The 140,976-nt window shown below is 46.8% G+C and overlaps 9 protein-coding genes and 2 long non-coding RNA genes across 17 annotated transcripts; 5 read left to right on the top strand and 6 right to left on the bottom strand.

Moving 5' to 3' along the window:
- Positions 1-1,089: 1,089 nt before the first annotated feature.
- Positions 1,090-4,837, top strand: LOC112874763 (serine carboxypeptidase-like 18). 3 transcript variants are annotated; one of them, XM_025938275.1, is made up of 13 exons: positions 1,090-1,350; positions 1,448-1,593; positions 1,901-1,977; positions 2,067-2,189; positions 2,275-2,377; positions 2,493-2,530; positions 2,608-2,709; positions 2,997-3,077; positions 3,194-3,367; positions 3,509-3,580; positions 3,865-4,097; positions 4,297-4,342; positions 4,418-4,837. In XM_025938275.1, exons 1-13 carry the CDS (start codon positions 1,187-1,189, stop codon positions 4,637-4,639), a joined length of 1,581 nt encoding a protein of 526 aa, XP_025794060.1. In that variant the 5' UTR covers positions 1,090-1,186; the 3' UTR covers positions 4,640-4,837. The 3 variants fall into 3 exon arrangements, with proteins under 3 accessions (XP_025794060.1, XP_025794062.1, XP_025794061.1); XM_025938277.1 differs by having other exon boundaries at positions 1,092-1,350; positions 4,438-4,512; XM_025938276.1 differs by having other exon boundaries at positions 1,094-1,350; positions 4,504-4,827.
- A 5,315-nt stretch (positions 4,838-10,152) lies between these two features.
- Positions 10,153-13,217, bottom strand: LOC112874766. The gene is made up of 3 exons (XR_003225039.1): positions 12,015-13,217; positions 10,532-11,453; positions 10,153-10,427 (listed from the first exon to the last, which is right to left on the bottom strand). It is a non-coding gene; the product is annotated as an uncharacterized LOC112874766 (long non-coding RNA).
- Positions 13,218-13,682: 465 nt separating this feature from the next.
- LOC112874764 (serine carboxypeptidase-like 18) lies at positions 13,683-17,485 on the top strand. Its single transcript, XM_025938278.1, has 13 exons — positions 13,683-14,122; positions 14,220-14,365; positions 14,704-14,780; positions 14,903-15,025; positions 15,118-15,220; positions 15,320-15,357; positions 15,444-15,545; positions 15,791-15,871; positions 15,989-16,168; positions 16,294-16,365; positions 16,542-16,774; positions 16,916-16,961; positions 17,115-17,485. The coding sequence occupies exons 1-13, from the start codon at positions 13,827-13,829 to the stop codon at positions 17,196-17,198; spliced, it is 1,581 nt and encodes a 526-aa protein (XP_025794063.1). The 5' UTR covers positions 13,683-13,826; the 3' UTR covers positions 17,199-17,485.
- A 683-nt stretch (positions 17,486-18,168) lies between these two features.
- On the bottom strand, positions 18,169-21,334 carry LOC112876933. Its single transcript, XR_003225402.1, has 4 exons — positions 21,165-21,334; positions 20,803-21,096; positions 20,436-20,681; positions 18,169-19,464 (listed from the first exon to the last, which is right to left on the bottom strand). It is a non-coding gene; the product is annotated as an uncharacterized LOC112876933 (long non-coding RNA).
- A 27,881-nt stretch (positions 21,335-49,215) lies between these two features.
- On the bottom strand, positions 49,216-52,779 carry LOC112876828 (G-type lectin S-receptor-like serine/threonine-protein kinase SD2-2). The gene has a single exon (XM_025941008.1). It carries the CDS (start codon positions 52,527-52,529, stop codon positions 49,857-49,859), a length of 2,673 nt encoding a protein of 890 aa, XP_025796793.1. The 5' UTR covers positions 52,530-52,779; the 3' UTR covers positions 49,216-49,856.
- Positions 52,780-55,695: 2,916 nt separating this feature from the next.
- Positions 55,696-58,174, top strand: LOC112875005 (ankyrin repeat domain-containing protein 6). The gene is made up of 2 exons (XM_025938662.1): positions 55,696-55,924; positions 57,430-58,174. Exons 1-2 carry the CDS (start codon positions 55,731-55,733, stop codon positions 58,013-58,015), a joined length of 780 nt encoding a protein of 259 aa, XP_025794447.1. The 5' UTR covers positions 55,696-55,730; the 3' UTR covers positions 58,016-58,174.
- Positions 58,175-59,184: 1,010 nt separating this feature from the next.
- On the top strand, positions 59,185-64,983 carry LOC112875003 (glycosyltransferase-like At2g41451). The gene is made up of 10 exons (XM_025938661.1): positions 59,185-59,712; positions 59,805-59,857; positions 60,454-60,562; positions 60,723-60,857; positions 60,954-60,998; positions 62,369-62,556; positions 62,846-62,987; positions 63,180-63,226; positions 64,194-64,281; positions 64,351-64,983. The coding sequence occupies exons 1-10, from the start codon at positions 59,254-59,256 to the stop codon at positions 64,630-64,632; spliced, it is 1,548 nt and encodes a 515-aa protein (XP_025794446.1). The 5' UTR covers positions 59,185-59,253; the 3' UTR covers positions 64,633-64,983.
- Positions 64,984-71,252: 6,269 nt separating this feature from the next.
- LOC112877467 (acyl-[acyl-carrier-protein] desaturase 7, chloroplastic-like) lies at positions 71,253-72,794 on the top strand. Its single transcript, XM_025941778.1, has one exon. The coding sequence runs from the start codon at positions 71,364-71,366 to the stop codon at positions 72,498-72,500; it is 1,137 nt and encodes a 378-aa protein (XP_025797563.1). The 5' UTR covers positions 71,253-71,363; the 3' UTR covers positions 72,501-72,794.
- Positions 72,795-72,937: 143 nt separating this feature from the next.
- Positions 72,938-85,743, bottom strand: LOC112877466. Of its 2 annotated transcripts, none has more exons than XM_025941777.1 (24): positions 85,493-85,743; positions 85,040-85,372; positions 84,895-84,945; positions 84,700-84,800; positions 84,446-84,536; positions 82,997-83,131; positions 82,640-82,906; positions 82,468-82,546; positions 81,762-81,856; positions 81,611-81,697; positions 81,405-81,479; positions 81,266-81,313; positions 80,809-80,904; positions 80,501-80,730; positions 75,758-79,224; positions 75,575-75,648; positions 75,416-75,499; positions 74,973-75,044; positions 74,771-74,876; positions 74,625-74,688; positions 74,279-74,407; positions 74,081-74,198; positions 73,674-73,750; positions 72,938-73,566 (listed from the first exon to the last, which is right to left on the bottom strand). In XM_025941777.1, the coding sequence occupies exons 1-24, from the start codon at positions 85,691-85,693 to the stop codon at positions 73,155-73,157; spliced, it is 6,492 nt and encodes a 2,163-aa protein (XP_025797562.1). In that variant the 5' UTR covers positions 85,694-85,743; the 3' UTR covers positions 72,938-73,154. The 2 variants fall into 2 exon arrangements, with proteins under 2 accessions (XP_025797562.1, XP_025797561.1); XM_025941776.1 differs by having other exon boundaries at positions 75,572-75,648.
- Positions 85,744-86,642: 899 nt separating this feature from the next.
- On the bottom strand, positions 86,643-94,320 carry LOC112877444 (protein ENHANCED DISEASE RESISTANCE 2-like). 3 transcript variants are annotated; one of them, XR_003225487.1, is made up of 22 exons: positions 93,817-94,056; positions 93,660-93,713; positions 93,374-93,439; positions 93,097-93,203; positions 92,423-92,496; positions 92,204-92,320; positions 92,080-92,120; positions 91,890-91,990; positions 91,697-91,792; positions 91,285-91,349; positions 91,088-91,159; positions 90,814-90,969; positions 89,667-89,887; positions 89,553-89,592; positions 89,321-89,475; positions 89,108-89,209; positions 88,443-88,487; positions 87,990-88,130; positions 87,733-87,828; positions 87,509-87,610; positions 87,180-87,408; positions 86,643-87,085 (listed from the first exon to the last, which is right to left on the bottom strand). XR_003225487.1 is itself a non-coding variant. In XM_025941754.1 (21 exons), exons 1-21 carry the CDS (start codon positions 94,054-94,056, stop codon positions 87,310-87,312), a joined length of 2,169 nt encoding a protein of 722 aa, XP_025797539.1. In that variant the 5' UTR covers positions 94,057-94,320; the 3' UTR covers positions 86,643-87,309. The 3 variants fall into 3 exon arrangements, 2 of the variants coding, with proteins under 2 accessions (XP_025797539.1, XP_025797538.1); XM_025941754.1 differs by having other exon boundaries at positions 86,643-87,408; positions 89,321-89,454; positions 93,817-94,320; XM_025941753.1 differs by having other exon boundaries at positions 86,643-87,408; positions 93,817-94,319.
- Positions 94,321-99,625: 5,305 nt separating this feature from the next.
- On the bottom strand, positions 99,626-102,823 carry LOC112877445 (probable methyltransferase PMT21). Of its 2 annotated transcripts, none has more exons than XM_025941755.1 (4): positions 102,437-102,823; positions 100,618-102,213; positions 100,405-100,482; positions 99,626-100,250 (listed from the first exon to the last, which is right to left on the bottom strand). In XM_025941755.1, exons 2-4 carry the CDS (start codon positions 102,162-102,164, stop codon positions 100,040-100,042), a joined length of 1,836 nt encoding a protein of 611 aa, XP_025797540.1. In that variant the 5' UTR covers positions 102,165-102,213; positions 102,437-102,823; the 3' UTR covers positions 99,626-100,039. The 2 variants fall into 2 exon arrangements, with proteins under 2 accessions (XP_025797540.1, XP_025797541.1); XM_025941756.1 differs by having other exon boundaries at positions 102,309-102,823.
- Positions 102,824-140,976: the final 38,153 nt, after the last annotated feature.

A 140,976-nucleotide genomic window follows, 5' to 3' on the forward strand; every position in this document is an offset into this window, starting at 1 on the left:
TTTATGATTGAATTTTGTATGTGCAAATATTTATATTTATGAAACATATTCCATATCGATCACTATGACATTCGATTGCGCACTAGCTTGATAGGTCAAAATTGGCGGGAAACAAAATTTTAAAAAGTAGCGGGAAACAGCTTTGGAAAATTTAAACTCAAATCAGTGAAATTTTAGATGGAAAGATTGTTTTTAGGGGAGTGTCATGCCCTAATCCACCTCTGGAAATCAATTTTCAAGGGCAGGTTATGCCCTAACCCGCCCTTGAAAATCAATTTTCAGGGATGGGTCATGCCCTAACCCACCTCTGAAAACACCATTGTGGGAAAACACCGTTTCCAAGGGTGGGTCATGGGCTGACTCACCCCTGCAAACAGCTATTTTTAGTTACAAGAAACGAGGACGCTTACCGCACCTGTCCCTACAAATATTGTTTCATCCGTCCCTAAAAACATTTTCTGCGGTAGTGCAAGGACTATTAGGATTATTTCGCTTAAGCTGGGATTAATCAATGGACCATAACCCAGTTTAGTCAACATAATTTGGACCGTTCCTCACACTAATTCTCTTTTCTTCTATTTTACAAATTTTGTTCAAGCTTAAATTTTGAACGTCCATAGATTGTGTGATTTATCTATGCGACTATTCGCATTTTCATTGGAATTCATGGTGCATTTTTTGAGCTAGCACTGCCTTGACATATTTGACTACGATGTCCGTCAACGTAGCAGATAAGATGAAAGTGGCTGTGGTAAGCTCATGAAAGCTTCCAAATTCCAAGATACTGTCCAATCTACTTCTCCGTCGCCACACGCAGTTCATCCCTACAACCGTGCTGGGAAGGGGAATCAAGACAAAATCTACAATGGAGCCAAAAAAAATGTGCGGCGCGTATGATTTGCAAGCAGGAAATCGACTAGAGTATATATGGACTGAGGATGATCCTCTGCTTCAGCTGCTGCTGCAAACTATGCAGAAATCAAGGATATATCCACTTGGCAAAGCAACAAACACATGCATGCAAACAAAACGCACAAACAACAAGCAGGAAAATGAGAGACGAATTGACAAAAGAGACAGGGATACTATTGTTTTTTTAAAAAAAAAAGGGCGGCAGAGATACTATTGCCTGGAACAAAGGAAGTAGGGACTGGGCTGCCTGCCTGCGTTCACCCTTGCGGCAAAAATGGCAGCTACAAGTTTCCACTGGAAACTCTGGTGGACCTTCGTCTTCCTCTGCTGCTCCTCGTCTTCCTCGTCGCGCCCTCCGGTCTCCTCCAACAGCAGCAGAGGCGTCATCAGCCATCTCCCAGGCTTCCAGGGACGCCTCCCCTTCTACCTCCAGACAGGGTACCTACTAATCCTTTGGTTCCTTCAATTTTCTTCGCAACCTGCATCAATCCATCCTGTGTTATTCCTGGACCATTCGGCTGAGGCATAGTTGCAGCTACGTCGAGGTGGACCAGAGCAATGGCATCCGCCTCTTCTACTACTTCATCCACTCCGAGCGGAGCCCCGCCGACGACCCTCTCGTGCTCTGGCTCACCGGCGGCCCCGGATGCTCTGTGCTCACCGCTCTCGCCTACGAGATCGGTGTGAATGCTACTAATATCATCTTCCTGACTACTCAAACACATCATTGGGGATTGATCTAGCAACTCTTCATTTTCTTTTCTTTTCATTTGCCAACAAATTTACTTATTGTCCTAGTGAACAAATATATTAGAATCTCTTCTGAGGACAAGTAGTATGTATCTATAACTGTATAACCTATACGACGTTGCCATTTTCTTCTTTTGCCTTAGTAGTTAGTACTAGATAGTTGCCATCATTACCTTTTCATTCATTCATCAAAAGGAGCAGAAGATGATGTATGCAAAATTAGTGCTGTAATTTGCAGGTCCTCTTCGCTTCGACCTCCACAGCTACATCGATGGTGTGCCCAGGTTGGTGCACAAAAAGGATTCATGGACCAAGGTTTACTTCGTCTCTGTCTCAACTCACAATGCATATGACAAAAGAATGCTCCTTCTCGTCGCTCCTTCAATTCCCTTTTGCACAACCAGGTCAGCAATGTCATTTTTCTTGATTCTCCTGTTGGCACTGGCTTTTCATATTCCGACACGGAGCAAGGATACCAGTCAAGTGATACCAAAGCTGTCAAGCAAATTCTCATCTTCCTGAAAAAGGTCACGTCTCCTCCAACTGATTTCAACTTCATCCATAAAAACCCCTAATTGACGAAATGCATTCCAAATTCATCAAATTTTGCAGTGGTTTGATGAGCACCCAGAGTTCTTGTCAAATCCTCTTTACATCGCCGGTGATTCGTACTCTGGTAAGATCGTGCCAACTGTCACCTCTGAAATCGCCATAGGTAACCCTTCTCTTGCTTTCATTTTTTCCTATTACTGTTATTTTTTGTGCACGGCATTCTTTCACTACACTTTTCTCTCTCTACAAATTACTTAGTTAGGCGATGCCTTTTCCAGGTAAACAAGTTGGCAGTGAACCAAATTATAATCTAAAGGTTTGACAACCGTACCATTATCTGATACTAGGTCTCAATATAAGGGCTTGAGAATATTTTTGGAATATCATGTTCAGGGCTACCTCGTGGGCAATCCAGTCACAGATCCTTTCTTTGACAAGCCATCGAAAATCCCATTTTCTCATGGGATGGGTCTCATATCGGACGAAATGTATGAGGTAAGAATGGACAAAACTGAAAATAAAAAAAGGGACATGGAAAGCATCTCGTGGCTTTGTCGATGGGAGTGCCAAACCCTCTGAGATTTGGTGACCAGCAAGCATGCTGGTTTGAGGCCAAATAGACTGCCTCTTAGCTGGAGGCTCTACTAGCCTAGATATTTCTCGGTTCATAACAAATTGAACAGCTTTACCTATTCACCTCAATTGCTAAACTTAATACTATGGTAGTAATGCAATGTACCCATATAACTGATAATGACAAACGGATTTGTAGCTTTCTCCAGGCGTACATGAAGAGATGCAATGCAGGTGACAACAGCCGCCAAAGCATTGAGTGCACAAACAGCATTGACGCCATAGATGAGGCAAATACATGAATACTATTATTATCAAATTCTACTTATTTTCCAATCATAACATTTCTATTCACTTCTCCAACGACTCTGCAACCGAATAGTTGATAAATGGTTTCTTTGTGAAGTGCATCAAGGACATATGCTCGAACCATGTTCTGGAGCCCCTCTGCACCGATGATAGTATTCATCATCACAAGCTCAAGCCAAAGCTGAATTTAGGTGCGCGGGAGATGCTCCAGCGCCAGGAGTACAATGCAGATACAGAGATTCGCTTGTCTGAGATTTCATCACAGTGCAGAGTCAGTAACCAAATGTGCTATCCTTTTTTTCCATTTCTTTTTGCAAAATTTTAGGCTACCATACCTTTTGGCTTATATGTACACAACTTTTAAGTGATCTTTCCTATCTGACATGTTAAATGATCGCACAATTCTTGGCAGGCGGAAGGATACATAATGTCCGGGACATGGGCAAACAATGACAAAGTAAGAGAGGCTCTTGGTATTCGCAAGGTATCACTTGGATGTAGGCATGTAGCCCAGTCTCTTGTCTTGAACACTCCATTTATGCTTGAATCCTCAAACTCCAGCCAGAGGCTATGTTACCATGCACTAGAGCTCATCAATAATCTACCTGGCATGATTCCAGCTCGTCTTACAGGGAATCTGTCCTCCTTTAGCCTTTTCATTTCAGATAAAGGAAATTGTTGCAGCCTCTGGATCGCGAGATGCACTTATAGCCTCTCCCTTTGCTTTCTGATAAGCTGAAAATACAACCCATCAACCCTATAATGCAGGGAACTGTTCCTTTGTGGTCAAGGTGCGACTTCGACATACCTTACACTTTTGATATTCCAAGTACAGTGAAGTACCATCTGGATGTGACCACCAGAGGCTACAGGAGCCTTGTTTACAGTGGTGATCATGATCTGGTTGTCCCTTTTATCGGTACACAAGCCTGGATCAAGTCTCTTAATTTCTCTGTTGTGGATGAGTGGAGGCCATGGTTTGTCGACGGGCAAGTTGCAGGGTGAGTCCATATTACTCAATGATCCTTCCTTCCAGAACACCTAGAATATGCTATTCAATCCGACTGTAGTCTGAACATCAAACCACTGGTTTCGGCCTGTTTTTACATGTCCCTGAACCTGAATCCTGAAACTTGTTCTGATGCTCAATATGAAATCAGTTATGCAACAGACAGTTTGACAAGATATATGTTTACGCAGATTTACGAGGTCATACTCTAATAACCTCACATTTGCAACGGTGAAGGTAAGAAGGCTGGATGTGTCCTCAGTCCCCTGTTATTCGTTCAGTGTGGAAGTTTTTCTTGTTTTGTTATATTAGTCTGAAGATTGGTGTTTCAGATCATGTGATAGCCAGGAAGATTGGCCTTACATACATTTCTCTGTATATTATGGCTTGGATCACAGGGTGGTGGACATACTGCTCCAGAGTACATGCCAAGGCAGTGCTTTGCTATGTTTGAAAGGTGGGTATCTGGTGACCCCCTTTGACGGCCTACTTGGAGCTCAAGGGGTAAAAATCGGTGAGAAAAAGAAAAGATGAAAGCCGTGTATACGTGAGTCCAAGTTATATAACTATGACTGTGGATGTGTAAATGGTAGATCAGCAACTACAAATCTACAACTCAATGTAAGACACATCAAGTACCTCGACAAAATGCTGCCTATGAAAAAAGAACATGTATTCTTACTATTTCTATTCAGAAGAAAATATAAAGTACTACATATCTATATAAATAAATCGTACCGCGACAAAAAATTCTGATATACAACTGTTAATGGCTCTGAAGCTTAAACCTAGTGTTTGCATGTCATCTTCAATTCGGCACCGTTTGATCGGCGGTTATCCCCATCGCCAGCGAGTTGGGTAGCCTAGAGAGCGCGAAGTGATTGCATTGGATCAATCTAGCCGCAGCTTGGTCACACTGCCGTGGCAGAGCAAGCGCAACCAGAGAGCGAGGATGAGCCGCAACTCAGAACGAGTAGCATCTGCAGTGTACGTGAACTGGCGGCCAGGAAAAAAATACACATGCGCGCAACCGGTTATCAACATCAGTATGAGAAGAATTACAGACGTAGGGATTTCCATTATGTGGTTAACTTATCCAAAGCGGCTATGGCCTAATAATAACTTATAGCCGAAGACTGAAATTAATCAAGACTAATCTGGTTGAGATCACGTCTAGTCGGTTACGGTACCTCTCCTCCTTTTCTTTACGGGAACACATGTCTATTGACATAATCACCAACATCACACTTTGATTAGCAATATCTATCACAAGAAATACTCCTATATCACCCTAATAGAAAGAGTTTGTATTTATTTTCTGTTCTTCTAAGAAAATTTCCATGGCAAAAAAAAATTACATGGCCGTCCATTCAAAAAGAATCCTAATAGAAAGAGTTCTATATTATTTTTTGATTGGAGGAAGTAGTAAAAATATTATGTAGACTAGACTAAATCAATATCAGACTTGTGGAGCCGTCCATTCTTCCCAAGAAAAAAGTTCCTCCCTTCTGGATGTCCCCGCCGAGGTTTGGAGGTGCATCTATGTTAGGAAAGGGGAACCTACGCTAGCGCCAATTCATAATTGTACCGCGTTCGACAAGAATTTCCTATAAGCAGATGATCATGGATCGTTACCACTAGACGTGTAGCGCAGCGGAAGTAGAGTTGGGGTAGCTCGCCCCAACGTAGTCACACGTTGATAAAGAGGAAGCAGATCGCAGCTTGCAGCTCCTCCTTATCACACCGATCAACACCACAGCAATGCAGCAGCGCCTCCTCGAAGTCCACACGTACGGGCGGGAACGCTGGTCACCGGTGTGCTAGCACCGCGCGCTCCGCTAGGGCTTCATGGAGAAGAGAGGCGGTGGCAGCTAGGGTTTGTGGTGCAAGAGCATTAGCCGCCCACAGCTCCACCCCTCATTATATTGACCCAGCAATGGACTGTCACGCCAAAGACCAATTAGGGTTCTAATCCTTCTTGATCAATATCCAGCCCACGCATGATTGCCTTTTGGACATATCACCAACAATCTCCCACTTGCACTAGAGATCATCGTATAGGAAAGTTTTCATCTTATGTGATCTGTAAGGTTTATGTGTGAGTAGCTGTATTGTAAGAATCATTCTTGCACTACTAATCAGCAGAGGCACCTAGCAGGGTGTGTTGACTCCCACGCACACATAAAGATCATATCGGCCAAAATCTTTGGATATACACATTTACTAATCGCTTTGCCTCAGGATATCAGTTAAGCTCAAGGCGTGTTTCATGCCACCCTTGTGATAGCTCGACCACTTAACTCGTTCTTGCAGCGGATTACAATTTATGACTAACTCTTTAGTTATTTTGTGATTAACTCTCTAATCACTTTGGTACAGCCATGCACTTTCTTAATCCAACCGCATCAAGGGGCCCTGAGATATCTCTCCCGTTATCTAGGAGGCGCAAATTCCATCTTTATCCATTCATATCCCATTTCATGTTTCATGATACACCCAAAGACTACTTTATAGCCATCCAGTTACGGAGTGGTGTTTGGCAGCCCCAAAGTGCACCACTATACATAGTGAGAAACAATGGTGATCTCAGGTCTAAGAATTCAGCAGGTATATCACTCGAGACCAACTAATGGCACATTTAAGGCAACTACCTCCGCAGTGTCTCGAGGTGGATCAATCCAACACCATGTTCCCTAACATGTATCCAAATAATTGATTTGATATCTCCATATCTATAATCTATGAAACATGATCATCAATCAATATATGTGCTAGTTTATAAACCATTATTGTTCTTCGTAATGGTAAAAACTAGGGATCATTTAGAACAACAATATAATAAAATAAGAGAGTTTCACAAATAAGTCACGCATTTGTTAATCAATTTAAATAATTAGCATTCAGGGAACAAGTAATATTTTATTAAATAAAACATAAACTTAGATATGATTACAATAATCTCCCACTCACTCTAAAGTCAACCATGCAAATATCTAATACACATGGAACTCGTATGCGCCTCATGCTTCTGTTGTGAGAGGGCCGTTGTCAACAGATAAGCAATATTTAAATCCGTGTGCACCTTGCAAATCTTCATATCACCTCTATCAATTATCTCACAAATAAGGTGATAGCGCCGCAATACGTGTTTGGACTTTTGATGTGATCTAGGCTCCCTTAGCTGGTGCAATGGTACCGCTATTGTCATAATAGAAGCCCATTGGACTGGACACATTAGGAACAATACCTAAATCAGAAACAAACTTTCTGATCCAAACAGCCTCCTTCGCAACTTCCGAAGTTGCTATGTACTCGGCCTCCATCGTGGAATCGGCTACGGTACCTTGCTTGGAACTTTTCAAGCTCACTGCCCCTCCATTGAGACAGAACACAAATCCAGATTGCGATCTAAAGTCGTCCTTGTTTGTTTGGAAGCTAGCGTCGGTCTAACCATTTACAACGAGCTCCTCCTCATTTTCAATAGAATAGGAACTTATCCTTAGTTCTTCTAAAATACTTCAGGATATTTTTGGCTGCAATCCAGTGAGCCACTTCTGGGTTTGACTGGTATCTACTTGCAACACTTAGAGCATAGGCTATATTAGGGCGTGTACAAAGCATGGCATACATGATGGACCCAATAGCTAAAGCATATGGAATCACACTCATCTTCTCTTGCTCATCAGGTGTCGAGGGACACTGACTCTTGCAGAGACTAACACCATTTGACATTAGCAGAAAACCCTTGTATGAATCCTGCATATTGAACCTTTTTAATACCTTGTCAATATATGTATCTTGGTTTAATCCAATTAGCCTTTTCGATCTATCTTTATATATCTTAATGCCCAAAATATATGCAGGCTCACCTAAATCCTTCATTGAGAAACTTTTTCCTAGTTAAGATTTAGTGGTTTCCAACATTGAAATATCATTTCCGATCAACAATATGTCATCCATATAAAGAACCAGAAATACAATTGCGCTCCCACTGGCCTTTTTATAAACACAAGGCTCTTCTTCATTCTTGATGAAGCCAACCCTTGACTACTTCATCAAAATGAATATTCCAACTCTGAGATGCTTGCTTTAACGCATAAATGGACTTTGAAGCTTGCATATTTTTCAGCATTTTTAGGATCGACAAAACCTTCAGGGTGTATCATATACACATCCTCACTAAAGTTTATGTTTAGGAAAGCTGTTTTGACATCCATTTGCATATCTCATAGTCATAAAATGTGGCAATAGCTAGAAGAATCCGAATAGACTTTAGCATTATGACGGGCGAAAATGTTTCATCATAGTCAACACCTTGAATTTGTTTAAACCCTTTCGCCACCAATCGCGCTTTATGGATATGAACATTTCCATCCATGTATATCTTTTTCTTAAAAATCCATTTGCACTCCGCTAGTCTTACACCGTCAGTGGGATCAACCAAGTTCCAAACTTGATCGGAGTGCATGGATTCTATTTCGGATTTCATGGCTCCAAGCCATTTCTCAGAGTCTAGTCCCATTATTGCTTCCGTATAGGTCTTGGCTCATCATTATCCAATAACAATACGTCACGCTGCCCTGTGGTTAGGAACATGAACTTTTCAGCTGCGCGGCGTGCCCATACAGACCTTCATGGGGCTGGAAAGTTCCGATTGAAATAGGATCTAAACAAGGAAGAGCACTTGCCATTCGTTGGTTATTAGAAGCATCCCAAAAGCGTCGAATTTAGTCTAAAATACCAAAAAGAAGTAGATCGGCGACGAAGAATAAAACTATCACTATATTTTTTCCTTTTCCTAGTTCTTCTTCCAAGCGCAGGATAACCCCAAGGGGTTGTGGGTTTTTTTCTACCAATGGGGGCTTTCCCTTCACCGCCCCCCTTTTCAGCTGCACGGCGTGCCCATACAGACCTTCATGGGGCCCATATGCCAAAGCTTGAACCCAAGTCCTACAGTGATGAATATAAGCGCAATTGAAATTCCTGGGGAGTTATACATTCTTCTACATCGTGTTCTACAACTCCTTTTTCATCCCGTGAAGGTTCATTGGGGCTAAAACCATTTCACATACATCCAAATTTCTTCAAGTTGCACCGTGCTCCCACTAACTTCTTTTAAGAGAAACTCTTTCTCTAAGAAGGCACCATTGCGGGCAACAAACACTTTGCCTTTTGCTTCATTATAAAAATAATATCCTTTGGTTTCCCTCGAATAACCCACAAAGAAACACTTGTCTGATTTTGGAGTAAGCTTATTGGACATCAAACGTTTGACGTAAGCCTCACATCCCCAAACTTTGAGGAAAGATAACCTGGGACGTTTCCCAGTCCACATCTCATATGGTGTCCTTTCCGCAGACTTAGTTGGAACCCTGTTTAGTGTAAGCGAAACAGTTTCTAGACCATAACCCTAAAATAATAGTGGAAGATCAGTTTAGCTCATCATCGACCTAACCATGTCTAACAAGGTTCGGTTTCTCCGTTCGGAGACCCCATTCCATTGAGGCGTTCCTGGCGGAGTCAATTGTGGAACAATTCCACATTGTTTTAGATTATCACCGAATTTGTGGCTCAAAACGATCAGATCGCAGAGATTTAATCGTCTTGCCCAATTGATTTTGTATTTCTCTCTGAAATTCTTTAAACTTTTCAAACGGTTCAGACTTGTGCCTCATTAAGTAGATATAACCATATCTACTAAAGTCATCAGTAAAAGTAATAAAGTACTAAAAGTTCCCTTTGGCTATTGAGCTCATCGGTCCACATACATTAGTATGTACAAGTCCCAACAAGTCATTTTCCCTCTCATTTTGGCCAATGAAATGCATTTTAGTCATCTTCCCAAGTAAACACGACTCGCACGCGTCAAATGATTCAAAATCAAATGAGCTTACTATACCATCTTTATGGAGTTTTTCTATGCCCTTCTCATTTATATGATCTAAATGACAATACCAAATAAAAGTGGGATTCAAATCATTTGGTCGAAACCTTTTTCATTGATGTTATAAATAGGTTTATCCTCAAGATCAAGAACATACAATCAATTCACCAATGCAATGAGCATAAAGAATATCATTGCAATAAATGGAACAACACTTGTTCTTTATTACGATCTCATAACCATCAACTTCTTCCAAACATGAAGAAGAAATAATGTTCTTACTTAAAATAGGGATGCAATAACAATTATTTAATTTCAAAACTAATCCTGAGGGTAACAGCAAGTGATAAGTGCCGATCGCCATGACCACAACTTTGCTCCATTGCTGATACGAACATCCAACTCACCCCTTGCAAATCTTCTAGTCCTTTGAAGTCCCTACAATGATTTGCAAGTGTGAACCATCGACCCAATATCAAATACCCACGATTCACTAGAAGATTTAGCAATATTAATTTCTGTAATATTTATAACATTTATACCTAAGGCGGAAGTCTCACTTCCCCTCTTCTTCTTCAGATCCTCCAAGTATTTCTTGTAGTTTCTTGACCAATGTCCCTTGGCATGGCTATGGAAGCATTCATCATTAGGAGTAGGGCCAGATTTGACCTTTAGCTTTTGTTTAGAGCTCAAGGGCTCATTAGGAATCTTTCCTTTAGCTTTGCATTTAGGAGGCGTCCAACTCTTCCTCCTTTTGTTCTCCTACTGAACCACTATCACATGAGTGAGATTTTTCTTAATGTTGTCCTTTGCTGTTTTTAGCATCCCATGCAATTCAGCCAATATTTTATCCATACCATTCATCTGAAAGTTCATAATAAAAGGCTCATAGCTCGCCGGGAGCGATTGAAGAATGACATCAATAGCCAGGCCAGGCTTGAGTTCAGAACCAAGTTTCTCCAAAGTCTTAATGTAACCAATTATCTTGATCACATGAGGACTGACTAGGCTACCCTCTGCCATCTTGCACGCAAACAAGGACTTTGATATGTTGTACGTCTCAGTACTAGCTCGGTTCTCAAATATTCCATGCAGCCTCTCAATCATGGAGTGAGCATCGGCATACTTATACTGCTTCTGTAGATCAGGGGATATGGTGGCAAGCATGAGACAGATGACATCAAGTGAGTCATTGCAGTGCTTCTCATAAGCTTTTCTGGCTGCAGCAGTTGCTCCATCATCGAGTGAGTCATTGTAGTGCTTCTCATAAGCTCTTCTAGTTGTAGCAGTTGCTCCATTAGGGAGTTCATCAGGGTATGGCTACTCGAGAACATACTCCTTTTTCTCTTGCCTGAGAACAATTCTCAGGCTGTGGTACCAATCAATAAAGTTCATCCCATTCAACTTATCTTTCTCAAGAACATATCGCAAATTGAAAATGGAAGTGTTACTTGCAGACATGATCTATAACATTAAAATAAAAGCAAGGTTTTAGCACTAAGTTTTATGTAATGCTTGTTTTAACAAATTTAATAAAAGACTCCCACTATATTAACATCATCCTCCCTCTAACGATATATAGGGGACAAAGATTCATATTCACTAAAAATCTAGTGAGCTTTGGCTTCACTGCTAGAAAGTTAGTGACATAGGTAAACAATAAAATGCTAATCACGTCTCTGTATAACTCTTGTTTTTTGGGTGGTATCCAATGCTCCGGCTCCAACTCCATATCCTAAAGCAGCTTTGTTGAGTAAACTAATACTATGCTAGTGAATGTCCGACACCAACCCTATTCATGATGATAGTTGATGGTACTCTACTTTGGTAAACCTTCCACACAACGATCAAAATTTTAATAAGTACAGCTATTGGAAAAGGATATCAAAGTTCTCAAACTTAATGAGAGAAAATATTCTATCATAATTAAAAGCATATCGACCATATGAAAGATATGAAAGAATAGTATGACAGGATAATAAACATCACAAGCATATAATCATATTATATTATAAATAGTATGACCTTTTGCATCACAATGGGCTCCATCGCCATGGCTCCATGGTGACGTCCATTGCCATCCTTCCTGTCTTGTGGTGATCATCATCGCTATCATACTTGATGCCTCCAAGGATAAATACTAAGCTATTACATCTAATAGCACTAGTAAAGTAAATTACATGAGGGGATGAAGCATCATATGTCGACACACGCAAGCCGTTATATAATAATGGACAACCTCACCCGGTTGTTTTAACTAGTGACATGTAAGCCACACAACTTATTACATACAGAGTATCACATGATATTAAGGCCATACCATTCACATCATACCCTGCAAAAATAAGTTAGGCGCAGAACGTATTCTACAAAAGGGGTACAAAGAGGCCGCTATCAACAGATTGCAATGGCGGTCCAATGCCTATGAATCGCTATGAAAATCTTATCGGATTGATCCAATCAAGCCAATTTAGGGCCATTCACGATGACCCTTATTTTCACTAGATAAATCACATTGACCATCGCGATAGGTGCATCGGAGAAGACAGCAACACATGACTTAGACACATCGGTTCAATCTCTTCTCTTTTGCACAGTTAGCTCAGATGGTGATTCCAACCGGTACGGGCAAGTCGTGCGCACAGCCGAGAAAGAACACGAACAAATCTACAGTCATCCTAATGCTATCAACTCATACCGATCCGATCCCACACCGTGCACCAATCTATATATCATATATGAACAGATTGCAAAGCCCTAAACAAAGCATATCTCTATATGTGCATCCAGACCAAAAGCTAAACATGATCGCTCTGTTAGGAAACGAGAACGCTACACTATCGCCAATTCATAGTTCTAGCGCGTTCAACAAGGATCTCATGTAAGCAGATGATTATGGATCGTTACCACTAGATGCATAGCGCAGTGGAAGTAGAGTTGGGGTAGCTCGTCTCAACGTAGCCGCGCGTCGGTGAGGAGGAAGCAGATCGCAGCTTGCAGCTCCTCCTCCTTGTCCCGCCTATCAGCACCACAGAAACGCAGCAGCGCCTCCTCAAAGTCCACACGTACGGGGCGGGAATACCGGTCACCGGTATGCTAGCACCGCGCGCTTGGCTAGGGCTTCGTGGAGAAGAGAGGTGACGGCAGCTAGAATTTGTGACGCAAGAGCATTAGCCGTCCACAGGTCCGCCCCTCGTTATATAGACCTCACTAATGGACTGTCACGCCGGAGGCCCATTTAAGTTCTAAAGTTCTAGTACTTTTGCATCAATATTGGATCCACGTATGATTGCCCGTCGGGCATATCACCAACAATCTAATCAACCAATGACGAGACTAAGTTCGATGGCGTGCACGATCTGCAAGCGGGGTAATCGAATCAGCAAGGAGTAAGCAACAGGACTTCCATGGTACAACCAGTGTTATCATGCGGCACGGCGCGTACGTTTGACTGAAAGGTACCCATGACTAGTTGATTTTTCCTACGGGATACGCTACACTCTTTGGCTCTAGCATATGTTGGCTCGCTCTATGACTATCCTGGCATCCTGCCGCCCATCGTCGTGTCGCATTCCGATCGAGTCCTAAAAATTGAAGGAAGCAAGGAAGGAGGAGGAGGAGGAGGAGGAGGAGGAGACGCCTGCACCTCTTCCTCTGTGGGAGGAAGAGGATAGGATGATCTATCCTCCTCTTCTCCAGCTTAGTCCAGTGGACAGTAGTCGGTTGTCATGCTCAGCGGCTGCTGCATGCAGACAGAACAGGGTAGAGAACTGAAGAGCAGAAAACAAGTATGGAACGGACCTGGAGGAATTCAGGCAAGGCAAGAAAGGCACACGCATGTGGACAAACGAACCAACGAACAAACCAACAAGCAGAAAAGCTCCAGAAAGAGAGGAGGAACACACGACTAGAAGAACGGAAGTAGTACTAGCACAAGCAGGGCCTCCCCCACTGGGCCCGGCCACAATGGCACGAACAAGGTTCCCCGGACAACTCTGCTGGTGCATCTTCTTCTTCTCCCTGCTGTGCTGCTCCTATGCTTCCCCGTCTCGCCCTCTGATCTCCAACAGCAGCGGCGGGATCACCCATCTCCCTGGCTTCCAGGGACCCCTCCCCTTCCACCTCCAGACAGGGTGCGTGCTAGTAACTGCTTGCCCTCCCTGGACCATGCATCCATCCTGGCCGCTTCCATATGACCATATAAACATGATGAATTCCTCATGTACGCAGGTACGTGGAGGTGGACAAGAGCAATGGCGTCCGCCTCTTCTACTACTTCATCCGCTCCGAGCGCAGCCCGGCCGACGACCCTCTCATGCTCTGGCTCACCGGCGGCCCCGGCTGCTCCGTCCTCACCGGCCTCGCCTACGAGATCGGTATGCACGCTACAACCAGTGATTGATCGAGCTACTCTTCGTTTTCTTCCCTCTTCTCTTTTCTTTTACGCTGCACGCATCATCAGGAACGGAAAGCGCCATGCTCTGCCTTCGATGCACACGAGGACGAGGGCATCCCCCTTGTTTCTCCGATAGATATGCCTAGCTTGTCCTTTTCATATGTACCCATGCAATTGCAACCTATCTGTTATCGTTGTCGTTTCCTTGTTTTGCCACCGTCATGCATTGGTACTTGCTATCGTTATCTTGTTCATTCATTCGATGAAAAAAAACAGAGAAAAGAATATGATGTGTACAACGTTATACTACTTTTGCAGGCCCTCTGAGTTTCGATGTTAACGGTTATGTCGATGGCTTGCCTAAGTTGGTGTACAACCAACATTCATGGACCAAGGTCAATACTTCATTCATCTATCTATTTGTCTATCTCTTTCAAGTTCCAACCATCCATGCATATGGAGAAATGCAACCTAACTATCATTCGTCCTTCAATTCAATCGCGCTTGCACAATCCAGGTGTGCAATATCATTTTTCTTGATTCTCCTGTTGGTGCTGGATTTTCATATTCCGACACGGGGGAAGGATACGTTTCAAGTGATATCAAAGCTGTCCGCCAAATTCTCATCTTCCTCAAAAAGGTCACATCTCTAGTGATTGATTTGATTTTTTTCGATAATCAGAAACCCTAATTGATAAGCATCTATGCATTCTGAAGTAATTAATTTTACAGTGGTTCGATGAGCATCCAGAGTTCATGCCAAATCCTCTTTACATCGCCGGTGATTCGTACTCTGGCAAGATAGTGCCAACTGTCACGTCTGAAATCGCCAGAGGTAACTTATCATTCCTTCATGGTTTCTGTTATTTTTTTTCCCTTTTTCTTCACATCCATTTCTCTTTCTCTATGAATAACTTGACTAGTAACTTTCCAGGTAAAGAAGATGGCCGTGAACCAAATTTTAATCTAAAGGTTTGATCATTGTAGTACAATTAGCTGTGCATAATTGATAGCTCTCAATATTAAGGTTCCATAATGTTTTCCGCTATCATGTTCAGGGCTACCTCGTAGGCAATCCAGTCACAGATTCTAACTTTGATGGTCCATCCAGAATTCCATTTGCTCACGGGATGGGTATCATATCGGACGAAATATATGAGGTGAGAATTGATAACATTAATTTAGCAGCTGTCGCGGTTTTTAAGACTCAGCTTAACACACCATTTACTTTACAAATTTCAATAAAGCTTAGTGCTCAGTTCCTTGTACGACCTCAAGTGTGAAACTATACTTCCATTGAATACTATGGCAATTAAATTGTTTTCAGTAGATTGGTGCAACGGCAAATGGATAGTGGTGCTCTCCCTGTTCAATTGCTTATTTTCTTGCTTCTTGCTATTTTCAGTCATACAAGAAGAGCTGCATTGTTGGCGACAACAGCCACCAAAGCATTGAGTGCATGAACAGCCTTGACGCCATACAAGAGGCACATATATCTAACCACTATTACCCCATTCTTGTTTCCAAGCATGACATTTCTATTCACATCTCCAACAATACGGCTACAGAGTGACTGACAAACTAAATGGTTTATTTTTCAAAGTGCCTCAAAGGCATATGCCCGAACCATGTTCTGGAGCCCCTCTGCGCTTTTGCAAGTCCTCATGCTCACAAGATGGAGACGAAGCCAAAACTAAATTCAGGCACGAGGGAGATGCTCCAGCTCCAGGAGTATACTGCAGATGCAGAGCTTCACTTGTCTGAGATTTCATTGCAATGCAGAGTCAGTGATTAAATGTGCTCTCCCTTTTTTTTTCTCCCTCTTAATACTTGGGGCCTTTTTGGCTTATGTGCAGCTTTCAAGAGATCTAATCTGATGTCTCAAAATTATCACAACATTCTTGGCAGACTGCAGGATACATAATGTCCAGCATATGGGCAAACAATGCGTCAGTAAGAGAGACTCTTGGTATTCACAAGGTTTGACAGCTTAAACTGATTTTAAACAAATGAAGCACACTCTCTTGTACAATATGTTATGTTTATGACCGAATGATTTGCACAACATGATTCTAAGTCGTTTAAACAGAACTTGTCCTCAGTTTTGCTTTTTCTTAATCTACAAACATAACTCTTAAAGTCTGCAACTAACACAGGGAACGGTTCCTTCATGGTCAAGATGCAACTACTACATACCTTATACTAGTGATATTCCAAGTACGGTGAAGTACCATCTGGATGTGACCATTAAAGGCTACAGGAGCCTTGTCTACAGTGGTGATCATGACATGGTTATACCTCATATCGGCACGCAAGCATGGATTAAGACCCTTAATTTCTCTATTGTGGATCGCTGGAGGCCATGGTTTGTCGATGGGCAAGTTGCAGGGTGAGTCCCTATTACAGTAATTGGTCTGGAAGCACAATTACATGTTATTCAGACAGCTACATGTCCCTAGATCTATCCCTGAAGACTTGTCCTAAGAAACTCAGTCAACAGCCTTTCTTACCAGCTATACATCTTATGCAGATTTACAAGGTCATACTCTAACAACCTTACATTCGCAACTGTGAAGGTAATAAGGCCAGATATATCCACAATTCTCAATGTATCCATTCAGTTGGAAACCTTTTCTTGTTTTGTCATGTTAGCATGAAGATTACTGTCTGATATCATGTTATGGCCAAGAAGATATATCTTGATACACTGCATATTATGGTTTGTGTAGGGTGGTGGGCATACTGCTCCGGAGTACATGCCAAGGCAGTGCTTCGATATGTTTGCAAGGTGGGTTTCTGGCGACCCCCTTTGATGGCATCATTCGAGTTCCAGGTTTAGTTAATTACTCGGTGCATTACGTTGCAAGAGAAATGTATTGGTAGTTTTGCTAAGTGTAGAAAGGAACAAGGAAAAGAAATGTGGAAGGAAGCCTGATTTGTAATGCAAATTACTCTTAGGTGTGTAGCATCTATTCATCCTTAGAGAGTCCATGTTCGCTCCCAAGCGGTGGAGAAAATTGTGCTGCTGAAAAATAAAGGGAAACACCTCGTCCTTCTATACAAATATTGTCAATGTAACCGTGGTGATTATTTGGATGTATGTACACTAATGATCCTTCACACCACGGTCGAGGTCGGATTTTCCTTGATCTAAAGAACACCACGGTGCTGATCAGGCTCGCGCATTCATCAGAAAGTGTCATAGTGTTTCTCACTCCAACACACACGATGCTACTTCGACCACTCCAGTCTGGGCTTCCCATATGCTGTTGCCTTGGGCCCAGCCCAGAGGATGTACTCCTATATGATGTCAAACAATTTCATACAAAGAGGACTGCTGGGCTGTGTAGCAGCATGTGCTAGAGTGAACTAATAATATTATCAACACCCAAAATGGTATTCCTAACAATATAAAATTCGTTTTGCTGGTCAATCGATGTTTTTTCAGGTACGCCGCTTCATGTTCGCTCCGTTTCTAATTTAGAATTTCCAGCCTGGCCCATCTGCACGTGGACGTTTGTTGCAGCAAATACGGTCCATTAGCGCGTTGCTTTTTTTTTTCCCTGCGTGGAGGACGTGTTGGGTTTTTTTAAAGAACCCGCTACCATACGGCCTGTCCTTTTTTTGGCAACTAGGGTATCAAGTTTTTATCCGTTTTCTTTTCTTTGAGAAAAACTTCACTGCATCTCAAAAGCTCTGCCACGGGTGATTCATAAACAGAAAATACTGCATGGATAGAATATGTAATTTTATTCAGAATATATATGATTAAGTATACACACATGATTCAGAACTGCAAAATATCATACATAGCAATTTGATTTACAGTAGTCTATTTACACGAAATAGATTTGCCCTCATCCCTTGAATAAAAAACTACATCACAGGCAAGAATTGAACCAAAATTGAACCTTCGTGACTCCTGGTGCTGTGTGCGCAGGCATCTCATAAAAAAAAGAACTACAATCATATTATCATAAACGCACATTACTGTACTTCATACTTGCATAACTTATGAGTTCTTTCATGACCTGCCATATAATGAGAAAAAATAGGACTACACAAGTTAGCATGTAGCAACATAAGTTTGATGAGCTGAAGAACTAGCTTGTGTATCCTAATTATCAACATAGGCATTCCAAAAATAAAAATGTCATAAAAATTGCCTACAGGTATATGCATTGTTTTGCTTGTTCCGTAGCCAAAAAATTGCCTAACTAGAAATATTACTTTGCCTAACTAATTACAGTGAATTTCCTAGGCATAGTAAGCAACTTTTTGGAACCATATAAGCAAAGTTCTAAGAAACTGTGAGCGAATTAGAACATGGAAAGAAAGCATTTTCAACTGAATTTTGCAAACCATATACAAAACATGAAAAATGGCATTTCAATAATAAGATGTTGCAAATCAATATGCTACTATCAAACTGCTAAACTGAATCAGAAAACAAACCGACATGATATCACTGGATTTGCAGAATACTCGGGACCCTAAGAACTGCGCAAACAAGCTTAATAGAGACCAAATTCAAAATTGTTTCCAGTTTGGTCAAGCAAAATCAATCGAACCCACATACAGCTAAGTTGGAAACTGCAGATCAAACCAAAGCATGGGTCTGCAAGCTATGAGAAGTTGGGAACACATATCGAGATGAGAGCAGAGGACATGGCTATGGAGACAGATGGGCTACTAATCAAACATTGAGCCTTGTACTACTGTTGCTAAACAGTGCAAGAGAAATAATTAAAACTACCCCCAAACCAACCAATAGTTGGCACAACTAAACTACTTGAAAAGATATATCAAAAATGCTTCCAGGACATTAATGAAATGCCTATCAAGCATTATTGAAATACTAATCAATCGGACAGAAAACCGCCTACCTCTCTTACAAAAAGAGCACTCATGTATTCAACTTTTTTAAAGCTCATAAGCATAGGTTTGAAAATTACAAGCAAACTAGAATATAGACAAAATGTATTTCAATTTGATCGATGTAGAGAAGTGTTGAAAGCTCCCACAACAGGTGAGATTCAGAAAAAAGGATTTCTTGACAGCCCCATCCAAGTAAAATTCCTACAAAAATCCAAGCCATCCAAACTATTATAGCACGCTAAATTGAAAAAATGATGAAACCATAAGGTTACAATTGCAAAATTGCTGAAGCATAACAAGTAAATTGCTTAATCATAACTGGAAAAATGCAGAAGTCCCAAGCTACAATTGCAAAAGCACGATATATGTTAAAATAAGAACGGTAAACGAAAACAAAATAGCAAAATGATCGAACCAGTGGTGCTTATATCATAAACATGCAGGATCTAGCACAAATGCTGCTGAAAAAAACCCCATAATTGAGGGTGAAAACACGATACATCAATCTAGTTAAATATATGTGCATGTAGATCAGAATCATATAATAACACAGATCACATCCAATTCTACAAGTGACTAATAATAACACAAATCACTAAAACATATTTTGCTAAATCAGGATATGTAAATTGCTTATGGGAAGCTATAAAAATTTCTAAAGGAAAGCTAATAGACAAAAACTCTGCTGACAGATTTTGTTTTACTGCTTCATGGTTGATGCTCAATCTTCTGCCATGCAAACAATCATGTTATAAGCATGCATCCAGATACATTCAAATAAAAGTTACCATTTTAGTCTATTAAACCATTGCCATATCGAGCTAGCAGTAGTACCAGAATCTAGTAGCTAATTTGTCATGTTAAAATTCTAAGCATATATCTAGATATATTCAGAAAAAAGTTGTCTATACATTTTAGCACCAAACCATTGTCATCTCAACTAGTAGTAGCATCTATCGGAAGTTAGTAACTAATTTGCCATGTTAAACTTCGTTCCAGCTTAACATAAACACTACATCAAACGACCAAGACATGCACACATTCCAGCTAACATTTCTCAAAATGGTATATCAAACACCCCATGCTACTGTTCTTTGTACTATCTATTTAGGATCAATATCGTAAATGCCATGATAAAAAATAGTTCAGAATCAAGTTGGCAAGCTGCTCACCAATCTGGTTGTCATACAATCTCAACTGACTATTTTTCCCTATTTTCTCAGTTGACATATTGCTCGGAAAAATGACCAAACTGTATGGCAATTGAATTGTGAACTTGCAGAAATGACATCGGGAGCACAACCAGCATCAACACGAATATGTGGTGATGAGCAGCACAAATTCCCTCCATGCCAACCCTTGTGTCCCAGAGCAGCTCTCGTAGCACCCTGCCAGGCTCGTCTCCACCCTTGGCACACCTGACAATACCACCATCAGAAGTTCTAAAATCTGAAACACACCGAATAATAGAGGAGAGCAGATATGGGGACTCCAACAGAGTGCGAGAAGATGGGAGGTATGCAGGGGAGACGTCCTCACCCCTATGCAAGGTATGGAGGCATGGAGATCTCATCGGTCATGGCATCGTCGACCTCCTCAGTGAGCTAGGAAGCTCTCTCGATAGATTGCAATGGAGCTCTGCATTGCCAGGGCGGTCACCACCGATTTCTCCTCTTTGTACAGGGACAGGTATAGCCAGATTTTTCGGCGAGCCGGAGGGTAGGGGACGCGCAAGCCTCGTCAGCCACGTCGTCGTCGACCTCGTCGGCAGGTATGGAGAGGCCCTCTTGGAAGATCATGATGGAGGAGGCTAGATCTGCTGATCCCGAACCCCTGAACCCTAACCCGGTCATGCCTCAATCCGAGGGAGGAAGGAGGGGGTGAGGAGGAGGAGAACCAACCTGGTCATCAATCGTTCCTGTTAGCCATCAGAGGACTCGAGTCACCATGGATTTGGAAGAGAGCTTGCAGAATGGGAGAAGGAAATGGAAGATAGACAGGAGAGAACAGATAGATGATGCACACGTGGGGGGGAGGGCCGTGGCCGTGCAATTAGCCGAACGTACGGCCGGTAACAAGTCATTACCTTTCTTAAATGAATGAAATTCTTTTTATTTGTTTTCGACCCATATGCTGGGCGTTATCCCAACCAGGTTGGAATTGTTTCCTTCTTTTCTTTTCCACATACTTACACTGGTATCGATGCAGCGCGCTTGTGGAAGATCTCACGGCAGCACCATGGTTTCTTGGCGGTCCTCAGCCCAACAAGCTCAGATGTCCTAGTTAGTTTTTTTAGGATTATTTTGAATTACCTGAATCCTGCTGCTACATCTTTTTTTTCGAAAAATGCATGCATTCATTCGATTAACTGTCTCAATAGGGACCTTGGTCGGGACGGAGCTAGTTCAAGCGGAGAGCCCTAGCCTCCACTAACCTTGATGAATTACTCTACGCATTCATAATCCATTTGATAGAAATTAACTACGGCCAAATATTTTCTTGCTGCTGTTAGGGTAAGAACCGTCCAATTTAAAACTATTTTAAACAAACACCGATCATCATCTTTAAGATGAGAGCTAGCACATGTTCATCCAAAAGTGTGCAACGTGCTAACCTACATCTAGAGATTTCGACAACTAACACATCATTCACTTAAAACAATCTCAAATCCGAAAGTCCAGGTACTTGCTTACCATTTACCCAGGAATAAGCACACGTACCGCTATACCATTTGCACATTACTATAAGATCCATAGATAGCATATTTTACATAACACAAGGTTTGACATTAAGGATTACAACACAAGGTTTGACATTAAGGATTACAACATAAGGTTTGACATTAGAGATTACAAGTTCATAGCAGGACGGTTCAAATCTGAAAATAAAGGTTCAAGTTCCACATTATAAGCCTTGGGCTCATGAATAATATTAAAAAGAGACATAAATTCAATTTTGATGTTTTCGTCATGCTCTCGCAAAAGACTAGCTACGCAGCGGATAAAATAAGTAAAACGCGATAAAACAACGACATCTTACCTGCAACGTAGGTTATAGCAACATGAGTACGAGTATAAAGGTACTCGCAAGACTTATGCGAATCTATAACAAGGATCATGCAAAACGGCTCAACAAGGGTGAGGCGTACAGCTAAGTAATTATTGCATAAGCATTAGCTCTCTAAACTAACATCTACCTCTCTAATCAAAATTAATTAATCTTACCCGACACGGAACACAAATTTTACAAATTTTAGTTGATTATGAGAATACAAATAATTGATCATAAAGGTGATATGAAATCATTTCCAACACACATGAAACTTTCTACAAAGAATTTATGGGATATTGAGCTTGCTCGTGACCGAGAGCGTGGCAATTCGAATTAATTATTAACCTTGCAAAGGTGTACTTCTTTACCCATACGACACAAGAATCATGCGGCTCACCTCACCCAACCAAACAAGTTGGATGAGGGGGTACTCGCATCAACCGTTTCTAACAAGTCTCAACCATTAAGAAACACGCATAGCTTACGCGGAGAGTCACCTAAGTCCACTGGGGACACCCCTAAGCCTCTCTACATAGCCCCATGGCCACGCATCTAGGACCGTGCCTCAATGACCAAGACAAAGGAGGTAATAGGCTCATCCTTCCCATGATTGGATATGTGGTAGCATGATAAGTTGCTCAAATCCAACATCATCCACGGACAATCTTTAAATGATTCGAGCGGACTAAGCCTCCAAAACTCCTTTCTCTAGGCCCTACCATTCCGTCCAAACCACTCCAAACCACGAAACCATATTTCAACATAACCATAACCGAACAAGTGCGATCAAGGATTATCAAGTGAGTGTAGTGATACCATATTTAATTCTTTTCTTTTCAAGTCATAGAATAAACCTAAGCATGGCTAAGCAACTAGTCAAATTAATTAGTTAACCAATTAACATGTGACAAGGATATGGATAAACAACTCAGCGAAGGTAATTCGTAAAAGTAGGTACAACAATGCGATAAATAAACATAATACAGAACCCATAAATACCCAATTGAGATAACTAAAACTAAATCAATTTAAGCGGGGGGGAATACACGCTTAGCTGCTTGCCTTGATTTTCTTCCGGCTCAACCGCGTACTCAACACCCATCTCGGGCTCAACAGTGTCAGTGGCTCAACGAGCTCACTCTCCAGTGTTTCGGTCACTAAAATGCACGAATTGAAGGTGGCCGGTGGTAGGGAAGGAGATGGTGGCGGCAGCAATGGAGAGAAGGGGGCAGCTAAGGTGTGGAGGAAGGCTGACCGGGTTAAAGGGGGGATGGGCGAGGGATAGAAGAGGTTTTTCGCGTGGCCAGGGCTGTGGTGGACAGCAGAGGCCGGCGGCGTGGCGAGCATGACCTACTACGCCCAACCAGAGCTCGAGGAGGTGCCAGGAAGAAGGGGGGCGTCGCTGATGAGTGGGTCCAGGCGAGGAAAGAGGGTAAAACGCTGGTTCAACTTCAAAATTAAAAAACTAAGGCTTTTTGGCTTTAAAATCGCCAAATTTTAACAGGAGAAAGATAAATCGCTAAGATCATAACGCAACAACAAGCACTCAAAAATATGCCCTACAACAATCACATAAAAATAAACAAAATAGCAGTTTTTGAAATTTACAAGAATTTTATGCTTCGGTTTGATGGTCAAAAAATTAAGAAAAAATATTGTAAATTCATCATTTTATGTCTAGTTTAAATAAAATATTTGAGGGCACAGTTGTAAAGCAAAATTTGAAATTTCTTTATAAGCATTCATTCAAACATTGCATAAAAATGTATAAACTCATGCAAGCATATGCACATGAAAATCCTTGTGTTGCTTGCACCTTCGAGTTCCTGATCTCGGCATCACCCTACCTAAAACTTACCACCTCGGGTATACCCCTCGGTGGGTAGGCGGTAAAACTCCGACAGCTGGCGCGCCAAGTAGGGGTGCGCATCGAAGATCCACCGGCGAACTCGATGGCATCATCCAAGTTCACCAGTGCTGTGCCCCCTAGGGTACGACGTTCGTTTTTGGCTCGTGGGTCTGTGTCGCAGACGGCGCGGGCGATTTTTGTCGGTTCACCATCGACATCATGAAGCTGAAAACTCTCGCAGTGAGTTTTCATAGCGAACTCGAGGAGTTCGTCGACAATCTCAATGACTTGTCAACCCATGGCTCCACTAGGAAGACCAAGGAGGAGCCCGTTTTCAACACGACTCCACCCCGTGCTGCAACGACTACGCTCGGATTGGACCCGCTCCAATCTACGAACTTGCATAACCGATCACGACTCGGTCTATGCAATTCGGCCACTGAACATCAGGAGGCCAACAACTCTGAGTCCCTCTCCGCATTGGAAAAGGACTTGGACTATTTACTCCGAATCGGAAAGCCCGAAGCCACCGCACGTCGGGGGGCTGCGGGTCGCCTTGGTGACAATGGTCTGATGATCACCACCACTCCAGAGGGCCGTTTCGTGCATTGGAAGGGCATGAAGCTCTCCGATCTACTCGAAGACGAAGACCGACTCGTGGCACACCTAGAACCCTTGCCTTTTCAGGAGGGCAGGCCATTAGCTATCATGGCGGAGGAGTCGACTGAGCTAGTCGAAACGAGCTCCGATGAGCTCATATCACGCTAGGTGCTGATGGCGGAGGAGGACGAGGATGATGGCATCTCACCCATCGACGCACTTGACATGATATCCGAAGACGAGGCCACAGCCAATGTCGGCGACGAAAACGACATTGAGCGTGAGGCACGAAGGGCTAGGAATAGAGCCCGCGCAGTCCAGCGAAGGAGGGTCAACGAGTGCATGCGATCTATGCATCATGAGCTAGACGCCAAATTCCCCGCCGTGAGCGAGCGGGGCTTCAGAACTCCCGTGGCCAACATCGCCAGGGTAACTGCCATACTTGAGCGCAGCAACAATCCAAACCTGCGCCAGGCACTTCGCTACGCACAGAGGGCATGGATTCAACTCGATCAACAAAACCCGGTGTCTGCCGTCGGAGAAGAACACGTGGGCAAAAGTCGCAGCCAGCCTATCAGTCGAACGGCAGGCGGCCGTCCTCGAACTCAGCGAAGTAATAACAACGACAACGCTCAGGAGTCAGGCCACTTGCGGGAGGCAGCAGCCACCTCCAGGAGGCACCCGCGACAGCCCAATCATCGGAATCCTCCAGAAGACCTGTGCCAGAAAATGAATGAAGGGCGCGATGCGCGATCCATAATTGATTCCAGACGCAGAGAGCGTGAAGTAGCCGATACAGAAGGTACCGACTGCAGTGATCACTTTCCTGCGTTCACAGCACGGTTCAGCAGCTACAAGTACCCTGAGGGCTTCAAGTTGGGGATCACCAAGTACGACGGCAAACAAGCTCCTCAGCAATGGCTACGATGCTACTCCACCGCTATAGAAGTTGCAGGAGGCTCCAACATCACCAAGATCGTCTACTTCCCGATGGCCTTGGATGGAAGCTCAACCCAACAAAGTGCATTTTCGGAGTACTATCAGGGAAATTGCTCGGGTTCATCATCAGCAACTGGGGAATTGAAGCCAATCCTGTGAAGATCACGGCCATCACTGACATGGAGGCTCCGGCCACAATCAAGGATGTGCAGAAGCTAACAGGATGTATGGCAGCTCTGAACAGGTTCATCTCCTGACTCGGAGAGAGAGGACTACCCTTCTTCAAACTCCTGAAATGCCAAGACAAGTTCCAGTGGACCGAGGAGGCTGAGCGGACCCTACAGGATCTGAAACAACACCTAAAGTCACCTCTGGTCCTTACAGCACCACTGCCGGGAGAAGATCTACTACTCTATATTGCGGTGACAACTCATGTCGTCAGCAGTGCCATTGTAGTCGAGTGCAGCGAGGAAGGCTATGCATTTGGAGTGCAGAGGCCTGTGTACTTCGTTAGTGAGGTACTCTCCGAATCTAAGGTACGATACCCGGCAGTTCAGAAACTTTTATATGCAATACTTATCACATCAAGAAAGCTGCGCCATTACTTCGACGAGTACAAGATTACTGTGATTACGGATTTTTTGTTGGTGGATATTCTACACAATCAGGACGCCACAGGGCGTATATCAAACTGGGCAGTGGAACTGGGGGCTCTGTCAATCGACTTCAAGCCACGCACTGTAATTAAGTCTCAAGCTCTAGTCGATTTTATGGCCGAGTGGAGAGAGAACCAAATTCCAACTCTAGTCGACAAGCCAGAGCACTGGACCATGTACTTCGATGGGTCTCTCGAAGGTGACGGTGCTGGAGTCCTACATATCTCTCCAAGAGGCGAACAAATGAGGTATGTCCTCCAGATCCTTTGGGAGGTATCTAATAATGAAGCCAAGTATGAAGCCTTGCTTCACGGGCTACTGTCAGACCCGGGGCCACCGGGCTGGGCACGTCACGAAGTTTAAGAGATTAAGCCCGTCTTATCTCTTATTCATTTTGTTTATCTCTTGTTTATCCCGTTTAAATAGGAGATAGAGCTAACCAACACGGAGAGGATCTACTCGAGATGTGTTCTGGTGTGATCCCTCGACGGGAGTTGTTAGCATCTTTTGTAACTCTGACCTCTCGGATATATAAGGGAGGTCAGGGACCCCCCTCAAAAGAGAGGATCATTAGGTCATTCTACATCAAAGGCAATACAAACCATACAGGACGTAGGGTGTTACGCTCCGTGTGGCCCGAACCTGTCTAAGTCTTGTGTTCCTTGCACCTTCGAGTTCCTGATCTCGGCGTCTCCTCACCCAAAACTTACCACCTTGGGCATATCCCTCGGTGGGCAGCCGGTTAAACACCGACAGCTGGCGCGCCAGGTAGGGGAGCGCGTCGAAGATCCACCGGCGAGCTCGATGGCATTTTTCAATTTCGCCAGGTCAGTTCCCTCTCAGGGCACGACATTCGTTTTTGGTTCATGGGTCTGCGTCGCAGATGGTACGGGCAGTTTCCGGCGATTCCTCGTCGACATGAGGCCAAAGACCTCCATTGCAGATCTCCGCAGCGACCTCGACAAGTTCGTCGACGGGCTCGACAACTTGCCGCTCCACACTTCTGCAGCACAGATCGAGATGGAGTCCGCTCCAGCCTCGACTTCTTCTGGTGTTGCGGCAATTCCCCCTGGTTTGGACTCGTTCCAATCTAGGGATCTGCATAACCGATTTCAACTCGGCTTGTGCGAATCGGCCACTGACCTTCAGGAGGCCAACGCCTTTGGGTCCCTCTCCATGTTAGAGAAGGACCTGGACTTGCTACTCCAGGTCGGAAAGCCTGAAGCCACCGCGTGTCGGGGGGCTTCGGGTTGTTCCGGTACCGGTGATCTGGTGGTCACCTCTCTCTCGGAGGGGCACGTGGTGCATTGGAGGGGCATGACGCTCCCCAATCTACTCGAGGCAGAGGGTCGACTCGTGGCCCACCTTGAGCCCTTGCCTTTTCAAGAGGGCAGGCCTTTGGCCACCGTGGCGGAGAGGTCGACCGAACTAGTCGACGAAAGTTCTCATGAGCTTTCCTCCCGCCAGGTGCTGATGGCCGAAGAAGGCGAGGGTGATGGGGACCTCCTCATCGTCAACTTTGAAGCGATCTCTGAGGATGAGATCACAGCCGACGCCGGTGATGAGAACGACACTGATCGCGAAGCGCGGAGGGCCAGGAACAGGGCCCGCGCGATCCGGCGGAGGAGGGCTAATGAGCGAAGGCGATCTATGCATTGCGAGTTCGACCCTGAGTTTGCCGCCGTAAGCGAGCGGGGTTTCCGGACTCCGGTGGCCAACATCGCCAGGGTCACGGCCATCCTCGAGCACAGCCACGACCCGGAGGTACGTCAAGCACTCCTCTACGCGCAGAGGGCCTGGATCCAGTTGGATCAGCACAACCCGGCGCCCACCATCAGGGAGGAGCGCGTGGGTGAGAGCCGGAGCCAGGCTCACAGCCGAACGGCTGGCGGCTGTCCTCGACACCAGCCCAGCAACGACAACGCTCGCGGGAGCCAGACCCCTGGCGGGAGGCAGCAGCCACCGCAAGGGAGTCAGCCACGACAAGCCAATCATCGACTTCCTCCGGAGGATCTGCGCCAGCACATCAATGAAGGCCGCGATGCGTGGATCGTGATTTCTTCCAGGCGCAAGACCCGCGAAGAAGTCGAAAATGAAGGTACTGACTGTAGCGATCGATTTCCTGCTTTCTCTGCACGTTTCAGCAGCTACAAGTACCCAGAGGGTTTCAAACCCATTGGCATCACCAAGTACGACGGCAAGCAGGCTCCTCAGCAGTGGCTCCGTTGTTACTCCACGGCTATCGAGGTAGCAGGGGGCTCAAACATTACCAAAGTCGTCTACTTCCCGATGGCTTTGGATCCTGCGCCGCTCACTTGGCTGGAGAGCCTCGGCAGCAACTCCATCGACTCCTGGGAATGACTTAAGAAGGTCTTCATCGACAATTTCTAGGGAGCGATTGCTCGTGCAGGTAGTCGACATGATCTTGCCCAGTGCAAGCAAGAACGCAACGAGCTCCTGCGGTCCTACACGCGTCGCTTCCCGCGGCGCCACGATAACAATCTAAGGTGCCCAAACGACAACCGCAGCGATAAAGGCCAGCGGGACTTTTCCGGGCCACTCCGAAAACGAAAGCCAGATGATGTCATCGCGGCTATTGATCGTCCTTCGCGGGGCAAGAAGTCGACAACTCAGGAGGAGTTCGAGAAGCTCCTGCAGAAGAAGTGCCCGTGGCACCCGGGCGCCAACCACGCCGCCATCGACTGCTACCACCTTCGGAGGACGTTCAGCAACTCTGGTGGCGGCAAGAAGAACAAGAAGCCTGCTGACAAAGAACCCGAGGATGATGATCAGGAGGATCACGGTCGCAACCCGAAGTTTCAGGATGCGTCGAAGGTGGTCAACGTCATCTTCGGGGGGGGGCGAGGATTTCTGTTCCAGGCGGGATCAGAAGCTGCTCCTCCGAGAGATTTTGTCCATCGAGCTGGCGGTACCACGGCCACTCCATTGGTCGGAGGTCCCCATCTCGTTCTCTCGTGATGACCAGTGGACGAGCTTTTCTGAGCCCGGTAAGTTCCCCTTGGTCCTGGATCCTGTGGTGGCGGAGGTCAAGCTTACCAAGGTCCTGATCGATGGCGGGAGTGGGCTCAATCTCATCTTCGTCAGCACTTTGAAGAAGATGGGTCTGGATTTCAAGGATATACTGATTCCCAGCAAGTCCCCCTTCTACGGCATCGTCCCAGGTAATGCGGCGCACCCGCTTGGTACGGTGGTCCTCCCAGTCACCTTCGGCACACGGGAGAATTATCATACTGAATTCATCAAGTTCGAAGTGGCTACTTTTGACTCTTCTTACCATGCAATACTGGATCGACCGGCACTTGCCAAGTTCATGGCGGTGCTGCATTATGTCTATCTGCTTCTTAAGATGCCAGGACTCGGTGGAGTGCTCACCCTCCGCGGCGACTTGAAGAAGTCGTACGACTGCAATCAGGAGGCGATCCAGTACGCTTCGACTACTCGCGTGCCAGATGCTTCGGGAGAAGTACTCGCGGCCGCGCAGCAGCTCTCCCAGACCGGGCTGGAGATTCCTTCCAAGAAGGCCAACAAGTCGAGCATCCGGTCGACTGATGATGTGGCCCTCAAGACGATCCAGCTCCAGGAGGGAGATTCATCCAAGACCGCCATTATCGGTGCGGGCTTGGGTGATAAATAGGAACTCGCGCTCGTCAGCTTTCTTCAGGCTAACCGAGATATATTCACATGGAAACCAGCGGATATGCCAGGGGTGCCCAGGGAGTTGATCGAGCATGCTTTGAATGTACACCCGAAGGCAACGCCTAAGAAGCAACGCCTGCGGAGGTTTGCCCACGACAAGCGTGAGGCCATTAAACGGGAGATCGCGAAACTTCTCGCGGCTGGATTCATTAAAGAAGTAATCCATCCAGAGTGGGTAGCGAATCCCATCCTTGTAAAGAAAAAGAACAATGAATGGAGAATGTGTGTCGACTACACCGATCTCAACAAGCAGTGCCCAAAAGATCATTTTGGGCTGCCGCGCATTGACCAAGTCGTCGATTCGACGGCTGGATGTGTCCTTCTTTGTTTTCTTGATTGTTACTCAGAGTATCATCAGATTGCGCTCAAGGAGGAGGACCAAATCAAGACTGCATTCATCACCCCGTACGGGATTTACGCCTACAAAACAATGTCCTTCGGGTTGAAGAACGCAGGAGCAACATATCAGCGTGCGATCCAGATGTGTTTTGCGGATCAGTTGCACCGGAATGTTGAGGCCTATGTGGATGACGTGGTCATCAAGACCAGGGATTCCGATAACTTGATCGCAGATTTGGAAGAAACATTTAGCAGTCTACGCAGATATCGGTGGAAACTCAATCCCACCAAGTGCGTTTTTGGAGTACCTTCAGGGAAATTGTTCGGGTTCATCGTCAGCAACCGGGGCATCGAAGCCAACCCTGTAAAGATCACGGCCATTACTGATATGGAGGCTCCGGCCACAATCAAGGATGTGCAGAAGCTGACAGGTGGTATGGCGGCCCTGAACAGGTTCATCTCCCGACTCGGGGAGAGAGGACTACCTTTCTTCAAGCTCCTGAAACGCCAGGATAAGTTCCAATGGACGGAGGAGGCTGAGCGGGCCTTGCAGGACCTGAAACATCATCTGCAGTCAGCTCCAATCCTCACAGCACCGTTGCCAGGGGAGGATCTACTACTTTACATCGCGGCAACAACTCATGTTGTCAGCAGTGCTATCGTAGTCGAGCGAGGCAAAGAAGGCCATGCGTTTGGGGTGCAGAGGCCTGTCTACTTCGTCAGCGAAGTCCTCTCCGAATCCAAGGTACGGTATCCTGCTGTTCAAAAGCTTTTGTATGCAATCTTAATCACATCAAGAAAGCTGCGCCATTACTTTGACGAGTACATGATCACTGTGATCACGGACTTCCCGCTGGCGGATATTCTTCATAATCAAGATGCCACGGGGCACATATCCAAGTGGGCAGTTGAACTGGGGGCTTTGTCAATAGACTTCAAGCCACGCACTGCAATCAAGTCACAGGCTCTAGTTGACTTCATGGCTGAATGGAGGGAGAACCAAGTCCCAACTCCAGTGGACATGCCAGAGCACTGGACTATGTATTTTGATGGGTCCCTCAAGCTCGACGGTGGCGGTGCTGGGGTTCTGCTTATTTCTCCACGAGGTGAGCAGTTGAAATACGTCCTTCAGATCCTGTGGGCGGTATCCAACAATGAAGCCAAGTATGAAGCCTTGCTTCACGGGCTTCGTTTGGCGATATCACTAGGGATCAAGCGACTACTTGTATATGGCGACTCTCTCCTTGTTGTTCAGCAGGTCAACAAAGAATGGGATTGCAACAAGGAGACAATGGATGATTATGTGCAGGAAGTACGCAAGTTGGAAAGCAAATTCTCTGGCCTGGAGGTTCATCATGTATTGCAGGAGCACAATGTTGGCGCGGACACCCTATCCAAACTGGGGTCCACGCGTGCCCAGGTCCCACCAGGAGTCTTCATCCAGGAGCTTAAACAGCCATCCATCAAGTCTTCTCCGCAGGTAGCCATCGACGCGGGTCCCCAACAACCCGATCGAGAGGTTATGGTGCTGGAAGAGGACTGGCGAGGGGCTTTTATCGACTTTATACGCGATCAACGGTTACCAGCGGGAATCGACGCCAGGAGCGCTGACGCGACTCGCATCTTGCAAAGAAGCAAGGGTTTCGTCCTGGTCGACGGCAAGCTCTATCGGCGAGGCGCTCGGTCAGGGGTTCTCATGAAGTGCGTCACGAAGGAAGATGGCTACGGCATACTGCGGGAGATCCACGATGGCGTCTGCGGCAACCATGCGGCTTCAAGAACACTGGTGGGAAAAGCGTACAGAGCCGGTTTCTGGTGGCCCACCGCAATGACCGATGCGGAGGATCTCGTGCGCAGGTGCCAAAATTGTCAATTCTTCGGCAAACAGACGCATGTCCTAGCTCATAGCCTCATCACCATACCGCCATCCTGGCCTTTTGCCTGTTGGAGCCTTGACATGATCGGGCCCTTCACGACGGCACCAGGCGGCTTCACCCATGTTCTAGTGGCCATCGACAAGTTTACTAAGTGGATCGAGTACAAGCCGATAGCCAAGCTCACGCCGGACCGGGTCGTCGACTTCATCTCAGATATTATGCATCGCTTCGGCTTCCCCAACTCCATCATCACAGACTTGGGGTCAAACTTCACGGCGAACCAGTTCTAGGAGTTCTGCGAGAATGCTTGTATTGAAGTTAAATATGTCTCGGTTGCACACCCCAGGGCTAACGGACAAGTCGAAAGGGCGAACGGCTTGATCATTGACGGCCTCAAGAAGAGACTTTATGGTGAAAACAGCAAGAAGGGAGGCAAATGGGTGCATGAGCTGCCGCATGTCGTCTGGGGGCTTCGAACTCAGCCGTCCAAAGCCACAGGCCAAACACCTTTCTTCCTTGTATATGGATCTGAAGCCATTTTACCAGCCGATATCATGTGGAAGTCCCCAAGGGTCGAAATGTACAATGAAGGCGAGGCGGATGAAGCGCGGCAGTTAGAGCTCGATTCTGTGGAAGAAGCTCGTTGCACCGCTCTTGTCCAGTCAGCTCGGTACCTGCAGGGGATCCGGCGATATCATGATCGCAACGTCAGGGAGCGGTCATTCAACGTTGGCGAACTGGTCTTGCGCCGTATTCAAGACGAATCGGGCCTACACAAGCTCAACTCAAGGTGGGAGGGCACGTTCGTCGTCAAGCAGGTCACACGGCCAGGATCATATCGGCTACAATGCCCCGAAGGTCAGGACATCCCAAATTCCTGGAATGTCCAAAACCTGCGCAAGTTTTACCCATAAGCAAATGCCCGGTGATATCCGAATCCCCGGGGGCTCAGAAGATCTCCTTTTCCCGAATCACTTTGGAGGCCATGAGCCACACGACTCGGGTTGTACATGCCTCCTTACTTCCACGATGGCCAGTGTCACGTGCAAACATATATATATCGACTTCTTGTCGCGCACGACGCGGGGACTACGGCCACGGTCATCCCCCTTCGACTTTCATTTCTGACAGAGCCCTCGGCTCCGGCTAACTCCTCGGCATATCGAGTTCCGCCGTGACCTTCGATGGTCGCACGCGACAGCAGTCGCACTTTTTCCAACACAGTCGATCTGCTCGACTGGCTTACACCTAGTACGTTGGAAAGGCTCGCATAAAGAGCTACATCGACTACACCCTGAGTGGCTGCACTCAGAACAGTCTTGTTTTTGCCAAAAGGAATGGCAAGCTTGCGGCGCTGCCCGCACTCGCTCCTTGCAAGCTTGATCCGTCCGTCCGGGCCTTCTCCAGCTTACGGAGCACGCTCACAGCAGGAGCGACCTTCGACTACACCCCGGTCGCCGCACTCGAGACAGTCTTATTTTTAAGCCCTACGCACGGCAACCCCGCGACGATGCTCGCGTTCTTTCCTAACAAGTTTAGACCCGCTCGATCGAGTTGTGGCTATTCTGTTAGACGAGTACTAGCTGCCCTTCGGGTCGTTGCACCCAGGGAAGCGTTTACTACTTGAGTCTCGTAAGCCTGGATCCCAATTCAGCTAAGACACGCAAACAAGTAGAGATGTCGAGTAAAGCATTTACATAAGAGAATGATTAATTGTTTCATACACCCTAATCCTGCAGTACATTGTGTACAATTTGCTCTGCTACAGGTTGGGCCTCTTGTAAGTACTCTTCGAATCGCTCGTCTGTGCAGTCCACCGCCATCCCTTGCGCAAAGATGCTCAGCTGCGCATTCGGCACGAAGGACTTTACATAGGCGAGGGCATTACTCACGCACGCAACTGGAGCTTCGGATAGGAACTTCAGCACTTTCTTCGGGGCCTCGCGGAGTCGCTCCAGCAGGGGCCGCGGGCCTGCTTCGCCTTCTTCTGGCGGATCCACCATGTCCACCAGCTCCTGGGTGGCTCCCCGGAGGTCCTCCAGCTCCTGGCGCTGCTGCTCGTTCTTCTCGCCCAGCGCTTTGACTTGCTGAAGGCAGTCGACGAACTGACGTTCAGTGTCGCCGATCACCTTCTGCAGCCGTTCGACATCATCTGTACGTCGATACAGCATATTCTTCACGTCAGTAAGTAGCTCCTCTTTGTATTTCGTTATTTTCCTAAGCTCTGTGGTAAGGGCACTTCAGCATCTAAAGGGAGTTACTGAGGAAAAGTACTCGAGGGAAGCGCGGGCCTACCTTGGTGCGCCTTCTTCTCTGCCTTGAGCTGCTTCTGGTGCTTTGCTTGTTGCTCCTTGAGCCGTTGTTGAAGCTCGGAGTTGGCTTCTTCGAGGTTCTTCAGGTCATTCTTGAGCAGCCAGGTCTCTCGAGTTCTTTCTTGCTTCAGTATATCTAGCTCTCGCTGCAGATAGCAGTTCTTTATGATTTCCTCGGAGATGCGCTTGTCTAGGGCAGCTAATTCCCGCGCGTCACTCACGACCGCGCGGAGTTTCTCTGACTTCTTCTGGGATTTGGTGATTACATGCTGGGCAAAAGGGGGAGAATGAGTCCTAAACAACTCCCAATGCGCACATCTGGAACATTACCCCGAGTATTACCATGGAGAAGTCGTATAGCTCCTTGAAGGTGCTCTTGAAAGTCTTCAGGTTCTCTGCCGACAACAGGAGGTCATCCACTAGGTCGGTGGTGATGACGTTCTGGTGCCCTGGCCCGGCCCTCAACACCTCACGGGGACTCCCCGAGGGCCCGGCGGCATCCCCGGACGACGGCGGCTGGACACCTGCAAGCATACGAAGTGGTCAACACATTATGCCCAGACCCCGGCAGCCAGTCACGGGCTGGTAAGCGCGTACCTGTGCCATCGGTAGGAGCGGCACCAGGGGCCACGACTTGTTCCTCGCCATCGGGTCTGGCTCCCTCTTGTCGGGGCTCGGGAGGCGACAAGTCGGGGAGCGCCGCATCTGCTTCAGGGGCCACCTCTGCGGGTACTGGCCCCCCAGGCGCCGAGGGCTCGGGGGCTGCAGCAGCCGAGGCAGGCGCCGCAGCCGTGCCTGATTCCAGCTGGAGCCGCACTGCGCTTGCAGCCCTGGTGATATCGACAACATTGTTATCCAAGTGGGCACGAGCAAGATCTTCAAGCGATTGAAGGAAAACTTACAGTGTCGACTTCTTCTTGGCGGCCTTCTTCACCCGCCAGGCCCGTCAAGGAATACCCGTTGCTGATGGCGAGGCCTGGTCGGCTGATGGAGGGGTCCCCGCCACGGCAATTGTCACCGCCGCAGCGGCGGAGGGGCCTGTCTCCACCCCTTCGGGTTCAGTCCCGGGTGGCAGAGCAGGGAGACTGCAAGGGGACGCTGTCAGTATTCCGCATCATTGATACTTTGCAACTGGCCAAAACAGCAACTCCGTACCTGGAGGACTCAATTTCTTGGGCCTTGCGTTTGCGCATCTGTCGCTGGCCTTTCGGCACCGGTGGTAGAGCGCCGGCCAACTCCAAGCTCTGGTCGGAGGAGTTCTCCCGGCGCGGTTCCCCTTCGGTTCCTTCACTCGCCTGCGAGTCCACGCACTCGGTGGACTCGCTGCTGCCTTGAACCGCAGCAAGGCGAGCCTTCTTGGTGGCAACGACGGCAGCAGGGCGTGGTCCTCCTTTGGTTTCTTCCCCCGCCTGTGAGTCCACGCATTCGGCGGACTCGTTGCGGCTTTGAGCCGCAGCAAGGCGAGCCTTCTTGGCTGCCGTGGCTGCAGAAGGGAGGAGGTGATACGCTCGGGGGAGGTTCGGCTGCGGCGGGTAGCTGCAGTACAGCTCCGAGTGTCCCTGCAGAAAGTTCTTCAGTTCAGTACCGGTGCAGTAGCAGATTTCTTCAGTGAAAGAAGTCGAATACTTACCGGCAGGTGCGGATTTCGCGCGGAGAACAAGGTGGGCACTTACGGCACGGCGTTCACGTCCAGCAGCACCCGCTGAACTCGCTGGAGCGCGACTTCGTCTGGCACCTCCTCTGTGCACATGCGAGAAGGGTCAGCGGGGCCGGTGTACTCGAAGCCCAGGCAACAGCGCTGTTGGATGGGTTGGACGCGGCGCTTGTAAAATGAGAACATGACGAAGGCGCCGGTCACTCCCTCCTTCTTCTGTGCCTCGATGGCCTCCAGCAGTTCTCTGACCTGTATCATCTCCATGCCGGAGGGTTCAAGGTTCCATCCCCCCCTCACCACTGGCGGTCTGCTCGACTTCGTCGGCAGGTGGGGAGCATGGTTTTCGATGTAAAACCATATGTTTTTCCATCCAGGAAGGTTTGAGGGGAATTTATATGAAAGGTATTTTTCGCCGGCCTGCTGTCGCAGTTGGATGCCGGCGCCCCCCACCACGGCAAGTTTCTTTGTGGTCGGCTGGGGTTTGACGCGGAAGAGGAAGCGGAACAGATCCCAGTGGGGTTCGATTCCGAGAAATGCTTCGCAGAAGTGGATGAAAATGGAAATATGGCAAATGGAATTCGGGTTGAGGTGATGGAGCTCAAGCCCATAGTAGTAAAGAAGGCCACGAAAGAAGGAACAAGTGGGGAGGGCCAATCCCCGTTTGGCAAAATGGAAGAATGTGACGATTTCGTCAACATTCTCCATGGGGAAGGGCTCACGGAACGAGGGACGCCAGTTGACAAGGTTTTTCTCTTGCAGCAACCCCTCGGAAACCAGTTTTTTCAGATTGTTGAGGGAGCACTTACTATGTGTCCACTCCGCGATCGATGGCCCCGCATCCTTCTTCATTTCCTCGATCTCTGATTTCTTGGACGCCATCTCCGACGCGCCGGCCACGAGATGCTCGGGGGCTGCGGGGAGAGGGGCAGGGAGGTCGGAGTGGGAGGTTTTCTTGGGGGGAAGGTGGCGGTGCTTGGCTCGGATTGGGGAATTCGTGGGCTTTTGATGGAATGCAGATTGAAAGCGTGGTTTTTTCCTGCAGTTATCGCGGGGTTAAATAACTAGCGGGGTGAGGAAAAATTACTGCTCTGAAGTTCAAGAGTCACTTCCGTGAATATTCCGAATCTGAGGGGTCGTTTGATGGGTTTTTTGGATTGGATATTCGATTAATCATTTTTCAGGGTTCGTTTGCCTGAAAAAAGCGTTTTTTTCGAATTATTCATCTAACATCCATCATCTGTACCATTGGTTTGGTAATTTGGTGAGTTGTCATTTTTAGCCTGCATGCCACGGTTGTTGGATCCTTATCTCCAGATTTTGTGGATTTGGATTCAAGGCTCGGGGGCTGCGGGGTACGTGGCATCGACTACTTATTTTTCAAATTTCTTTGAAGGATAAGGAGGATTATAGACTAATGGGACCCTCAGCCTGATTCTCCGATTCAACCTAAGGCTCGGGGGCTACCCCATATGGAGTGCGATTTTTAAATCGCACACCATAACAAAAATTCGGGGCATGAGCACCTCATAGCTTCGATGCAGCCAGGCAAGTACTCGAAGAAGGACTTCAAGACGAAGCTTCAGAAGAAGTCGAAGACTGCTTCGAAAGTACTCGATAAGCCTGCAGTACTCAGCTACGAAGAGCTCGGGGGCTTGTCAGACCCGGGGCCACCGGGCTAGGCACGTCACGAAGTTTAAGAGATTAAGCCCGTCTTATCTCTTATTCATTTTGTTTATCTCTTGTTTATCCCGTTTAAATAGGAGATAGAGCTAACCAACACGGAGAGGATCTACTCGAGATGTGTTCTGGTGTGATCCCTCGACGGGAGTTGGTTAGCATCTTTTGTAACTCTGACCTCTCGGATATATAAGGGAGGTCAGGGACCCCCCTCAAAAGAGAGGATCATTAGGTCATTCTACATCAAAGGCAATACAAACCATACAGGATGTAGGGTGTTACGCTCCGTGCGGCCCGAACCTGTCTAAGTCTTGTGTTCCTTGCACCTTTGAGTTCCTGATCTCGGCGTCTCCTCACCCAAAACTTACCACCCTGGGCATATCCCTTGGTGGGCAGCCGGTTAAACACCGACAGCTACGTTTTGCGATATCACTAGGCATCAAGCGACTACTTGTATACGGTAATTCAATTCTGGTCGTTCAGCAAGTCAACAAAGAGTGGGACTGCAACAAGGAGACAATGGACGCCTACGTACAAGAAGTTCGCAAGTTGGAAAATAAATTTTCCGGCCTGGAGGTTCATCACGTGATACGGAAACATAATGTTGGCGCAGACATACTATCCAAGATAGGATCCACCCATGCACAAGTTCCAGCGGGAGTTTTCATCCAGGAGCTGAAGCAGCCATCCATCAAGTCCTCAACTCAGATAACCACTGATACCGGCTCTCAAAAGCCCGATCGGGAGGTTATGGTGCTTGGAGAGGACTGGAGAAAAACTTATATTGACTTCATCTGGGACCAAAGACTACCAGCAGGGATGGATGCAAGAAGCGCAGCGGCAGCTCCTGTCATGCGCAGAAGCAAAGGTTTTGTCCTAGTTGACAATAAACTCTACCGGCGTAATGCAGGATCAGGTGTACTCATGAAATGCGTCACGGGAGAAGACGGGTACGACATACTGCAGGAGATACATGAGGGCGTATGCGACAACCACGCAGCTTCAAGAACGCTAGTGGGGAAAGCATACAGAGCTGGTTTCTGGTAGCCCACCGCAGTGTCCGATGCTGAGGACCTCCTGCGGAGATGCCAAAACTGCCAATTTTTCGGCAAGCAATCTTATATCCCAGCTCACAATCTTATCACCATACCACCATCCTAGCCGTTTGCGGAGATGCCAAAACTGCCTTGATATGATTGGGCCATTTACAACGGCACCAGGTGGTTTCACCCACGTATTGGTAGCAATCGACAAGTTTACCAAGTGGATCGAGTACAAGCCGATAACCAAGCTCACGCCAGACAGAGTTGTTGATTTCATCTCTGACATCCTGCATTGATTCGGCTTCCCGAACACCATCATTACGGACCTGGGATCAAATTTCACGGCAAACCAGTTCTGGGAGTTCTATGAAAATGCGTGCATCAAAGTCAAATATGTCTCCGTTGCACACCCAAGGGCCAATGGTCAAGTCGAGAGGGCGAACGGCAATGATAATCGAGGGCCTCAAGAAAAGACTCTATGATGAAAACAGTAAGAAAGGATGAAAGTGGATAAACGAGTTGCCACATGTCGTTTGGGGGCTCAGGACTCAGCCGTCCAAAGCCACGGAGCAAACTCCGCTCTTTCTTGTCTACGGCTCCGAAACAATCTTGCCGGCTAACATCATGTGGAAATCCCCAAGGGTTGAAATGTACAATGAAGGCGAGGCGGACGAATCAAGGCAGCTAGAGCTTGACTCTATCGAAGAGGCTCACTGCACTGCTCTTGTTCAGTCAGCACGATACCTACAGGGGATCCGCCGATATCACGACCGCAACATCAGAGAACGGTCGTTCAGTATAGGCGATTTGGTCCTACACCGCATTCAAGACGAGTCCGCTTTACACAACTCAATTCGAGGTGGGAAGGACCGTTCGTCGTCAAGCAGATTACAAGACCGGGGTCTTATCGACTACAATACCCTGAGGGCCAGGACGTCCCAAATTCTTGGAACGTTCAAAACCTGCGCAAGTTTTACCCATAAGAAGACGTGCAGGGATAGCTGTTCTCCGAGCGCCTAGGCGGTTTTCTTCCGATTCAATTTGGAGGCTATGTGCCACAGAATCTGGAATGTAAACTTTCTGTTAAAATACGGAGGCTATAGCCACATTCATGTTTTATAAGAATCGACTTCTTGCCATGAGCATGACAGTCGTTGCGATGATGATCGCGTTTTTTTCAAACAGGTTAGATCCGCTCGATTAGATTCTATCTAACTTGTTGGATGGGCTCACATGAGGAGCTATATCGACTAATCCCAGAGCCGCTGCACTCGAGGTAGTTTTGACTTCTTGCCATGAGCATGATAGTCATTGCGATGATGATCGCGTTTTTTTTCTAACAGGTTAGATCCGCTCAATCGGATTCTATCTAACTTGTTGGACGGGCTCACATGATGAGCTTTATCGACTACTCCCAGAGTCGCTGCACTCGGGGTAGTTTCGAATTCTTGCCATGAGCATGATAGTCGTTGCGATGATGATCGCGTTTTTTCCTAATAGGTTAGATCCGCTTGATCGGATTCTATCTAACTTGTTGGACGGGCTCACATGAGGAGCTATTTTGACTACTCCCAGGGTCGCTGCACCTAGGGTAGTGTCTACTACTTAGCCTATGAATATGGATGGCAATCCAGAAATCATAGGGCAATGATGAGTATAGATGTCACTGCCAGATATATCACAAGGAGAAGAGTACTTATTTTTACAATATCTCAATCCTGTATTATACTTTCTACTATTTTTTCAGCTACAGGCCTGGCCTCTAGAAGGTACTCACTAAACTGCTCTTCTGAGTAGTCCGCAGCCGCACCCTGTGCGAGTACCTCTAGTCAAGCCTTAGGCCAAAAGTATTTTACAAGACCCAAGGCGTGGCTGACACATGTGGTGGGGGCTTCGGCGATGAAGCTGAGGACTTTCTGCGATGCTCCAAGGAGTCGCTCCAGCAGGGATCGCCTGCCTGCTTTGTCGCCTTCCTGCGGATGCACCATGTCGACAAGCTGTTGGGCGGCCCCCCTTAGGTCCTCCAGCTCTTTCTAGCGCTGCTCCTTTTCTTCACCAAGCATCTTGATCTGCTTAAGACAGTCGACGAACTGTTGTTCAGTATCGGTGATCACCTTCTGCAGCCTCTCGACGTCATCTGTACGGCGATACAGCATATTCTTCATGTCAGTAAGCAACTCTTCTTTATATGTTAAGAGTTTCCTAAGCTCTGCGGTGAAGACAGTTTTCAGAACTCAAGACAAACTACTAAGAGAAAGTACTCGAGCGAGGAAAGGACTTGCCTTGGTGCGCCTTTTTCTGCTCCTTGAGCTGTTCTTGGAGCTCGGAGTTGGACTTCTCAAGATTGCGGAGATCGTTCTTGAGAAGCCATGTTTCTTGTGTCCGCTCCTGCTTCAGCTTGTCGAGCTCTCTCTGAAGATACATGTTCTTTCGGTGTTCTTCTGATATGCGTTGATCCTTCATTTGGAGTTCCCGGAGGCCACTCTCGACTGCTTTTAGCTTCTCGGATTTTTCTTGGGAGCGTTTGGCCACATCCTACATAAGGGGGGAGACTAAGACAAGCAACTCGACAAAGCATAATGGCAGAAGAGCAGTCATGCCTTACCAGGGTAAATTTGTACATCTCTTTGGAGATCTTCTAGAAATATCGCATGTTGTCGATCATCAGGAGAGGATCATCCAAAAGATCTTTGATGATGATGTTCTTGTATCCTCTCCCGGACACCAGCAGATCTCCAGGGCTGCTTGAGGTACCCGCAACTTCTTCAGTTGTTGGCTGTGGGGCGCCTGCAAGTCGAAAACGCGTTCAGTACATGAAGTCTGTTTCCTAAGCAGTTAGCCGTGGGGGGTCAGACACTTACTTGTGCCATCCGCAGGAGTGGCATTAGTGGCCTTGACTTGTTCATCACCACCGGCGCTGGCTTTGAGTTGCTGGGGCTCGGGGGGTGGTGGGTCGGGCAGCGTCGTGTCCTCCTCGGGGGCTGGCGGCTCGGGGGCTGGAGTAGCCAAGACAAGCTCTGACTCATTCAACCCCAAAGCGGACGCAGTCCTAGTGAAGCAGAATCAGTTATATCATCAAACAAGTCGAAAAAGAACAGAAGGTACATTATGAAAGAGGAGCTGCACTTACAGAGATGATTTCTTCATTCCGGATTTCTTTAGTCTCAATGCCCGTGGTTTTATAACCACGGTACTCGTTACCGGTGGCGGGGTCACACCAGCCGACGACGAGGTACCCGCCATGGCAACAGTTACAACCCCTGCTGATGTAGTCGACGGGCCCGTCCCAGCAGTTTCTGCGGAACCACCTGCTGGAACCTCATCCCCAGCAAATTCGGCCCGGACCACCTTTTGGCGCTTGGGGTCAGAAGGAGAAGCAGAAGGACTGCAAAAACAGACAACATAAGCATTCAACAACTACAAGACATGACATTTTTACAAGACAGTGGCTCCATACCTGGTGGGTTCGACTACAGATGCTTTGCATTTGTGTACCACCCGACGACCCCGAGGGACCAATAGCAAGGCTTCTACCAACTCCACTGATGATCTGGGGGAGTTGTTCTTCTTCGCCTTCCCTTCGGTTACCCTCTCCGCCAAGGGGCTCCCGCTCTCGGTCGTCTCGTCGCTGGGCAGAGCATCAGCTACTTGAGCCTTTTTAGCTTCAGCCGCGGCGCTGGGAAGAAGGTGGTCCGGACGGGGGATGTCGGGTTGTGGTGGATAACTCCGGTACAACGTTGTGTGTCCCTGCAGAGGATTTTCAGTCAGCGGTTACAGAACAACAGAAATTATTCCAAAGTAGTCGAACACTTACCGGCTTTGGAGGATTTTGCGTAGAAAACAACTCCGAGACATAGGGAATTGCGTTCACGTCCAGCAGCACCTGCTTGACCCTGATGAGCGTGGCATCATCAGTCAACTCCTCTGCGCACATCCGAGACGGGTCTTCAGCACCTACGTACTCGAAGCCTAGAGTATGGTACTGTTGGATTGGCTGGATGCGGCGTTTGAAGAACGAAAATATTACAGATGCGCCGGTAACTCCTATTTCTTTATGGGATGCTATGATGGCTAGCAACTCGTCGACCTGATCCATGTCCCCTTTGGAGAGTTCGGTGTTCCACTCCGGCCTCACGACAGGGGGTTTACCAGACCTTTCAGGGAGTTGGGGGACATGGTTTCCGATGTAGAACCAATGGCTCTTCCATCCAGGAATGTTGGAGGGGGATTTGCAGGAAAGGTATCTGTCGCCGGCTTGTTGTCTAAGCTGGATGCCGGCACCCCCTACGACGAATGGATTTTTTGAGGTTGGATGCGGTTTTACCCGAAAGAGATAGCGGAAAAGATCCCAATGGGGTTCAATTCCAAGAAAAGCTTTGCAAAAATGGATAAAGATAACAATGTGGCTGATCGAGTTTGGGTTGAGGTGATGGAGCTCAAGCCCGTACAAATAAAGAAGGCCACGGAAGAAAGAACAAGTGGGGAGAGCCAAACCCCGCTCAGAGAACTGGTAGAATGAGATGATTTCGTCTACATTCTCCATGGGAAGCAGTTGGCGAAAAGAAGAGCGCCATTTGACAAGATGTTTCTCCTGAAGCAAACCCTCAGAAACAAGATTCAGGAGTTCATTATTGGAGCACTTACTGTAAGTCCACTCTCTAGAAGGCGGCTGCGACTCCTTCCCCTTCCCATCCTTCTCGTTAGATCTCTTGGGTGCCATTTCTGGATCTGTTTGCCACGAGTTGCTCGGGGGCTGTAGAGAGGGGGCGGAGAGATTCGGCTAGTTTGGGGCTTGTCAAAGGGGATGAAGGTGGAGCACAGATCTGATTGGGGATTCAGAAATTTCTTGGCGGATTGAAAATTGAAAGCACGGGTCTTTACTTTCGGTTACCGCGGGTTAAATAACCAGCAGTTGAAGTTGAAGAGTCGTCACAGGGAATATTCGGAAGATGAGGGGTCATTTGGTGGATTTTTTAGATAAATTATTCGATTAACCATTTTTTCAGGGTTAATTGTTCCGAAAAAGGGGTTTTTCGAATTCTCAAATCTAACTTCCATCATCTGTACCATTACACCAATCATTTCCTAAGGGAATTTTTTTTTTACTACATGCTACGACCATTGGATCTTTTTTTCCAAACCTGAGAGATTTGGATTCAAGGCTCGGGGGCTGCGGGATACGTGGCATCGACTACTTAGTTTTCGAATATATTCGAAAAGTAAGTAAGGAAGATTCAAGACTATTGTGACCCTCAGCCTGATTGTTTGATTCAACCTAAGGCTCGGAGGCTACTCCATATGGAGTGCGATTTTTCATCGCACACCATACCAAAGAAGTAATTCGGAGCATTTCTTTGGACCAACGAAGAGAAATGCCACGGTTTCTAGGCTAGTGCCGGACTAGGATTCATGTAACCCTATCCTCCCGGATATATAAGGGCGGGCAGGGACCCCATCAAAACATCAATCGACACCCAAGGTAATACAAACCACCATACATAATATATGGTATTACGCACATCGCGGTCCGAACCTGTCTAAACCTTGTGTTGCTTGCACTTTCGAGTTCCTGATCTCGGCGTCACCCTACCTAAAACTTACCACCTCGGGTATACCCCTCGGTGGGCAGACGGTAAAACACCGACAATGCTCTCCCAAGCAGTTAGACAACTATGAACCATGGCATTTCTCTTTGTTGGTCCAAAGAAATGCCTAGTGTCATGCATTAAGGAGCTCTATGGCATTTCTCTTTGTTGGTCCAAAGAAATGCCTAGTGTCATGCATTAAGGAGCTCTCGAACCATTTTTGGAGGTAACATGGAGGACATTTAGTAAATAGGAAGACTCCCAAGGACAATGCTCACCGGGACATACACATCCACCTGTGCTTAGTACAGGGGCTTTCCACAGCTTTCCAGCCAGCTAAGTAGCGATCAAAGGAATCATAGAGTGGCTGGTAGTTGGGCACCCTGAGTTTCTAGGGAGAGGAAAGCATGAGAGATTACACCCAAGAACCGCAGCCATAGTGGTTGCAGTTTCTGAGTCCATGTTCATGGGGATGAAAGTCAACTTATGAAAGTTGATGGCTAAGCCCGTAGCCATGGAGAAATTGTCAAGGAGAGTGGTAGCACACCCATGGAATCGACATCCCCTTTCACGAGAATTAGCGTGTCATCTATGTATTGAAGGATAGGGCAAGGTAGTTATGACCGATTGGGTGAGATAAAAGAACATATTGGCTAGCTCGCTGAATCAGACACTGAAGGACGTCTACAACAATGATGAATAGGTAAGGTGACAGGGGATCGTTTTAGTACAATCCTCAGTGGCACATAAGCCATCTCCCTGAAACTTCGTTAAGAACGACTATAGTTTTGCTAGTAGATAACAGCTTCGAAACTCACATTCTCCAATGTTCATCAAAACCCCCCTGGCAGCGAGGATTGCATCCAAGTTTGCCCATTCCACATAGTCAAATGCTTTTCTGAAGTCCAGTTTGAGCATTGCGGGGACTCGTCTCTTGTGGCAGAATCTCGTAGACAAAATTTTCATCAATGTTATGACCATGAACAAAGCTAGTTTGATCATCATCAATGACTGTGGGAATTGCTAGCTTGAGCCGGTTAACCATTACTTTGGAGAATAGCTTCATCGTGTAGTTTTGTAGAGAGAGAGAGTGGAAACCATATGTCGTGCATGCCCCTATTCCTTGGTTGTACAAGAAGAGCACCATTATGCTCATCCAAGTCCAGGCTACCCTCATGGAATTTGTTCAATGTTGAACATTGTCGCAAAGAAGTGGTCAAAAAGTTCTGTAGAAAGATGGTCCAAAACAGTTGAGGCCAGGGCTTGAGTTCGTATCCATTGCACGCAAGGCTTCAGTAATCTCACTTAGGGTGAAGGTACTAAAGAGCTGCAGATTGGCGATTGCCAAATGTGGGTAGAGGTGCGCAAGGCTGAAATGTCAAGCCGTTGCATGTGTACTGCCGAGCATATCAAGGTAGAAGTTGTACAGGATGGTGCTAGTGGTATCGTGTGAATGTATAATCTCCCTGTCGTGATCTAGATATGAGAATATGGGATCGAGTTCTTTCAGAGCAGCCGTATTATATTGTTATTCATCATTTACAAAAATATATTTGAAGTTCATGTTCTGCAGGGTGTCATTTCTCTGTGTCAGATCAACTTATTGGTAGTATTTGTCATGCATTGTAAGCCCATAATACTTTTTTATTTTTTTGGTATCTTTAGTTTTGTCATTGTAATGACAATACAGTCATGCTAACTATGCCATCATACTGATTAATCTACAAGGAAATCCAAGCCGTTGTCCGTGTATAAACTATTTTGACTATATTTTTTTGTTAATGCAATGTTGTTTTTTACTAATTTTTTCTGTTTGTCTTCGACTATAAAAATTGGCTGATTTTGTGTGTCTCATCACCAAATCTAGTCTCCTAGCTAATGCTATGTGGCTACACATTATTGGACACAAAATCGATTGAAACAAAATAAAAGAACGCTAGATTGTCAATGAGTCACTCCCCACCCAAAAAGTGATGGATGTCATAGATATAAAAACATGAAGCATATGAATCACAACCAATATGAAATCAAACCCATCTTTCAAATTAGGCAAGAACTATTTTAGATAGCTCCATGATCTTATAACCCAGTAGTAGCCCAAAACAAAAACGTTCCTAAGAAACGACACAACAGCGGACCGGCATCTCGTAGAAGGACTTCAGCCAAAACACATGTTTGATTTTATTTTTTATTTTTCACATTATATCCTCAGGATTATTAGCTTTAAGAAAAAAATGATAATTACGAATATATTTATATGCATATAAATATAATGTTTTGGATTTGACATACGTATTCAACATTTCAATAACTCGATCAAAACGTTGTCGAAACTACATCGATCATTTTAACTAATTAAACATTCAAAATTATTGAAAATATAGTTAGAATGTTGAACTAATATATTCATAATGTTGAAAGGTACAATCAACCATTTAAAATACTAGGCTAGATTTAACATTCTTCAAACCTAATCCAATATTTTAGAAAACTATTCCAACATATTTCATATAAATTGTTAAAATAGTATAATTAAAATGTTGAACTAGTTTGTAGGAAATGTTGACTTGTTAAAAATCAATCCGAACAACAAAATATATCCACATTGGATCTTGTTTTGTTGCTTAAATTATAAATAACATTATGGTTTAAACAGATTTATAATTTGAAAGAAAATGAATTGCCCAAATCAAAAGGAGAACCATGCTATCAGCTCATGCACTGTGCTGTCAACTCTATGCCCTCGGCTAAATACCTCTCCCGCGCATCTATCTGGTCCATTGGTTATCCTCCACATGCATCTCAAACAAAGAAGATATATACATTAAGATATATAGGAATGACCATTAGCAGCCTTACACCCAACCAAAAAGATCCAGAAGCATATATAGGCTCAAATTGTAAAAGAAATAAAGACATAACACTTCAATAATGAGCAAAAAATCATTGAGAGAGAGGGCGAATAAAAGGAAAATCGCAAAGACATCACAGCCACCCAAAAATTGACTACTGAGATGAATAAAACTTGGGGGCTTGACACAAAAAAATGTTCCATGAAGAAAATAGCTAGCACGATAAACATAGATGGGTGGGATAGGCGTTCTCCAATTCTGCAGGCAAATTAAAGAGAGAAAGAGAGTTGATGGAATCTTGAAAAGAAATTGGAAGTGGAGAGACGAGTCTTTGGGAGGGAGTCCATTCCCAAGTGGCATTGGCTTCAGCTCCCAACGATATACTAGCTCCACATTGATGGATTTGAGGAAGAGAGAAGAGTAGTTTTAAAGTAAGTGGTGCCAACCATGTTGAAGTATAACTAAATATGCCCGTCTCTTCTTATATCAGTTTAAGTTTTTTAGTTAAATTGATTTGTGCATGCAACTTAATAGAAAAATATTGAGGTAGTCGGAGCCGCGGGGAGTGTTGAAGTATAAGTAAATTGCCCGTCTCTTCCATCAGTTTAAGCTTTTGAGTTAAATTGGTTTGTGCATGTAACTCAATAGAAAATATTGGGATAGTCGGAGCCGTGCCCAGGGGTGGATCTAGCGGTGGGTCCGGGGGCCTCGAGCCCCTCCTACCCTAGGAATCCTATGGAGCCCCCTAAGCCCCTCCTACAAACTTGAGGAGTAAGGAGGGAAGGGAGGTGGGAGGAGGAAGAAGAACGGAAGAGCCTTCGTAAGCTTAATCCTGCATCCGCCACTGACCGCGCCAAACACGTTTTGATGATTAGCTAAAATGCGGATGGGATAGATCCGCCTATTGGTAATTTGGTACTGCGGCAGCCACATGCTTACATGTGAATACCATGTGCATCATCTTCTTGTTTAAGAAAAAAATGCCGAGCCCCTTTTCTTTTTGGCCGAAAGCTGAGCTTTCGTGTCGTGTTTCGCACCCAACTTGGCTTGGCTAACCCCGGGTTATGATCGACGCAAGCTGGATATGAAATAATGCAATAGGAAGTCAGTCGTGCTGAATAGTTGACCTGTCAAAGTCAACGCTGCACAGTAGTCTAGTACGCCGTCGATGTTTGACCGGCCGGTCTGAAGAAAGGGACACGTTTGGGACCTGGAAATTCATGGGGGCAGATACATGATAGAGCTTTGCTACGGTACTCCGGTTACCTACTAGGAGGTAAGAGTTCAAATAAATTTGGACCGGTAAAAACTAGAAAATATAAACAATTAATTACGGAGGAAAAAAAAAAGAAACAACAGCATATCCTAACTACCACAGCCTCCATGCACTCCCCGCTCCTTCAGGCCAGTCTGGAGGAACATGCATGTTTGCATGTATACATGCATAACAACCTCTCTCTCTCTCTCTCTCATTTCGTTAGGATTCATTTGTCACCGGATAATGCATGAGAACAGATGAAAATGTGTCAATTGTTTGAAGAAAAAGAAACGAAAGGCTAGCGTGCATGCATCCAGCCATACAAAAAGTTAGCGGCTTCACGTTCTTTGTTTGCAAATACTTTTTCTTTTCAAATTCACAGGTACCATGTTACACCATATTAGTGAATCTATAAGACATTAGTAATTGCATTAGCGTTTTCAAAAACTATAAAAACAATTACATGTGGACTTAGCTCATATTGTATTATAAAAATATTATGAAAAAAATGTTACAACTTGCCCATGTCACGTTAGGAAAAAATATTACAACTGATCCATCATATCTATTATAAGATCAATTAGATATTTAGATCACATGCCATGTCAATTTTTTCTAACAAAGCTATGTTACAAGATGCGATTGGCAAATATCACGTGAGGAAATGGCAAAAAGAAAAAACAAAGCAAAGCGTTACATGCAATCTGCTCATGGGTACGTGACGTGCTTGGAAAAAAATAGAAATCTGAGATCTTAACTAATCATGCATGCAAGTTAGATCTAATTCTCTATTTTCTGATTTAAAATATATAAAATAAATATTAAAATTATTACCTCCTAAGAGGTAATATGACATTAGATTAACCGTCCACATTCACTTCAGTGCACCGTAGCAAAGCCCTACATAATAACAAAGCAATTTCCTGGCACCTTCTGGCATCACATCCCCACCGCAATTTAACTGAATGACTGATGCTTGCTGCAACCAGACAGTAACTCTGTTTTGCTATTGCTCTGTTTCGCCTGAGACCAGATCACCAGACACGAAGATGAGCTTTTGATTTCTTCCAATCAGGGGAACTCGATCTGCAGTTCCTGCAGTGGTAACTAGTAGCAACTAGCAGCAGTAATTTCTACAAACGGCACGGGAATTCACATTGGTGACATCTGGAACGAGAATTAGGCTAGTCGTCCTGGATGCAGAAGATTGTTGGCTTGACGGGCTCTGTGATCTCGACGGATCCCTCGAGCATCTTGGCCACCTTCCCCATGGACGGCCGCATCTCAGCGCGGTCCTGCAGGCACCACATGGCCGTCTTGACCATGCGCTCGACAGTGGCGACGCTGGCGACGTCGTCGTAGGAGGCGGCGATGCGCGGGTCCAGGATGTCGTCGATGCGCCGCTCCACGTACACCTTCTCGTACGCCCACTTGGGGAAGTACCAGTCCTCGCTGCCCACCGACTCCTGCCGGAACCCGTAGTTCCGGCGGCCGGAGACCACCTCCAGCAGCACCATGCCGAAGCTGTACACGTCGGCCTTGGCCGTGATGGGCTCGCGGTGGATCACCCACTCGGGGGCCATGTACCCGCGGGTGCCACGGATGCGGGACATGGTCACCTTGTCGCGCTTGCTCGTCAGCTTGGACAGACCGAAGTCGGACACCTTGGGGCAGAAGTCGTCCTCCAGCAGGATGTTCTCCGGCTTGATGTCGCAGTGGAGCACCCACTCCAGGCACTCCTCGTGGAGGTACGCGATGGCGCGGGCCACGCCCAGGGCGATGCGGTACCGGGTGTGGAGGTCAAGCAGCGGCGGCTGCTGCTTCTGCTCCGACGACGACGGCGAGGAGTCATCGTCCTCTCCGCCTCCGCCACCACCGCCGCCGCCGGAGACGAACAGGTACTTGTCCAGCGACCCGTTGGGCACGTACTCGTACACCAGCATCCGCTGCTCCCGGTCGGCGCAGAACCCCCACATGCGCACCAGGTTCAGGTGGTGCATCCGCGCGATGATGGTCACCTCCGCCCAGAACTCCGCCTCGCCGCCGCCCACGCCGTGCAGCTGCTTCACCGCCACGGCGCGCCGGTCGGGGAGCTCGCCGCGGTACACCGTCCCGTACGCGCCGCGCCCGACAACGTCGGAGAAGTCCTTGGTCGCCGCCTTCAGCTCCGCGTACGAGAACCGCCGCGGCCCGCCGGCGGGCAGGTACTCCAGCCCCAGCGTGCGCGCCATCTCCCGGTACTGCGAGTACTTGCGCAGGAACGCCCAGAATGACAGCACCCCGGCCAGCAGCTCCACCGCGAACAGCGCCGTGATGATGGCCACGTTCCGGATCGTCGTCCGCGCCTGCTTCGGCGGCACCGGCAGCTTCAGCCGTACGGGGCACACTGTCTCGATCATGTCCGTCATCCCCGTGAACGGGTTGCTGTCGTTGTCCGACGACACCACCCGGAGGTACGTCGACATCTCCGTCGCCGGGGACCAGTACCCGTCCGCCAGCGCCGTGTACTGGAGGCACGTCCGGTCGCCGCCGAACTTGTACCCGAACGCCACGCACCTCGCGTTCTGCCGGCACATCTTCTCGCAGTCCACGAGGTTCTGCGGCGGCAGCTTCGTCATCAGGGGACCAGGGTCCGCCAGCGTGTTGGGCGCGCCCCCGGAGAAGGAGACGAAGTCCATCCGGACGAACTTGTCGTCGTTGCCCCTGCCGCTGTAGTTCTTCTTCGGCGCGCAGGGGCCTTCCAGGGTGGCGTTGCCGTACCCCGGCGGGCAGACGCAGCTGACGCTGTCGGCGCCGACGGGGACGCAAATCCTGGCGGCGGGGCAGGTGCCCCGGATGGTGCAGAGCTCCTGCACGAGCTGCCACACCACCTTCCAGCGCCGGGGCCTGGGCAGCAGGGTGTAGAGGCGCAGGTTGCCGTCGTCATCGAGCGTGAGCCGCCGCACCCGGTTGGTGGTGCCCTGGTCGGAGGCGATAAGCATCGGGGGGGTCCCGCCGCTGAGGATGAGCTTGCCGTCGTCGGTGAGGTTGAGCAGAGCGCTGCCGCTGCTGACGTTGGCGTACATCAGGCTGCCGAACTGCAGCGTGGCGGAGTTGACGAGCGTGTAGCGGCCGTTGGCGGAGTGGAGCGTCGTGGTGTTGCCTCCCGGGATGGCCTGCCCCGGCATGAGCGTGTCGGTGGGCTCGACGAAGCTCGACCAGGCCCCGCCGTAGAGCAGGCTCCCCGTGTCGTTGAGCAGCAGCGCCGCCGCGCTCGCGGAGGAATTGGGGACGGGCGAGAGCGACCAGACGGTGCCGTTCCCGGCGTCGGACCAGGACAGCCGGCCCGTCGCGTCGACGGCGAGCGCGGAGGCGCCGTCGGCCTCGTAGGCGGAGTTGTTCTTGAGACTGTGGGCGTACCAGATGACGGCCCGGTCAGTGGAGCTGGCGCCGACGACCCAGACGGCGAAGCGGTAGGTGCCCGAAGTAGAGGAGGCTGCCGGCACGAACCCGGCGGCGAAGTCCCCTCCCGGCGAGACGAGGGTGCGGTTGCTGTCGGTAGGGCGCCAGGCCGTGTCGTTGGCGGAGAAAGAGCGCATCTGTTGCGCGGCGGCGAGAGGCAGGACGAGGAGGAAGAGGCCAAGGAGGAGAAGGGGGAGGGGCGCCATGGCCGCGCGGGAGCCGCTGGGCTGGGTTAGCCGGAGAAGACGGATGCTCTCTCTCCCTGCCGCTGCGAATCGAGCAGCCAGGACCAGGAGTGACTGCTCCTCTCCTCCTCCTCCTCTGCCCTCTGGTGTCGATTGGAAATCAATGGCGATTGCGAGACGAAAACAACGGGGGCTGCGGCGCCCGACCGACCGGGCGAGGCGCGCTAACATAAACTAATAAGATTTGCTCCAGGTCCATTGCACCGTCACATCATCCTGTGGAGAACGAAGCTGATTGCGAAGACCTACTGGCAGCGCAGTCCTAGTTTTGCGAAGACTTGTTCGATTTCTTTCTTTCCTTCCCCCTTCCGGTGCTGTTCATGGCGTGCCCCGACTACCGAGCTGTAATCCCCATGTCACGTCATGTGGGCCCAGGATTGGGCCAGGAATGGATCGGATCGGACATTGGAGCCGGGGCCTGCCTGGCGCTGGTTGACTTGTCCACGCTCACTTTATTTATTCCAAAAAGACAACGAACAGAACTGTTGGGCCCACGGGCCACGGCGGCCGCGGGTGGGGAGGAAGACCGAAGACTTTGACTTGGATTTCCATTTCCATTTCCATTTCAGAGTTCAGTACTGTAGTTCACGATTGTCCATTTCTCACGAACCGGTTTGCAAATATTTATGTTGCTCTTCGACCAGGGCCCTGTTTAGATGCACCCAAAATTCCAACTTTTTACACTCTCTCTCCATCACATCAATTTTGGGACATATGCATGGAGCAGTAAATGTATGTAAAAAAATAACTAATTGCACAGTTTAATTGTACATCACGAGACGAATCTTTTGAACCTAATTAGTCCATGATTAAATAAAATTTGTCAAATACAAACGAAAGCGCTACAGTTCCACTGTTGTAAAAAAAATTTGCAATCTAAACAAGGCCTAGGATTACTTGCACAAAACTGTGGGTTGTCCCGTTTGGAATTGGGTCAATTCTGATCTCATTATTCTTCTCAGCTTATCTTATATAATCAAATGGATTGCCATCTTGAGGGTAAAAAGGTGGTTGAATTAGCGCGTGTTTAGCATGGCTCTAACTCTAGAAAATTCGTGAAGTTTTTGAAGGTGCTCATACCTAGCTCCAGAAATTCTTGAAACTAGAGTTGTCAATAAATCAACGGTCTTTTACGAGTCATTATACTTTTATTTTAGATTTAAAATAAAATTATAAAATATAAGATCTTACTCAGAGCTAGAGCCATGCCAAATAGACTTTAGTGTGGGAAAAGGTCAATTTTACTATTCATGAATCCACTTAGGCCACTTAGCCCCATGAACAAAACTTTCATTTGGTTTACTCATATGAACCATCTTAATTGGTCCAGTGTGACCCAATATACGACGTGCCAATTCAGTTGACATAAGACATCATAAGTTATGTTATAAAAATTCAATAACAAATTTCATGACTATTTTTCGTACATAATGATAAGAAAATTTCTTGAGTTTCTTCTAACATAAGATATCATGTCCTTTTATCACCTTATAGATTTTGAAGGTGGAACTCAATTTGTTCGCTGAGAAATGAAAAGGGACAACTCTAGTTATGGGTAAATTGAACCAATTACAATTTATTTTTTGTGGGAGCAAAGGGTCAAACGAACAAAATGAAAAATAGATATTTTCCTCAGGTATTTAGTTGCCTGGACAATGATTTTCTTTTATTTGAACAGGCAATAGAGGTATGCCCATTGTTTGCTTATGCATTTTGCCCACGTTACATCTGATTTTGGAGCCTTGGATCAATCCAAAATGGCTCATTATTTATCCGCTCGCAAGCAACGTCCCTTTTGTTTTTGAAGGAATTCGGGTGTTTTAAGTAAATTTTAACGTATGAATTGAAGTGTTGCACGAGTCTACTATTCTAGGGGAGTTTAACACATCGAGTTCTTTTCGTTGCACTACATTTATATAAATATGACACAACACAAATTGCTATAATTATAACATAACTGAAACTTCAAAATAAATTGATTGTAATCTTATGTGTCAATAAAAAATTGGGTGCTCAGAAGTAAGCACCTAGTCGTGTTTCCCTGATTACCTCCTATCCATGTATGCTACTCAGAAAGGAGAAGGGGAAAGAAAAAATCCGAATATCAAGAATTCCAAATTTACCCATAGCTAGAGTTAACATTCCAAAATTTCAGCGCCACTGATAATTTTTAACTAGAGTTTTTTTATCATAATTCTTAACTAGAGTTGTCCACAAAAGTTGACAAGTTGTCCCTAACTAGATGTAATTAGGGATGGCAACGGGTAGGAAATACCCGCGTACCCGCGGATACCGTACCCGGTGGGCGCGGATACGGGTCTGGATCTGTGCTCGCAGGTACGGGCGTGGGTACAACTCTAAACCCACGGATATTTTCTAATGGGTATGAAAAAAATGATACCCGAACCCGTAAACCCGAATACCCGCTGACATGTGGGTCCAAGTACCCTTATATATATACGAAATTAGGGTTTCGCTTCCCAGGCTCCCAGCGCCCAGCCGCCAGCCCCTCCGCCGGCCCCTCCGCCGCCCAAGGCCCCAGCCCCCAGCCGCCAGCCCCTCCGCCGGCCCCTCCGCCCCTACGCCGGCCCCTCCGCCGCCCCCTCCGCCGCCCCTCTCCTCCTCCTCCAGCCTGTGCGCCGCCTCGCTCGGGCTTGGCGCCGCCACTCTCCCCTCCGCCGCCCCTTCGCCGGCCCCGCCGCCGCCCCTCTCCCCTCCCCCTCCTCCCTGTGCCGCCGCCGCCCCTCTCCCCTCCCCCTCCTCCCTGTGCCACACTGCCGCCCACCGCCCTCTTCCTCCCCCCCCCCCCCCCCCCCCGGCTCGCCGCGGGGCAGATCCAGCTCCGCCCCCCACCTCGCGGGCACGCTAGGCAGGACGGCCCCCCACCCGGGCGACCGGAGGCGCTAGCCCCCCCCCCCTGCCGCGGATATATCCGCGGATATCCGTTACCCCGCGGGTAACGGATATGGATACGTTTTGCTATCCATTGCGGGTAACGGGTATGGGTTCGGGTATAGTTTTTAGGTCGCGGGTATGGATATCCAGAGGCAATATCCATGGATAGTTTACCCGTTGCCATCTTTAGATGTAATGGTGTACCAGAAAGGCACTGTCGCACTGATAATTCGTAAGAAAGCAAGGCCCAAATCCATAACCATAGTGCCACAATTTCTTTTCTTGGCCCTGTATACAGGACTACAGAATGTACAGTATTATGGCCCAAGTCCACCTAAAATGGAAGAGGCCCATTTCAGATGCGGCTCGTCTCTAGGCCCTTGAGGTCCTTTCCTTTCTGGCCCAATCCAACACATAGATCCAATTATGCAATTACCTGCCCGATTCGCTTCGCTCCGAACCGAGAGGCCCAGACAGATGGGGAGGCGTCGCGGCGGCGGCGGCGGCGGCGGTGGCGGCGGCCGCGGAGGCGGAAGAGGGCGTGGGCGAGATGAGGAAGACGACCTCCATCTGCACAAGGCTGCGAGGTCTGGTGATTCGGCCGCGGCGGAGTCGCTGTGCGAGTCCAACCCTCTCGCCGTCAACTCAAGGGACCGCCTCTCCCGCACACCGTACGCATCCCTGTCCCTGCAAATCCTCCCTTTCTCTCTCCCCTTCCCTCACCATCTGAGCAGAGAAGAGCCGAGTAGCCATGCCTTGTGTTATGGATACTTACTCTCTTTACTGAGAAGTAGTAGAGTGCATAATTATACTTGCTCGATAACCCTAACACAAGCCTGCGTATTGCGCTGCGGCTTCTTCTTATAGATAATTGGGTTCCTCATTAGTTTGTTTGGTCTTCTGTTGTTGCAGCTGACTTGCCATTGCTTTTTTCTTTCACGAAATCAGCTAGTCTATAACACTACAAAAATTCTGTTCATCCTGTGTTTTTCCCATTACATTAGCATGGCATGGCATGGCATATCATCTTATCCATCGAAGCTATTGCTATCACCCAATTTTGCTGCTAATTAATGGTAACATAGGCCACTATATTTTTTTTCTCTTTGCTAATTGTTATTTCTAGATCTAGTTACAAAACAAGCTGTATGTCTACTGTTGCGCATAACCCCAAGATTTCGCTAGCTTGCATATGAGTTGAGTGTTTTCATCAATTCCAACTCAGGACCAATTAGAATGCCTGAAAATTTGCAGGCATGGGTTAAATTCTCCGATATAAAAACTGGGCCTCAGTGAGACCCTAAGGCCGATGGCCTGGTGTCGGGCAGCTCTTTAGCATTCCTGCCTGCACCCAGATTTCAAGTCCTAAGAGGCTAAGACCAACTCTGGGGGGCAAAACTGATTCAATGGAACTTGGGAGTATCATTCGTTATTACTGCATTTATAATTCGTTTTTTTTTTGGGGGCGGGGGGGGGGGGGGGGGGGCTGATTTCACCACATCATGATTTGTATTTGGATGCTGGAACATTTTTCATCTCTCTCTCTCTCTCTCCCCCTCTCTCCCCCCTTCCTATCATATCAAGGCATCCAGCCAATGCATCTGTTTATCCCCCTGCAAGAGTGATCTGGCAGTCTGGCACAATTAAAATGTTGTCTTGCTTCAGTGAATCATATTTACATACAGAGTTGTACATGCTGACCGATGCTGTGCTTTGCCATACTGTACCATACCATCGTATTTATTTATTTGCCCCATTTTTTGCAGCATGTAATCTGATAGTTATCTTTTACCATGGGGGATCCACGCCTTGCCAAGCTTTGATAACCTTTTCCTTCTGAAAATAGCCTGCAATAAACCCTTTTACTTACTAGCTGTTGTAGTTCCTGAACTTTGTTGCTAATTCAGCGTAACAAGCCGTTGTGTTATCTCAAGGCTTCACGTTTTGGCAAGGGATTAGACACAATTATATGCAATATACGAACATTCTGTTAGCATCAATGCGAGTATTCCTCATTTTAGCTTTCTTGGTGTATCATTCTTGCTGAATTGTCTGTGCACCATAGAGGCAGAGTAGTTTCTCATGGACAGGATATGTTGTTGCTGTATTAGTATTCTGTATCGATTTTCTCTGTCAATTTTACTATCTCCTTGACACAATTTATTTCTTCATTCAGACTCCACTTGGCTGCATGGGCTGGGCATGTTGAGGTTGTGAGATGCCTTTGCAAGCACAGAGCTGACGTAGGAGCTGCAGCAATGGATGACACCGCGGCAATTCATTTTGCCTCCCAGAAAGGCCATATAGAAGTTGTCCGCGAGCTGCTGACTGCTGGGGCCACCGTGAAAGCGAAGAACAGGAAAGGCTTCACGGCGCTGCATTTCGCTGCGCAGAACTCCCACCTGGATCTTGTGAAGTACCTTGTGAAGAAAGGTGTCGACGTCACAGCAAAGACGAAAGGCGGGCAGACAGCTCTGCATGTCGCGGAGAATGATGATGTGCGTGCTTTCCTGAAAGAGTGCGAGCAGTCCTTGAAGAAGGGGGCCGAGCTACCATCGGAGAAGAAGGATGATTCTGCTCAGGACGATGGTGGCGGCAAGTCTTCACGTGAGGGTATGAAAGATGGGGATGATGCAGGCCAGGGTGAGAAGAGGAAAAGCGAGGGGGTTACTGCATCGAGTTCGCCGCAAGTGAAGAAGGCGAAGGTTTCCCTTGGTCACCTTGTTGGTGAAAATGACGTGGATGAGGAGGAAGAGGACTGAAGTTCATTGAACGGCCTTACCTTTAGGATCCAAGAGAAGTGCAATTCGATGGTGTCACCTTGTATGTTTTGTTATCCTTAGTCTGTACGGCAATCTGGGATGTAAAAACAAGTGCAAGTGCAAGTTAAGTCTCGTGTATTGGATGAATAGAAATTCTAATTGCATCAGGTCAGCCCTGCTATGGGTACGACCAGTTGTTACGATTTGGGTACGATCCCAAGCGTCGTGCTAGCCGTCAAGATCCTGGTACACGCGCTGCACGGTCAACTTCAAGTCGTAACAAAATCGTACGAACATCCGTACACGTAGCAATTTCCACGCCCTACTCTGAAAGCCGGGCGGAGGAGTATAATCGTGTTACGAAATTTATTAAAGAAAAAGGACAGGGTTAAGGGACAATTCATAGAAATCAGAAAAAGGAAATCTGCCATGGGATAAGCTAGTAGAAATGAGATTTTCACATGTAGTTTAGCGACAAAAAAAAATACTGAAAGAAGTTTAATGTTCTTTTTTTTAAAAAAATTACTGTGTAATATCGTGGTAAAAATTCTCAAATATGCTAGATAGAAAAATATTAGCAGTGAGTGTTGTGGATCTCCATTTTCCATCATGGCCAAATCGAGCTAGATCGCCCCCATAAGACCACATACACTACTTCAATACAATCAGAAAAAATAGGAATTAAGCGAGCAAAGTTCAGGTTAAGTTTATAAGGGACACTTAAAAGGAAGTAAATTTAACCTTACTTCCCCAATTTTGTGGTAGTTATTATTTTGCACTGTTTGCCTACAAGTCGTTTTAACATGTTTACTATCTCCTTGACACAATTTATTTCTTCATTCAGCCTACAAGTCCTTGACAGACTAGCCTTATCCGTTGAATCAGCGGTGTATTTCCATTTCATAGTTGTTTAGCATGTTTAAATGGTCGTTTAGCTCAAACAAATAGCTAAAGACCGACCATTTAGTATTTAGGATAATATTGTTAATACATGATTTTGTGATAAAAAGTACTAGTAATAAGACGCACTGATATTTTAAAAGTTTAATATACAATTTTTGGTAGTTATTAAATGATGCGCAAAAATCACAATTACATGGAGAATATGATAGCAAAACCGTAGTATAAAAAATGGAGCCATTTATTATGAATAGACTCAGAATAGCAGACAAAGGAAACGAATAGCCCGAAGGAAACCCCACCACATCAACCGGGGCTCGGCGGATCGGCGTTTCGCGATGCCGCTGGCGCCGGCGCCTCCCGGCGGCGGCGCCGCTTGGCGCCGCCTGCTCCTGCTCCTGACGGTCCTCCCTCTCACACTCGCCGCGCTGGCCTTCGTTCTCCAGTGGCGCGGCGGCGGCGTCGACGACCCGACCGCGCGCTGGCCCCCGCACGCCTTCCCCGGCATGGCCGAGCCCGTCCGGCTGTCCCTCCCATCGTCCGACTGCAGCGACGTCCTCGCCGGCTCCTCCGGACCCTCCTTCCCCTACCTCCGCGGCTGGTCCTTCCCCTCCGACTCGGGCGCGGGCCTGGGCCTCCAGCCCAAGGTGTGCGTGCAGACGAGCACCTCCGCGGGGCTTGAGCAGATCCTGCCCTGGCTCTTCTATCACAAGGTCGTCGGCGTCGCGCAGTTCCTGCTCTTCGTTGAGGGGAGGGCGGCCAAACCCAATGTTGCCGGAGTCCTCGAGTCCATTCCTGTGAGCGACATTCTATTCTGAGTGCGTTTCTGTTCTCCGCTCTTGCTGTCCCAGTGCTAATTTGAGTGCCTTTATGTTCCTGATGCCGCAAGGGGGTAAAAGTGGTGTACAGAACAAAGGATCTTGAGGACCAGCAGGCGAGGAGGTGTGTTCTTTTCTGCCACCAACCACATAAATTTTTTCTGCATTTCACTTCATTTTTTTGAAATCAGAAAGCACATGGTTCTTGGTTAAGACAAAATTAAGTCAGAGGACATAAAACCAATGATGGATGATGAAGGATTTTACTGGTCAGGAATGCGTAGGACATTTCCATGAATATAACTGTATAAAAAAAGCATATATTTTAAAAAACACACTGCAGCATTGCTATCCTCTAATTTATACCTGTTGTTTTGGGCAAACAATGCTGAACATCACATGCCACACACATGTATACATCTGTATTTTGACTGAATCCTTATTCAGTTTGTAGAAACAATGAATGCCTATCTCCATCTCTCTTTTTCTTAATTCTTATGGATAGTAAAACCTTTGTACATTTGTATTTGCCGTGAAAAAGCTCGACACTTGAATAGTGACCGCTATTAGACATAGCATAGCATCTCGCACGATATCTTATAGTGCCCACTGCTGACCGGTCAAAGAGTGTCTGGGTTGGCAACTTGGCATGCATGTTGATTGAGTTTCTATCATTCCCTTGTTTCACCTTTCTGATGTATTTTGTCGTTCGGCTTGCAGTCGAATCTGGAATGAGACCTGGCTCTCAAGCTTTTTCTACAAACCTTGCAACTATGAACTCTTTGTGAAACAATCACTCAACATGGAGATGGCTATTGTTATGGCTCGGGTATGTCTTGTCTGTTATCTCCTCTGTTAATTCTGTTATATATGAATGATTGAGCTTCATTTATAGTTTTTTGCTTGTCAGTGAGGCTGCTATGCAATAATGTAGGTTTCTAGGTTTGCTTTAGGCATTTATCTACTAACTACAATGTTATGCATTGAAGGATCATGGCATGGATTGGATCATACATCTAGATACTGATGAGTTACTATATCCTGGTGGAGCTGCTGAGTATTCTGTTAGACGTTTGTTATCTGAGGTCCCTCATGATGTTGACATGGTTATTTTTCCAAACTATGTAAGTAAACGAAGTTAAGATTCAAGTCTGACTGCTATTCATATGTCTTGTCTTTCCACAAAACTTCTATGTTGTAATCAATGTAAATGTCTGCAGGAAAGCAGTGTTGAGCGTGACAATATTAAAGATCCATTCAGCGAAGTAAGCCCCTTTTTTCATCCTTTTTTCTCTCTCTTAAGCTCCAGTCAATAGATCTTTGCTTGCAAGCCAAATCCTAGTCACAACCTTGTGCATCTGATAACATTATGTCTACTGATCTTTATTTTTTGCTACACAGTTGTGTTTTGCATTCATTTTCTGCTCATTCAACAATCACAAGTTCAAAACTGGGAACAATTTTATTACTCTAATTGTGCTGAGCAGCAACTGGTTTGTTTTGTGAACAGAAATTTAAATTTTTTTGAATGATTGCATTACTGTAGTTTCTTCCCACCTTTGTAAGGCATCTATGAGAAAAAGGTCAACTATTATTTTTAAATTCTTGAATTATTTTCTTTGTTCCTTGCTTACTCATTCCTTCTTGAGGTTACTCCTACTCTAGTACTATGTGATTTCCTGCCTTTTCTTGTAAGCTAGTTTGGGCTTGCATTCCTTGTTAGTTGGTCAGACTTTCATCTAGGAAGATTATGAACATTTCGTTAAGTTTCTTTGTTTGTCGCCGTCCCTAATTACTAAAGTCTCTTTTGGTATAAACTGGACATGGAACCTAGCCAGTTCAGCATGTTGTTAACTTTTACAAAGATGAGAGAAAAAAACAAAGTTGGATGTAGTAGTTCTGGCTTCACCTCTGTATAAGGTTGGGGTCGTATATCCCTACCATGTGATTTGCAATATGATTCTCAAATGCCTGCAGCTGTGATGCATATTTGGTAAGCTATTTTGTATTTAAGGATAATTACTGATGCATAATGGACTTTCCATGGTTACTTTATCTCCTTATTTAGCCTTTTAGTTTCTTTTGAAAGCACAGAAAGACTGATAGGTTTATGTGTGGTAGTGTGTATTGGTGGTTTATGGGTGTTTGGCGTGGGCTTGGGGGGGGGGGGTGTCATGTTATTTATTTTTTTGGTTTAGAGCTTCTAGTATGGTTATTTGAGGCCTGTTACAACGCAAGGTCTGCTATATAGTCATGCCATAAGGAAAAAAAATGGCAAAAGGCAAAATAGAGGATGCCTTGTATGGGTGGCAAGTCACAATGTTCTACCATGCTCAAGAACAACAGCAGACCAAGAGATTTCCGATGAGATCAGTAGATCATACATTTTGTATCTTTGCTATTTGTATAGTTGTGTTTAGCTATTTTTTAAATGTCTCTTTTGTGGTTTTGCCATCATCTTTAGCAAGAGAAACATCTCATAACTGCATCCATTGCAACTTGTGATCCTACAGCAACTACTGCAGCAGATAAGCAGTATCACTGAATGATAAAGTTACATTTGTATTCCAGACCTGTTGCAGTTAATATGATCTTATCATGACAAATCTTTTTGTGCATTGCAATATCTTACCAGGTATCCATGTTCAAGAAGAATTATGATCATCTCCCTAAAGATACTTATTTTGGCATGTACAAGGAAGCAACACGAGGAAACCCTAATTATTTTCTCACTTACGGTAATGGAAAATCTGCTGCACGAATTCAAGATCATCTCCGTCCTAATGGCGCGCACAGATGGCATAACTATGCAAAGAGTCCAAAGTAAAGATCTCTTTTGCTAATATACGTTTTTACATTATAATATGTATTATTATTACTACCTCCGGTCACAAATACTTGTGCAGTAAAATGTAATTTGAGCCATCTATTGTTTGGGGTTGAGAAAACGAAATCTTTTCTGTATATTTGTCTCCAAAACTTGCAATTTGGAGACCTGTCCATGTCCAAAATATAAAATATTTGTGACTGGAGAAGGTACCTCGTGTTTATACTTCTATAGATGTCTCAGAGTAGAGTTATTCTTACAATATTTTTTGCACATCACTAACAGTGAGATCAAGTTGGAGGAGGCTGCGGTCCTGCACTATACATACACTAAATTTTCTGATTTGACATCAAGACGTGATCGCTGTGGATGCAAGCCTACAAAAGAAGATGTTAAAAGATGTTTTATGTTGGATTTTGACAGAGCAGTAAGTAAAGATGCTCCTATAAGTAATTCTGAAGCTCAAGACAAATACATGTAGTTGGATAATAACTTAACTTCATTTGATATCAATAAGTGCCTTTACTGTTAGGAATTATAGCCTTGTTGGTGCTTCCCATTGGGCAACTCAGTTACTTACCGTCTCTTCTACCATCTAACTTCAACGTTTGCTATGCAGGCTTTTATAATTGCATCAACTGCTAGTGAAGAGGAAATGCTGCGTTGGTAATTTCCATAATTTTCCTTGCTTGCTTGTCGTATGTTATGATGTAGAGGCACTGGGCGCTGTTAACTCTGGGCAGACTGGCGCTTTAATGGCTGGAACTGGGCAGTTAGAGTTACAAGAAAATAGTTTTTTGTTTAGATGATTTTTTTCCTTAAGACATCTAGTTATGTGTTGGTGAGTTTCCGTAAACTTCAGAAATAGTTTCTTTAGGGAGTCAGGTAAACTGCCCTTATATAAGGATCAATGGATCACAACGTATAGTCTTTTTTCTGTAAAAAGAAAGGATTGAGGTTGTAGGAGGTTAAAATAGCCTTTTTCATCTCATCTCCAGGCTTCTTCCTTGTATAGCCCATCTCAAACTGAGTGGTCCACACATCAGTGGTGTTGTGGTTACTCATTCATGAACAATAAAATGACTTGCTTTAGCTTTAAGCACATCTGCACATGGCAACAAGTGGATGCATAACGATTCCCAAGTTGCAACCTATAGGGTCAAGATGCTAACCTCAATGAAACCACATGTCGAGGTTTTCAAACTCTGGGGCGGTCCTGAAATGCCTGACGCAGAAACACATATCCGAAGTCTGGACCAGCTTCACAAGGCTTGGCGCTCAGCTCAAAAGGCCCAACAACATCGTGGTCATATTAGGTTTTTGAATAGATACTATTGTTTTATTACTTTTCTGAGGGAATACATGAAACATAATTTATTGCCTTGAGGTGAACCGCACTGGGTTACACATTGGTTCAATACTTACACCAGAGCTCTGCCTGCCCTGAACATTGAATTATCAGACTACACTGGACCATTTCATGGAAAGATGTAATATCTACAAACCTGCTGCCTCTTTATATCGGTTAAATGAGTTAAATTCTCGTGCTCCTTTTCTCTCTGCAGAGATATGGATGTTCAATGCTTGGACTGCCTTCCCCCCCTGTAATGTTTTTCCTTTATTTGCTGGCTAGGTACAATGAGCGGGTTGTGTGGAATGATAAGCAGATGAATTTGAAGCTTCTGAGGAAAGGAGTGCTAACTCGCATATACACCCCAATGGTGCGTAATAATGCTTGTGTGAAGTCACTATCAATTTCCATGCTATCTAATGCTTTTTTTCTTCGTCAGGCAATTGTTCAAGGTCTGCGGGAATCTGGTGTCTTCACTTCGGTCATTGCAGCTGGCCAACCTGCTGTGAATGAGAAGCTCTCGCCGAAGAAAACTGATGCCCAGAGCCAAAATGTTACTAGACTTGGAAACTTGCCAATTAAGTTGAGAGCTTCTGATTCCAAGGCATCTGCTAGGAAGATATTGCAAGCTGAGCTTGTCTTCAATGATACTGATGTAACTGCTGTTCCACCAATGTCGCCACCCGGTTTGGATGACGAACACAGGCATCATAGTGAATAATTCATACGGACATTGTTTTAGTTGGGCATATAAGTTCCTAAGAAAAGGAGAAAAGGTACTGACATCTTAGGATACAGAAAAACGGGGTACTGACATTATCATAGATGGTCTAACCTTTTCTCAATCTGCAGCAGCTGAATTTTTGCAGGGATATGTGGGCAACATTGATAGGCAGATATAGTGCTTTCTTGTGCACAACACAACACAATTTTTAGCGATTTTGTACATGAGCTTAACAGTTACTAACATGGAGTTATGAGAGGTGCCTGAGGATGGATTCTTTTCAACGTTCTCCGGACATATGCTGTAACCATACTTGATGATCTGAGTGTTAGTCAGTACATTATAGCATGTGTGATTGTCCCTGGTACGGTACTGAAGTGGAACTCGATCTGGCGCCTTACATTCGCATTGACTGCTGTTTTTTTACTGGTACTCTGCTAATTTCTGTTGGTGGTTCTTTCCGTTGCACGGCCCGTGCGTATTGATGATCTTAGTAATAGTGGTTGCGTCGAATTAATCCAGGGCACTGCGGTGCAGGTGCAGGTGCAGGTGCAGGGCTGAGCAGCCCTCGTGTCATCGCGTGTCGGGGTGGTGTGGTGCCGCCACGGGGAATGGCATCTCCCACGAACTTGTTTAACCCTTTTTGTTTGATCAAGTTTTTGTTATGGGCTCGTTTTAGACTATATTTGCATGTAGGATTTGGAGTTGCCGACGAGCTTGCCACGTGGATTAACGCTCACAAATGAATTATGTGGAAACAATTACCTATTGCAAATACAGTCACTATGAATTCATAATAAATATATTCACTTGAAGAGTTTAAAATAGATGAAAACGCTATCTTCTCTCCCTCGCTAGAATTTTGGGCTCACTCGGTCTTCACCTTTTTCCTCCAACTCTCATGAGATTCATCTCCCTCCATCTTCAATCAGACTTGTTATTAAGGACGCGCGGATTTGGTGCTTTACATGGGATGCCGAGGGTTGGTGCATAGGATGGGTGGCAAGGATGTACGTCGGTCCGGATGGTACTAACATTTTGGAACCGATGATGATTCAGATTTTGAAGTTTGCACCTTATGGTGAATTTTGTTTTTTTCTCTCTCAAGATTAGGCTGTGACTTTCTTCCTTCAGAGGGGAAAGCTGAGGTAGAGGTTTCATCGGTAGCACTTCCTGCTCGATCGGTAGGCATCTCCTACTCTTGGTTGACCTGCTTTTCCATCAACCCAGTGATGAACGAGTCCTATCAAACTAACCAGAGTGAGGAATCTTTGAAAGTTATGCATTGGAAAAGAAGGGAGCACGTAACGTAAGAAAAATCCCTCACATCTGTAATGAGGGCTGCCCATTCTTCTTCGAGAGGAATCTAAGAGAAACAACATGAGCAAAACATTCTTTAATTTTAATTTTTTTAGATAATAAAAAAAGTTCCGGCTTCAAATCCCTCCAAAAAGGGCATCGGTCCGTAATTATTACAATCACACACTCAAGAGTTTAAACCATACTGTGTTTAAAAATAATGACCAATACATAATAAAGGGCTATCCGAGGACGCGAAGAACGGTATAGCTGAAGACTCTAGAAGCTAGCATGCTTCGACTTCTTCGGTCATCAATGTGCTACGGCAGAGCTCACAGCCGGGGCCAATGTGTCCCCCTGAAAAGCACCTTGATTATTAGAGACCTCCAGGTTCTTGCGGGCTTTAAGCTGAGATGCTCTCTCAATGGAGTCTTGTCTGGTAGCATCATGTTTCTTTTACTCTTTCGAGTTGGAGTTGCTGTAACAGTAGGCATAGGTGTGGGAGAGGGAGTATGCAAAGAATTAACCAGTAAAAAATTATGTTCAACTTGCTTACTTGCTCGATGATTTTTTGGAGCACCGTCATGGGCTGTCTGCCCATAAAACAACTCGGCCACCCACGCTCTAGTGTTATCTGCAGTTCCAGTAGGCTCCAAAACTACTGTATGACGATCTTTGTTAGAATCTGCACAGCTAGGAAGGGCAGTAGCTGCAGCAGCCATCATAGCACTTGGTGCACTACCCTTACCAGTAGCATTCCCTTCTTTTTCTAATTCTTTTACCCTTGGGTGAGCATCTCCAGTATTCTTTACATTATTTTCTTTATTTGCCTCTTCTGAGTTTTTCTTTTTATCTTTGTCTCCATCTTCTTTTGGCTGCTCGTCCATGTTAATTGGCAGAGGGTTATTTTCATCTCCCTCCTCCACCCGAAGCTGAAGTTCGTAGACAAACTCAGGAATGAGGTCAGGGTTTATCACAACCATCTTCATTCTCGGCCTCCCATAGTGCTCGGTAAACTTCATATCCACCATACTAGTGGCACTAAAAATGAGCCAATAACCCATATGATAGGAAATTCCTTGAGCTTTTTGAGGATACCCTCGGAACTGTATCCAATCTTTTGGAATTCCATACTTCCATACCTCTGTATCTTTCTTTTCTTTAATCTCCATTTTTGCATTGGCGCATCTTGCCACCACCGGGCCCATAGTACCATACGTTGGAGTTCATCTTCAGAAGGAAAAGTGGTCGCAAACGATTTGCCACCAATTTCCTCCATCACCCAATTCCACTTATGACTGGTAGAAGCAATGTTTCAAATAGCCGGCTAAGGCATTTAGCTATATATATCCAAAAACAGGTTATAGCGGGCTATAGCTGCAGCTAAGAGCTAAGTTGTACATGAAAAAATTTAGCTAATCTCTCTCAAACAGCTATAGCCGGAGATAGCGGAAGCTATCGCCGGAGATTTAGAACCTTGGGTAGAAGACGCTCCAACTCAACGTGTGACGTGCGGCATGGTAAGAGAACCTCGGAGATCGTCACCACAGCATCTCTGGATTCAGATTTAGTTTTCTAGTTCTCCGTGTAAGAAATATAATAGAATCCCAATCTCTCAACCGGTATGTATTGTTGTAGGCTTAACCCCCTTCGATAGAGGACATGCTTTGGTGACGTGATCACCACCATCACAAACAACATAACAAAGCGTTGAGGTACACTCAGTCATGATATGACCCTTTGTGAGGCATCTGAAACAATATGGTGGCTTGTTCTTGCCGCCCCCTTGTTTGCCCCTTGGGTTACAATTTCACCATCTGCATCTTATCACTCTCCTGCATAGCCCCCACACCAGTTGATCCACCCGCCAAATCACTTGATGCTGGTGTAGTTTTTGCTGTTGCCAGGGCTTCAACAGTGGCTTCCTTGTGCTGCCCTTGCTGCGCACATGCTTGATGGGAATGGCCAATCCCGGTTGCAGCATAGTCAGCCAAAGGACTTCCAAATGATGAACTTGCTACTGGATCTTATTCTACTAAATGCTTGAAGTAAATTAACATGCTAAGAGCTAAAAATTACTCTCCAAGGAAAGGCATAAATTAAACAATCTACGAGTTGATTTCGAAAAGGGAAGATGGCCACTCAACAATGCCAATGAGCATCATTCAAGTAAATATGAACTAGTAATAACTGGATGTCTGGATGCCGATGAAATTGCTTTTTTTGTAGAAGAGAAAGAATTGCAGCAGAGGAGAGAATTGATAATGCCAACGCAGGTTACCTGCATCTCCGGTAGCAGGGGCCGACTCCCTATCGTCCCAACGGCTCCTCGTGCCACCGCCGTCGCCCATGGAACGGACGCATTGGTGGACTGGTGGTTGAGCCGAGCCGAGGGACAAGCTGCCAGTGGAGCAAGATGGGCGCGGTGCAGTGTAGTGCGATCTAGCCGTCTTCAATGGTTGAGCTAGTACATTAAAGCATCTTGGGTCTCACAACCTCGCTCTCTCATTAATAAAGTGGGCTGCTCACTTTTCTCTACGAGCTAGCTCTTAGAAGAAGAGATAGTTTGTCATTGCAGTTGGAGCTCAAGTCATGACCCTCTCAGATTTCTGAAAAAACAACACAAAACAAAAAGTGTACATGCAGGAAGTAAACGGCATTCTGCAGGCATTTCTAATTGCTCCAGTGCAGAACTGCAGATAGATTGAGATGAGATGGATTGGCCGTGGCACCTTTGGCCTTTGGGGAGAGACAAAAAATAGCATCTCCATCCGCGGGGAACACATTCGATTGAAAACTTATAAAAGACTGCATCTTTGGTCAAGATCTGACGAAGACGATCAGGCTCAGGCTGGCTGGCTGGGGTGCAGGCAGGCAAGCACCGAACCTCACGCTGGGTCACATGTCCAGTTGCTGTTGCTAGCGCTACGATCTCTCTTTGATACTAATTTGATAGCATAGCAGCAGCAACAACTGCTGGTTGGCCTACACTCCATCCATCGGTTCTCGAAAAAGAATTCAACAACAAACATCTGAGCCTTGAAGCCTTGAGCTGCTTAAACAAATCCGTGGGGTGCTAGGTTTATCAACAATGACTGCAAATGCTGGTGACAGCCGGGCCAGGCCCATGGGTGCGCCATCACAATTTGACCTCGCTGGAGTCATGAGCGCCATTAGTTTATCCGCCAGCACCATTAGGCGTGCAATGTGGCCACAAAGTCAATGTTAATAGCAGCAGCTTGCGGAGCGAGCAGATCGCAGAGCTGCCGTGCGGCTGCTCGAGTCAACTGGAATCAATCGCTCAACTTGCCTGCGGCGCGAGCGATGTATCTTACTATCTTGTGGTTAGTGGCTAGGTTGCGGAAAACAAGCGTTCGGTTCAATCCAACTAGCAAGGTGGTATGAGTAAATAGCGCAGTTAGCTAGTCTTTTTCTAACTTTATATTTTCCGAATAGTGTTATTGCAATTCTTTTTCCAATGGCTTAAACTGAGGGTCATTATGTTTTTTACATCAGTCATATTTTATGAAATAGTTTTTAGAAACAAGGGAGGGCAAAAGTAAAAAAGTAGACAAACATGTTTATCTTTTGAAAAAACTCTCTTACCATCACTACTCCAACATAGGTCATCAACGTCGGTTCTAAAACCCCATCACTACCGGTTTGGGTTCCTGTTGGATAAGACTCGGCTGTGAAGGGGTGGATCATCTCCGCCAAATCTAGAACCGGCGGTGATACACTTCTCAGAAAATAAAAAATATAAAAAACGCGCTGCCTCCCTCCCCCCCAACCCCCCACCGCGTGGCCCTCTGCGCTCGCCCGTAGCCGCACACGCCGCCGGGAGAGGAGGAGGGGAAGCGGTGGTAGGGAAGGGAAGGGAGGAGGCGAGGGGAGGGGAGGCGGCGGCTAGGAGGAGGGTTGGGGAGGCGGAGGAGAGAGAAGATCAGGAGAAAATGAGAGGGAGAGGACTGAGAGAGAGGGGGGAGGGAGAAATAGAGTGGTCAATGCATCACCGCGCTTCCGAAGAGAACTGATGGTGATAGATTATCACCGCCGGTTCGGTTCAAAGCGGCGGTAATGAGACGTTTGCAATGATATATTCTATAATAGTGCATCAAGAAAGATTCATACTCATATCATTAGTGTTTAGAAAGCAGCAAGTGTGTGCATCCATCCATCCCTTTGGCTTGTGCAGGTTAGGTGAGGTTCTTTGCATATTACTCTTAGTGATTGGTTTGATGGTGTTGTTCCTTGTGTCTTGGTGAACTCTCGAGGAGGTATCCTGTGATAAGCTCCAAAATAAGTTGTGCTTGGTTTGGAATCGGCCGACTCGAAGTTGAAGAATGGATTACCACTAGAGGGCACTTGATCCTTGCGCGGATCAAGGGGGATCGGAGTAATACCCTTGCGTGAATGCTCTAAGGATGATTAAAGGAGAGTTGTGACTCTTTGATACCCCTGAAAAAAATCGGCGATCTAATATTATCTTTACTTTTCGTAATTTACTTTCTAGAATTCAATTCCTAGAATTACCATGCTACTTATGGTTGGAACTAGGTTGCAAAACTTTGGTACGACTATAATAGCTTATTTTTCTAAGATTTAGGCATGTGAAATGCTTAGCCTTGTGTAGTTTTTAATTAAGTTTGAAAGAAAAAATTATAGAAGTCTGGTTCACCTCTCTCTGTTTAGCATCTTTTGATCCAATTAAGAAAACTGTCATTCATTTCTCACGTATCTCTATCTGGCTAGCATTAGCCTTGCATCGATGATCGATAGACTAAAAAATGATGGTAGCCCGTATTCCTACTGTACGCAGCAGGAGAACGCTTGAGATCAAGTCAAGCTGCCAGAAGAAACAAGACGGCGGTGGCCTGCCGGCGTTGAAAAAAAAAAATCGAAATGGCTGCACACAAACTGAGCCACAATTAAGCCTACGACCGTGTCTCTGTGGTTCGATTTGTAGCTCGCACGATGGCTCCAGTCACTGATTCGTCAAATACGCACATCAAATTGAATTGGGACCCATACTTGCATTACACACCCATGCAGTGCTCGTGCGTACGCGTCTCCATCGTAACCGGCACCTTCCATTTTCTCTAGTGTACATTCAAATGGGTGACGGTAATCATAAACTAAATGCCGATTAATTGATTTGGTTTCTCATGTGGTATTAATCGGGGCATTGGAAATTGAAGATGGATACTCATATATTCATAGGGATAAGTATTCGTAACCATAACCTGTTTCGATCGTAGTATGGACGGTTAACCAATGGATCACATGTAGAGTCGAGTCCTATATAAGCACGTCCACCCGCTCAGCTGTTTTTACTTTCCTTTCTCCACCTGCCTACCTATCTAGCTACACACACATACATAACGGCCAAGCTAGTAAGCTCCTCAGATCAGCCAGGGCACTTCAATCGCATGATGATGGCGATGATGCCGGGGCTAGCTGCCTGCTGCGTAGATGCAGCCGGAATCACCGCGCCGTCACCATGCGGGACGCGGGCACCACCGCGGCGAGCCGCCTACTTCCGCCGGCGTATGATCACGGCGGCAGCGATGACGGCGCCGGAGAAGGCCGAGGTGCTGCGGTCGCTGGACGGGTGGGCGGAGTCGAACCTGCTGCCGCTGCTGAAGCCGGTGGAGCGGTCGTGGCAGCCGCACGACCTGCTGCCGGACTCGTCGTCGCCGGGGTTCCGCGAGGCGGTGGACGAGCTGCGGGCGCGGGCGCGGGAGATCCCCGACGACTACTACGTGTGCCTGGTGGGCAACATGGTGACGGAGGAGGCCCTCCCCACGTACCACGCCGCCCTCAACAGCTTCGTGGGCTACGACTCCCCCTCCTGCGCCGACGCCTGGGCGCGGTGGTCCCGCGGGTGGACGGCGGAGGAGAACCGCCACGGCGACCTCCTCAACCGCTACCTCTACCTGTGCGGGCGCGTGGACGTCCGGCGCGTGGAGCAGACGATCCACCACCTCATCGCCGCCGGGATGCAGCTGGCCGCCGGCGGGTGCCCGTACCGGGGGTTCATCTACACGGCGTTCCAGGAGCGCGCCACGGCGATCTCGCACGGCAACACGGCGCGGCGCGCGGCGGCGCTGGGCGACGCGAGCCTGGCGCGGGTCTGCGGCGCCATCGCGGGCGACGAGAGGCGGCACGAGGCGGCGTACACGCGGGTGGTGGCGGAGCTGTTCCGGCGGACCCCGGACGCCGCCATGCGCGCGCTCGGGTACATGATGCGGGAGCGGATCCTGATGCCGGCCCACCACATGTTCGACGGGCGGGACGCGGAGCTGTTCCGGCACTACGCCGCCGTGGCGCAGGGGCTCGGCGTCTACACCACCGCCGACTACGCCGGCCTCGTGGAGTTCTTCGTGGAGCGGTGGGGCGTCGCGGAGCTCGGCCACGGGCTCACCGGCGAGGGCAGGCGCGCGCAGGAGTACGTCTGCCGGCTGCCGGAGAGGGTGCGCAGGATGGACGCGCGGCGGCGGCAGACGCAGCTGCAACGGGTGCCCTTCTCCTGGGTGTTCGACAGGCAGGTGGAGCTGGAGCTCTGATGGTGGCCATGGCCGATCGAGCTGCCGCTGCCGCTGCTGCAATATGTCTCCAGTACTGAGCTCCAACTACCGTAGGCATCTGCCCGATGCCAATCAAGTCCGGTGTGCGTCTCTATGGTAATTGAGTTGAATGGCACGTGTTGTGTACTGTGCGTCAGCCACTGTATGTGACTGTGGTTACCAGTAAAATAGCTTGTATGGTTGCAGCAAGCTCCACAGGTGTGCGGTCTGGTGGTCTTCGTGCAGTTGGGGATCAGGAGAGTATTCAAATAAATCGTACGGCGCGTACCATGTCTGAAAATTCGTACAGAACTTTTGTACGGTCGAACGTGATCGATCAACTTTGACCATCAATGTGAGAGAGAATGGTCTGACAACGTGATGTGCTCCCTACACATTGACGGTCAATGTGAGAGAATCAGTGCTATCGCAGCAAGAAGGCCAAGTGGGTAAACTTACCACAAGCAGAGCAGGAGCGCACAGCTTGAACCGTTGAATGCTCCAGGATTCACTTGCCTCTAAGTCGAAGGTGCGGTAGTCTACTACTTTCTTCACCAACGAGGTGACCGAGCGGCTCAATGGGGGTGTGCCTCGATCATAAAAACACAGTGGGAGTAGTGTGCCTAGTCTGTTGGGACGACAAAGTTCAACTTGTCAGGAATGCTGCTTCCTCTCCCATTTCCCTTCTCTCCTACCGGCACCGGTGCCATCACGCTCCCTCCGCTCCAGAACTTGCCTGGACGACGGCTTGCCGCCTCCTCGCGGCCCTTGCGGCCTCGGGCCATCGAACTCGGGGTCGCCGATGCTGCTGGCGTCGCCTGAGTCCCTGCTTCCCTCGGTCCAGGCGGCGTCCTCATCGGCGGCAGCGCGGTCGCGAGGCTGCAGTATCGTCGGAAGGTTGCCGCCGGAGTACGATCGTGACCCGGCGAGCACGACCGCAGGGCCTCCGGCGGGTACGGGCGCCTGAGCGGAGCCTCCCTCGTGGCCGCGGCTGCTTGACCTCAGGCTCCCCGCCTCCTGCTGCGCTCTGCCGCCGTCCCTCTCGCGGTACCGCTCCCTGGACCGGCTGCACGATCACGGAGGTAATCGCAGTGTTGCAAAATAAAAACTTGGCTACCACATGAATGGTAAAAATGCGATGTGCGAATAGAGGCGACCAGAGCCACACTGCACCTGTTCGGATTGGCCGAGAACTCCCGCCTTGATGACCGCGCCAACTCAACTTGCTCCAGTTCACGTTGAAGCTCTCTCTTTAAAAAAAAATCGGTACACGATCAATACATGAAGAAAACAAAGATAAAGCCCATGCAAACTAGTAAAGTGAACATCAATGAGCGTGGCATACTTTGATACACATATAGTAAGAAAGCATCCCGGGCAAGAATTTGGACATGATACACATATGGTGAAAGGGAAACAGTGATCTCGATGGTGCTCTCACAGCAGATGCACCTGTAAAGCAAGTCTAGCTAGCGCTATGTTTCTTTTAATGATTGAAGCATGAAGAATTGATTGCAAACATATGTTCCAATGCCGACAGATTATGTATGTCCATTCGAAAGAATAGATTTGCCTGGTACCTGAGTTTGTTTTTCCTTTTCCAAATCAAGATTGAATTGCAGTTCCCTAGACTTGGCACGCTCAACATCTAGCTGTCGCTGTCTTTCTACTTCACGTTCCATCTCGAGACTTCTCTCCCTACAAAGATACAACCAAGAAATAGGGACAAACATCTCTATTGTATGAACATGCCAAAGAAAAAAGCAACAGGTCCGAACCTATCGAGCTCTTGCATAAGCTCCATTTCCCTAGAGCTTGTCTCTTCTAAGTACTTTTGACGAGCATGTCTTATAAGCAACTTCTTTTGCCTGCGTGCTGTAATTTCCTCTTTGAGCCTGGACCTTTCCCTGTCGAATTAAAACATAACCAAATGAATATTAAACAGTTTGATATGCTGCTAGACTTCAAAGTAAACTGCTAAGGGAACAATGGTGTCTTGGATTAGCATAGGAGTTAATATAAAATATCACAAACTTTGACTGCAAACTTGTTACGGGTGGAAGTTCTTAAAGACAAGACTGAAGAATAGTAAATTTGAAGGATCATCGTAATATCTAAACTTACAGAGATCGTATATTTTCCCGTACTTGCTGGAGCCGTTTATTGACATCATTATCATCATTGGGGTCTGCAAATGAAACTACATAAGGCATGCATGTAAATACCAAAATGTAGAATTGACAATGTTAGCCCTGAGTAATTGAGCTTACATGATGGCATATCAGGAACCACAGTATCATGGGGATGGTCAACAAAGCTATGAACTGTTTTCTCTTTTTCAATAAGGTCCAATTCAATCTCAGCTTCTTCAAGTTCCTTGATGTTTTATTTAATCAAGTGTCAGAACTCTGAATAAGATGTTCAAAACAAGTGCGCAAAAGATGAAAAGAAAATGGCTGTTGTACTTCTCACCTCATATTCTTGAGCAGATCTGGCTGAGAAGAACTCAAAGTATGCTTCAACAGAACTCAAAGAGGACATCACCTATCAGAATGTGTTTGGCAAGTTTAGATAGACCATTACTAATTAAAGCATTAAATTAGCACCCTATGATTTCAGCAAATTCTACTATAGAGATAATATCAATTTGAACCAAGATACAAGCATGCCAATGCTTTTGCTTGAAAGCATTTTCTTTGAAGAAAGATAAACAAAAACTTCCAAACAACAGTGTAGTTATTGCAAAGATTGAAACCATCAACATCTAAAATGAATGTGATATGCGAGCACATTCAACAATGAGAACATAATTCAAATAATGAACGGAAATTGAGAATACAGAAATAAAGTAGAAATAGAAGCAGCAATACAGATGGAAAAAAGACAAAAAATAAGAATATTCAGAACATTATGACCTGGAGAATTGTTTCACGGATGCTCTTAAAATCAGGGCTGACTGCCTGACTGGTGGTACATCCAGAGAGAACTTCTTTGACAACCTAATGGAAGAAATTTGGAGTCAGTACTTGGTAAACATGTAACTTCGAAAACAAAGGGGGTAGGGGGGACACTACGGTTTTAGCATCTGATTCACTTCTTAGTTGGCACAGAGCTCGGCAGAGATCTTTCTCCATATAACCAAAACCTCCTGGTAAGAAACGAGAAAAAACAAGGCAGCTTGAATTACCAGAACTACATACATACATGTGATACAGTGGAATTTACATATGTTGGCTCAGAAATCTGGATAAATTTACCAGTTGATGTTTGCATGTTTTCCAACTTCTGCCAAACACATTCAGGTATCAAAGCCATATCTTCAGGAGTAGAATAAAGACATGCCCTAGAAAGCAACAGCAAAGACAATCGTGTAAAATAGCCCTCTTCAATTACACCAGAAAGTCGTCCCAAACCATTCAGGATACTGTTACTGGATGCAAGAAAGGACTGCAGATGCTTCCTATCAACAAAAGGCACATATTCAGTAAGCAATGCCATTGCTTGATTCCTTAATACCATAGAAGAGTCATGGAGAGCCAATGCTGCTACTATGTCCCACGTACGAGTAACCAGAAGGGATGTAACTGTGGAGCCAGATGTGAGGAGATTGTGGTCAAAAGTAGGAGATTCCAAATCAGCTTCAGTGGAACTTGTTGACTTAATAATCCTCCCAAGCTGCTGAACTGCAATAGAGCGCTGCTCTGGTTCAGAATGACTCAACATTGTACAAAAAAGATCAATCAAACACATCTCGCTGTTCTTGAAGCCCTCAATTCCACCAGAAACCAATAATGATAACCACTTATCTGTCTGAAGCCTCCAAGATATCCTAGGTGCATGAGAGCAGAAGCCCTTGACTGCAGAGCATGTGACACTAAGAACATTACCCCAAGCAAGGACGTTCGGTACACTCATTATATAATCGAGCATTGCTGATGCCACCTGCCAGCACTGTGTTTTCTGATTTGCTAAAATGATTTCTCCAAGACCTTCAAGAGCACTTTGCCAATGCTTCTGCGCAAACTCAGAGGAAATTTTCGCAGCAACATCTTGCTCACTGCTACTAGACACTGTGTCTTCTTGAGCAATGGACTTCAAAAATTTTGCAAACAACAAACACTTTGCAATCGACAAAGAGAGCCCAGAGGCCAACTGATGATGCCATTTCCAACTACTCTCAATAGATGGAGTAAGGTGTGAAATAAACTTCTCCAGGGCACCACAAAATTCTATGATATTACTCGGACGTAGAGAATAAACACCCTTATGACTTCCATCATTCTCGCAATATGCTGTGGATTTCATTAGTATTTGCTCTTCAATATCTTGTGTGTTCTTCTCTAGTTGCATGGTGCCATCAACACCTAAGGAATCAGTAGATTCTATAGATTGGCCTGTCGCAGAAAGGATGCTGACACCAAGTAGTTCAATATTTTGAACTAGCACAGTTTCGCAACCATCAAAAAGTGTCAGGAAGCCTTGAAGATAGCTGCATAACAATGATGGGGGATCGGAACTGATACAATCAGCCCATGCTAACAAGGAGCCAAGCATTTCAATCCTCCTTTCAAATGAGAAATCAGGAAACATTGATCCCAGAATGAAGATAAGCAAGGGTACCTGAATCTTATCTACAGATGCATCCTCTGAATCTTTACCACAGCGAACAGTTTCAAACAATTCTTCAAAACAAAGCAACTCAAAATTGGTGCCCTCTGTTACATGACCAAATACTTTTGTATCATCAGTTCCCTTCCGTAAGAAGTAGGTGATGAGTGGCTTCATTAGACATAGCACAGACTTGAGGAAGGCCACATCAGTATAAGAAGCTCTACAGAGTGACACAAGAATGTGCACTATCCTGGGCATTTCAGGAATAATGGCCTCCATGTGCTCAGTAATAATACTCTCTAGTAGGTAGAAAACAACTGCTTTCGCATTAGCAGCAATACTTCCTCTCAAATAACTAATGCGGTTTGCAACTATAAGATGCTCCTTAATGTCTTCAAGATAAGGCCACAAGCACAACTCAGAAAACCAAGAAAGAACGTCTGGTACTGCACTGTTGGGCAGACATTTTAACTGTAGCCCAACAGCTTCCAAGATGCTCTCTCCAAATGCATTAAACAATTTGCTCATGCTTGGAAAGAAGAAATGTAGTTCTGGCAGTAAAATTCTAAACTGTTTGGCCATGCTTCCCTGATCTGACAGAGTATTTTCCTTCTGAAGGAAAAAATGCTTACAATTAGATCGTTCACCTTTTGCAGGCCTGACCTTCTGAGTTGCAACTCCATCCATCAAACAAAGTTCATCCAGATAAATTGACAGCAAAGATGTAAGCTGTGAGAAATCAGAAGCAAGAAACAGCCTCTCATTTAGATATTCCTTGGCATAACGAGACACTGCCATCCATCCAAGAAATCGAGGGAGCGGGCTAGAAAACCTGGAGAAATTGGATATCTTCTGTATCCATGTGGATGGAGGGACTAAGCTTCTAAAACGTAAACCATCTCTTTTGGTTCTGGCAGTTTCTCTAACATTATCACTGCCAGATGAAGCCAGAACCAGCTTCTGGAGAAGGGCCCAACGTCTTCTTAGACCATGTACTTTTACCCTATCCAATTTATTATTCCCTGCATTAGCACAACTGTAAAGACATGCGAGCTGTTCATTGAGGTTTTCAGCAGACTTCAAAATCATATCAATTACATTCTCTGGTGGACAAAATAGATCGGTTGCTGAGTGCAACAAGAACAACAAGCTCTGGAGAAGAATTTCACTACACAAGTGTCCTTTCCTTTGGAATTGCTTCATAATAAAGTGGCAGAGCATAGCCTGGTTCTTTCTGACCAAAGTTACAGCATCAGCAAACTGAAGAGCTTCTGTTGAGATTTCTACAGATCGCTTGCCATCTTTGGCAACATTTGGATAAGGTTCCCCTTCAGGTACCTTTTCCTGGTATTCACAGTCAAATGTTGCAGCTTGCAGAAGTAAATCTATGACAGATCTATCCCGCTTGTTCTCCAAATTAGATATTGTTTTTCGATCTACATCTTTCAAGTGCAATTTTTTGGACATAAACAAGGCATTCCCTTGCATCAACTCTGAATGGATACGTTCGATCTTGTCCAGATGCTCTAAATTAGACTGGAAATCCAAGAGAAAGAATGGATTAACGTAACATTCGGCAGCTAACAGCAAAGCATCAATTCCAGCATTATGCCCTTCAAATGTTGGTTCTTGTTGCATACATAGGTTGAGTGCTAAGCGATGAAATTCTTGAGCTTGTAACTCACAGTCCTGGTAGTTCTCCAGCTGTAGATAATCAGCCTTTGCATCAAAATAATCAGCTGCAACAATATCATCTAGCAGGAAAGGATCAGACAATAGTTTCTCATTAATTCTTCTGCTTTCGGGGATGTCCTGGTTCAAACTTGTTTGAGTTATTACATCACTGCCTTTTCCTTTCAAGGTACAAAGACCTGTCAACTCAGATTGGTTTAATTCTTCAGGAGCAAACAAAAATTTGCACTGTTCAAAACTTTCAGCCTGAACAGTTGTTTCAGATGCATCTCGCCCATCAATATTTTCAGCACTGCATGGCTGTGGTGCAGGATTATCCAAAACAGCCAAAGATGCATTATTAATTTCATGCACTGAACTTTTGCAGAGGTCTATGTCAGGAGGAAGTGGCATATGTGGATCCAAGGTAGAGAGAATTACACTGGAAACAAAAATCAGGCATGTTATAACAGCATGCATGATGGTGCTAGAGAGAAATGTAACAAAATTCATCATTATTACTGCAGTATATGTATGTCGTACGTCTTGAAACGTCAAAGGATTCAGAAATTTGCATCAAAGTCTTGAAATGTAAACTAAATCCGTCACTGTTGTTAAGTGCAGTATATGGATGCTGTACGCTTTTGTCCATTTGGCCCACCTAACTGGATTGGACCATGATGCCCACAACTCTCTAGTATATGAACCTGATTGCTAATGGGATAAAATGTACAGTTATAATATTGTCTCCTCATCTCAATTCCCACAATTACACGGATACCAAGCCTAGCCAGTCTACATTATAAAGCAAGCAAATCCAATGGTGCGGATCAAAATAAACTTTAGAAGCTATGATAGCAAATAGATGACTCAGGGAAAAAAAAACATCAATTGGATATCGACGTAAGCCGTAAAGTGTAAATCACTCGTCAAACCTCGATAAGACAGCTGCTTGTAAACATACAAAAGGTTCCCGGTCCTGAGTAACAATAACTTTACTCCTTCCAGTCAAGAATCTTTTCGCTCTTTTTTCGAGGACACCAAAGATGAAAGGTACAATCATTTTTTACCAAGGTAACTACAGAAGAGTATGCGAATATTAACATTATGAAATTATTTTTTTTGTGACAAATCTACTCCTGCAGTTTTCACCCGACCAATCTAAATGTGAAAAGATACAGGTTGATGACAAATTGGTACCTCAACTTCCACTTATAGCTCGCCCCTCAACAGGGGTGTGTGGATGGGTTGTAAATTGTAATTGATACATTTTTTTATCTTAGTGTAAATATACACAGTTGTCCTGTGTTTTCAAGAAAGAAATTGGTCCCTCAACATTTGACAGGGAAGATTGATCCCTGAACATTCAGAAATGATTCAGCTGGGGCTACAAGCTGAGTTGGTGATATATGTAAGCATTAAGTTGACCGTTTCATTGCTGAGGCATTGCTTATGTTTCCTGTCAACTCAGCCAGGGACCTAAATTGAATCATATTCTGCAAGTTCAGAGGGTATTCTGTCTCTTCCGAAAGTAAAAGAGACCACCATAAACTTTGTGTGTAAGTGGTGGACAAATTTACACATCAATCAATGGCAACAATAATTCGTGAGCAGAGTGGCTGTTCGATAATGATATGTTGGCTTGCATCAATCACGAAGATTGGTTATTGCAGCATCAAGCTTATGTCAAATCTGTAAATACATTTTGCTTTACCAACCTTGGGGCAACTGCTCCTCGTCGCCATTCAAGTTCCAAAGAAGGTAGAACAGCAGCCCTCTTTACTGCTGTACGGATAATATGTAAGGCAATATCGGATGCACTTGACTGCTTCTCCAAATATATAGCAGAGATACCACCAAATATTACTGTATCTTTCATGGCACTTGTAGAAGGATCGATAAAAGGATCTAGCATCTCCAGAATGAAAAGTAACTTATGCATGACTTCCTGAAAGTAGGAAAGTTAGGGAAGCAGTGCAGAGGTAACTACAAAGAACCACTTTCAAGAAGAGAAACATAATTTTACTTTATATTCTGTGAGCACATCATCCATATGCCCGGAAATTGCCAATAGAACATACTTCAGCGCTGCACGAGAACGAGCAAGATAATGGCCAGCTTCCTAATCAACATGACAAAGAACAAAGTCATCGGTTCACAATATAAATATGGAGTGTCAATCATCTTAAAAGGTCCTGAAGTAGTTTAATAAAATGAATCATTGACATTGCAGTTATGGTCAAGTACTATCACAACTACATCAATTTGCTCAGTTGTGAATAACTTAGTGTTTCATCTCATATACAGGTGCATCCCTTCAAATGCATTAACACCGGAAAGATATAAATAAAGCATAACTTCATTAGGTATAGTAGCAAAGTCCAAGACATGGAAGTATGGTAGGATACAAATGCCCGAGATTACATGGATCAAAAGCTAACTTCAAACTTCCCAGTATTGATAAATTTCCAGTGTGCACGCACCTGGATGATACCCAGGAGGCCCTCCAGAAGTTCAACTGCAAGATCTACCTGTTTTGAGGGTATATGAAGAGTTAAATACTAAAGCCACAAAAAGGAATGAATAACAGAAAATCTTAAGAAGCAAAGTCGCAAAATAGACCTTGGCTGTTATCATGGGTATCCATGGTACCAATGGCCCCTGGCACAAGTCGAGCAAAACACAAGCTGTTTTTGCCTAATAAGTGGGAAAAAAAAGGAAGGTGAATAACTTTCTGAGGAAAAGAATTTTTTTCAGCAGGGTGTATAGCAAACAAGTGGCAAATCCTCAAGATCGATGAGAAAAGATTAGCAGAGAGATATACGAACATGTGATGAAAGGTAGGATGACAGATAACCAGCGCAAGCTCTGAGAAGAGGATGAAAAATTGATGACGAGACTGACATTGTAACAATCTGCAGCCACAGTTACCTTGAAGAATGGTATAAAAAATTATATCAATCAAAGCCATTGAGGTACCTGGGACAGAGCTTTCTGAACGTTTGTATGATTCCATTGGCTAAAAGAATCATCAATCTGTTCATTAGGACCAGGACTGAGTGGAGGACGAAGTGCTTCAAACACAAGAGCAACAACATATTATCATTACGGGACTCAGATGTACTGCTCGTACAATTGCAGGTAGGCCTGCTTGTTTCATAAAAGGGGTTCACTTCATTATCATAATTATCTTTATGGCTCAGCAACTAAGAGGTCATGTGATAAAATTTCAGAAAATGCCTAGATAAGCCAACTGCAACATTTTTAGTCAGTCAAACTTACAGAGCAAGACCGTTGGCCTAAAGACACAAGAGCCATGATAATTGGCATAGGCACATAGGCCTCCCGACACTTAGCACAAGATAATCCCACCAGTTAAAATAGGTCAAGTTATGGAATCTATGTAGTCAAATATTTAGCTCTGAATTTACCTTAGTTGTTTAAGTTGGTCAAATGAAATTGGTATATTTAGAAGTTGTCACAGAAAATAATTTCATAATGTTTTAGCTCAAAAGAATAGATGATCAAAAGTGTGCTAGGACATCATGTCTGTCCATGCCCTAAATGTAAGTGTGATTAGAGCAAGTGACATGTGATTGCGCATCCATGAAGGTGTAGATTACCCATAGCAACTCATTAAAATTTCCTTATGCTTCAATGAAGAGTAGTAAGGCCCAGTCATTACCTGGGAGTAGAGCTTGGACAAGTGGTAAGACAGACCAAATGTCTGAAGTAACTTCAGCAATCTTGCGACATAACTGAGGCTATAATTACAAATCAAGAAAAACATTAGTATTTTCTAATATATGGTACGTATATGTTGAAAGATATGATGATGGAACAATGAGATAGTTAACCTGTGAAGCAGCCGCATATAGTACATGAAGGATGCCTTCTTCCACAGCAGCAATATCCAAAATATTCAGGAATGAACCATCAAAATGATTTTCTGACAGGCTAAATTCTTCTCCAAACATACTAGAGTAGTCTGTAGAAAGTACTAGACTGGAAGCATCACTTTTAGGAATTTCATCACAGACATGGCTTGACAACATGACACCATTAGACATTGATTTGTCTGAAAATAGCTCACACTCTAAGAGTTTTTGCAATACTTTTGATGCCTAAGTTAAAAGAAACAATTAATGGGGAAATTTTCCATGTGGAAACAGCATACAACAAAAATGAAAAAAATATAGTGTTAATGATCATACTCGGAGGCAAACAACTCCAAGGGTCTTGTCTTTATGTGCTTTCCTTAAGAGGAGCATAGCCGTTTCAGATCGAAATGCCAGTAAATATGAAGGAGGCTGAACAGATGATGGACTCCGTGATCTCCTAGGTTGTGCCTGGAAGGAATAAGGAGTTTAGAATAGTAGATCAGGTGGGAAATTCAAAGGAGTGCTTCTATGTTCCACAAGAGAATAACAGAACCCTAAATATCTGTGTTTGATTTATTAATTGCCAGCACCCTCAACTTCTGTAATTGGCTTAGGTGGCCATTTCCTTTTGTGGAGCAAAGGGGCACTTTAGTAGGATGAAAAAGAAGGACCGACAATTGCATGATGGTGATGTTTTTGTAAAATAAAGAAATGATTTGAAGTAGTTCTACTCACAGAACAGAAAACAAAAAAAAACATCATTTCTTCACTTTTCATGCTATTCAAATATCATGCTGATTTTTTAGAGTAGTAGATTTTCTATTATGTCAATCTTACATAGAAAAGATTGGTACAAGAAAATTGATGCTTGTCATGGAACGACAGATGCAATAGTACCACAAAAATCCGCATGTTAGTTGAGAGGTTAACAGTAATCCCGTATAGGAAAATAAACAATTACAGCCAGTCATTTGAGTGCCTCTTAGATTTCACACTTTTGGGAACCACCAGGAGACAAGTTACAGCCTTAAACCATTCAGTTACTAGTTGTATGACCCAGTTGTGCGACAATTCCTTTTTCTAAAAAAAAAGGCCCAGTTGTGGAAACTAATGCTGCTCTGAAAATGCGATCTTCAACAGAACAGTCAGACGAAAGATATACCATCCATTTGCCATGAATGCTTGCAAGAAATTAATGAAGTGATAAGAAGATAGTATTCTTGGCATGTCAATACCTACCTCACAGTTCAACTGATTTTTTTTTACCATGTGATGATAACAGACTACAGGAAGATCCTCGGTAAAATCAAGCTAACTTTTGCACAGTGACAGATCTTCAACAGCCATTGTGGTAGCAAAATTGAACTAAGCAATTTGATTTGAGCTACTCAAGTTGCCTACTAGAATATATTTGCATCCCACATTATAACTTTTAACAGTCACCCATTAATCAAGGCAATCCTGCTGGATGTGCATAATGCAGTATTTTTAAAACTCACAAAGGAGCTTGGCTTGTATGCTGTCAGTCAGCACTACTGTTAGTTGTTACCTAAAGATCGTTCAGCACAAAAGAATATAAAAGGACTGAATATAAAGGATTATTTAAACTTCAGAAAAATAGGAAATAATATGTATGATTAAGGTTGCAAGTGCAGGTCTATGTAATCAAGCTTACAGCATACATGGCTGCAATGCAGTAACCTTCACCTTCCACAATACTGTAGCACATTGGAAAAACAAAGGAAACAGACACACATGAGGGGAAAAAAAGAAGTCGCATGCCTCAAAGTTTGAAGAAACGGTTGGGGTAGCTGCTGGACTAGTTCTCAGGGCATCTGAATCAGCAGAACTTAACAAAGATTTGGTAGGATCCCTGTAAATTATTGACATATTTCAGATACCATTGCCCACATGCAGGAAGGAAAGTGCAAACACATATGCACAATAACACAAGCGCAATATATGATGGCAGACAACACATCATGTACCACAAATCAAACTGATACATGATTGCAAGTTGAAGTAGAGAGCCGCACCTTTCGTTTACAAGGTGAAGGATCGGATAAAATGGACCAGCAAGCAGAACCAAGAAACGCACACTGCTCTCTGGGGAGTCAGCGATGTTATTAAGGTCAGCCTGCACTAAATGTACAGGAGCCTGTTAAAACGGCAATGCACACCATTCATCGAGAGGTGGCAATTTAACTAGGAGCATCGAAGAGGGACATCACCTCAATCTGGGGCAGAAATGGAGGTAGCCTTCTCGCAATGTCTTTTAGCAACTACAGTGAATGGGGCAGGAATGCATCAGGAACTCATGACATGGTGAACCCAAAGCCAAAGGGGTAAAAGGAAACAGAGTAGTAAGAAAAGAACCTGGAGGTGCATATTGTGAGACGGGGGTTGTTTGGCGGATGTGATTTGTGGGAGCAAGTAGCTGAGCAGAGGCTGGAGCTCAGGTTCGAGGCCAGGCACGGGGATGCCATAGAGCTGGATGAAGAAGATGGCGATGGGATTGCCGCGCAGGCAGGAGATGCGGAGGTAGCGGCACGGGGTGTGGTTGGCGGGGTAGACCACGTCGCGCTTGGGGGCCTCGCAGCGCGGGCGCACCTTGACGAAGGCCTCGGGCTTGTAGCGCAGTGCGGCCGTGAGCTCCCATTCGAGGACCGACTTGTTGTAGATGCGGACTTGGGAGAGTAGGCACGGCTCCTGCAAGCAGCTCACCCTTGTAAATTGTAATCCTTGGTAAGTGAGCGAGAAACTACTCAATTCGATTCCCAATCCATCGGATTGGGAGGGGAGGAAGAAGAAGATGCAGCGAGGGGCGACCTGGAGCTCAAGGAGGATCCATTCCTTGGTGTTTGTGGCGGTGGACCAGTGGGAGCGCAGGTCGGCCTCCAGCACGTTCCCGGCCTTCTGCGACGGCGACTCACGAGAGGACGCCTTCACCCGGAAACCCAGAGCCACCACGCCATCGCCCCACTCCGCCGCCGTCTCCCTCTCCGGCGGCGCCAAGGCCGCCGCCTCCATCAGCTCCGATGAGTCTCCCTCACCGCACCCCACTCCCTCGCCTCTTCTCCAGTGAAGACTAGGGACTCGAGCAAGACGATTCTCCGGCAACAGTTGGGCTGGGCTTCGAGGTTTGATATTGGACCGAGGCCCATTTCTCCTTTTGGGCTACTTTACTACAAGTACGCATTCGATTAACAGGCACTGACACGCGACATGACTATAGGCTAACCAGTTTGCAATTTCAAATAAAAATAACAGTTTGCAATAGTAACGTGCACCCTTCTCATTTTTTACTCTACGCTCACAAACACGCACGCACACTGGTCCGTATGAATACACGCACTTAACCCTACCTCCTATGAGAACCTCGCACACTCGTCCGTATGAATACACGCACTTAACCCTACCTCCTATGACGACCTCCGAGAGACTACGCGGCTGGTCCTTGAGATTGACGAAGTCGCTGCAAGCGCCTACCGCTGAAAGAATAACGCAGATTAAATCTTAGAATAAATTTAGAAAAATACGAACACCCATGTCAAATCGAAGACTCGAACGCAGATGGGCAGATTCCAACAAAAAAACCGGAGACTCGAACCCCGAATGGACAGGTCCACCGAAAAAACCTTACTGGTTGACCTACCCTCACTTCGCTGCACCCTTCTTACCTAGTATAGGCGTAATTTAACCTTGTTAATCTGGAGCCAATAAATAGGCACCTTGGTAACCTTGAACCAATAAACAGGCTAACCATTTGAAACTTGTAGGATGTAATTGGTACCACTGAATTCATATTTGAGAGTACTTTTATGTGATACCAATTTTAAGAGAAATAAAGGACAAAATATGTTCTTACATACAGCATCCAATCCAACCGCACTTTACCAAAAGAAAAGCAAAGAAGAGAGTATTATGCCAACTTTATAGTCATTAGCAACATGGTAAAAGAGAAATAATGGTCAAAATATGTTCTTAGAGACCACAGGTCGGCAGCGGCACCTTAATAAAAGAAAAGGAGGAAATACTATACCAAATTTATGACCAATAGCAATCAGTTTTTGCTATACATAGATACACGCTATATCTAAATACATAAAATGCTAGTCAAAACACACCCCTGGAAACCACACCAGGTGGTCTGGGTACATCACTGCATTATTACGTATACATACCATATGCTGTTATGAGTACGTTACAGCATTACACACAAGAAATGGAGAATAATGTGGTGTCTCAAGTTCTGATTCCGATAAGTATATTCATTGTCATCTAGATTCTTTTCCTACTACTGGTCCCAATCAATTCTGAATGGCCCCCGTTTATTCAAACTTGACTTAGGCCCCTTCCTGCTTCTATTCCTAACTCTAAATATCTTCTCTTTTATATCTCCAACACAGCCCATTATAATACCTACATGACACACGTCAGATTTGCAATGCCTAAATGTGCAATACAATACAATACATAGTACATGCATAGAAACATCCTCAGTTTATTCACCCACTCGTAGGAGGAGGTTGCATGAGGACCGGCCGCTGGAGCCTTTATCTATGTTTCCTAGTACACTGTATACGCTGTCAGAGATTCAAGCAAAGCCGCATCATAGTGGTGGCCCGATGCAGTACAAGCTTTGGTCAATCCTCAAGCACCGGAACTATTGCCGATGACAATTCAATATGTGACATGCGAACTGCCCCAATCAGCCGTTCTGGGAGCTCCTCGTATGTATTACCCTGCCAACAATATTCGGTTCAGTACTCCGGCCAATGTTTAATGATTATTTCACACAAACAAATGATTCAGCATAAACAAATTGTCGGCAAAGATGCCTACCTGGACAAGGAATGCCATGTCGACAACTAGCGTCGTTATCACACCACACACAAGACCCAAGACTCCATTTGCCACTGTAGATGAGCCAATGTCCACATCTATCTGCACATGTCCATCACCATAGTGCAACATAAAAGATGTGTTAAGTCAGTCCAAGGTCCACATCCTATTTCATAGCCAAAAGGGAGACAAACATAAGCTTTGGAGCTTTCTCCCCATCTTACTTCTAAGTAATTTGCTCCGCGGATATAGGTAATGTCAACTGCCTTGCCTAATAGACAAGGTGTGCTGCCAACACTTTGGCGGACAATCCATGAGCCCTGGGATTCAAGGTGCATTACACCAGACAAAAGGATTTAAGTTCACCAAAAACTTAAAACAAGATTAAACTTATCCTTTCTTTTGCCCTTCCTACTTCACTTTTCACATGGACCTCACAGGATCTCTAAGGAATGATGGATAGTCATAGAGAAAACATTACCTTAGGTACTGATGGTATCAACTTGAACCTACTATTCCGAAATTCGTCATCGCCATCAACAAAACGTTGCAATAAGGAATTTGGTATCAATTTCTTTGTAACAAAGTAGAAAACCATACTATAGTTTGTTGTCCCAGGTACCTGCAAAAGCAAATAGTTGCATCATCAACAAAACTATGGAAAATGCAATGTCAGCATTCGATATCACCCATCATTGCTGGTCCACAAGTCACAACTCACAACAGTGAACAATGATAGTGTTAAAAGATACATCTATCAAGAGCAACATCTGGAAATGAGTTTGAGTAGAATAATTAGCGGATTATTCTTTCAAACTAGTAGACTGTACGCACAATCCAAAAAAATAAAGCATATGCATATAAAGGAAGATAAGAAGCAAAACAAATATGGCTTTGACCCATTTTGTTCAGTAATGTCCATGGTAATACTTACTTGTAGATTTATAGCCAATGCAAATAGCCCCTTCTCGGCCGCTACCTAGAACCGAAGCACAAGGTTATCAAAAGGGATAAAGTAAAACTTAGTAGAAACTGAGCTTCACCGCATCAAATACATCCATGGTTAAATACAAAGCTCAAAAGAAAAAAAAACTATCAGCAACTGACTCTTAATTGTATACACAGAAAAGCTAAATGAAATACCCCCTCTACACCAATGTAAAAGCCATTTAAGACATCAACATGGCCTCCAATATGACACTCTGACTTGCAATTTTTTAAAGCATGATATTTAATAGAGAAAGTTATATATTATGAAAATATTTTCTGCGATGAATCTAGTAACACAAAGTGTTCTTAATCTATATAAATTTTCATTATATTGATAGATCAAGTTAAAGAAGTTCGACTGACTACAATCCTAAAACGACCTAGAAAACATTTGAATTGGAAGTAGTAAGAAAGAACAAAAACATTGACTCTTGGTGCAACAAATGATGCTGTGTTAACTCCATGTCCAAGCATCATGTCATGCGCCTATCAACAAGACAACAAGGACTTCCACAGACAGTGGCAACAATAGTTCAGTTTCAAAAACAGAGGGCTTGCTTCTCCATGGTGAGGGTGTTCATGATATCATAACTCAAAACACAAACTCACTTGAACCGCACAGCCTTTTCTTCTAGCAACATGGTCCATTCGCTTTGTATCTTTAAACCAATCAACAGCAACAAGTTCCATAAGAGGCTTTCCTGCAGGAACCTGTCAATAAAGAATAAAAATCACAAATAGTAGGGCCTAGAAAACAGCCAAAATGATGCTACAGCAGTGCTAGGAATATAATAAGTGTGGTTAGATGAGGAAGATCAAAACCTTGCTTTTATCATATACAAAATTCTTGCTTCGAACTCTGAAGTTATTCCCATCGGATATTCTCCAGCAGTCACGACTGTTATCACGGTCATCCCGACGTAAATTCCCAGAAAACCCAGATAAATCAATATGATCTGAATCCTCGTCATCCCGCCCTAGATAGAGTTCATAAAGTGAACTAGAACATGTGGAGTATACTGTTGTTTGTACAGATAATGGAATATCAACATACCTGGCTGTCTAACATCTTCAGCATCCTCACGAGTTGATGGCTGCACGGAAAACATAGTCTTGTTTAAAAAAATGACAGAAAAAAGTCCACTGGAAAAACTAGCAATTCATCAACCTCTTGTTCAGATTCAGGTATCAGAAATTCATCATCTTCATCAGACTCCTCCTCAAGAACTGTAGAATGTCTGCTTGGATCCATTGGTAGGCTGGTTTGCGTAGTATTCTCTTGTGCTTTTCTGCCTTTCTTAGAAGAAACAGATGGAGTCATGTTGACCATAACAGGAATCCTAGGAAGCACTTGACTCTCATCACTTTGTGAAAACCATTCCCTGAGCCCTGTAAGGGGAGAAAAAAGCACAATGAATAATAGAGCACATATCATTTTCAGTTTCCCAGAAAATGAGGGAAAAAACATGCTGGGCATCCATAACAATAAGTCATATGTCTTAGCAAAATGAAATGGAGTATGGTAAATTTGCTACTTGCTAAGATGGTAAAATACATGCTGAGTACATGATGGCAATGAATCTAGCATATGCCAATTTTTTGCGGTATTATGCAACTTAACGATATTGCAAAAATTATGTGATATGCTTCATGCACAAGAAAAGTTCTGCAACAGCCTCCTAAGCCTGTGTCATGCATGTCAGTATATGGTGGCACGCATAAGGATTATTCTTAACTGTTTGAGGGTAAAAGAGGGATTGTACATGGCAACCCCACTGAGCTGCAGCCTAGAAGTAGGATGCAGAGTGGGGAAGGTTTTAGAAACCTAGGAATTCTACAGGGATAATCTGTTGGCTATTGGACCTAAGGTGATAACTGGCAATAGCCTTGTAACGAATAATGATTTGTTGAAAGTGGATCTCCAAACTGTATGAAGGACTAGGCAAGAAAAACAAGAAATCATTTTCTCCAAAATCATCTTCAACAGAAAACATATACTACTAGACTAATGGTTATTTTAGTAAGGTGCCAGAATTTATCAAAATAACAGTCATTTTACAGACCCTGGAAAGGAACCCATTAATGCATCTGATGTAACATGCAATTTGTCAGCTCTGAACCACCTAAAATGACCAAACATAAAGGTTTATGGACACTGGTCAAGCCAGCAGCCTCGCACAACAAGGTCTCATCTTAATTGAGTACTCCAAATCCTATCCAAGAACAAGATAAACCAAATGCTTTCCCTGAGTACTATCATACAGAAAATTAAGTACGATACCATGCAAAAACTCATTTCAGAAGCTTATTTGTACCAGCAACACTATTCAGCATATGAAGGAGGCAATGCTGCTGAAACGAAGGTACATAACCAACTCCCCAACCCTTCAAATCTATCTGCATAAGATGCTGCACTTGTGTTCGGATTCTTCCGTTACGGGATTTCAGTGGAGAAATGTTGAAGCCACCACCTACAATTAATGCAAAAGAGAAGAAAAGAAGTTAGGGAAAAGAAAGGTCTGGTTGCTATACATCAACATAAGTTGCAAATGTTGTGCTGCAATGAATTCGTCAGAGCAATTTCCTTACTCTCAATATGTGCCCTCACAAATCCTGGTTGTGGGCCACAGTTTGGGTGCTCTCTGGATTGAAACAGCACAACTGCAAATAAAAATTACTAAATACATCAAACAGAAGTCATAAAATAAAATGACTATGCATTCGTGTCCGCATCTGTTGCATGGGAACATGGCTATGTGTAAACCCAAAAGTACCAGAGTACCAACCATAGCTTCCATCATCATTACGCCGCCAATAGCGCACATAACAAAGATCGCGAGGCCAAACAACCCTAGCAAAGTATTCATAAAATCCATGTCAGACTCCATAAAGGTAAATAAATGACTCTGAAATTAACAAAAATGGGATAAACTTTAATGATGAAATACAGGAGCGAAGCTAAATAGGCTCAGTACCAGACAATGTCAGTATTTAATCCATGTTCCCAGGAACTATATTTCAATGAATTAGCACCAAACATTTAAAAGGTCAACAAAAGTATCTTTACAAATGCAACATAATGACATGTCCATTTGTGAACCAAGAAAGAAAAATGTGTCATGATTTTGCAATGAATGCAAAGTTCTCGCGGAGCACAAGCCAGTAGAGGAACATTTCCAGCAAAAAAGCAAAACATACATTGGGAACCAATCCAGTTGTAGCCTATGGTATAGTATTGCAGTGTGGCCATCGACCTCCTCCACTAGACTACCATACTGGAAGCTGCAGTCCCACCTTACAGAACAAAAAAAACAATATGGATAAGTTTAAGGAAAATATAATGCACAGTGGTGGAGTTGATTTATCAAATGTGGGAACAAAGAGAATTTACTCAAAACGTGTAGTATCCATGCTCATGACAAGCTGAAATATAGCCTCGCAGGAGGCTTCAACCACACCAACAGCCTTCATTGCTCTGCTACAGCTTCTTGCCTATGAATAGCACACAAGTATCAAGCAACATGAGAATGTGGCCACAGATTTAAAGCACCTGTATATACTTACAACCATTAACAACTTACAAGGTAATCAACATCTTGGAGCTCCTCAAAAATGCGGAGGCCTGAAGAAATCAACACCAAATTAGAAAAGCAGCCTAGTTACATAGAAGAGAAACAGAGTTACAGGCAAAACAGTAGTTCTTGCCATTCTGGCATCTGACAAGGCGCCAGTGTCCTCTAGAGAAAACTTGGTCAGGGCTTCCCTGATTTGATATTCCCAAATCGTTTTCACGGGTCCAATCATGCAATGATTCTGGAGGACCTACAAAAGGCAACAATAGAAAATTATTTGTTAAGCACTGAAAGAAAAAATAACATATATGGAAGGGAACAGAGAAGCCATGTTAAATGACATGTTACAGACCATTCCCAATTGTTGTTCTCCTTAGCAGTGATCGCTGATTGTCCTCCTCTTCTTCCTCCTCTTCATTACTGTACCTGCCAGGTGAGAATATGGGCACGTGTCATTTTGGAACAGGTTACAACTCTAACGTATTATATGCAAAAGATGGAAACATAGTTACACTCAAGCACTAGTACACTAGTAGAGTATGAGGTGTGTCAAGCATACACAAACTTGACTTCAAACGCTATCAAAAAAAAATTCTTTCTTCATTTCAGTGTAGCGTTATAAGATCAGAAACTGATTGAGGACCTAAGTGCTAGATGAGTTGAGACACACACCTATCCAGTATTTACTTATTTAAGACCATAAGAGTTTTAGACATTTAGATCACAAAGAGAAGAATGTCAACTGAACAAAAATAACAGTCCTGTCAGAATGTGGTGTTTTCAGAAATACTAGCTGTCAACAGCCCCAATAAGACAGATGGGAGATGTACCCAAAGCATTACCAAACTGGTACAAGCAATTATTAGCAGAGTCTGCAGAGAAGAGTATCAAAAAGAATACTTTGGCCGCTGCTGGTGAAGGGTTCAACATAAAAACAAACACAACATGAAAGTGCAAAAGCAAAAAGTGGTACAAGTTCAAATAGAAGCATAACTGGCAACAGAACCATGGAAGTCAGCTACTTACTGACTTTCGTGGTCAGAGGAAGAAGATTTCCTTCCATTTTCTAAGCTAGCCTTTTGCTGGGATGAGCTAATAGCCCTGTTGCCATCAATCTGCGCTGCTCCTTGTTGCTGCACCGCTCAGAAGAAACAATTTAGGTACAAGTAGGGTGCAGTCAGCAACTAAGTAAATTACAGGTAAATTTGTTGTTTTGTAGATTCTTAATCACTTTCCTGTACTGCTAGTACTTTGTAATATGAGTAATGAAATTGGCACGGCTTAGGGTTTGCACACGTCGAACCTGATCAATGACCATCTCAATTTTCTCCTTCCAAATTAGAGCCTCCTGTATGTTGAACGCCGCCATCTGGTACATGTCACAGAAAGGGATTGAGTTAAATGGGTGGTATATTTAAGTGAAGGCATGTTGAATGCAAAGCCGGAGAGGTTCCAAAACATTGCACAAAACAAGATGAAATGGAAAAAGATCACTTGGCAGTGATAGGAAGCAGCTTGCGATCTAGTGATCTACTGTTGAATGCACTAACACAAAGAAGTTACTCCTAATGAATGAGTTATGAAATTACCGTGATGCGGTTGTGCTTCTCCCTTTTGTTGTAGACGCACAAGACATAAAGCATCTGCAGGAGGAGGGGTAATGCCCGAAATGGATCATCATCATAGTTTGTAATAAAAAAAAAAGAACAACACCAAAAAGAAGAAGAGAAAGGAAAACAATAGTACATGTCCGTGGTGCATCTTGAGCCCCCTGTCCTCAACCCTGCAGTTGCCGTCGATGGGGAGGGACTTGATGGGGAGCTTCCCCCCGACCTTGTCGGCCTTGTGCTGCGGCTTGCGCTTGTAGTAAGACAGCATCCGCGGCTCCAGCACAAAGTAGCGGGTGTGGACGAAGGACCGGCCGATCTTGCGCCGACCGTAACGGACCATCCACCCCTCGTACACCGACGACGAGGACGACGACATCCTGCTCCTCCCTCAGATCCCCTCCCTCCTTTCCTCAGTAGCACAGGGGCAGCATCAAGCGGGGATCTATTCGATCCACCAACCGATGTAGCTGCTGCAGCAGCAGCTCTGCTCTCCAGGATTCTCCCTCTCCGCTTTCTTCTCTGGAACAGTGGACTCCTAGTCGTCTCCTCCCTCGGCCTCGGTGAGATCGAAGGTTGGATGCAGAGGAGAGGCCATGGAGGCGACGCAACCAACAAATGCAGAGTACGACTGTGCGAGACAGCGTTGTTGCTGGGCCGGGCTTATTTGGGAGGGTTAAGCCAGTAACGTGGCCCATATGTGTTCGGCATCTGCCAACTAGATGGGCTAAGCTCTTTCCCAAAAAAGTAAATACCAGGTCTATTTAAATCCGATTTTCATAGAGGTTTGATGAAAAAAAGTTGACCCACTCATGGATCGTGATTACAGTGCCCATTCAATTTAATTCTTATATATTTTTAACTTAAATTTATATAAGATAAAAGTCTGATTCTTTTTAAATCTGACACTTAAATTATTTAAACTAAATTTTAAAACTCTTCATCAACCCTACCCTCTCAAAAGAAAAGTCAACCCAACTTGTGATGGTTAAATTTATAGGACTATACGGATAAACTTACTTCCTTGCTGTTCACATGGATTAGCGTGGAAAATAAGGTAATTTATATTTTTTTCTACCTTAGAGCATCTCCAGCGGATTACTCATATCTCTTTTCAATTAAAAAACTATCCTTTTGGCATGAAAAGTGCTTCGGCAAATTACCAATTCCATTATCAATATCAAAATATTTTTGATGATTGCTAAAATACACCTCCCTTTTACTCAAATGTAGGGGGATTGCTCCCTCCGTTCTATCTATTGAGTAATCTGCTATAGCACCCACTACTAAAAATATAAAAAGTGGTATGGTAATAGAGAGAGAAAATATATAGGATATGAAAGATGAGTAATCTGCTAGATATGCTTTTTTATATGATTCTAGATTGTCATGTTAAATAGTTTACTTTCGTGTATCGTGTTTTATTTCACTTTGGTTTATAAAATTATCGTTTTCGAAGTGTGCCATGGCCGCCGGTGAGAGGGTGTTGTTAAGATTGCAGAGTCTATGAAACGTGAAGCGATGCATGTATAGTGCAACGAGCTTTGTAAACCTTGATTAAGATAAAAATTCTCGGTAGTGATTCTCTCGGCCTAGTTGAATAGTGAATTGAGCGTAGCTTATGTGGTAACTTATCTCTCAGCCTAGTTGAATAGCGAATTGAGCGTAGCTTACTATCGGTGCTTTAACCGTCCACCTACCGAGAGATACCTCAAGAGTAGATGGTCCGTAGGACATCGCCGGGCCTAGAGTTTGATGGTAAAAGTAAGGACACAAGATATGGATTTATACATGTTCAGACCGCCGGAATAGCGTAATACCCTTGGCCCCGTTTGGGGTGTCGTATATTGCGCCCTGCGCTTGGATATTGTTTTGTCTAGTTTAGACTTGAGGTGGTTCTATCGATCTGTATACCCCTACCCTTCTTATATACTCTAGGGGACAGGATTACTAGTGGATTACGTGGTACGAGTTCTAATAGAATTACATAGTATAAGTTCTAATAAGATTACAAAAGAATTCTAGCAGAAGTCCTTCTTCTTTCTTACTTGCGGGTACAAGGGATCTTATCCCTTACACCTATCTAGGTAGGATTCTTGACTCGGTACGAGTGTTTGTATTTTTCTAGATTTATTTTAGTATTTAACCGGGGTTATTTTTGTAGTGGTAGGCACATGTGCGTCGATACCGAAGCAACTGCAGTGGCTTCGTTAATCTCAAGAATTTAAGAATTTATTAGCTCAGTCTTTCTGATGTGTCATAAGGGTAGGATTGGATGCATGTATTTATAATGGTAAGTTTATATGCGTGTATCTCAACGCCTGCGTCTGTACCGTGTTTTGAAAAAATATGACAAGTGAATAGCGTTTCTAGTTATGAGAAAGGTCTATCTTATGTCATGCATTGTGGTGAGGTGGAGCAGGTTGGGAGCGGTTGTTAACGATGTGCCGTATAGCGGGAGCACGTGCGCAAACTTTTTTAATAGAAATGTCATAAACCAAATAACATGTGTCTTCTTTTAAACAAAACGACATGTGCCCTTCATCTTTTGTATAAAGCCGTGTCCATGCTAAGAGGTAAGAGAGACTAAAAAGTTTAACTTCTGGTAAAAGAAAATAAGAACATCAGCATATGATCTGAATTGGTCTAACATATTTTGTTTACCAATTACTCCCTCAATTTTAAATTATAGATCGTTTTGATATTTTCTATATGTATATCTAGGTGCATAATAAAAATTATATATATAGAAATAAAAAAATACATTAGATTTTTATGACATACATAGGACCCATGCCAATTAAAAGAACGGAAAAAAATCTTCTTAAGAGGAGTTGCACTTACGTCAAAAGAGTGAGTGCGTTTATTTGTTTATTCCCCAAGATTCAACTTTCCCTCTCCTCTCTCTTACTCATTAGTCGGTTTCTCTAGTGATCATGATTCGATTCATACGTGCCATGTTGGATGATGCACCGGTCACTGGAGATGGCCAATAAGCAATATATATATATATATATATATAGAGAGAGAGAGAGAGAGAGAGAGAGAGAGAGAGAGAGAGAGAGAGAGAGAGAGAGAGAGAGAGAGAGGGGGGGGGGGGGGGGATGGGGCCGCTGCCTTCTTTCTTCAAGGAGAGAAAATAGTACACCGAGGAGATTGAAAAGCCATGCCCATGGCTCTCCCTTTCTTCTTTACTCCGAGGAATTTGAATTTACCTCAGCCAGGCCCGATGGGGAAAGCTGTTCGTCATGGAGGGGAGGGAGAGAACTCGCCTAAGGAAGCTCATCCGGTCATCATCCCCATCAGCGGCCCCACTCCAGCCACCGCTTCTCCTCTTCTCCTTGGCTGGCTCCCAGGCGAATGCCCCCTGCGTCGATGCTTCTCCTGCGGGAAGTAGGCACGCGTTGCGGCCTGCCTATGGTATGCACGCCGTTGCCGTGGTGATCTCATCTAGTTATGTAGCCAGCCCCTGTTTGCATTTGTGGATATGTGCAAGTAATCCCCTCCTCGCTCTCCTCCTTGATTCTTCTTCCCCATGCCTCACACATGCACTGTTGAAATTCCATGCCGACTAACTGAACCATCCATAATGTGTTCGATGAAATGCCTAAGTGGTGCTCCCTTTTCCATATTGTGTCACGGCATCATTTCATATCATATGCTCTGGAAGCTCTGAATCTCTGACGATGGGTCTGATGGTAGTTTAATCGCGACCACCTCTGATGCCATTGTAGGCACATCCACACAAGGTGTTCAATGATAACTTTCTGCCGTGATCATAGCAAAAACTGTAACTTCTTGCATTAATAAGTTTTACAGCTTGGTTCAGGGGATTACCCCTTGAGGTTTCTTATTAGTTGGACATTTGTGAGTTTGGTAATTGGTATGAATGGTTTGCCTGCATTCACCTGCTGAACATACTTTCATTGTTTCTTTGTTTGATAAGAGACATTTCCCCATATCCTCAGTTTGAAATCCCGCATGCTGCAATTTGTTTGACAAAAGATTTAACAACTAAAATGATGTTTCATCTGTCAAGATATAGAACCTAAAGCACGGAGCCATTATCGTCACACTCCCCAACTGTACCTAGTTGTAGCGGATCTTCACCATGCTCACTGCTGCTGTAATGTTGTGCGCTTCTTGCCTCCATCTTTCAAGATGGGGAATATGGTCATTTGTCACTGCATTAACTTGTAAGGTCGTCGTTCTATTTAACCTGAGGCTAAACTTTTTCACTTGGCCATTTTTATTTTGCTACCCTGTTTCCAAAGCTGTTTGGCTTATGTTTATTTCAACAAATGAACATGTAAGGTTCGCCTTGATGTTTCTGGACCTGGCCAAGGTAGGTTGAAAGTCCTTATTACAATTATTGTCGAAGTGTACAACAAATACCTTGGCATATATCCAATTAGAAATGATCTCATGCTAGGGGGTGCAAACGTAGATTATTTATATAGTGTTCCTATCCATCATTTGCCTGTAAGTTTTGCTTGCTGCAGATATTAATTGATTGTAACTTAGTTTCATATTGCTTAACAATGCATCGTGGGAAAATGAGGATGGAATTTAGAGAAGGCATATGCAGATATGCTCTAAGGCAATGTATCATTGTTTTTTTCTACCGACCGCCTAGGTTTCAGGTTTCTCAACTTCCCATAGCACAGAATTTGTTCTTGTCAGTTTACTGTCCATCCGATTACGATATGGTATCAGCTTCCTAGGTAGGTTATGCACTAATGTGATATCCAGTTTGATGAATCACCTCATCCTAGATGGAGTGCTCTATCATTGGTCCATCCTATGAATTTCCGTGGGGATAATGCCATCCCTCATGTTTATATTAGTTGTGTGCATATGAGGCATGAGGTGGTGGTTAATCAACCCATCTGATTCTTCAAACCAAACATAAATGTGACAGAGGGTGGCAGATCACCCCATTCTTCAATCAAACCAAACACTCCGTAATCTATTGCATCTACTGCATACCCCACAAAAATGAAGTGTAAGTTCCCTTTCCTAGATCTTAGTTGGCAACTCTTGCAGTCACTTTCCAGTTTGTGCCTCGCTTCGAGCAGCCAGCAGCCGGAGCATGCTGAAGGTTTATGGCTCGTGAAGCAAGGATGAGTCTCCGACCAAATAGATCCCCGACAGTTCTCTGCAGTTACTGGCTGTACAGCTGCTGAGGATGTTTGATAACTGCTAGATTTGAAGGGACATCAATAGTTGAAGCATAACAAATCTGAACCCTTTTTTTCGTTCTTCCAATCTCCAATGCATGGTAGTTTCAAATAAGAGATTGGTGAAACATATAGTGAATTCAAATAACTCTTAAATTAAATGCACCCAAATGATCCATGAATATTTTCATATACATTCAAAGAGTCCAAATATTCATCCTTGTTATCTGTAGAGTGCAGAATCTTGTTGTTTAACGAATCTTTGCTTTCAAAGTCGCTGACTTTTTGTTTTGGTTTACACTTCAGTGCTCTCTGTGTAGGGATGGTCGTCCTCCGATGCCATGCTAGTGACAACGAAACATGGCAAATGCTGTAACTAGCAAGTAAGTGGGCAAGTAATGGTGATGCTGGTCCTGTGCCTGACAGACTCAGTGTTTCCTCTTCCTTGTTCGGCCAGTCTCCACTCCACACCTTAATCAATTCTCGCTACTGTGATGAATTTTAGCAATAACTTGCACTGCCGCAAGAAAGATGGCATTATGCAGTGGGGATATCTTCTAGGAGTTGTGATCTGGGAATGGAAAGAAAGCTGGATTCTTTTTTTTAAAGGAAAGAAAGCAGGATTCTTGCCAAACCGTAAGCCAATTGACACACTACATTCAGGTTCAATTCCTTTGCTTTTCTGTTTCTAGGGAATTTCTTTCTCAACTATATAATGCAATGCCAAGCAGATAGCAACACTCAACCGAATGTCCCTTAGGGAAAGAATGGCACATGAGTCATATCTTGCTCCATAAATGCTTAAATAAATATGGCACTCTATTACAATGACAGCACCAAGCTATATGTTGTACAAATGAACACATGCAGTGTGGAGTGTGGAGTAACTTACAGTTGCTCTTTGGTATCAATCGACCCACCCCTAGCTGTTGGTACAAAAAAGAATTAACTGTATGATTAATGGCAAATAGTACTAACTTTTGGATCCTATACGGAGGTTTACTCTTATTTATCTTAACTGTGAACATTCTTGTATATCAGAGTGTTCATGCTTCATGTGTACCGGGTGGTGAAGCGCCTTTGCCTAGGTGGCTGAGATCACAGCACATTTGAGCCTTATACCATTGAGTTGATCAACATATTATCCATCCAGGTTAAGTACTTGGATCAAACAATTCCCTCTCACTGCTTTCCTGCCCAAAGCTTCTTCTGGCAGATTAGGATCTTGTCCTTGTCAGTCTTGTTTTCAGGGTTACGCCTCTCACAGCTCCATCTCATTCCTTTGGCAATGGCTGCTACAGAATCCAGGAAGTAGGTGCTCTCCCTGATTATCGCATAACCCGTGGGGCGAAGGATGCGGTCCATCTCAAGAAGTACAAACTTCATCTCGCACCTGCAGTTAGTGATGTTATCAAGTAGTAAGTTTATCTTGCACCTCTATGATTAAAAAAAGTTGTATTTTTTTCCTTTTTGGAATCTGAATTCATGTCTGAGTCTGACCAATAAAAGACAAGTACCATAGAGTTGATTTGAGACTGGTTGCTTACCTGTGAGACTCTGCAGTGAACAGGCCATCAAGATGCAAAAGATCATAGGTGCGTGGGTATGTCGAGAATGCCTCACACCTGCAGAATATACCGTTTCATCAGAATTGTAAGGTAAGTATAAGACAGACAGACAGGTATCGAGTACTGAACTGCAAAAGATCGTCGAAAAGGAAAGTTAAAAGGTAAAAGGTAAGTGCTCAGTCGTTAATTTACCAGTCGTGGTTGACGCCGATGAGGCCTCTGTCGTAGACGACGCCGAGGGAGTTGGGCCCGTAGGAGGAGACGACGTTCATGACCCAGACGGGGTCCTTGATGATGCTGGCCGCGAATCCTCCATAGACCGTGTTCATGTCCATGACGTTCCTGATCTTGTCGGTACCGAGCGCTGGCAGCAGCGTCTTGTAGTGCTTGGCCCTGAGTTTCCACTTGGCGTCGTCCTGCTTGAAGGCGCCGGCGCTGCTGCCGGGGACGACGTTGATGCGCTCCGGCGCGACGGTGAGCCGCTGCGGCCACTTGGGCGTGGCGTTGAGCCCCAGCTTCTTGTACCTTGCGCTGGGGGCGGTGACGCAGGGCCGCATGGGCGCGTACCATGCGGCGTCCGGGTCGACGCTGTCGTCGCACTTGGCCGGCGTGGTGATGGGCGTGAGCTTGTCGTAGCAGGCGGTGGCGTCGGGCGACTTCTGCCAGACGGCGATGTCGCCCTTGATGTTGTAGAGCTTGAAGCACATGGCGGCGAGCATCTTCTTGAGGCGGTCGAAGTCGGCCTTCTGCGCCTGCACGGTGGTGTTCCATCCGTGCCAGCGGTTCTCGTAGTTGATGGGCGGGCCGGAGAGCACCCAGAAGCCGCCGGGGCGGAGGACGCGGTGGATCTCGAGGAGGTAGAGTCCGCCGAACTCGGTCCAGGGGATGAGGCAGCGCGAGCAGTGCGCCATGTCGAAGGCCGCCGACGGGAAGGGCAGGCGCTGCGTGGAGATGATGCCGAGGATGGCCGGGATGCCGCGCTCGAGCGCGAACTGCACCTGCGCCTCGTGGTTGTCCCTGGGCGCGAGGGAGACGGTCAGGATGCCGCGGCCGAGGAGGTCGCCGCCCCAGCTGGCGACGCCGCAGCCGGTGTCGAGCGCGGTGCGGACGGTGCCGTCGCGCATCCCCGGGATGAGCCCCCGCATGGCGTCGACGTAGGCGCCGACGCCGTTGGGGAACATGGTGCCGCCGCCGGGGAAGCGGAAGCGGTCGCCGTCCTTGGCGAGCCAGTGCTGGTTGGACTTCTGGCTGTTGATCCAGTCGTAGGGGACGTTGCGGTACCAGCACTGGTCCTTGCTCTTGGGCCAGCGGATGGGCGGCTTGTACCCCTTGGGCGGCGGGACGAGGCACTGCTGGCGCTCCGGCGGCGGCGGGCAGTGGCGCTCCATAAAGCTGAGGCGGTAGTTGCCGTACCGCCGCCAGCGCCTGGGGTCGGTGCAGGGGGTGTAGTCCTGGAAGTCGGCGGGGCACTCGGGGAACGACACCGCGGCCACCGCGGTGGTGGTGGACGGCGCTGGCTGGGCCAGGGCGGAGGATTGCTGGGCGGCGGTGGTGCCGAGGGTGAGGAGAGTCGGCGCCGGCTGGATGGAATCCAGGAGGCTGCGGCCCGTGCTGTAGACGCCGCCGAGGTAGAAGGAGAAGGCGCAGAGCAGGATGACGAGGAGCGCCACCGGCACCGCCCTGCTCCCCGCGCCGGCGCCGCCCGCCCTCTCGGGCTTGTCCTCCTTGCTGTACTTCATGGCGCGTCCCTCCCTGCTCTCCAGTCCCTGGCGAAGGAACCCAGCCGACCTACAACAACAGCAAGAGGAGGAAGCAGAGGAGCCGCGTCAGCCCCCGGCCACTGTAACCGGGGTGGAGAAAAAAGCGGGGAACATCCGGCGCACTACGAGATCCAATCCACTAGTCCAATCCGATCCAAGGAGAAGCTGCGCGCAAAGCAATCTTAAATTCCGTGAAACCAGGCGGCCAAGGATCCGGCCGCCGTGTCGACGACCGTGCTCGCTTTGCTTACCTTGCTTGGAGTGGAGTGGGAGTGAGCTGGTCGCTGGAGGGAGCCGGGGATCTGGCGGTATATATTAGTCCATTAGTAGCAGGTAGCAGCAGCCGCGCTGGGAGGAGGAGCAGTAGCAGCGGCCAGCGGGTGGATGTCGGCCGGCGCCGCCGTACACGAGATCTTGTCGTTCTTCCTTTGTTTTCGTTCGCCAAGGAGAGGAGGAAGGGACGGCGACGGGTGCGGCGCTGGCAGCGCGCGATGCGATCAGATCGAATAAATCTGGGGCCGCGGCGACGCGAGCGGAGGGAGAGGGCGGCGCGTCGAGGCTGCCGTCCTCGTTGTTGAGGCCTGAGGGGAGCGGGAGAGCAGCAACAAACCTAGCGAAAACACGGGGAGGGAAGGGATGGTAACTGATGGCGGGATTCGGTGGGGAAGCGCAGAGAGGTTTTAAAGCGGAAGACACGTCGGGCGGGGGGGGGGGGGGGGGGGGGGGGTGCGATGCGAGACGACGATTTGGTGGTGGCCAACGACCGGGCGCAGTGGCCGTCGGCCCGACTGGACCGGGCGCTGGATTTCGTTTCCTGGTTGGCTGGCTGGTTGGTTCGGCGCGCGCGCACTCCTCCCCGCACCCACGTTGCAAGTGCGGCTCGGCCGACGCGTCCGTCCAGATCGGGCTCAGGTTCCGGGCGCGGTGGGGGGCCTCCTTCGGTGGAACGGGTGGTTCATCGTACAGTGAAGAGGGCGGTGCGCGTTTCGGGGCCGGACCCTCCCTCCCCGGACGCCGCCGGCCGGCCCGGCCTCTCCAGTCTCCTCACCGACCCCCGACGGAGTTACTACTCGTTGCTGTTGCCCACCAAACCTGCCTCCCTCCCTCGGCCGGCCTGATTCCTGGACGGCTGGACTAGATCACGGGCACACCGGCGCAGGCAGGCAGCGCATTCACTCACTCGCCTCGCCGCTGAATCTCGACGAGCCGGTGCCGAGCCCATCCCGCTGCCCTCTGGTCCTCTCGCTCGACTCCGACGCCACCGTGCTACTACCGTACACCACGGGTTATTGCCCCCTCCTTTTTCCGGTTTTCTTCCTCCCTTTCCCAAATGCGCTTCTGCTAGGTGCTAGCTAGACCGCTGCTAGTCCGTGGCTGTCCGTGACTCCTACTGCTAGAGTAGAGTACTGCTACTCCTACTACGACTTCGGTGCCGGACTGCCGGTACGCCGGCCGGCGCTCGATCAGTGCGAGGTGCCTGCCGTGGGTTCGGCCGCCCGCACTACACCGGAGAGTGGAGACCGGTCACTTCCCCGTAGCATCTAGCTGGGGCCGGGGATGCGTCGATCATCATGAAACATGAATGATTGAACGGAACGGGCGAGGGCGAGTGCGAGTGCGGCGGCAACCGACGACGCGGCGACTTCCTTTGACTTTTGTTTTGACGGGGCACACGCATGAGTGATCACAGAGGATAGTAAAAAAAACTCGTTTGAAAAAAAAGCAAGAATTCGATATATGCTTCTACTAATTCTTTTTCTTTTTAAATTGAGAATCAATGCTGGATATATAACGGAACTTTAATCCAGTGCACCCACACCTAGGCTACATCATCACTCTACAGTGGGCTGCGCTGCGCACGCCGGAAGGTACGGCGGTGCCTGCGGCCGACGGGTTCAAGTACTAGCTGGGTTTACACTTTACAGACTCCGAAGACGATTCTCTCCTTCCCACCGGCGGAACTCCACAGAAATTAAAAGGATGTACGGATATATGGAATAGTCAATTTTATCATTAAATTTTTATCCGAAATCTAACTTCATCTCTAAACTTCCAAAACGACCATTTCAGTTCTTAAACTTCTAATTTTATCAACAAATTATACGCTATGCATTGGTTTTTTAATTGATAGGGAGCTAAGGCCTCTGCCAGCCCATGAACAGACCTGTACAACTTGATAGATTATAACTACTACACCGTTGGTGAAGGTTGGTGATAAGAAAAGTAGGTACTCCTTTATACTAGTAGATTTGTACAGCATAGATTTTGTAATGCAATGTCGATTTTGTAGCAACTCATAATATACTGTAAGAGAGAAATCTGTGATCAAAGTGTATTTTGTTAGGAGCATATTTATGTACGGTACGTGGAGGCATGGGTATACGACGGGTTCAGGGATCCGGGGCGCCCAATGGACCCGCCTCCCGCTGGCATTCCGACTAGCTCAAGATAGCACCTGGAACGAACGTCCAACTTCGTGGGCCGCGACTTTGTTCAGGCCGCCCAGGTCTATGATCCCGTCCGGCCGGCCGGTCGGCAAAAGCATAACTTGCGTTCCCGACCAAGAAGATGATCGGGGACTGGGTCCGTACCATGGCTTCGATTGAGGTTCCCGACCAGGACTCCTCCTTATACGTGTTACTATTCCCGACCTGTTAGACCCGGAGCCACGAGACTGCACACATGGCGTACTTATTCTAGAATAAGGGGTGGGACATGTCCCACACTCTACACCAGTTGTAACTACTCGTACAGAAGTAGGACTAGTCGGAACAAAAGAAAACTACCTGAGTAGTACTCGGGTAGGACTCCTAAGCTCGTATTTGGCGAGGATTTTTATGTAACCCTATCCCCCAGACTATATAAGGGCGGGCAGGGACCCTCTCAAAAAATATTAACACCAAAGGCAATACAAACCACCATACAGGATGTGGGGTATTACGCTCTCGGCGGCCCAAACCTGTCTAAATCTTGTGTTCCTTGAACCTTCGAGTTCCTGATCTTGGCAACACCCCACCTATAATCTACCACCTCGAGGATATCTCTAAGTGGGCTTGGTGCTTAAACGTAATAGGCTACCTACCTGGGGAAATTATGCGACCTAGCAAGAGCAAGATGCGAAAAATTTTACATGCATTTTGCAATGCTGGGATTCGCTCCTGACTCGATATCATGTATATCAGTTACATCATATTTTTATATTTACCTTGCAGGGGACCAAACCTGGACCATGCCGCTGGGTGAGGTATGCTCCCGAGAGCTGCCTTACTCGGCGTGCTAGCAGCGACTCGGCGACTCCCTGGCTCAGGGGCTGGCGTTGTTGACCATGTGGTGTATCTCCTCTGATTCGGCCGGCAACTACGCTACTCGGCGTACCTTCGGTGGCTCATTTAGCTCCCATGCTCAGCGGCTGGGCGCGACAAGGCACTCGGTGTACCTTCGGTGGCTTGTCTAGCTCCCACGCTCGGAGACTGGGCGCGATAAGGCACTCGGCGTACATTTGACAACTCGTTTAGATCCCGTGCTCGTGGGCTGGGCGCAACAGGGCACTCAACATGTTTTCGGCGGCTCGGCTGGGCTCCCATGCTTGGGGCTGGGTGCCGGAAACAACTCGGCGAATCACTGTGCGGAAGCTGAAGAGTTCATATCGGGATAAGATTTGTTTTAAGCGGTAATTTTAGGTTACTTTGAAAAAGTTATTTACTTAACCATTTTTTCAGGGATGCTATCATGAAAAAGGGGGTTTTCGAATTTCTGAACCAATTTACTCATTTTAACCATCAACTCAAATTTCTAATTTTTTACACAATCCATGCCATGGCTATTTGGATCTTTTTTCCAAACCTTGGGATTTGGATTCAAGTTTCGGGGGCTGCGGGAGATATGCCATCGATGGCTTATTTTTCAAAATTTTGGAAGATAAGAGCAGAAGATTCAAGACTAAGCCTGATTCTTCGATTCAACATAAAGCTTAGGGGCTACTCCATATGGAGTGCGAGTTTCATCGCACCCCATATAAAATAAGACTTGAAAACTACTCGGGGCATGAGCACCTCACAGCCTCGAAGCAGCCAAGGAAGTACTCGGAAGACACCTTCAAGACGGAGTTCAGAAGAACTCCAAGACACCTTTAGAAGTACTCGGGAGCCTGCAATACCCGACTACGACGAGCTCGGGGGCTTATCAGATCCGGAGCCACGGGACTGTGCATATGGCGTACTTATTCTAGAATAAGAGGTGGGACATGGCGCAGAACCTACACCAGTTGTAACTACTCGTACAGGAGTAGGACTAGTCGGAACAGAAGGAAACTACTTGAGTAGTACTCGGATAGGACTCCTAAGCTCGTATTTGACTAGGATTTTCATGTAATCCAGTCCCCCCGGACTATATAAGGGCGGGCAGGGATCCCTCAAAAAACATCAACACCAAAGGTAATACAGACCACCACACAGGATGTAGGGTATTGTCAGACCCGGGACTACGGGACTGCGTAAATAACATAGTTCATACTGGAATAGAGGATAGGACATGTCCTATACCTTATCTATGTTGTATTCTACTCGCATGCGAAGTAGGACTAGCCGATACAGAAGGAAGCTATTTGAGTTGTACTCGAGTACGATTCCTAGGCTAGTGTCAGACTAGGATTCATGTAACCCTGTCCTCCCGGATATATAAGGGCGGGTAGGGACCCCCTCAAAACACATCAACACCCAAGGCAATACAAACCACCAAACAGGACGTAAGGTATTACGCACATCGCGGTCCGAACCAGTCTAAACCTTGTGTTGCTTGCACCTTCGAGTTCCTGAACTCGGCGTCACCCAACCTAAAACTTACCACCTCGGGTATACCCCTCGGTGGGCAGGCGGTAAAACACCGACAGCTGGCGCGCCATCGAAGATCCACCGGCAAACTCGATGGCTTCGTTCAAGTTCACCAGTGCCGTGCCCCCCAGGGCACGACGTTCGTTTTCGGCTCGTGGGTCTGCGTCGCAGACGGCGCGGGCAATTTTCGTCGGTTCACCATCGACGTCATGAAGCCGAAAACTCTCGCAGCGAGTTTTCATAGTAAGCTCAACAAGTTCGTCGACAATCTCGACGACTTGTGAACCCATGGCTCCACTAGGAAGACCGAGGAGGAGTCCGTTTTCAACGGGACTCCACCCCGTGCTGCAACGACCACGCTCGGATCGGACTCGCTCCAATATGAGAACTTGCGTAACCGATCACGACTGGGTCTACGCAATTCGGCCACTGAACATCAGGAGGCCAACAATTCCGAGTCCCTCTCCGCATTGGAAAAGGACTTGGACTATTTACTCCAAATCGGAAAACCCGAAGCCACCGCACGTCGGGGGGCTGCGGGTTGCCTTGGTGACAATGGTCTGATGATCACCTCCACTCCAGAAGGCCATTTCGTGCTTTGGAAGGGCATGAAACTCTCCAATCTACTCGGGGATGAAGACCGACTCGTGGCACACCTCGAGCCCTTGCCTTTTCAGGAGGGCAAGCCATTAGCCACCATGGTAGAAGAATCGACCGAGCTAGTCGAAGCGAGCTTCGATGAGCTCATATCACGCCAAGTGTTGATGGCGGAAGAGGGCGAGGATGATGGCATCTCACCCAACGACGCACTTGATATGATATCCGAAGACGAGGTCACAGCCAACACCGGTGATGAAAATGACACCGAGCGTGAGGCACGAAGGGCTAGGAACAGAGCCCGCGCAGCCCGGCGAAGTAGGGTCAACGAGTGCATGCGATCTATGCATCGTGAGCTAGACGCCGAATTTGCCGCCATGAGCGAGCGGGGCTTCAGAACTCCCGTGGCTGACATCGTCAGGGTAACTGCCATACTCGAACGCAGGAACGATCCAAACCTGTGCCAAGCACTTCGCTATGCGCAGAGAGCATGGATCTAGCTCGATCAACAAAATCCGGCGTCCGCCATCGGAGAAGAACACGTGGGCAAAAGCCGCAGCCAGCCTAACAGTCGAACGGCAGGTGGCCGTCCTTGACCTCAGCGAAGCAATAACAACGACAATGCTCACGGAAGTCAGGCCACTAGCGGGAGGCAGTAGCCACCTCCAGGAGGCAACCCGCGACAGCCCAATCATCGGAATTCTCCAGAAGACCTGCGCTAGAGAATCAATGAAGGACGCAATGCGCGATCCATAATTGATTCTAGACGCAGAGAGCGTGAAGTAGCCGATACAGAGGGTACCGACTGTAGTGATCGCTTTCCAGAGTTCACAGCACCGTTCAGCAGTTACAAGTATCCTGAGGGCTTCAAGCCATTTGGGATCACCAAGTACGATGGCAAACAAGCTCCTCAGCAATGGCTACGATGTTACTCTACCGCCATAGAAGTCGCAGGAGGGTCCAACATCACCAAGGTCATCTACTTCCCGATGGCTTTGGACCCTGCGCCGCTCACATGGCTGGAGAGCCTCAGCAACAACTCAATCGACTCCTGGGAGCGGCTCAAGAAAGTCTTCATCGACAACTTCCAAGGGGCGATCGCCCGTGCAGGTACTCATCATGACCTTGCTAAGTGTAAACAGGAACGTAACGAGCTCCTACGTTCATACACACGCCGTTTCTTCGATGTGCGAGCCACCATTGTGAACATCTCGAAGGAGGACATTATCGACTGCTTCTACAATGGTATCACCAACCCAGGCATCTATAGAGACTTTGGGCGGAACATACCAAAAACTGTTGCAGGACTTCGTGACATGATGCACGACTGATCCGAGCAAGAGGAAAAGATGCGTGAGCGGTTCCCCTGGCGCAATGACAACAAACTGAGGCACACTAATGACAATCGTACCGATAAGAGCCAGCGGGACTACTCGGGTCCATCCTGAAAGCGCAAGCCAGGTGACCTCATCGCGGCTGTGGATCGTCCTTCGCGAGGTAGGAAGACAACAACGCAGGGGGAGTTCGAAAAACTCTTGCAGAAGGGAGAACTACCGTACCGATTTCATCAAATTTGAAGTTTGCAACTTTGAATCTTCATATCATGCCATACTGGGCAGGCCGGCATTGGCCAAATTTTTGGTCGTGCTGCACTATGTTTATCTACTTCTCAAGATGCCAGGACGAAGTGGGGTACTCACTCTCTGAGGCGACTTGAAGAAGTCGTATGACTGCAACCAGGAAGCCATCCAGTACGCTTCGACTACGCGTGTGCCAGATGCTTCAGGAGAAGTACTCGCGGCCATGCAACAACTCTCCCAAGCCGGGCTGGAAATCCCAACGAGGAAGGCAAGCAAGTCGAGCATCCAGTCGACCGGCGACGTGGCCCTCAAGACCATCCAGCTCCAGGAGGGCGACTCATCTAAGACCGCTGTCATCGGTGCAAGCTTTGGTGAGAAATAGGAACTTGAGCTCCTCTGTTTCCTTCGGGCTAACCGAGATATATTCGCATGGAAACCAGCGGATATGCCAGGGGTGCCTAGTGAACTAATCGAGCATAGCCTAAATGTACACGCACAAGCTGTGCCCAAAAAGCAACGCCTTCGAAGGTTTGCTCAAGACAAATGAGAGGCAATCAAAAGGGAAATGGCTAAACTCCTCACGGCTGGCTTCATTAAAGAAGTAATCCATCCAGAGTGGGTAGCTAATTCCATCCTTGTAAAGAAAAAGAACAATGAATGGTGAATGTGCATTGACTACACCAATCTCAATAAGCATTGCCCAAAGGATCACTTCGGGCTACCGCGCATTGATCAAGTTGTCAACTCGACGGCGGGTTGTGTACTCCTCTATTTCCTTGACTGCTATTCGGGGTATCACCAGATCACACTCAAGGAGGAGGATCGAATAAAGACCGCGTTTATCACACCGTTCGGGACATATGCCTACAAAACTATGTCTTTCGGGTTGAAAAACGCAGGCGCAACCTATCAACGCGCAATTCAAATGTGCTTCGCTGATCAGTTGCATCAGAATGTTGAGGTCTACGTGGATGACGTGGTCATCAAGACCAGGAATTCCGAGGACCTGATTGCTGACTTGGAAGAAACGTTTAGCGGCTTACGAAAGTTTAGATGGAAGCTCAACCCAACAAAGTGCGTATTCGGAGTACCATCTTAAAAATTGCTCGGGTTCATTGTCAGCAGCTGAGGAATTGAAGCCAATCCTGTGAAGATCACGGCCATCACTGACATGGAGGCTCTGGCCACAATCAAGGATGTGCAGAAACTAACAGGATGCATGGCAGCCCTGAACAGGTTCATCTCCCGACTCGGGGAGAGAGGACTACCCTTCTTCAAACTCCTGAAGCACCAAGACAAGTTCCAGTGGACGGAAGAGGCCAAGCGGGCTCTGCAGGATCTGAAGCAACACCTACAGTCACCCCCGGTCCTCACAGTACCACTACCGGGAGAAGATCTACTACTTTATATTGCGGCGACAACTGATGTCATCAGCAGTGCCATCATCGTCGAGCGCAGCAAGGAGGGCCATGCGTTTGGGGTGTAGAGGCCCGTGTACTTCGTTAGCTCTGAATCTAAGGTACGATACTCGGCAGTTCAAAAACTTCTATATGCAATACTGATTACATCAAGAAAGCTACGCCGTTACTTCGACGAGTACAAGATCACTGTGATTACGAATTTTCCGTTGGCGGATATTCTACACAATCAAGATGCCACATGACATATATCAAAGTGGGTAGTGGAACTGGGGGCTCTGCCAATCGACTTCAAGCCACGCACTGCAATCAAGTCTCAAGCTCTAGTCGATTTTATGGCCGAGTGGAGAGAGAACCGAATTCCAACTCCAGTTGACAAGCCAGAGCACTGGACCATGTATTTCGATGGATCTCTCAAGCTCGATGGCGGAGGTGCTGGAGTCCTACTTATCTCCCCGAAAGGCGAACAACTGAAGTATGTCCTCCAGATCCTTTGGGAGGTATCCAATAACGTAGCCGAGTATGAAGCCTTGCTTCACGGGCTACATTTGGTGATATCACTAGGCATCAAGCGACTACTTGTATACGGCGATTCACTTTTGGTCATTCAGCAAGTCAACAAAGAGTGGGACTGCAACAAGGAGACAATGGATGCCTACGTACAAGAAGTGCGCAAGCTAGAAAATAAATTTTCTCGACTAGAGATTCATCACGTGATACGGGAACACAATATCAGCGCAGATATACTATCCAGACTGGGATCCACCCGTGCACAAGTCCCAGCGGGAGTTTTCGTCCAGGAGCTGAAGCAACCATCCATCAAGTCCCCACATTAGATAATCACTGATACCGGACTTCAGAAACCCGATTTGGAGGTTATGATGCTCGGGGAGGACGGGAGAGAAACTTACATCGACTTCATCCGGGACCAAAGACTACCAGCTGGGATGGACGCAAAAAGCACAGCGGCAGCTTGTGTCGTGCGCAGAAGCAAAGGTTTCGTCCTAGTTGACAATAAACTCTATCGGCGTGGCGCACGATCAGGCGTACTCATGAAGTGTGTCACGGGAGAAGACGGCTATGACATACTGCGGGAGATACATGAGGGCGTATGCGGCAATCATGCAACTTCAAGAACGCTAGTTGGGAAAGCATACAGAGCTGGTTTTTGGTGGCCCACCGCAGTGTCAGACGCTGAAGACATGGTGCAGAGATGCCAGAACTGCCAATTCTTTGGCAAGCAATCTCACATCCCAGCCCACAGTCTTATCACCATAGCGCCATCCTGGCCGTTTGCCTGCTGGAGCCTTGATATGATTGGGCCATTCACAACGGCGCCCGGTGGTTTCACCCATGTATTGGTGGCAATCGATAAGTTTACCAAGTGGATCGAGTACAAGCCGATAACCAAGCTCACACCAGACAGGGTCGTTGATTTCATCTCTGACATCCTGCATCGCTTCGGCTTACCAAATACCATCATCACGGACCTGAGATCAAATTTCACGGCTAACCAGTTCTGGGAGTTCTATGAAAATGCGTGCATCAAAGTCAAGTACGTCTCCGTTGCACACCCAAGAGCCAATGGTCAAGTCGAGAGGGCGAACGGCATGATAATTGAGGGCCTCAAGAAAAGACTCTATGATGAGAACAACAAGAAAGGCGAAAAGTGGATTTACGAGTTGCCATGTCGTCTGGGGGCTCAGGACTCAGCCATCCAAAGTCATAGGAAAAACATCATTCTTTCTTGTCTACGGCTCCGAGGCAGTCTTACCGGCTGACATAATATGGAAATCCCTAAGGGTTGAAATATACAATAAAGGCGAGGCGGACGAAGCAAGGCAGCTAGAGCTTGACTCTGTTGAAGAGGCTCGCTGCACTACTGTTGTTCAGTCAGCACGATATCTACAGGGGATCCGACGATATCATGACCGCAATGTCAGAGAACGGTCATTCATGTCGGTGTTTAAGCGACTGCCCACCGAGGGATATACCCAAGGTGGTAAGTTTTGGGTGAGGGGACGCCGAGATCAGGAACTGGAAGGTGCAAGGAACACAAAACTTAGACAGGTTCGGGCCGCAAGATGCGTAATACCCTACGTCCTGTATGGTGGTTTGTATTGCCTTAGGTGTTGAATGACCTAGAGATCGTGTTCTGAGAGGGGTCCCTGCCCTCCCTTATATATCCGGGAGGCCAGGGTTACAAAGATACTAACCAACACCAGCTAAGGAATCGTACCAGAACACATCTCGGGTAAATTCGTTCTGTATCAGTTAGCTCTATCTCCTACTTAAACGGGATAAATAAGAGATAAACGAGATAAATAAAAGATAAGACGGACTTAATCTCTTAAACCTCTTTAAACTACGTTATGTACACAGCCCCGTGGCCTCGGGTCTGACAAGCCCCCGAGCTCTTCGTAGCTGAGTACTGTAGGCTTATCGAGTACTTTCGAAGCAGTCTTCGACTTCTTCTGAAGCTTCGTCTTGAAGTCCTTCTTCGAGTACTTGCTTGGTTGCATCGAAGCTATGAGGTGCTTATGGCCTGAATTTTATTTCTGATATGGTGTGCGATTGAAAAATCGAACTCCATATGGAGTAGGCCCCGAGCCTTAGGTTGAATCGGAGAACCGGGCTGAGGGTCGCATTAGTCTGAAATGCTCCTTACTTTTCAAATAAATTTGAAAAATAAGTAGTCGATGCCACATATCCCGCAGCCCCTAAGCCTTGAACTCAAATCTCCCAGGTTTGGGAAAAAGGATCCTAGAATCGTGGCATTGGTGTTACTCTGAAATCCTGAGAAAAACTCTTCGTCTTCTGCATAGTGAAATTAAGCCTCCTGCTGGTTTATTTAACTACGCGGTGACTTAAGGTTTCTTCTGCACTCTCAGTATTCATATGAGTCGTCTTCGAGTAGTTTTGCGGCTCCAGCCCCCGAGCTTACGAGCCAAGAGAGCCAAAGGAGCCATGTCGAGTAGTGCGCATCGTGCAGCCCCCGAGCTTGGGAACTAGCGGAACTGCGATGGCACGCCGCGCTGCCTGCTGGGTTGTTGCCGAAGTTTGACCTGAAAAAAGACAATGCACAAATTATGTAGCATAATGCGAAGATACCGAGTAGTACTCAGTAATAATGTGAAGACACCAAAATTTATTTGGTGTAAAGATTGCTGTGTCAAGCTCTTTTTTAGGCCATTTAAATCTCCCGAGCAGTCCACCTGTTACGTTTAAGCACCTGGTCCTGTTTTAGCCATTGCTCATAGCGTGTATGAGATCTTTGTCTCGTGTACGCGTAGAGGCGTTAGGCGTGACAGAAGAGCTGAGGTTTCACGGATTAAAGCATGTGCTACCCGAGTAGATTAGCGACCGTTAAGAGGAGACACGCTCAGAAAGTATTCGTCATGTGACAAAGAGGATGCGCAGTGCGCAAAGGTAGTCGGCGAAGTGTAGCTCTGGAAGGTTTCATGCCCATCGAGAGCCGTACACGGATAAGTAGTTGGCTAAGTGTAGCTCTGGAGGGTTTCATGCCCATCGAGAGTCGTACACGGACAACTAGTCGATCATGGAGTAGCCCCTGAGGGTTTCATGCCCGTTGAGAGGCGTACCCAAAAAGGTAGCCGATCCTGTGAAGAACAAGTCGGAAAAGGTATAAGTCACTTAGCTTGATTCGTGGACGAATGTCGATGAAGCCGTGGAGCTCGTTGATGGAGCTGGGATTGATGAAGCTCGACTAGTCGGAGTCGATTCTGACTAGTTTTTAAGTCGAGACGAGTAGTTGAAGTAGTCGTCGGTGGGCTGCCGATCATCCTCGCGAAGTCGAAGTAGTCAAACTCATCGCTGCTGCGCGCGGATATTGCGGCACAAGCCGAAGTTGAACCGGGTCGTTGAGGTCGACGGCCGCGGTGCATCGACGTTGCAGCGCGAGGTGAAGTCGAGCCGAGTAGTCGAGATCGATGTAGCCGTTCGCTGAAGGATCCGATCTCGAACTTGATGAATCGATCCGTTGATGCACATGGGTGAAGGTAGCAATCCGCCACCTGGTGAACTAGAAAGGTGCCATGGAGTTCGCCGGTGGATCTTCGATGCGCTCCCCTACCTGGCGCGCCAGCTGTCGGTGTTTAACCGACTGCCCACTGAGGGATATACCCAAGGTGGTAAGTTTTGGGTGAGGGGACGCCGAGATGAGGAACTCGAAGGTGCAAGGAACACAAAACTTAGACAGGTTCGGGCCGCAAGATGCGTAATACTCTACGTCCTGTATGGTGGTTTGTATTGCCTTAGGTGTTGAATGACCTAGAGATCGTGTTCTGAGAGGGGTCCCTACCCTCCCTTATATATCCGGGAGGCCAGGGTTACAAAGATACTAACCAACACTAGCTAAGGAATCATACTAGAACATATCTCGGGTAAATTCGTTCTGTATTGGTTAGCTCTATCTCCTACTTAAACGGGATAAATAAGAGATAAATGAGATAAATAAGAGATAAGACAGACTTAATCTCTTAAACCTCTTTAAACTATATTATGTACACAGCCCCGTGGCCCCGGGTCTGACAGTTCAGTATAGGCGATTTGGTCCTACGCCGCATCCAAGACGAGTCAGGCTTACACAAGCTCGATTCAAGTAGATTAGAAGACCGGGGTCTTATCGACTACAATACCCCGAGGGCCAAGACATCCCAAACTCCTGGAATATGCAGAACCTACGCAAGTTTTACCCGTAAAAAGACTCGTCCTGATAGCTGTTCTTCGAGCTCCAGGGTGTTTTCTTTCTGATTCAATTTGGAGGCTACGTGCCACAGAATCAGGAATGTAAATTTTTCTATTAAAATTTGGAGGCTATAGCCACGTTCAAGTTTTATATAAATTGACTTCTTGCCATGAGCATAGTTGTCATTGCGATGATGATTGCGTTTTTCCAAACAAGGTAGATCCGCTCGATCGGACTCAATCTAACTTGTTTGACGGGCTCACTTGAGGAGCTAGATCGACTACTCCCAGGATCGCTGCACCCGGGGTAGTATCGACTACTTGCTACGAGCATGATAGTCGTTGCGATGATGATCGCGTTTTTCAAACAAGCTAGATCCGCTCGATCGGACTCAATCTAACTTGTTTGATGGGCTCACTTGAGGAGCTATATCGACTACTCCCAGAGTCGCTGCACTTGGGGTAGTATCGACTACTTGCTACGAGCATGGTAGTCATCATGATGGTGATCACGGTTTTCCTAACAGGTTAGGTCCGCTCGAGCGGATTCTATCTAACTTGTTGGACGAGCTCACTTGAGGAGCTTTATCGACTACTCCCAGGGTTGTTGCTCCGGGGGTAGTGTCTATTACTTAAGCCTTTGAATATGGATGGCAATCCTGATATCACAAGGCAATGATAGTAAAGACTGCAACGACAGGTATATTACAAGGAGAAGAGTACTTTACAATAACTCAATCCTGTTCTATACTCTCTACTATTTTTTCAGCTACAGGCCTGGCCTCTAGAAGGTACTCGCTGAACTGCTCTTTAGAGCAGTCCTCAGCTACACCCTGTGCGAGTACTTCTAGTCGAGCCTTGGGCCAAAATGACTTTTCAAGACCTAAGGCGTGGCTAACATATGTGGTGGGGGTCTCGGCGATGAAGCTCAGGACTTTCTGCGGAGCCCCGCGGAGTCGATCCAGCAGGGATCACCCGTCTGCTGCACCGTCATCCTGCGGATCCACCACTTCAACCAGCTGTTGGGCGGCCACCCTTAGGTCCTCCCGCTCTTTTTGGTGCTGCTCCTTCTCTTCGCCTAGCGTCTTGATCTGCTAAAGGCACTCGACGAACTGCTGCTCAGTGTCAACGATCACCTTCTTTAGCTTGTCAACGTTATCTGTACGGCGATACAGCATATTTTTCATATCAGTAAGTAACTCTTCTTTATAAGTTAAGAGTTTCTTAACCTTTGCGGTGAAGACAATGTTTCAGAACTCAAGATCAAATGCTAGAGAAAATACTCGATCATGGAAGGGACTTGCCTTGATGCGCTTTCTTCTGTTCCTTAAGATGTTCTTGGAGCTCAGAGTTGGACTTCTCAAGATTATGGATGTTGTTCTTGAGTAGCTATGTTTCCCATGTCCGCTCCTGCTTCAGCTTTTCGAGCTCCCTGCAAAGATAGATGTTCTTTTGGGGTTCTTCCTGGATGCGTCGATCTTTCGCTTGGAGCTCCTGGAGGCCACTCTCGGTTGCTTTCAGCTTCTCTAATTTTTCTTGAGAGCGTTTGGCCACATCCTGTACAAGGGGAAGACTGAGAAGATGAAACAACTCGACAAAACATAATGGCAGAAGAGCAGTCATGCCTTACCAGGGTAAATTTGTACATCTCCTTGGAGATCTTCTAGAAATATCGCATGTTGTCGATCGTCAGGAGAGGATCATCCAACAAATCTTTGGTGATGACGTTCTTGTATCCTCTCCCGGACACCAGCAAATCTCTAGGGCTGCTAGAAGTACCCGTAGGCTCTTCAGTTGATGGCTGTGGGGCACCTACAAGTTGAAAAAGCGTTCAATACATGAAGTCTGTGATCTAAGCAGTTAGCCACAGGGGGTCATACACTTACTTGTGCCATCTGCAGGAGTGGCATTAGTGGCCTTGACTTGTTCATCACCACCAGCACTGGCTTCGAGTTGCTAGGGCTCGGGAGGTGGTGGGTCGGGCAGCGTCGCGTCCTCCTCGGGGGCTAGCGGCTCAGGGGCTGGAGTAGCCATGATAGGCTCTGGCTCGTCCAACCCCAAAGCAGAGGAAGTTCTAACAAAGCAGAGTCAGATATATCATCAAACAAGTCGAAAGGAACAAACGTTATGACCAAGGAGCTGCACTTATAGTTTGGATTTCTTTATGTTGGATTTCGTCAGTTTCAGTGCCCGTGGTTGTACAACCACGGTACTCATTGCCGGTGGTGGGGTCGCACCAGCCGAGGGCGCTGGATGCCCTGGCGAGGTACCTGCCACGGCAATGGTTACGACTCCTGTAGATGTAGTTGATGGGTCCGTCCCAGCGGTTTCTGCAGAGCGTCCTGCTGGAACATCATCCCCAGCAAACGCGGTTCCGATCACCTTTTGGCGCTTGGGGTCGGGAGGAGAAGAAGAAGGACTGCACGACAGACAAAGTTAGCATCCAACAAACACAAGACTTGATAATTCTACAAGACGGCGGCCCTATACCTGGTGGGTTCGACTATGTTGGCTTTACGCTTGCGCACCACCCGACGGCCCCGAGGGACTGATGGCAAGGCTTCCACCAACTCCACGGATGACCCGGGGGAGTTGTTCTTGTTCGCCTTCCCATCAGTTGCTTTCTCTGCTGAGGGGTTTTCGCTCTTAGTTGTCACGCCGCTGGGCTGATCGTCAGATGATTGAGCCTTTTTTGCTTCAGCTGCGGCGCTGGGAAGAAGGTGGTATGGTCAGGGGATGTCGGCTTGTGGTGGATAACTCCGGTACAATGCTGTGTGTCCCTGCAGAGGTTTTTCAGTCAGCAGAAGTTCCAGAATAACATAATTTAACCAAAAAGTCGAAACCTTATCGGCTCTGGAGGATTTTGCGCTGAGAACAGCTCCGAGACGTAGGGCACCGTGTTGACATCCAGCAGCACCTGCTTGATCCGGATGAGCGCGGCATCGTCAGTCAACTCCTCTGCGCACATCCAAGATGGGTCTTGAGCACCCATGTACTCGAAGCCTAGTGTATGGCGCTGCTGGATTGGCTGGATACAGTGTTTGAAGAATGAAAACATTCCTTATGGGCTGCTATGAGAGCTAGCAGCTCATCGACTTGGTCCATGTCCCCTTTGGCGAGCTCGGTGTTCCATTCTGGCCGCAGAACAGGGGGTTTACTCGACCTTTCAGGGAGTTGGGGGACATGGTTTCCGATGTAAAACCAATGGTTTTTCCATCCAGGGATATTGGAGGGGAATTTGTAAGAAAGATATCTGTCACCGGCCTGTTGCCTAAACTGGATGCCGGCACCTCCTACAACGGATGGACTTTTGGAGGTGGGTTGCGGCTTTACCCGGAAAAGATAGCGAAAAAGATCCCAATAGGGTTCAATTCCGAGGAAAGCTTCACAAAAGTGGATGAAAATAGCAATGTGGCAGATAGAGTTTGGATTGAGATGATGGAGCTCAAGCCCGTAGAAGTAAAGAAGGCCACGGAAGAAGGAACAGGTGGGGAGAGCCAAACCCCGTTCAGAGAAGTGGTAGAATGAGACGATTTTGTCTAAATTCTCCTTGGGAAGAGATTGGCGAAAAGAAGGGCGCCAGTTAACGAGACTTTTCCCTTAAAGCAAACCCTCAGAAACAAGACGCAGGAGGTCGTTATTGGAGCACTATCTGTAAGTCCACTCCCCGGAGGGCAGCTCCAATTCATTCCCCTTCCCATCTTTCTCGTTGGATCTCTTGGGCGCCATTCTAGATCTGTTTGCCATGAGCTACTTTATTCGCACGTGCTCAGGGGCTGCAGAGAAGGGGCGGACAGATTCTGCTAGCTTGGAGCTTGTCAAAGGGGGTGAAGGCGGAGCACGGATCTGATTGGGGATTCGGAAATTTCTCGGCGGATTGAAGATTGGAAGCATGGATTTTACCCTAAGTTACCGCGGGGTTGAATAACCAGCGGCCGGATATAGGTTTACTGTTCCGAAGCTGAAGAGTCATTACAGGGAATATTCAGAAGACGAGGGGTCATTTGGTGGATTTTTAGATAAATTATTCGATTAACCATTTTTTCAGGGTTAATTGTCTTGAAAAAAAGGGGTTTTTCAAATTCTAAATCTAACTTCCATCATCTGTATCATCACACCATTATTTCCCAAGGGAACATTTTTTTACTGCATGCCACTTCTATTGGATCCTTTTTTCCAAACCTGAGAGATTTGGATTCAAGGCTCGGGGGTTGCGGGATACGTGGCATCGACTACTTATTTTTCGAATATATTCAAAGAGTGAGCAAGGAAGATTCAAGACTAATATGACCCTCAACCTGATTCTTCGATTCAACCTAAGGCTCGGGGGCTACTCCATATGGAGTACGATTTTTCATCGCACACCATACCAAAAAAGTAATTCGGGGCATAAGCACCTCATAGCTTCGATGCAGCCAGGGAAGTACTTGAGAAGAACTTCAAGACGGAGCTTCAAAAGAAGCTGAAGACTACTTCAGAAGTACTCGAAGAGCCTGCAATACTCAGCTACGAAGAGTTCGGGGGCTTGTCAGACCCTGGACTATGGGACTGCGTATATAACGTAGTTCATACAGGAATAGGGGATAGGACATGTCCTATACCTTATCTGTGTTGTATTCTACTTGCATGCGAAGTAGGACTAGCCGATACAGAAGGAAGCTAGTCGAGTTGTACTCAAGTACGATTCCTAGGCTAGTGTCGGAGTAGGATTATGTAACCCTATCCTCCTGGATATATAAGGGCGGGCAGGGACCCCCTCAAAACACATCAACACCCAAGGCAATATAAACCACCAAACAGGACGTAGGGTATTACACACATCGCGGCCCGAACCTGTCTAATCCTTGTGTTGCTTTCACCTTCGAGTTCCTGATCTCGGCGTCACCCAACCTAAAACTTACCACCTCGGGTATACCCCTCGGTGGGTAGGCAGTAAAACACCGACAGGTATTATGCTCTCGGTGGCCCGAACCTATCTAAATCTTGTGTTCCTTGCAACTTCGAGTTCCTGATCTTGGTGATACCCCATCTACAATCTACCACCTCGGGGATATCCCTCAGTGGGCTTGGAGGTTAAACACCAACACGACCGGCAAGGTCGAGGCCAGCTAGGCCCTGCGTACTGGCGGGCCCTGGAAGCAGGTGCGACGGATAAGGATGCACGCCGGAGTCAACTTGCCGTACAGGCCAACCACTCCGCCCACGGGGGTTACATTGCCCCTCGCTGCCATAACAAGGAGGCATTGTTTCACCTGACCGTCCTTGTGAGCGGACAGAACACAACGATGTCATCACGACGCGGCGGGCATGCCTCCATCATGGCGGAATGACAGGACGTAACATTGAGTATGGGGCGTGACTGCCATACCGTGCTTATCAGTGCACGCCTACCCCTCCAACTGGTGAAGCGCGACGCACAGAGATAGAAGAAGATGGCCAGTCCATGACAGAGGACTTGGGCGGTTGCCACCTGAGGACTCTGACTGACAGAGTTGGCGACCCCGATCGACGGGGCAAGGAACTCTCTCTCTCTACCTCTCTTTCTCTACCCTTAGTTCCCCTATAAAAGAGGTCAGTATCATCCTGATTTTTATCACTGGAATAAAATGTAATAATTTTTTTATATAATTAACTTGGTTACAATAAGCCATGTGAAATAATACTAATTCTTACATAAGTGACAAGACAAATTGTTTCCTTTCATTTTCCCCTTCTTTGCGCCAAATCATTTCCTAACCTTCCTGTTGTCATCCTAATTAATCCTCCCTCTCCCTATAAAAGCCCACGTAAGCTAGGAAGCTAATGCACTTTTTCTTCCTGTAGTGCTCACGCTAGCTTCTGGATGACAACTTGGATATTGCAAAAAGGCCCCTCGTCTGCTCAGTTTGTGCATGCAGACCAAAAGCTAATTAGGTTCTTCTTCCTCTAGAAACAACAATAGACGCACGCCATCATCAGTGCAGCAGCAAGCGTGCCATGGAAACCTCTCGAGCTACTGTACGCCGCAATAACTCTCGGACAGCCGCAGCACCTAACTTCCCCACCTTAATGCAACCTTGTAGTGCGAGCTGACCTTGCTGAGGAGGAACGCCATGCTGTGAGGTGACGCCACGAGAGAGAGAGAGAGAGAGAGAGAGAGAGAGAGAGAGAGAGAGAGCAGCCCGGCGAGCCTCTCGCGCTCCCTTGACCAACCGGCCGGCCACCGCAATCACAGCCGATGATGTGCCCCACCTTGATTCAAGTGCTCTGCCAACCTTGGGAAAAGCCACGCATGCGCTGTGCCGGTGTCACCACGCACAGTCTCTTGGCCGAGATTTTTCTCCGCTCGAGCTTCCTTCCTCTGCCTATAAAAGGGGCGAGGCCTTCGCCGGGAAGGCTCGCACCTGCCCAACTCCCTATCCTTCCTCCACAGTCTCAAGTCGATCTCCCTGTGCAGCGTCTCCCTCCACCAGCTAAGTGCAGGTGAGCTAACCAGTAGTCCCAAGCCCCTCCTGAACGTCCTCTCCCACCAATCACTTTGACATTCTCCTTTCTTTTCCCTGTCTCCTTTCTTTTCCCTGTAGCTGAATCGAACTCTCGGGCGCTGCCTGTAGAGAGCGAGTGAGAAGAAGCAAAGAAAGACACCCTGTACTGAGCCTCTGTCGTTTCTCCAGAGCAAACATGTCCAAGTAAACAAGCAAAAGCCACTACAGCTAGTACTGGCCACCAGCATTAAATAATGGGTCCCTTGCCAGACCAGGTCACCCCAATGACTCACGAAAATGTCAATCCCACATCCATGTGACCCAAAGGACAACAAGCTAGTACTTAATTATTTCATATTTAATCCCAACACCAGCTTGTAAAAAAATTAATAAATCACATTTACTAACCCAATTGAATCTAACTCTTTTTCTTGAACTCAACAATAATTAAAATTTTATTTTATACAACTAAATTTGTGTGATGTACTGATGGATGTTTGCCTTGCTTGTATGTTTGTTTTCATGTGACGCCATCGATCAGAATCAATTTCGGAAGAAAACCTGGAGGAGCCAGGAGATGAGGAGCGCGACGACGCGGACGCGTATCGGAGCGAAGGCAAGTTCCATCGACCCCTACATGAGCGTGCATCCAAGTGAGGACGTTTAGTTGTAGCCTTGGTCTAGGATCGATTACATATATCAGTACTCGAGTGACTGAGTGTGCTCATGCATGCATATGAGTAGTTACACATATTCATGGTTGAGCCTAGAACATGAAGGGATTTGGCTGAGACCGGGGCAGCTGGGTGCGCTGGAGCCGGCGCTACCGTGGTGGTGGACTGGGGGGTGAGTGCTACTGTGGTGGTAGGCTTGAGTGGTTATGTTGAGGGACGGTTGCTGCCCTGGTGAACCATAAGGATGGAGTTGTTTTGACATCCCACCTAGCTTACTTTAGTACGACCACAAGTTTCGGTGTGGGCCGGACTTAGTCTAATCCCACTGGTTAGCCTGACGGTCGCAGGGATGGTTTATGGGTATAGACCATTGGGGTCAGGGCCCGAGGGTTTGTGCGGCCGGGCTGGGGCGTGACCACGGCTGGGTGTTGGCTATGACGGTTGTCTGTTCGGGCAGTCGTGCGTGTGGATATAGTGTACGACCTCTGCAGAGTGTATAATCCATTCAAGTGGTCCGTGCCCATGGTTTGGGTAGGCTACGGTGTGGTCCTAACAACTAGTGAGCTACCTGTTATGGGTTTTGTCTGGAAGGTTTGCATATAATTGATTACATTGTTAATAGATGGTGCATGGTACGCATCTTGCATGTCATTCCCGTCCCGTAGGGCGAGGAGGAACTTGCTGAGTACTTTTGTACTTATCCGTTTATGACTTATTGCAGAGGACCCTGATTTTGTGCCTGAGGAAGGTGAGTAGTTCATGCCCTATACCCAAGTCTGGAGTGGTGCCGTTGCAGTAGAAGCCTCCATGTCAGATGAAGAGTTCGCCCTTGCGTTTATCGCCGCTACTGTTGTATTCCTAGTTTATATTATTATTGTAATCGAACGTATTAAATAAAGCTATGTATGACCATGGCACCACTTGTGTAATGTATTTTCACCAGAGACTGTTTTCTGGTGTTTAAATATATGTTTAGCTCCGGTCGTTTAGACCAGGGTGTTTCAAGGTCCCCCTTGGATTATAAAAGGGAGGGTCAGCCGCCTAGGAATAGGGATCGAAATCCAAGAGATTCATCCTCCACTCGTAAGCTTGTAACTCCCCAAACTCTCATGAGCCCTCGAGCTCAAGCAATACATCCGACCGATCCCCGACTGGACGTAGGGCACGATTGCCTAAACTGTCGATGTTTTACCACCACGCCCACCGAGGGATACCCCCGAGGTGGTGAGTTTGTAGGTAGGGTGTCACCGAGATCAAGAACTCGAAGGCGCAATGAATACAAAGTTTAGATAGGTTCGGGCCACCGAGAGCGTAGTACCCTACGTCCTGTGTGGTTTGTATTGCAGGTGTTGATCGGGGTGATCTTCTATTTGGAGGGGATCCCTGCCCGCTCTTATATAGTTTGGGGGGACAGGGTTACATGGGAGTTCTAGTCAGATACGAGCTCATGAGTAGTTCTACTACGCTACGAGTAGTTACAACTGGTGTAGTCTTGAGCCTTAGGTTGAACATTCCGGTCGTGGTAACGACGGACACCTTGTAAGTAGCAGGCCGACTAGAGCAAAACATTGCATCGGCCTTCTTCTGCCGAGTCGAGTTCGAGATGTCTTGCGTCATCAGCCTTGCCTTCTTTGTACATCTCCAGTTGAGGAGATTGTCATAAGACATCAGCCGGTAATATAGCTTCGGACCCATAGATGAGAAAGAAAGGTGACTGTCCTATGGCTTTGCTTGGTTGTGTGCGAAGCCCCAAGATTACTGACGAGATCTCATTGATCCACTTGCCGCCCTTTTTGTTATTCTCGTCATAGAGTCTTTTCTTCAAGCCATCAAGAATCAAGCCGTTGGCTCACGGGTGAGCCACTGAAACATACTTGACCTTAATGGCACTGCGTTCACGGAAATTCCAAAACTGATGTGAGTGAAAATTTGATCCCAGATCCGTGATGATAGTGTTGGGGAAGCCGAATTGGTGCAAGATGTCGCAGATGAAGCTAACCACTCGATCTGCAGAGAGCTTTGTAATTTGCTTGTACTCGATCCACTTTGTAAACCTTTCGATGGCCACCAATACGTGAGTAAAACCTCTTGGTGTAGTTGTCAAGGGTCCTATCATGTCCAGGCCTTAGCATGCAAACGGCCATGAAGATGGTATGGTGATAAGGTTGTGGGTCGGGACGTGAAGATGCTTGCTGAAGAAGTGACAGTTTGTGCACTAGTGAACGTGTGCTTCGGCGTCTGCCAAAGCAGTTGGCCAGTAGAACCCGGATCTGAAAGCTTTTCCTACTAGTGTGTGAGAAGCAGCATGGTTCCCGCACATGCCTTCATGAATCTTCTGTAGTATTTCTCTGCCTTCCTCCATGCGAACACGCTTCATGTGTATGCTTGATGCTGATCAACGCTTGTATAAGTTGCCCCCGACTAGAACGTACCTTTTGCTGTGCCTTATGATGCGTGTGGCCTCAGCGCTTTTTGGGTCAACGCTGGGGGGTAGTTTGTGCTCCTGGATGTAGTTGAGAAACATCACCCACTAGTCGACCTCGATCATCAAGACCTCTCGGTTGGGTTCTGTTGGACCCTGAGTGATGGTGCTTGGATCTGGTGTCTTGATGGATGGGTGATGCAAATCGTGGACGAAAACACCCGGTGGGACGTTGGCTCGATTGGAGCGCAGTTTCGAGAGAACATCCGATCCCACATTGTTGTCGCGAATCACATGATGAAGTTCCAGCCCCGAGAATTTGTTCTCGAGCTTGCGTATTTCCGCGACGTATGTGTTCATGGTGTCCTTGTTGACGTCCCACTCATTATTGACTTGTTGGACCACCAGCATGGAGTCGCCATAGTCAAGTAGTCGCTTGATGCTGAGAGAGACTGCCAGGCATAGATCGTGCAATAGGGTCTCATACTCAGCTTCGTTGTTTGAGACCTGAAATAGTATTTGGAACACATACTTGAGTTGTTCTCCTTTTGGACTGATGAAGAGTACTCCCGCGCCACCGTCTGCAAGCTTGAGTGAACCGTCGAAGTACATCACCCAATGCTCTGGCTGGTTAGCTGGGGCTTCCACTTGGTTTTTTCGCCATTCTGCTATGAAGTTGACAAGTGCCTACGATTTGATGGACGTTCAGAGCTTGAAGTCGAGAGTAAGAGCCCCTAGTTCCATTGCGCACTTGGAGATGCGCCCGGTGGCATCCCAATTGTGGAGGATGTCCGCCAATGGGAAATCAGTGTCAGACCCGTGGCCACGGGGTTGTGCACATAACGTAGTTTAAATAGGATTAAGAGATAAAGCCTGTCTTATCTCTTATTTATATTATTTTCTACTCGTTTGAGTAGGAGATAAAGCTAGTCGGTACAGGAGGAAACTACCCGAGTTATACCTGGGTACGATTCCTTGGTTGGTATTGATTAGATCCATGTAACCCTGACCTCCCGGATATATAAGGGGGGGCAGAGACCCCTTCAAAACATCTCATTCTACACCCAAGGGAATACAAACCACCACATAGGACGTAGGGTATTACGCACCTCACGGCCTGAACCTGTCTAAGTTTTGTGTTCCTTGCACCTTCGAGTTCCTGATCTCGGCATCTCCTCACCTAAACTTACCACCTTGGGCATATCTCTCGGTGGGCAGCCGGTAAAACACCGACAGCTGGCGCGCCAGGTAGGGGAACACATTGAAGATCCACCGGCGAACTCGATGGCATCTTTCCAGTTCACCAGGTCAGTTCCCTCTCAGGGCATGACATTTGTTTTTGGCTCATGGGTCTGCATCGCAGATGGTGCAGGCAGTTTCCATCGATTCCTCGTCGACATGAAGCTGAAAGCTCCCGCGGCGGGTCCTCGCAGCAACCTTGACAAGTTCGTTGATGATCTCGATGACTTGTCAATCCATGCATCCGCTGCAAGGATCGAGGTGGAGTCTGGTTCCGGCACGACTTCATCCGGCGCTGCATCAACTTTCCTTGGGTTGGACTCATCCCAATCTAAGGATTCGCGTAGCCGATCACGACTCGGTCTACATAATTTGGCCACTGACCTCCAGGAGGCCGACATGTCCGAATCCCTCTTCGCATTAGAGAAGGATTGGGACTGTCTGCTCCAACTTGTAGGGCTCGAAGCCATCGCACGTTGGGGGGCTTTGGGTTGTTTTGGTGCCAGCGATCTGATGATCACCTCCACCCCGAAGGGGTGTTTTGTGCATTGGAGGGGCATGAAACCCTCTGATCTACTCAAGGCCGAGGATCGACTTGTGGCCCACCTCGAGCCTTTGCCTTTTCAGGAGGGCAGGCCGTTAGCCACCGTGGTGGAGGGGTCGACTGAACTAGTCGACGAAAGCTCTGAGGAGCTCATCTCACGCCAGGTGCTGATGGCGGAAGAAGGCAAGGACAATGGGGACCTGCCCATCGTTGAATTTGATGTAGTCTCCAAGGACAAAGCCACAGCCAACGCCAGCGACGAAAATGACGCCGATCGTGAGGCACGGAGGACCCGGAACAGAGCTTGCGCAGCTCGCCGAAAAAGGGTCAATGAGCTCATGCGGTCCATGCATCGTGAGCTTGATGCCGAATTCACTGCCGTAAGCGAGTGGGGCTTCAGGACTCCGATGGCCAACATTGCTAGGGTCATGGCCATACTCGAGCGCAGTAACGATCCGAACATGCGTCAAGCACTTCGTTACGCATAGAGGGCCTGGATCCTGCTGGATCAGCAAAATCCGGCGTCTACCGTCAGGGAGGAGTACATGGGCGAGAGCTGAAGCCAGGCTCATAGTCGAACAGCAGGCGGCCGTCCTTGACCGCAGCGCAGCAACAACAACAACAGCCGCGGGAGTCAGGCCCCTGGCGGGAGGCAGCAACCACCTCCAGGAGGTAACCCCCGGCAGGCCAATCATCGGCCTTTTCCAGAAGACCTGCGCCAGCACATCAATGAAGGCCGCGATGCGTGGTCCATGATCGACTCCAGGCGCAAAGTGCGCGAAGAAGTCGAGACAGAAGGTACTAACTACAGCGACCGTTTCCTAGCTTTCTCCGTACGGTTCAACAGCTACAAGTACCCTGAGGGCTTCAAGCCGATCGGCATCACCAAGTATGATGGCAAGCAAGCTCCTCAGTAATGGCTACGTTGCTACTCCACTGCCATTGAAGTCGCAGGAGGATCCAACATCACCAAGGTCATCTACTTCCGGATGGCCTTGGACCCTGCGCCGCTCACGTGGTTGGAGAGCCTCAGCAACAACTCGACCGATTCCTGGGAGCGGCTGAAGAAGGTCTTCATCGACAACTTCTAGGGGGCGATCGCTCGTGCAGGTACTCGTCACGATCTTGCTCAGTGTAAACAGGAACGTAACGAGCTCCTACGATCCTATACATGCCATTTCTTCGATGTCCGCACCACCATCGCGAATATCTCGGAGGAGGACATCATTGACTGCTTCTACAACGGCATCACCGATCCTGGCATCTATAGAGATTTCGAGCGAAAGAGGCTGAAGACTGTTGTGGGGCTATGTGACATGATGCACGACTGGTCCGAGCAGGAGAAGATGCGGGAGCGGTTTCCGAGGCGCCAAGATGGCAATCTGAGGCGTCCTCATGACAACCGCAACGATAAGAGCCAGCGGGACTATCCGGGTCCACCCCGAAAACGCGAGCCAGATGATCTGATCGTGGCTGTGGATCGTCCCTCGCGAGGCAAGAAGTCGACGATGCAGGAGGAGTTCGAGAAGCTCCTGCAGAATAAATGCCCATGGCATCTAGGTGCCAATCATGCGGCAATTGATTGTTACCACCATCGGAGGACTTTCAGCAATTTCGGTGGTGGTAAGAAGAACAAGAAGCCAATGGACAAAGAACCCGAAGATGATGACCAAGGGACCAAGGGCGTAACCTGAAGTTCCAGGATGCTTCAAAGACCGTCAACGTCATCTTCGGGGGGATGGAGACTTCGGTTTCAGGCGGGAACAAAAACTGCTTCTCCGGGAGATCATGTCCGTCGAGCCGGCGGCACCACGACCACTCTGCTGGTCGGAGGTGCCCATCTCGTTTTCCCGTGATGATCAGTGGACAAGCTTTTCGGAGCCCGGTAAGTTCCCCCTGGTTCTGGACACGGTGGTGGCAGAAGTCAGGCTCACCAAGGTGCTCATCGACGGTGGGACTGGTCTCAACCTCATCTTCGCCTGCACTTTGAGGAAAATGGGTCTGGACTTCATGAACATGCTGGTTCCAAGCAAGTCCCGTTTTTGCGGCATTGTCCCAGGTAATGCGGCACACCCACTTGGCACGGTGGTTCTTCCAGTCACTTTCGGCACGAGGGAGAACTACCGCACTGAGTTCATTAAATTTGAAGTTGCTAACTTCGAATCTTCTTATCATGCTATACTCGGTCATCCGGCACTCGCCAAATTCATGGCAGTGCTGCATTATGTTTATCTACTTCTTAAGATGCCAGGACAAAGTGGGGTACTCACTCTCCGAGGTGACCTGAAGAAGTCATATGATTGCAACCAGGAGGCGATCCAATATGCTTCGACTACACGTGTGCCAGATGCTTCAGGAGAAGTACTTGCGGCCGTGCAGTAGCTCTCCCAAGCCGGGCTGGAGATCCCTTCAAGAATGGCCAGCAAGTCGAGCATCCAGTCGACTGCTGAGGTGGCCCTCAAGTCGATCCAGCTCCAGGAGGGTGACTCATCTAAGACCGCCGTCATCGGTGCGGGCTTAGATGAAAAATAGGAACTCGCGCTCGTCAGTTTCCTTCGGGCTAACTAAGATATATTCGCATGGAAACCAGCGGATATACCAGGGATGCCCTGGGGCTTGATCGAGCATAGTCTGAATGTACACCCAAAGGCTATGCCCAAAAAGCAACACCTTCGAAGGTTTGCTCATGACAAACGTGAGGCAATTAAACGGGAAATAGCTAAACTCCTTGCGTCTGGCTTCATTAAAGAAGTGATTCATCTAGAGTGTGTAGCTAACCCCGTCCTTGTAAGGAAAAAGAATAATGAGTGGAGAATGTCTGTTGACTACACCGATCTCAACAAGTATTGCCCAAAAGATCACTTCGGGCTACCACGCATTGATCAAGTCGTCGACTTGACGGCGGGTTGTGTACTCCTTTGTTTCCTTGATTGTTATTCAGGATATCACCAGATTGTGCTCAAGGAGGTGGATCAAATCAAGACCGCGTTCATCAACCCGTTCGGGACTTACGCCTACAAATCTATGTCTTTTGGTTTGAAAAATGCAGGAGCAACCTATCAGCGCGCTATTCAGATGTGCTTTGCCAATCAGCTGCATTGAAATGTTGAAGCCTACCTGGATGACGTGGTCATCAAGACCAGGGATCCCGATGGCCTGATTGCAGACATGGAAGAGACGTTCAGCAGCCTATGTAGGTTTGGGTGGAAGCTCAATCCAACTAAATGCGTTTTCGGAGTACCATCAGGGAAATTGCTCGGGTTCATCATCAGCAACCAGGGAATTGAAGCCAACCCTATGAAGATTTCGGCCATTACTAATATGGGGGCTCCGGCCACAATCAAAGATGTGCAGAAGCTAACAGGCTATATGGTAGCCCTGAATAGGTTCATCTCCCGGCTCGGGGAGAGAGGACTACCCTTCTTCAAGCTCCTGAAGTACCAAGATAAGTTCCAATGGATGGAGGAGGCCGAGCGAGCTTTACAAGACCTGAAGCATCACCTTCGGTCCCCTCCGGTCCTTACAGCACCATTGCCGGAAGAAGATCTATTACTCTACATTGCGGCAACAACTCATGTTGTCAGCAATGCTATTGTAGTCGAGCGAGGCGAAGAAGGCCATGCATTTGGAGTGCAGAGGCCTGTATATTTTATCAGTGAGGTACTCTCCGAATCCATGGTAAGATACCCGGCAGTCCAGAAACTTTTATATGCAATTTTGATTACATCAAGAAAATTGCATCATTACTTCGACGAGTATAAGATCATTGTGATTACGGATTTTCCGTTGGTGGATATTCTCCATAATCAAGATGCCACGGGGCGTATATCAAAGTGGGCAGTGGAACTAGGGGCTTTGTCTATTGACTTCAAGCCACGCACTGCAATCAAATCTCAAGCTCTAGTCGATTTTATGGCTGAGTGGAGGGAGAATCAGATTCCAACTCCAGTTGACAAGCCAGAGCACTGGACCATGTACTTTGATGGGTCTCTTAAGCTTGATGGCGGTGGTGCTGGAGTTCTGTTTATTTCTCCAAGAGGTGAACAATTGAAGTATGTCCTCCAGATCTTTTGGGAGGTATCCAACAATGAAGCCGAGTATGCAGCACTCCTTCATGGGCTACGTTTGGCAATATCACTAGGCATCAAGCGACTACTTGTATATGGCGATTCACTTCTTGTGGTTCAGCAAGTCAACAAAAGAGTGGGACTGTAACAAGGAGACGATGGACGCTTAGGTACAAGAAGTGCGCAAGCTGGAAAATAAGTTTTCCGGTCTGGAGGTTCATCATGTGTTACGGGAGCATAATATCGACGTAGATATACTATCCAAGCTGGGGTCTACTCTTGCACAGGTTCCAGCGGGAGTCTTTGTCCAGGAGTTAAAGCAGCCATCCATCAAGTCTTCACCTCAGGCAACCACTGATGCGGGCCCTCAACAACCTGATCGGGAGGTTATGATGCTTGGTGAGGACTGGAGAGAGGCTTATATCGATTTCATCCGGGATCAAAGGCTACCGGCGGGGATGGACGCAAGGAGCACAGAGGTAGCTCATGTCATGCGCAGAAGTAAAGGGTTCGTCCTAGTCGACAAGAAGCTTTACCGGCGTGGCGCACGTTCAGGCATTCTCATGAAGTGCGTCACGAAAGAAGACGGCTACGACATACTCCGGGAGATACATGAGGGTGTTTGCGGCAACCACGCAGCCTCAAGAACGCTAGTGGGGAAAGCATACAGAGCTGGTTTCTGGTGGCCCACCACAGTGTCCGATGCTGAGGATCTTGTGCGGAGATGCCAAAACTGCCAATTCTTTGGCAAGCAGTCTCACGTCCCAGCCCACAGTCTCATCACCATACCGCCATCCTGGCCTTTTGCTTGTTGGAGCCTTGATATGATTGGGCCCTTCACAATGGCTCCAGGCGGCTTCACCCATGTGTTGGTGGCTATCGACAAGTTTACCAAGTGGATCAAGTACAAGCCGATAGCTAAGCTCACACCAGATCGAGTTGTTGATTTCGTCTCCGATATCCTGCATCGCTTCGGCTTCTGAATACCATCATCACGGACTTGGGATCAAACTTCACAGCCAGCAAGTTCTGGGAGTTCTGTGAAAATGCATGCATCGAGATTTAATATGTCTCTGTTGCACACCCAAGGGCTAATGGTCAAGCCGAGAGGGCGGACGGCATGATAATTGATGGACTCAAGAAAAGACTCTATGATGAAAATAGCAAGAAAAGAGGAAAGTGGATACACGAATTGCCACATGTTGTCTGGGGGCTCCGGACTCAGCCGTCCAAAGCCACAGGACAAACACCATTCTTCCTCATATATGGTTCTGAAGCTATCTTGCTGGCCGACATCATGTGAAAATCCCCAAGGGTTGAAATGTACAATGAAGGCAAGGCGGACGAGGCAAGGCAGTTAGAGCTCAATTCCATCGAAGAAGCTCGCTGCACCGCTCTTGTTCAGTCAGCTCGATATCTTCAGGGGATCCAGCGATATCACGATCGCAACATAAGGGAACGATCATTCAATATAGGTGATCTGGTCCTCCGCCGCATCCAAGACGAGTTCGGCTTACACAAGCTCAACTCAAGATGGGAAGGTCCGTTCGTCGTCAAGCAGGTTACAAGACCAGGCTCGTATCGACTACAATACCCCGAGGGCGAAGATGTCCCGAATTCTTGGAACATTCAGAACCTGCGCAAGTTCTACCCATGAGGAAGCGTGCGGGGATAGCTGTTCTCCGGGTGCCTAGGCGGCCTTTTTCTTCTGAATCAATTTGGAGGCTACGTGTCACAAAATTCGGAACGCAAATTTTTCTGTTAACAGACGTAGGCTCCGGCCACGTTCACGTCTTACAAATTGACTTCTTGTCAGGAGTTGTGACAGAGGCTACGGCCACGTTCATGTTAAGTCGACTTCTTGTCATGAGTTATGATGGAGGCTATGGCCACGTTCATGTTAAATTGACTTCTTGTCATGAGTTGTGACGGAGGCTACGGCCACGTTCATGTTAAATCGACTTCTTGTCATGAGTTGGGACGGAGGCTACGGCCACGTTCAGATTTTATTGACTTCATGTTATAAGTCTTGACGGAGGCTTCGGCCACGTTCATGCTTTATGTGAATCGACTTTTGCCGTGACCTTTGATGGTCGCTTGCGATGATGATCGCATTTTTCCCAACAAATTCGATCCATTCTATTGGTTTATACCTAACTTGTTGGATGGGCTCGCATGAGGAGCTATTTCAACTACATCCAGAGTCGTTGCACTCGGGGCAGTTTTGTTTTCCGCCATAAACACGGCAGTCTCACGGCGATGCTCGCGTTCATTCCCAACAAGTTCGATCCATTCGATTGGTTCATATCTAACTTGTTGGACGCACTCATATGAGGAGCAATTTCGACTACGCCCAGAGTCGTTGCACTCGGGGTAGTTTCATTTTCCTTGCCATAAGCACGGTAGTCTCGCGACGATGCTCGTGTTCTTTCCTAACTGGTTAGACTCGCTCGATCGGGATATGTCTAACTTGTTGGATGGGTTCCTACTCAGAGCCACTACGACTATTTCCAGGGTCGTTGCACCCGGGGTAGTGTCTACTACTTTGCCTTCAAATCTGGATGACAATTCAGTTAAGGCACATACAAGTAGAGACATCAAATAAAAATATGTATAAGGAAAACGAGTCTTGTTTGTTACATCCTAATCCTGCGGTACATTTTTCACTATCTGTTCCACTACAGGTTGGGCTTCTTAGAGGTACTCGTTGAATTGATCCTCGGTGCACTCTGCAGCCACTCCCTGCGCGAACATCTCTAGTTGTGCTTCTGGCCAAAAGGATTTTACAAAGGCGAGCGCGTGGTTGACACACGCGACCGGGGCCTCTGTGAGGAATTTGATGACCTTTTGCGGCGCTCCAAGAAGTCGTTGCAGCAAAGGCCGCTCGCTTGCTTCGCCTTCTTTTGGTGGATCCACCATGTCCACAAGCTCCCGGGCGGAGCCCCTGAGGTCCTCCAGCTCATTTTGCCGCCGCTCATCCTTCTCGCCAAGCGTCTTCATCTGCCGAAGGCAATCGGCGAACTGTTGTTCAGTGTCGGCGACTACCTTCTGCAGCTTTTCAACGTCATCGATACAGCGATACAGCATATTCTTCACGTCAGTAAGTAGCTCTTCTTTGTATGTTAAGATTTTCCTAAGCTCTGCGGTGAAGATATTTTCAGAGTCCAAGGAAAATTGTTAAGGGAAAGTACTCGAGAGAAGAAAGGGGCCTACCTTGGTGCGTTTTCTTCTGCTCTTTGAGTTGCTCCTGGAGCTCGGAGTGGGCCTTCTCGAGGTTGCGGAGGTCGTTCTTGAGGAGCCATGTCTCTCGAGTCCGCTCTTGTTTCAGCTTGTCAAGCTCCCTCTGAAGATAGATGTTCTTCGTCAGCTCTTCGGATATGCACTTCTCCTTGTCAGCAAGCTCTTGGTGAGCACTCACGACTGCTTTCAACTTCTCGGACTTCTTTTGTGAGTGCGTGATCGCGTTCTGCATAAAGTGGGAGATTAAGACAAGCAACTCGATAACGTATACAAGCAGAAGAGTAGTCACGTCTTACCATGGCAAAATCGTACAACTCCTTGTAGGCCCGCTTGAAGGTTTTTATGTTATTGTCCGTCAGCATTGGATCATTCACCAGATCTATGGTGATGATGTTCTGGTACCCAAGCCCGGCCATCAGCAGATCTCCAGGACTCCTTGAGGTCCCTGCGGCTTCTTCAGAAGGTGGTTGCTGGGCACCTGCAAGTCAAGATGCATTCAGTACATAATGCCTAGGGTCTAAGCAGCCAGCCATAGGCGGTCAGACACTTACCTGTGCCATCTGTAGGAGCGGCGTCAGGGGTCTCAACTTGTTCCTTACCACCAGCTTTGGCTTCGGCTTGTTGGGGCTCGGGGGGTGGCAGGTCGGGCAGCGTCGTGTCTGCCTCGGGGGCTGGATCCGTGGGCGTGGGCTCCTCTAGGGCTGATAGCTCGGGGGCTGGGGTAGCTGCGGCCGGTTTTGGCTTGTGCCTCACGGCGCTTGCAGACCTAATGAAGCAGAGTCAGTTATATCATTACAAGTCGAAAAGAGCAGAATGTTCGTTATGCAAAAAGATGTACACTTACAGCGAAGACCTCTTCATGACAGCCTTCTTCACCCTCATGGCCCGTGGTGTCCCAACCATGGTACTTGTTGCTGGTGGCGGGGTGACATCAGCTGGTGGCGCGGTGCCCGCCATGGTAATGGTAACCGATCCTGTCGCTGAAGCTGCTGGATCCGTTCCCATCTCTTGGCGCCTGGTCTCGGGTGGAGAAGCGGGTGGACTGCAAACGGAAAACATCAGAGTGCAACAATATGGATGTATGACAACAAGGCAGCATATTCATACCTGGAGGACTCGACTTCTTGCGCTTTTCGTTTGCGCACAGTCCGGCGACCCTGCGGGACCGAAGGCAGAGTATCGGTCAACTCCACGGACGGTCTGGGGGAGTTGCCTCTTCTCGCCTCCCCCTTGGCTTCCCTTTCCGCCAGGGGGCTTCCGCCTTCAGTGGACTCGCTGCCGAGAAGATCCTCGGCTACTCGAGCCCTCTTCGCTTCGGCTGCGGTGCTGGGGAGAAGGTGGTCCGGTCGAGGGATGTCGGGTTGCGGAGGGTAGCTGTGGTACAACTTTGTGTGCCCCTACAGAAGGTTTTCAGTTAGCAGTGGCAGAACAGAATTTGTTTTCAACATAAAGTAGTTGAACACTTACCGGCTTCAGAGGATTTTGTGTAGCAAACAGCTGCGGGATGTAGGGAACTGCATCCACATCCAGTAGCTCTCGTCTGACCCGGGTGAGTGCAGCTTCGTCCGTCAGCTCCTCTGCGCACATGCGAGATGGATCTTCAGCGCCCTTGTACTCGAATCCAAGTATATGGCGTTGCTGGATTGGCTGGACTCGGCGCTTGAAGAAGGAAAACATCACGGATGCGCTGGTCACTCCCATTTCCTTATGAGCTGCTATGGTGTCTAGCAACTCATCGACTTGATTCATGTCCCCCTTGGGAAGTTCGATATTCCACTCTGGTCTTACAACAGGTGGTTTATTTGACTTTTCTAGGAGTTGGGGGCATGATTTTCGATGTAGAACCAATGATTCTTCCACCCGGGAATGTTGGAGGGGAATTCGTATGAAAGGTACTTGTCGCCGGCTTGTTGTCTAAGTTGGATGCCGGCGCCCCCTACAACAGATGGACTTTTGGAGGTGGGTTGTGGTTTTACTCGAAAAAGGAAGCGGAAAAGATCCCAATGGGGTTTGATTCCGAGGAAGGCTTCACAGAACTGGATGAAGATTGCAATATGGCAAATGGAATTTGGGTTGAGATGATGGAGCTCAAGCCCGTAGTAGTAAAGAAGGACACGGAAAAAAGAGCAAGAGGGGAGGGCTAGACCCCGTTCGGCAAAATGGTAAAATGTGACGATTTCGTCTATATTTTCAATGGGGAAAGGTTCGCGAAAGGAGGTGCGCTAGTTGAGAAGATTCTTGTCTTGAAGCAATCCCTTGGAAACAAGTTTATTGAGGTCGTTAAGGGAGCACTTACTGTGTGTCCACTCTCCAGACGGTGACTGCGCCTCTTTCTTCTTCCCATCCTTCTCAGATTTCTTGGGCGCCATTTTCAGATCCGCTCACCACGAGTTGCTCGGGGGCTGCGGGGAAAGGGGCGGGGAGATTTGGGTGGATTGGAGTTCTTCAAGAGGGAGAAGGTGGAGTGCGGCTCTATTTGGGGGATTTTGGAAGTTCTTGCTGGATTGTAGATTGGAAGCACAGTTTTTACTCGGAGTTATCGCAGGGTTAAATAACCTGCGGCTGGGTACAATTTTACTGCTCTGAAGTTAAAGAGTCGTTTCAGAGAATATTCGGAAGTTGAGGGGTCATTTGGTGGAGTGTTTTAGATAAAGTATTCGATTAATCATTTTTTCAGGGTTAATTGTCCCAAAAAAAGATTTTTTCGAATCACAGATCTAACTTCTATCATTTGTGCCATCACACCAGTTATTTACCATGTGGATATTTTTACATTGCATGCCACGACTTTTGGATCCTAATTTCCAAACCTGAGAGATTTGGATTCAAGGCTCGGGGGCTGAGGGATACGTGGCATCGACTACTTATTTTTTCGAATTTATTTAAAAAAGTAAGTAAGGAAGATTCAAGACTAATGTGACCCTCAGCCTGATTTTTCGATTCAACCTAAGGCTCGGGGGCTACTCCATATGGAGTGCGATTTTTCAATCGCACACCATATCAAAGAGATAATTCAGGGCATGAACACCTCATAGCTTCGATGCAGCCGAGTAAGTACTCGAAGAAGAACTCATGACAGAGCTTCAGGAGAAGCCGAGGACTACTTCGAAAGTACTCGATAAGTCTATAGTACTCAGCTACGAAGAGCTCGGGGGCTTGTCAGACCCGGGGCCACGGGGCTATGCACATAACGTAGTTTAAACAGGATTAAGAGATAAAGCCTGTCTTATCTCTTATTTATATTATTTTCTACTCGTTTGAATAGGAGATAAAGCTAGTCGGTACAGAAGGAAACTACCCGAGTTATACCCGGGTACGATTCCTTAGCTGGTATTGATTAAATCCATATAATCCTGACCTCCCGGATATATAAGGGTGGGCAGGAACCACCTCAAAACATCTCATTCTACACCCAAGGGAATACAAACCACCACACAGGACGTAGGGTATTACGCACCTCGCGGCCCGAACCTGTCTAAGTTTTGTGTTCCTTACACCTTCGAGTTCCTGATCTCGGCGTCTCCTCACCTAAACTTACCACCTTGGGCATATCCCTCGGTGGGCAGCCGGTAAAACACCGACAATCAGTGACCACCGAGATGTTGTATGCGTTAAAGTAGTGGCGAAGCTTCATGGAGGTGATGAGTATAGCATAGAGTAGTTTCTGAATTGTCGGGTAACGAACCTTGGATTCAGAAAGGACTTCGCTGATGAAGTAGATGGACCGCTGCACATGAAGGCATGGCCCTCCTAATGGCACTCCACCATGATTTTCATGTTGACGACGTGAGTAGTCACGGCGATGTAGAGTAACATGTTCTCGCCTGGTTGTGGAGCCGTTAGGATGGGGGCGACTGCAAATGATGCTTGAGATCTTCCTGTGGCAGAACCGCCTGAATTATTCCGGCTCAAGTGCGCTAATGATCGCTATGCAGCTGGCATTAACTCAACGCACTTCAAACGGAACAATCCATTGGTCTATCGGGTCTCCGCCCGATACAACCACGGTTCAACAGGATCAAAGCAGGTTTACCTCGCACGAAGGCGCGTTTACAATCACAGAACAGCTCATCAACTTTTAATTTACAACAATTCAAACCTTATTACAAACCAGGTTCAAACTTAGATAAAACATGTACAAACCATGTTTAAACTGACAAGCTGAACAGCTTGTCCAAACTCACAACGGAAAGAAAAGAACACGTGACTACACACGTCGCAAAGGGGGACACCACGCTCAGCCCAAAGCCTGGTGTCACTCAGGAGGGTCACTGCCAGCCGGGGACGGATCCCACTCCACGGACCAGCCAAAAGGAACAGACATTGGCCATGCAGGGTTGTCCATGGGATTCTCGAAGGTTATACCTGAAACAGATACTAGCAAGGCTGAGTATTCTAATACTCAGCAAGGCTTACCCGAGTTTGGGTATACTTTAGCCCGTAACTAGACTCATGAAGGCCTTGCAAAGGCTCTGGGTTTATTTCAGCTGAAAAGCAACAAAGAGTATGATCTATTTTCAAATTTTAGCTTTTATACTCTAGTTGACTTTCCATTCTAGGTTAGCACCTATACTAAGCAAGCAAGGTAGAGATTATCATCCATCAAGATTATTCCATCAACAATTACACTTTTTACTCTATGTGGCAGAAGGAATAAGCAGTCTCAATCTTCGTGAGAAGCGGACGATTCTGAATCGAATTCAACCATGCAAGGGTAAACCTAACTCACATGCTTGGAACATCCAAAGATCGTTCCGAAGCAACCGTTTCCCTCATATTCCGGGTTATGGATCAGGGCCACCACAAGCGACTGCAGGACCGTACGCACACCAATTGTGCAGGACATACGTCTGTAGCGCGACTACAAGACCCCGTATTCCTGTCTGCTTTGCAGAACGCACTCCCACACGTCGGTGCGTGTGTACAATAGAAACCAAATAATCGAGTGGTGGAGACATGTCCATTTGCCGGGCCATTCAGGTACTAGGCTTACCGCTTACCATATTTCGCGGCATGTGGCTAGTACTTTCAAACGCTTAACCACCACTACCACACACTGCAGCCTTATCAACTTTTGTCAACACAGACGGGGCAAACTTTCAGGTCATGTTACTACACATGACCCCATCCATGATCCTTATAGCGGTAGCAAAATGGTAAACATTCAACTCCTATATCGCGCGAGTGACAGGAAATCACTCGACTTCTACCGGTCCTATTAGCAGAGCATCTATGCGATAAGGACTCACGTACAATACATTGGTTCCTAGGATTTATGCATCTAGGGTTCCATCTCAACTCCTAGACTTAATGCAAGATATAATATATAAGTATAGAATTGCATAATGTAGTCATTTGAAATACTGGGTTATGCACCGGAGCTTGCCTTCTTGAGTGGGGGTGGAGGCAGGAGTGTCAGAGACTTCCGAACTCTGGTTCGGGGCTTCAGTTAGCTCCTTAGCGACGTTCGTTGGGTCTTTAGAAAACTCTTGGTCTTGTCCCAAGACCAATTCGTAGTCTCCGTCATCGAGCGTTGTTGACTCTATATGATATGCAACAGTTTAATTAAGATGGTGTTTGAGTTAAATATTTCATTTCACGATAAAGTTGCAATCCAAAAGTTAATACACCTGAACTCATGAAACAAGGGGGTTTATTCTTAAGTTATTATTTACGCTTAAGTTATGTCTATAGTATTGGAATTACTGAAACAGGAACTAAAACAGTTGAATTTGAATTCAAACTTCAAGTTTAAATTCAAATCTTAGATAAATAGAATCATAAAGTCTTGAAAATTTAATTATGGACTAATGATCCACATATTAGATTATGAATAAAAGATCTAATTAAATGAGCCTAAGGAACCTGCTTAATTATTTTCAAAACATCTCAAATTTGAATTACTCAAATTCAAAAGAATTTAAACTACAAAATAGTATTCAGTTTGAAACATTCACACAAGCTTACACATGGCCTGTAGAAGTTACATACCAAAAATTACAATAAACAAAACTAACATGTAAAAGTTATACACAAAACACCTCTTAACCTTAGGTTTAAAATAGGTTCAAAAGTATTTGGTTTCAAACTAAACTTGATTAATAAAAGTTGTAGGGTTTGAAATCTAGTTTCCAACAAAATTAGATTGGCAATTTATGGATTTTTCTATGGTTTTCTATGAATTTTGCAAGGCAGCACATAGCCACATGAAATAACAGAACTACTAGAGGGGGGGGGGGGGGGTCCTCGGTATTTTGCACTTGGGTTCCTGGAAAAAGCTTTCTTCTCACAGATGTACCCCTGCCCGGCTTAGACAACAGCCGGCCGCTCGGTCCCGGCGCGTTCTCGCCGGCGGCGAGGTCGCCAACGGGGAGGAGCCGGTCGGGCAGGGCCTACGGGACCTAGGGAACACTGTGGAGGTGAACGTGCACGATGGGCGACAGTGGAACGGGACCAACGACGGGGAGGTGCGGCGGCCGTGGTGGCGCGTCGCCGTTCCCGGCGAAGGGCCGGCGAACAGGAGAAACTAACGCGCGCACGAGCACCAGGGGGAGTTGGGGATGTGATCTCCGTACTTGGATCGGCCGAGGAGGTGGCGGAGGGGTGCTGTCGACGGCGAGGTCAAGCTCGGGCGGCTCCGGTGAGGGGCGGCTCGGGGTGGGGGTGATTCCGGCGAAGGGGTGCCTGGAGTTGGGCCGGATCAAGTTGGGGGGTTAGGGGAGGAGGTGAGGAAGCAATAGGCCAAAGGGATTTGGTCGGGGTGGAGGGATCGCGGTGGACGCCGGCGAGGAATGCGGGCGGATTCCGGTGTCGCGAGAAGGAAGAAAAGGCAAAGCAGCCGGGGGAGGGGGCTCGATCGGGTTTTATAGCAGCGCATGGTTGGCAGAAGAGAAGGAAAGGGAGAGAGAGATCACGCGGCCAGGCACAGAGCGGCAGGCGGCGCCAGCGTGCCAAATGGGGCGGCGTGGCGGCCGCTCGGGAGCGTCTGCCCGACGTGGAAGAGCGAGAGA

Source organism: Panicum hallii, chromosome 9, assembly GCF_002211085.1.
Source record: "Panicum hallii strain FIL2 chromosome 9, PHallii_v3.1, whole genome shotgun sequence".
Lineage (NCBI taxonomy): Eukaryota > Viridiplantae > Streptophyta > Magnoliopsida > Poales > Poaceae > Panicum > Panicum hallii.

Coding starts and splice junctions, on each gene's coding strand:
- LOC112874763 (XM_025938275.1), top strand. CDS start 1,187: ATGGCAGCTACAAGTTTCCACTGGAAACTCTGGTGGACCTTCGTCTTC. Junction 1,978..2,066: donor AAAAGGATTCATGGACCAAG/GTTTACTTCGTC, acceptor TTGCACAACCAG/GTCAGCAATGTCATTTTTCT. Junction 2,710..2,996: donor TATCGGACGAAATGTATGAG/GTAAGAATGGAC, acceptor AGCTTTCTCCAG/GCGTACATGAAGAGATGCAA.
- LOC112874764 (XM_025938278.1), top strand. CDS start 13,827: ATGTGGACAAACGAACCAACGAACAAACCAACAAGCAGAAAAGCTCCA. Junction 15,546..15,790: donor TATCGGACGAAATATATGAG/GTGAGAATTGAT, acceptor TGCTATTTTCAG/TCATACAAGAAGAGCTGCAT. Junction 15,872..15,988: donor GCCTTGACGCCATACAAGAG/GCACATATATCT, acceptor TATTTTTCAAAG/TGCCTCAAAGGCATATGCCC.
- LOC112876828 (XM_025941008.1), bottom strand. CDS start 52,529: ATGTTAGCGCGCCTCGCCCGGTCGGTCGGGCGCCGCAGCCCCCGTTGT.
- LOC112875005 (XM_025938662.1), top strand. CDS start 55,731: ATGGGGAGGCGTCGCGGCGGCGGCGGCGGCGGCGGTGGCGGCGGCCGC. Junction 55,925..57,429: donor GACCGCCTCTCCCGCACACC/GTACGCATCCCT, acceptor TTCTTCATTCAG/ACTCCACTTGGCTGCATGGG.
- LOC112875003 (XM_025938661.1), top strand. CDS start 59,254: ATGCCGCTGGCGCCGGCGCCTCCCGGCGGCGGCGCCGCTTGGCGCCGC. Junction 60,858..60,953: donor TGGTTATTTTTCCAAACTAT/GTAAGTAAACGA, acceptor AAATGTCTGCAG/GAAAGCAGTGTTGAGCGTGA. Junction 60,999..62,368: donor TTAAAGATCCATTCAGCGAA/GTAAGCCCCTTT, acceptor ATATCTTACCAG/GTATCCATGTTCAAGAAGAA.
- LOC112877467 (XM_025941778.1), top strand. CDS start 71,364: ATGATGATGGCGATGATGCCGGGGCTAGCTGCCTGCTGCGTAGATGCA.
- LOC112877466 (XM_025941776.1), bottom strand. CDS start 85,693: ATGGAGGCGGCGGCCTTGGCGCCGCCGGAGAGGGAGACGGCGGCGGAG. Junction 81,480..81,610: donor CATCCTACCTTTCATCACAT/GTTCGTATATCT, acceptor CCCACTTATTAG/GCAAAAACAGCTTGTGTTTT. Junction 75,649..75,757: donor AAACATGCAAACATCAACTG/GTAAATTTATCC, acceptor GTTTCTTACCAG/GAGGTTTTGGTTATATGGAG.
- LOC112877444 (XM_025941753.1), bottom strand. CDS start 94,056: ATGTCGTCGTCCTCGTCGTCGGTGTACGAGGGGTGGATGGTCCGTTAC. Junction 92,497..93,096: donor TCCTCTGACCACGAAAGTCA/GTAAGTAGCTGA, acceptor CTCACCTGGCAG/GTACAGTAATGAAGAGGAGG. Junction 91,793..91,889: donor ATGGATACTACACGTTTTGA/GTAAATTCTCTT, acceptor TTGTTCTGTAAG/GTGGGACTGCAGCTTCCAGT.
- LOC112877445 (XM_025941755.1), bottom strand. CDS start 102,164: ATGAAGTACAGCAAGGAGGACAAGCCCGAGAGGGCGGGCGGCGCCGGC. Junction 100,483..100,617: donor ATCGGCGTCAACCACGACTG/GTAAATTAACGA, acceptor TATATTCTGCAG/GTGTGAGGCATTCTCGACAT. Junction 100,251..100,404: donor TTCACTGCAGAGTCTCACAG/GTAAGCAACCAG, acceptor CACTAACTGCAG/GTGCGAGATGAAGTTTGTAC.